The sequence below is a fragment of the Hyperoodon ampullatus genome (assembly GCF_949752795.1).
Source record: "Hyperoodon ampullatus genome assembly, chromosome: 18".
Lineage (NCBI taxonomy): Eukaryota > Metazoa > Chordata > Mammalia > Artiodactyla > Ziphiidae > Hyperoodon > Hyperoodon ampullatus.
This window is the reverse complement of record NC_136931.1, coordinates 14,947,570-15,052,694: the sequence shown is the minus strand read 5'-3', so window position 1 is coordinate 15,052,694 and position 105,125 is coordinate 14,947,570. Positions and strand designations below refer to the sequence as shown.

Below are 105,125 nucleotides of genomic sequence, written 5' to 3'. Positions count from 1 at the left end.
CTCACTAGCTGGGTTACCATCTTCAGGCGCTTTTTACATCTGGCATTGAGAACGGAAATGTAACAGTGGACATGAGGGAGCCTTGCCTTTTTCTACTGGTTCCCCCAATGTTTGAAAGAGGCATTAGGCTCCTGGTAGCCTTTTCTGTGCATTACTGTATACAGACAGACACACACATGTATGTATGTTTGTTACCAAGAACTGGTCAGACCTTGAAAGGTTATTTGTAAACACTGGACAGATGCAGTTAAAAAGAGCTTTTGTTTAGATTTGGCATGAAGGATATGGTGCTCTATTTGTAATAGAAACTTCAAAGGCTCTTCCAGCCCCCCTTTCTCTGCATTCTTTAGCTGTAGTCATGAGTACTCTCCATGATTTTCAAAATTGATCCCCCTTAAAGTGCAAAGTGGACAGTTTACAAAAGCTATATTAATAGTTATTAATGCCCCTATTCCCACTACAAATTTTAAAGTTTCTCCCAAACCCATAACTTGCCTGAACTATGGTAAATGGGTAGAAAGAGGAGTCTGCCACTTTTAAAGTACAGACTCCTTAACGAAAGCACCTTTGCCCACAGGAAGAGTGAGTATCTGATTCACTCTAGAGCATATTGGAGTCATCATCTCCATTACTCCAAATCTCCCTTTTTATTTCCTGAGCCTGGCTTGGACCTTGGCATTCCGTTTGAATTCCTTCTTCTAACTGGAACATTTGTGTTGTATCTGTAACACTGGCACTGAAATAAAGACCACACAGTTAAAGAAATCTTTCCTATATCGTACTTTATGGTGTTGGAATGAAGCCTTGTAGCTTCCTTGCCCCCTATGTCAGAGGAAGTCTTATAGACACCATAGGGTAGGAATATCCTTTCCTGAGGGTGAGAAGTTGGTCTCTCAAGAGAGACCAATCTTATGAGTATCTGTGTCAAAGACTTGAGATCTGGAGCTTTTTAAACTAGTGAGAGTGCCGAGTGCTTTTAGAAAGGACCCTTATGTTATCAAACCTTAACACTGAGTTGCTGGCATGAGGTAAGGTGACTCTCCTGTGGCACGTGTTGAATGTACTGTGTACGTTCAGGTGCACAGGTGCCATGTCTGATGTACTAAAGAAAAGGAAAAGTCAGGCCCACCTTGCTCTTAAAATATTTGCAATCATTACTGTATTGAGTACAGTATAAGGACCACTTTGGCTTTGGTCTTAAAACTGGATACAGATATCCATTTTTTCCCCCTCCATTTCACCAAGCCTTTACTTAAAATCTTCAGTGTCTTGTCAAATCTAGCTCTGTATCAGATGCTAGATTATTCCTAACATTTGACAAACTGGAGTTGAACTAAAGGCTCCAAAGGGGGAACTTTCTGGTCTTATTTTAGTATTTAAGAGCAAGATTTGCTAAAACTTATTCTACTGGGTAAATGGTTGACTGAGTCAAGAACAGGATATTACCTTGTGCGTAGTTTTCAGTAAAGTAAGTGTGGTCTAGTGTGTGTTTCAAACAACTGCTCTGCCTGTGCGATGAAAAATAGTCTTTAAAGGTCTCTTTGCAGACTGATTTCATTGGATGGATACTTAATGCTGTGAAACGTGATAGGATTAACATAATATTGGTGGATTTCTTGAATAGAATTTGTCTAACATTCCTCTTGTGGTTGAGGCTTTATTTTCTCTCTCACGTTTATAGTTAACCAGCTCAAGTTTCTTTAGTTGAACTGATTTGAATCTCAGAAATCTGCTGAAGATCATGCTATGAGACAGTGCTAGCTAATGGGGCTGCAAAGGGTCTACTCTCAGAAGAAAGTGTCTTCTTGGGTGAATGTAGTTTTGAGGTAGAGTTATGTGATCATCCATAGCTTTGTCTAGACAGAGTAAAAATCATGGCCTTAACACAAAGGGTGCTGTGTAGAATATGAAATGATTCCAGAGAGTGAACCTGAGCACCGTATTGAAGGACTAGTGGCCAGGTAACTAACTGCCTAGGACACTGATGGTTGTGAAGACTGTTTCAAATGATTGGATCTTTGAAAGCTTCAGCGTGCCTTAGTTTCTAGGATCAAAATTCGTTCTCCTCTCATTTGGCCATGCTGCTAAAGGAGAAATCTCTTAATTTCTATGAATACTTGCACATTTCAGTTATTTCTTTCCCTAGTATAACCATTCACGGGGGAGCAAATTTGTTTAGATTTACAACTTCAGAGCCATTGTGAGGAAAGGGTGATTTCCATGGCTGTTTTCATAACTCCAGGGTGATAAGCAGTGAGCCTAAACACACTTACTTGGACAATTTCACATGCACTTTTACCTCATTTTTTCCCCTCTTCCAGAGTAGTTTTTATTCTGTACTCCCTCCCCACCCCCACAGTAATCCTAAGGGAGAATTTGTCTAAGTAATCTCAGAAAACTGTAGGAAGGGTGCTCGACCCGAGAAGCTTCTCCCACTATGCTCCGGTGCTGTTACCTCGAGGTAATTTGGACAGCCATGGAATGTTTCATGCTTTGTATAGTGATTATCTGTTCATTTTAAGGTCTTTCTAATTTAAAGAAACATTCCTCAGTGTAACATTTGGGAGGGGATTCTTCCCTCTTGTTAGGTTAAAGATGTGCTTCGTACCCTTTGTTTGTCCCATTTATATAAGAAAACTGTCCAGCACTAATGGTTTGAGTATCTCCGTCTACTATATAACATGCTTTCCATTTTTATGTTGTTCTGAGAGGTTGGAAATTAGGGGATACTGTTTTCAAGGTTCAACTTCATTATCTTCTGCATTGGAAAATATTTGGGCTATGAGAACTAGGGGAAGGAAAGTTTGAATGCGTATGTTTTTTTCTAGTGAATGTGTATTACCCACATTGTCCTAAACAGAGAGTGAGCTAGAGAGCAAAAAGTGGATACTCACGAGCCTTGTGGTTGGTGGAGAGGTGGTTCATGTCTGTGCACTCAGGAGTTTGGGAATGGGGGGGATCACTGAAAAGAGACGTGCTCAGAAAGTCCTGAAGTTTAAAACGCTTTGACCAGCTCTGGCTCAGGAGGGTGGGCCTGCTTGTAGAACTGGAAGTGAATAACTCTTTTGCAAGCACTAGCAGTGAGTGGGTCCCATCTGCAGGGTTCCAGGACCTGGAACATTCAAACAGAAGAAAAGGCTGAAGCAGCTTGCACAGTTGCTTCTTGAACTTCCACGAGGCTGATTCTGACTTCAAGATGGAACATTGGAGTTTTGTTTTTGTTTTTGTTTTTGGAACCTGCTGTTGCGCTTTGTGTGTTTTGTTTTTGTTTTCTCTTTGGGGGCCTCATGGGAAAGAGCTTCTGAACTCTCTCCTTTGTGAACTCCCACTGTGTCCCTGTATCGTCCCTTTTCTTTCATAATGTTGTAAGTTACATTTTCATTAAGCCCCATCACATCTTCTTTACTGTAAAAATATTAAAAGGCTGTTTCCATGTGGGACGGCTACTGAAATTCTAATTATTGCAGACATATTTTTGAGATGTAAAAAAAATTTAAAATTAAATGATAAGTCTTAGAGGCGAGAGGAATAAAATGGATGTAAACATTTACATGGGATGCATTAGAATTCTGCTGTGTGTATTGTCTTTTGGTTGAAACAAATTATGAACAGTGACTAATAAAAAGTCAATACTCAATGATTTAAATTTTGCTTCCTCACTTCTTACAAGTGGATTAGAGAAGCCTTTGATGAGTTCTTATTCCAGAGCTTTGAGCTAAACTTACTGACCTGTTAATGTTCCTTTTACACAGAAATCTCACCAAGAGAGGAACTTGAACAAATTTTTAAAAACTTGAAGTTACAGAAAGTGAAAAGTGCAATTGGAAATTTTAACTAGTGATTGTTTCCATGCTGGTATTCTCCACATGGGTGAATTCTCAAGGCAAAGAAATCATGTCAAGATGAATTGTATGTTAGAGGTGGTCATGAGCTTTTAGTTTAAAGCGTCTGTTTGTGACTTGTTCAAGTTTATCTGTGACTAAGAAGAGGAAGGCTTGACCAGCCAAATGAATTCTGTTTCATGATGTATTTTATATGAACTCTTCCATAGAAGTGAGAGTGGTTGAAAGTTGGGAGCTTATGTGTTCTAGTACTCAGATGATCCCTGATAGTCCCTTATTAAGAAGAGGGAGAGTGTGATAGTCCCCTAACTGAGAAGTAGAAGGAAGTAGGCCTTGGCAATTATCTAATTTATGCAGAAGTGCCCTTTGGTGCTGTTTGATAAGTGACATTTCTATAATCTTTTCTTATATGTGGCTTAGTTAAAATTCATCTGTTTCTAATATTAAATTTACTTGACACCTTCATCTCCATGTAACGAGAGGAAAATATGAAAGCTGCAGTAGAAAACGTTAGCCAGTAATAGACTCTAGACATTTACTTAATACAGTGAATAGTGTTCAGATTTGAACTTCCATCCAGAAGGACCAAATTAATTTTTATCACTTTTTTTTTTTTTTTTGCACTACGCAGGCCTCTCACTGTTGTGGCCTCCTCCGTTGCGGAGCACAGGCTCTGGACGCGCAGGCTCAGCAGCCATGGCTCACGGGCCCAGCCGCTCCGTGGCATGTGGGATCATCCCAGACCGGGGCACGAACCCGTGTCCCCCGCATCGGCAGGCAGACTCTCAACCACTGCGCCACCAGGGAAGCCCAATTTTTATCACTTTTTAAAAGTATTTTTCATGCTATTTCCTTCCCTAGTTCAGTTGTCCCCATATTCAACAATACAAAAATGTTCAAGGAAAAAAAATCCTTCAAACCTGGAAGCTAGGTAAATACAGCCTGTGTATTTGAAACTAAGGAATATCTAAATCTGCTCAATCTGTGGTAGAAATAACAAAGGATTTAGGCCTAAAGATGGCTTGTGATCATCAAAGGAGTGGGAACTAGCTATAAAGAAGCAAATGTAGTAAGCTCTTATGGCTCCTCTACCAAAATCTTACAGACATGAACTCTCCTTCTCCAGACCTTTCCATTTTGTAGTGAAGATTAGGAAGAGCTCCTGGGATAAAGTGTGTGTGTGTGTGTCCCTCCCCAACCCCTTCCAGGTGGAAAGAGAGGTATGCACAGCTGCTTACAGGAAGGATACAGAAAGGAGGGAGTCTAATGACTTCTCTGTCTCTTGGCTTGATTCAAACTGATTTTTGTAATGATGAACCTGCAGTGAGGGCAGATGGATATTTGCACAAAAAAATCCCAGAGGAATTTATTTTTAGGGTTAGTCTGAGCTGTTTACCATTTCTAGAAATTGTAGTTACATAACCCTTGGCATACATAATGCACACTGCCTTGAACTGGGGGAGAACATGAATATGTGACCTTTGAAACAGTATAAAATGTTAATGGCAATACATGATCTGAAAAGAAAACTCAGAATCAACTGGTTGTCACCACTTAACTGAATTGGGTCTTAAACCATGGACACCTTTAAAGAGAGTTGCCTCAGGGGCTTCCCTGGTGGCGCAGTGGTTGAGAGTCTGCCTGCCGATGCAGGGGACACGGGTTCGTGCCCCGGTCCGGGAAGATCCCACATGCCACGGCGCGGCTGGGCCCGTGAGCCAAGAGGCCACAACAGTGAGAGGCCCGCATACCGCAAAAAAAAAAAAAAAAAGCTGCGTCATAAATTATCCCCAGCAACACCTGGGTTTGTAGCTTTTTTGTTGTTCTCTTTTTGAAAGAGGTACTACTGTTGTTGAAGAAGTAGTAAATACATAACTTTTAGCATATGCTTGTATTCGGAATTGATGCTTTAGCCCACTCTCCCATTAATTAAAAAAAAAAAATCATCTACCACTGCTGTTCCCCAGCATGAACTCAAATGCTGGTCGTGTGACAGGATCCTTCCCCTTCAGATGATAAACTAATAAAGAGCTTCTGCTCGTGAGATCTGGAAAAGGTAATGTGTAGTACCTCAAGAAACAGGCTTTTAGAAGCACTTAATTCTGAACCACATTTTCATTCTTTTCTCTGCCTGTCTGCCCTTGGTCAAGTCCACTTCTGTCTCCATATTGGTGCTTATCCCTTACATACCAGTGTTCTTGCTGGAAGAAGTTACCCAATAAGCACTGAAATGGGAATCTAACTACTTTGAGTAGCTCTCTTGAAAGTAATTTCAGGGTAGAAGGAAAACCCAGGAAGTAGACAACTTAAAGAGTTTTTTTCACTTTACACCAGACTCACAGAGACATCATTTTAAATTCACTAAAATGAGACAAAGAAATGAAGATGACTGGAGATTGGAGTTTTGGTATATACAAAGTAACTCATGAGAGGGGAGAAAGTAGTGACCAAACTTTCACAGAAGAAATAATTTGTACAGAGTCAGAATCTTTGCAAGAGTCAAATTTTGTCTTGGAATTTAAAATATCTATAAATGCATACATAGAAGAGGGGAACAGACTGCACTGATAGATGTCAAACTCTTGTTCTAAACCTACAATTAAAATATTCTTAACATATTGGACTAGGCAAGCTGAAGCAATGGTTAATAGGTGATACCATTTATACCAATTATTCAAAGCACAAGAAATTGTTTTTTCTGCTAATTCCTTAGAAGTTGCCTGAAGATTCAACACCTGTGTAGGAGGGGGAGACCTAAAAATCCAGAGGTCTAGGTTTCCTAAGACTAAATTTAGAGCAGAATTAACAAGAGGACTCTAAGGAATTGAGTGTCTCTTAAATTTGGAAATACAGAATAATAGTGACACCTATGAATCACTACTATGTGTCAAGCACTTTGTATGCATTTGCAAAATCTTCATAATAACTACTATACGGACTAATTTCTATTTCACAGCTAAGAACCAAAGGCTTAGATAAAATAGTTAGCACAAGGGTATAGATCTAATAATAAGAGGTAGAGCTGAAATTTGGAATCTGGCTGTCTGATCTGGCCCACTGGCCAGTCACAAAGCTATCACTGCAGGAACTAAAAGAAAATAATAAAAATTTTCTCAACTAGAATTGCAGATAATAAACTGGCTTTCAGACCAGACCACATTACTGCTTGAAGCAGAGAACAATATTCTGATAATTTTACTACATGAGGAGAAATTAAAATGTGGCTGGGAGGTGAGATGACATTTTGTACACGAGGTGGGGTCGAATTTGCTGAAGAAGGCCGTGAGCATCTCTAATAAGAAAGAGAAAGGGCCTTGCTAAGGTGAGTATTCTCAACAATTCGTTCAATGGCTTTGTACGTGAGGGTGACAGTCCAGTTTTTTTTTCTTTTTTTTAATTGAAGCATAGTTGTTTTACAATATTGTGTTAATGACTGCTGTACAACAAAGTGATTCAGCTATAAATATATATACATTATTTTTTCATATTCTTTTCCATTATGTTTCATGATAGGATATTGAATATAGGCATCCGGTTTTGAAGTACAGAGGGAAGGTCTGGGAAAGATCAATTACAAGAGCCACCCTTGGCGGAGGGCAGCGTCCTCGCGTCACTATTGACAGGTGCAGCCCTCCACCCCCCCTTCCTTGTCCAGCCCGTACTTCGGAGGCGGGGACAGCAGCAAATAATCCTCCCTGTACCTCAGTCCTCCAAACCGAGGGCGGCCGACAACGGAGGCCCAGCCCTGCGGTGGCGCCGGGCTCCGCCCGCGAGGTCCTCTGCCGCCCGCCCAGCGGCTTGCGGCTCGCAGCACCCAGGACGCACCGGGCCCGCGGCTACGCAGGGCCGAAAGGGCTGCGGGTGGGGCGGGGCCGGCGGGGCTGTGGGTGGGGCGGGGCCGGCGGGGCTGCGGGGGGCGGGGCCGGAGGGGCGGCAGGGGGCTGGGCCGGCGGGGCGGCAGGGGGCTGGGCCGGCGGGCTGCGGGGGGCGGGGCCGCAGGCTGTTCGCGCTCGCCTCCGAGGCTCCGTGCGGCGTAGCGCCGGCCGGGCGTCCCTGTGCAGCTTCCACCAGCCGCAGATGGGGGAGGTGGAGCCGGGCCCCGCGGGCCCGCTCGAACCCCCGGAGCCGCCCGAAGCGCCCGCGAGCCGCCGGCCGGGGGGGATCCGGGTCCTGAAGGTGAGGTGGGCGGGCGGGTTCGGGTTGGGGAGGGAGCGAGAGCAGGGAGAGGCCGCCCCTACCCCGCGCGGTGGCCGAGGCAGCCGGCGACCCCCACCTCGCGTCGGTCAGTCAGCCTTGCGGCTCAGTCGCCCCCAAAACCCGGCTGGAGGGGCCGCGGCACCCGCGGAGGCCTCTGCAGCTGGCCCCCGCCGAGGCCGCGGCCGCCTCCGTCCCCACCGCTGCCCATCCCTGGCCGCGTGCCACCCGCCTCGCAGGCCCACGCCTTGGGGCCGGCGTCCACCCGGTCGCCGCCGCCACTCGGCTCCTTCGGGACCCCGGGGCCCGCCTCTGCCTCCCCCGGTTGCGCACGGGGCCCCAAGGCCGGCGGCTCCTGGCCCGAGAGCGGAGCTGATAGTACGCAGGGCTTTCTCCCCGGACACCTGAAGACATCACCCCAGCGGGAGGATGGCGGCGGTGATTGGCCGGGCGCTGCGGTGTGCTGGGGCTGCGCCGGCTGGAGTGGGCCGCCTCTGCCCTCGGAGCTTACCACCGAAGTTAAGACCCGCTTCTCGCTCCGGAGCGTGGGCCTGGAGAGAGAATCCCCGGAGGAGCTTAATCTCGGGGAATCGCTGGGCGTGTTGCAGAAGGGAGGAGGGGTTGGACAAAAAGGGGCATTCCTGCTGGCGGGAGTGGGGCTGACAATCCAGAGAGACGGTGACGGGGGAGCAGTTATGCAACAGGCAGCTAACGGGGCTTTTTTGGCAGGAATTGGGGGGGAGTAGGAGGAAATGAAGGCAGATGCAGGCATGGGGGGGAGTGGAGTCTTGAAGGTGATGACAAGAAGTCAAAATGCACAGGAATGTAGGGTGACAAGGGGACAGTGAAGGTGGTTAAAAGGAGGGGTTGTGGGAGACACACTGGATGGAGTTTTCCACTAGCCTTCGAAATAGTTGGAGAGAAATTTTTCTGTAGGTCAGATATGTAAACTAGGTGTCCTGGAGATGGAGTGGAATTCCTTCTAAAGTTCTAGAAGAGGAATCAGCAGGCTTTAAAACTTGCCAGAGAAAACGAAGAGAGAAAAGAAAATTTAGATTTGACGTGTTTCAAAAATACTTTGCAAAACAATGAAAATGCATAATGTTTAAAGATTCATTAAGTAATACTTGTTCTTTGGGATTGAGGGTGCGCACTGTATACTCGCTACTAAGATTATACGTAGGGCATCACAAAGAAACAACAACATTGAAAAAAATAATTGATTTGAAGCATCTGGTGAATCCCTGAAACAACATAAATTAGAACTCTAAAATATAAAACTTTTTTTCTGCTACTACCTCCCAGTCTTAATGCAGCGACTTAAATAACTTTTCATAGTTTATCTCCACTTCTGCATAGACCTTATACATATTTACTTTAATCATGTTTTATATTAAATATAATTACATTATATTAAATATAATTTATATTAAAATTATATTTTAATTAAATATAATTACTCAAAGGCTTTTGGATATTTAGTTAAAACTGTAAGGTCACAAAAATGTAAATTGTGAATGAACTTAAAAAGTTCTGCTGGCCTGGTTTATCAGGAAAGGGCAGGTCTGAGAGATAGGTAATGCCCTCTGGCCTAGAAGGTAAACAGCCTTGGCTATTTTTACAACTGTTTTTTTGGTGGGGAGAGAGTGAGTTGTGGGAGGGAAGGAATTGAGAAATGATCTTTTTTTGAAGGGTTCAACCTTCCTACACTTCCAGGAAGTGGTCCAACCTACCACTGGTTCCGTGGGGTTCAAATCTGGGGACCATTAGAAAGAGTCCAGAAATTGATCTTGATTATAGTGCTGAGCTGGTGATGTGGGAGGCTAACAGTGTCTTAGACCTTTGCATCCTTGCAAATAAATGGGATCGGCTATGAAGAATAGGTGCGGTGTGTTCTACAGACAGAAGTTCCCTTCAGTAGCTGAGTGGTTGAATTTTGTGTCAGGTGAAACTGGAAAGGAATATGTAAGTAGAAGACTTCCAGAATCGGGAAGAAAGCCGTAGTTTCCTACATGTTCTTTTCTGAAAACCCTTTTAGAAAGGCTTACCATTCTTTTTTGTAACTCTTTTATACTTAATACCAAATCATGAACATCATTATTGTCAAAGAGTATAGATCTTCATAAAAAGGCTAATATAGCTAAACTGGTGTAACTTTAGCCAGATTAGATCTAGGTCCACCGTATGGCATACTGGAAAATTTGATTCAAAATGTGCCCCCAGATTTATTTAGCAAATTGCTATTTATTTATTTGTTTAAACATCTTTATTAGAGTATAATTGTTTTACAATGGTGTGTCAGTTTCTGCTTTATAACAAAGTGAATCAGTTATACATATACATATGTTCCCATATCTCCTCCCTCTTTCGTCTCCCTCCCTCCCACCCCTCCAGGTGGTCACAAAGCACCGAGCTGATCTCCCTGTGCTCAGCAGCTGCTTCCCACTAGCTATCTATTTTATGTTTGGTAGTGTATATATGTCCATGCCATTCTCTGACTTTGTCCCAGCTTACCCTTCCCCCTTCCCGTATCCTCAAGTCCATTCTCTAGTAGGTCTGCGTCTTTATTCCCGTCTTGCCCCTAGGTTCTTCTGACCATTTTCTTTTTCTTTCTTTTTTTTTTTAGATTCCATATGTATGTGTTAGCATACGGTATTTGTCTTTCTCTTTCTGACTTACTTCACTCTGTATGACAGTCTCTAGGTCCATCCACCTCACTACAAATAACTCAGTTTTGTTCCTTTTTATGGCTGAGTAATATTCCATTGTATATATGTGCCACATCTTCTTTATCCATTCATCTGTTGATGGACACTTAGGTTGCTTCCATGTCCTGACTATTGTAAATAGAGCTGCAATGAACATTTTGGTACATGACTCTTTTTGAATTATGGTTTTCTCAGGGTATATGCCCAGTAATGGGATTGCTGGGTCATATGGTAGTTCTATTTTTAGTTTTTTAAGGAACCTCCATACTGTTCTCCATAGTGGCTGTATCAGTTTACATTCTCACCAACAGTGCAAAAGGGTTCCCTTTTCTCCACAGCAAATTGCTATTTAGAATATAGTCCTTTATAACTGTAGTTGGAATATAAGTATGAGATTTTTAATACTCTTTAAAATTATTAGGAGTATCCTTGTAGCAGAAATTTCCAGATGTTTGGAAATTTGGAGAGTTTTTTTTCTTTTTTTTTTTTTTTTACTCAGTCTGTAGAAGAAATGAAGTTATAATTAATCTAGTCAGTGGATTCTGTGAGACGTGTTTTTTCAATAATAGTTTCAGGTTTTTATCAAAATAATGTGTGTGTATGGCTTTTAAAATCAATTACTACCAAAAAGATTTTAATGAACTGAAATATTCTTCCCCTCTTTATCTCATCCACCGCTTCCAAAATATTCCTTAGCATGTATATTCCTAGAGATGAGCTCATATTCTAAAGTTTTGAATGCAGGAACGTATCTCCTACTTTAGGATATTTCACAGTCTAGTAGAACTCACTGAGTATGAAGAGTTACTTCAGTAGATCCTGTTCTACCATGCATACCTTAGAGTTAGTTCATTGGGCGTTTAATAGTTTATCACCTTTGAACTGATCATAGCCCTCATTTTTAGAGGGTTAAAAGTGTAAAACTGAAGTGGGTACTTAAATCATGGCTTACTCTGAAGATTTCGGCTTTCTAGAAATATCTTTTAAGTCTTAAATGTGCTCTTTATACACTTGTTTGATGTGAGGGTGATTATAGTTATGTTCCCTTTTAGAGAAACTTGTCAGTAGTTCTTATGTAAGAGTAAAGGGAGGAAATAAAGCATTCTCCATCTAGCATTTCCAGTGGAATAGTGATTCTAAAAGCTGCAAGCATCTCAGAGGACAGAAGTGACCTTTCCAACATTTACCTGATGGTTTAGGCAGTGGAGAAGGAAGCACTAGGTAATTCAGCAGTAACTAATGATAGCTAAACAGTCCATCTAGATTGTTGCCAGAAGGCTACGCTTGCTTGGTATCTAGGCCTTTAAATGCCATTGAACAGGTTTAAGAGAATGATATCTACTAAAGTTCTAACTCAGCAGTTTATTTTCATGGGGTGGAATATATCATATAAACAGGAGATACATTCTTTGACCAACAACACATGGGTTTCAACAGTGTAAAGTTCTTAAAGACTTTATGTATAGTCTTAAGGGAAATAGATATACACATTAAAAAATGACTGTTAAAAATCCTCACAGAAGAAAAATCATGGATGAACTAATGTAATACTTCCTGGGGTCTGCCTTGACTTTTCTAAGATTGATAAGGTTAGTGGGATATTATTTGACCTTAAAAAGTTTTTTTAAAGAAGTCTTTTGGTGGATGTGTGGAGTGGTGTCCACTGGCCCTCTCTTAATAGCAGTGAGCAAAATTTCTCTCCACTGAGTGCAGAATGCAGAGCTTCCTTGTATAAATGTTACTGCACTGTATAGAATACTGTTTTCAGATGGTTCAGTTGATCTTTACCAAAGATTAAAAAATAAGGAATATTTAAAATCACTGTCTAATTATGCAGTGGTTAAGATTATTTAGTGGTGCAAATATGATGGTCCCTGTGTTTATAAAATACGTGCTCAAAAGCCCTTTGTTAATTCTGAGATGTTCAGCTTTGAGAAAATGCTCTTGATGAGAAGAAAGACACCTAGTTCCCACGTGTAGCAGGGGTTTATCCTACTTATCTAAAGTTAGAATCAGTAATAATCCTCATGGTTTTGATTAGCTGTACTCAAATCCCTAAGATCTGTAAAATGATCGATTCACCTATTGTCATAAATTTAAACAATGAAGCCATTCTCGATTTCTTGTTTTTCTTTCTCTCCATGTGGGGAATACCTTCTAACTTTTCCTTCCCCTTTCTTTATCATCTTCAGAGATTTAATTTTAGGCGCTACAGTTATCCTCAAATATTTAATCTCAGTAATTACAAAAATAGTATTTGCTTTATTTATAGATATTTTTGTTTTCCAGTGAGGAATAGTAGCAAAAGTATTTTATTTACTTCGTGGCTGATACAGAGGAAAGATGATAGGGTTTCCTATAAAAATGGAGATTTTTTTCCCCCAAGTTTGTTCAGCTTCTTGCTAAAGCTAATTAGGCTAAAGTACAGACTGGGAATAAATGTCTGTGACATCACTGAGTTCTGCATGCATCTCTGGGCCACCCAGGTGCTAAGGTACTGTAATAGGTTCTCAGTGTGTAAGAGAAGAAGAAATACCAAATAAATAATTAAAAACTCATTGTGATTTACATGGTAATGGAAGTACGTTTAAGGTGAAGAAGTTCTGTGGAGGAGAGTGTAGAATTAATTCTTTTTAATTAGTAGGAGAAAGCAGGGATGGGAGACATGGAAAGCTCCACAGAGAGGGTGACATTTGAGTAATTTTGAAGAATAACTACTCAGATGGACAAGATGGAGAAGGACATTTCAGGCAAGTCACAGAATTGTGGAATAGTTGGTGTGTCTGGGGAGTTGGATATGACAAACAGAGTGAAATACAGTGGGGAGTGGCCCTGGAGAGGTGGGTCAGTGTAATTGTGGAAATTAGTTTTTTATTAACGGGAATAGAAATGGCCCATTTAAAAAAAAATAGAGCAGGTAAATATTGATCTTTAGAAACTTGTTATATTGCTGTAGCAGTTGTTTTTGCTTTGAGATAATGTGACTTCACAATGTATATGCATACCTAAGTTATCAAATGCAACAGTAATTTTTCTTTTGAAACATGAGGATAATGGAAAGAATATCTGTGCAATATTGTGTTGATTCTGTAGTTCCTTATTTAGGATGAGGCAGAGGACTAGGACCCTAGAGAAACTTTCAGTTTGCTTATGGAGACATATAGAAATGTTTATTGCAGCATTGTTTCCAACAGTGAAAAATTAGAAACAAACTAAATGCCCTCAGCAGGAGAATGGATAAATTTCAGTGTATTCGTATAATGGAATGTTATTCAAGAGAATGAGCAGGGTGTATTAACCATAGATACATCTCTAAACCAATGTTGAATCAAACAAAAAAAATTACAGGGTAAAACATAAGTATGTTAGGTTTTAGATAAAGTTTTAAATCATGTAAAACAATACTTTACAGAGTTTATAGATATATACGTATATGGCAAACATAAAAAATGCATGAGAGGACTTCCTTGGTGGCACAGTGGTTAAGAATCCACCTGCCAATGCAGGGAACACGGGTTTGAGCCCTGGTCTGGGAAGATCCCACATGCCATGGAGCATCTAAGCCCGTGAGCCACAACTGCTGAGCCCACATGCCACAACTACTGAAGCCCACGCACCTAGAGCCCATGCTCTGCAACAAGAGAAGCCACTGCAATGAGAAGCCCGCGCACCGCAATGAAGAGTGGCCCCTACTCGCCACAACTAGAGAAGGCCCATGCGCAGCAACACAGACCCAACGCAGCCAAAAATCAATCAACCAATCAATCAATAAAAATCAGAAATTAAAAAAAAATGCATGGGATGATAAACACTATAGTAGAGTGTTTATTTCTGGGGAGAGAGGGAGGGGAATGGGATTTTTTAAGGTAGTAGGTGGCTTTAGCTATATATGTAAGGATATATCATATGTATGTTCTTTAGAATAATGATCTGAACTAAATATGGCAAAATATTAAAGTCTGTGAAAATTAGGTAGTAGGTACACTACTGTTCTTGACATTTTTCTGAAAACATAAAAAAGAAAAAAAAAGATCAGAAGATGACTGACAGGGACTTTCCTGGTGGTCCAGTGGTAAAGAATCGGCCTTCCAATGCACGGGACATGGGTTTCGATCCCTGGTTGGGGAATTAAGATCCTACATGCCGCAAGGCAACTAAGTCCATGCTCCTCAAACTACAGAGCCCACATACCTTGGAGCCTGTGCGCCACAATTAGAGAAAGAAAACCCGCACATGGCAATGAAGTTCCCGTGTGCCGCCACTGAGACCTGACGCAGCCAAAAATAAAAAAGTAAAAAAAGATAAAGTAGAAAAAGAAAAAGATGATGGACAGAGACATGAACAGCTAGCAGTAAAGAGAATGAAATTTTTCAGTTTAGGGCTGGGCATGGCAGGCGCAGAAGGCTCTGTGAGAGGAGGCAGTATTGAGTCAAGTATTGGTGACTACGGAGTGGAAAAGGCGGGCTGAGGACTGAATGTGTCTAATTCAGTCAGACATTTGAGCTAATGATTTCTTTTTCCTGACGTTTTTAGAGAACTATGAAACGCAATGGGAGCAGACATTGTCTGAATAGGAGAAGTAGGTTTGGCTCTCGAGAGAGAGACTGGCTCCGAGAAGATGTGAAGAGAGGCTGTGTTTACCTGTACGGAGCAGACACCGCCACGGCCACTGCAGCCAGCACCTCCGCCGCTGCCTCCTCCTCCGCCTCCTCCTCCTCCTCCGACTTACATCTTGTCCTTTGCACAGTAGACACGCCAGCGTCAGAAATTTGTGCTGGAGAGGGAAGGGAACGTCTTTATTTGCAGCTTCATGGAGACCTGGTCAGGTGAGGTCAGAGTTTTACCACTAATTCTCCTGCAGTGTAAGTCACATGTGTTTCTGCTTGGGAAGTGGGCTTTAGGACTTCATTCGTGCTGGAGCTGATGATGGTTATGGGGTCACTAGGCTTGAAAAAAGATTTGTCCTTGGAATGCTAACATTAGGATTCTTGAATTTAAAAACTGTCAGTGAAGGAAAATTTGATAGTTACTTCATTTGGATTATATCATAGGTCGGATATCTACATTTAAAATAATTTTTTTTAAAGATTTTTTAAAAAATTAAATTTATTTATTTTTGGCTGCATTGGGTCTTCGTTGCTGTGCGTGGGCTTTTCTCTAGTTGCGGTGAGTGGGGGCTACTCTTCGTTGCAGTGTGCAGGCTTCTCATTGCGGTGGCTTCTCTTGTTGTGGAGCACGGACTGTAGGCACACGGGCTTCAGTAGTTGTGGCTCGTGGGCTCTAGAGCGCAGGCTCAGTAGTTGTGGCTTGCGGGCTTAGTTGCTCTGTGGCATGTGGGATCCTCCCAGACCAGGGCACGAACCCGTGTCCCCTGCATTGGCAGGTGGATTCTTAACCACTGCGCCTCCAGGGAAACCCAAAATAAATATTTTTAAAGTTTTTTTTTTTGCGGTACGCGGGCCTCTCACTGTTGTGGCCTCTCCCGTTGCGGAGCACAGGCTCCGGACGCGCAGGCTCAGCGGCCATGGCTCACGGGCCTAGCCACTCCGCGGCATGTGGGATCTTCCCGGACCGGGGCACGAACCCGTGTCCCCTGCATCGGCAGGCGGACTCTCAACCACTGCGCCACCAGAGAAGCCCAGAGTTTTTAAGTAATACATATAAACAGAATGAAATAGAAATGTATAAAAGGAAATAGAATGAGAAGTACCTATGGTCATGCATGAGTATGTGTCATTGTTTGTATATAAATTTTAAAACTAATGGTGCCACATGCAACATGTCAACTTAATATCTCTTAGAAATCTTTCCATATTAATATTTATATAATTTTCATTTATTTAATGGCTAAATAGTATTTCATTTTATGAATCTACCACAATTTTAGCTAGTCTCCTATTAATGGACATGTAGGTTGTTACCAGTTTTTTACTACAAGTACTGCTGCAATGAATGTCCTTGTACCTGTGATATTTCTCCCATGTGGAAGTCATCTGTAGGGTAAAGTCCTAGAAGTGGAATTGCTGGCTCAAAGGGTATGTGCATGTTTAATTTTGATAGATTTTGTCAAATTCCTCTTCATAGAACTTATACTTCGATGAATAATATAAAAGTATACCTATTTCCCCCTTACTTTCTCCAGAATATGTTAAATTTTACATATACAGACATATCCTCATGCCACGAGCACATACTTGATTGTGAATAGAAATGATTGTCAACAGTTTTTAGAGAATCATAAATTCAGCATTCCAAGGACAAATCTTTTTTCAAGCCTGATGACTTAGCGTTTTGCAAATCTGATAGGAATTTTGTTATTTTGTTTTAATTTTCATTTATGTTAATGAGTTAGGTTGAGCATATTTTCATAGGTTTAAAAGCCATTTGTGTTTTCTTTAAAATCTTTTATATAAACGTGAAGAAAAGTAGTCTCATAGTAGTCTTATACTGTGCATGTGAAGTCTTTGATTCAGCTTTTAAAAAAAAAACTATTAGTTCTTTGAGTTAGACCTCAGATAAGAGCTCCTTAAGTGCCTGACCATTGACTTTCTCTCCTCCCCTTTCCCTGTAATAAATAAATGTCTCAAAACAGAATTCAAAACTGGGGATTCAATACTGTTGAAAGTGAGAAAGGAGGCTCCCACTTACACCTAAAAATGTGGCAATGATAGTAACACCTTTAGCTGAGCTAAACATTGATATCATTTTAAAGTCTAAACTGGGGTTTATTATGTGTTCCTTTAGGATTTGGACTAATTCCTGAAAAAGTAGACTAGCACTTGAATGTTTTCCTTGTTCACCAGTTAACTGCATTTCCTAAATCCATTTGTAAAATGAAAGGATCAGACTGGGTGATCCTTAGGCTTTTCTAAATCTTAACACTGATTCCGATCTAATTTTATCAGGTGGAAAGCCTTGACCTACATTATAGCTGGTAGTGATTGACGGAGTTCAAGTATTTAAACCTAAGACTTACTCATCTGTATACCAATGTATGTATATACAAAAATACTAGAAAAGTGGAGAAAACCCCACTTGAATTGGCTGGCTACTGCTAGTTGTGTAGTTAGTTAAGAATCCAAATGTGATACAACTTAGTTTTGTGAATCTAAACTATACTTAAAATGGAGAGTTCGTCTCTTTTTAGTCCTGTAGCCTTGATAATTTCATAATGAAATAGCTCTTTGAAAACATAATTGATTACAAAATAATGAAAACACTGTTGAACTGTGGTTTGAAGATATGAATATATTTTCTTTTTAAAAAAATTTGTACAATTTTTAAAGGTTATACTCCATTTGCAGTTATTATAAAATATTGGCTATATCCCCTGTGCTGTTCACTACATCCTTGTAGCCTGTCTGACACCCAGTAGTTTGTGCCTCCCCATCCCCGCACTGTGTTGCTCCTCCACCCCCCACTGGTAGCCCCTAGTTTGTTCTCTATATTTGCAAGGCTGCTTCTTTTTTGTTACATTCACTAGTTTGTTGTGTTTTTAGATTCCACATAGAAGTGCGATCATACATTACTTGAGATCCGAATATATTTTCATTGCTGGAATAGGAGCTCAAGAAGCCTCAGCCAGCCAAAGAAATGATGATGATAGATTTTAGCTAACATTAGGTGCTTTCTTTTGCTAGTTAACGGGCTTACTGCTTTATGCACATTTTCTCATTAAATCCTCACAGTAACTCTAAGAGAGGTAGGGTTATTCCTTTCCAATGAGGAAAATTGAGGCTCTTCGAGAGGTCCGGTAGCCTGTTCAAGGCCAGGCAGGTACTGCCAACCAGTTGGAATGTTGACATCATTCATGATAGATGGCAGACTTCCTTCCAAGTAAAGACCCTCTCGGAGGGGAACTGGCACAGTGTGCCTTACTCAGTTTCACTATTTAATCATAATTGTTTAAAGATCTTTTTTAGACCTCTTACTCAATGGTTAATTGCTTGAGTTCAGTCTTAGGTTTATCGCATCAGAAGAATAGGTACTTTCTTTGTAATAGCCCTTCATAAGATAGTTGACAGTCTAACGCAATGTCTTTTTTTTAATAACATTTTTTGCTGCTTAATGAAGTGTGATTTATATTCATTGTAGAAATTTTGGAAAAATGAAAAAGTATAAAGAGAAATAATTTTCATTGCTTATGCTTTTTGTAGATTATCTCAATCCTCATAACAATCTTGTGAGGTAAATACTTTCCCCATTTTATAGATGAGGAAAATAAGTCTTAAAAGAGTTAATCATCTCACCTAGAATCACTTGGCTGGTAAGTGTAGAGCTGGAATTTGAACTCTGGCATTCTGACACCAGATCCCATATATTACCTCCGCCTTCCACCACCATGCTGACATTTTTTTTTCCGGCTCTTTTTCAAAATGAGTGTGTGTGTAATTTTTAAAAATTATGTATTTGGACCCACACCATATATTCAATTTTATTTACTGCTTACTTCAATTAATTTCCTTGTATCATTAAAAATTCCTTAGATACCAGTTTTAATAGCTACAGAATATTCTATTTTATGCATATACTATAACTTGTTTAAAATTTGAGAAATTATATGCAGTAATGGTGTAGAGCTTGGATTCTGGATTGAGAGTGTGTGTGTTCAAATTGGCTCTGTTACTATGCAAGTTGCCTAACGCTTTGTCCTCAGTTTACTAATCTTGTACAATGGAGGATGATAATATTTACATTATAGAGTTATCACGAGGATTAAATAGATTATACATGTTATGAAGATTAAGTGAATTAATACTTGTAACGCTTCTTAAACTCGAATGTCCAGCTGGGGAGCTTGTTAAAATGCAGATTCTGATTCAGTGGCTCTGGGGTGGGGCCTGTGGGTCTATATTTCTATTAAGCTCCTAAGTGATTTGCTACACTTTGAGGAGCAAGGAAGTAAGCTGCTTAAAATGATGCCTGGACCTAGTAAGTGCTCAATAAGTGTTACCTGTTTGGGTCGTTTCAAGTCATTCAACCCTTAGAAGTAGTGTGATGACTAAACCTTTGCCCATGACTCTTTACGTTGTTGATTCCCGTGAACTAGGTCCTAGAAATGGGATTACTGGCACTAAAATTACCCCATGTTTTTCCTAAATCATCCATGATTTCCTTCTTTCCTTACTCTTTTTTTTTTTTTTTTTTTTTTGCGGTACGCGGGCCTCTCACTGTTGTGGCCTCTCCCGTTGCGGAGCACAGGCTCCGGACGCGCAGGCTCAGCGGCCATGGCTCACGGGCCCAGCCGCTCCACAGCACGTGGGATCCTCCCGGACCGGGGCACGAACCCGTGTCCCCTGCATCGGCAGGCGGACTCTCAACCACTGCGCCACCAGGGAAGCCCCTTACTCTTTTTTAATCATGGACTTGTCACTTGAATTTCACAGAAGGATTACTAGTTTATAGAATTTTAGCACTTGAAGGAACCTAAGAGAGATACCTACTAGCAGGGGTCTCCAGCCCCTGGCACTGGGCCGCACAGCAGGAGGTGAGCAGTGAGCGAGTGAAGCTTCATCTCCTGCTCCTCATTGCTCGCATTACCGCCTGAACCCCCTCCCGCCGCCCCCCACCAGCCTCCCCGCCACCGGTCCGTAGAAAAATTGTCTTCCCTGAAACCGGCCCCTGGTGCCAAAAAGGCTGGGGACCGCTGCCTACTAGTAAAATGAACCCAACCTACCAGCCTCACCATCCACTGCCCTTTCCATCCGGAAATACGTGTGGGGGCAGGGCTTTTGGTTATCACAACTACAGGGGAGGGTTACCAGCATCTAGGGTCAGCGTTCAGGACAGGGAGCCTTAATGTCCTCAGTGTGTGGGACCATCTTGTACAGCAAAGAATTGTCCTGCCTAAAAGGCCAGTAACTTCCCCATGGGAATCACTGAAACCATTTTCTTTCGTTTTATGGATGTGAAACAGAGGCCTGGAGAGGTCAGGTCCAAAGCACATTCCTGCAGCTGCCTGGTGCTAGTGCTCTAGTTGGAACACAAGTATCCTGTGTCCCAGTCCAGTGCCCTTTACATGATACTATTTGGTCTGTCTGTTTTATTGGACTGTTTAAGTGACAGATAACTCAGTAGTGAAGCTTAGTGTAATCATTGCCTTCTCTTTGAAAAGTTGTAAAAATATCACATGTAACAAAATGAAGTGCCCTTTGGCTCATGGTCATATTTTTACTTTTATTTTCAGTCATCAAAATGACTAAGATTTCTGTGGTTGATACACTATCTTTTAAGATAAGCTAAGAATCGATAAAATATATCTAACAAAATTATGCCCTCAGGATTTGGGATCCTGAGTTCTAATTCCTTTACTATCACTGACTTGATGGGTGACCTCTTAACAAGTCACTATAGTTTTGTTTACCATATTTTGATATTGTAAAAGTGGAACGAGGGCTTCCCTGGTGGCGCAGTGGTTGAGGGTCTGCCTGCTGACGCGGGGGACATGGGTTCGTGCCCCAGTTCGGGAGGATCCCACATGCCGCGGAGCGGCTGGGCCAGTGAGCCATGCCGCTGGGCCTGAGCGTCCGGAGGCTGTGCTCCGCAGCGAGAGAGGCTGCGGCAGTGAGAGGCCCGCGTACTGCAAAAAAAAAAAAAAAAAGTGGAACGAAAAGTCCTGTTTCAGGATACATACTGAGCTGATTAACCCTGAGGAAGGAAAAAGGAGATTATTTTTATTTTGTGTTTCATATTTCAGTAGTATTTTAAAGCTTTAAAAGAATGTGTTACACATTAAGTAATTTGTTTTTATTAAAACTTTGTTTTGTTTTTACATTTTAATACTTCTAAAATCAGTGTGTATCTTACAGTTGTTGGTAGGTCATAGTCTAACTGGCAGTGTTTTTTCTTTCTTAATGGTTATTACAGTGCCATCTGGTTTACTGCAGCAGTACAGTTCTGACACTAACCACGCAGAGTTTGCACAAACTTCCTTCACAAGTTAAAGGACATTACACCTGAAACTAACACAACGTTGTTAATCAGCTATACTCCAATATAAAATAAAAATTAAAACAAACAAACAAAAACAAGTTAAAGGGCCTGGTCTCCCAACAAGACCACCCTGACTTTATACTCTGGTTGCACTTCTGGCCAACTGGATAAAAATTTAGGGGGCTCCCATGACCCCTTCAGATTCAATAATTCACTAGAATGTCTCACAGAACACAAGAAAGCAATATTTAAGATTACAATTTTCGTATAAAGGATACAAATCAGGACCAGCCAAATGAAGACACACATAGGGCGAGGTCTGGGAGCATCCGTGTTACGCTTCCAGCACATTAGTGTGTTCATCCATCGGGAAGTTTCAGTACAGAGTTTTTATTGAGGTATTATAGGGTAGGCTTGACTGATTTAATCATTGATCAGGTAGGTGCTTGAACTCAAATCTCCAGCCCTCCGCTCCCCCAAGGTCGGGCTCACTCCAAGCCCCAGCCCTCTCTTCACGTGGTTGGTCTTTCTGGTGACCAGCCCCCATCCTGAGTCAGCTCATTTCTTAGCATAAACCTAGGGGTGATCCAAGGGGCTCATGAATAACTAAGACACTCCCATTACTCAAGAAACTCTGAGGATTTAGAATCTATCCCACAGGAGCCAGGGACCACGAAGGCTAGAAAGACTCTCATACAACAATGATGCATAAAAATAGCCTATCTTTCAAATGATGATGTATTAGACTAATGACGTACAGTAATTTTAAAACATAACTTTTTATGTTTCTTGATGTAAGTTAACATATGAAGTGCTTTGAGCTCTCTTCTGCATACATTTTTTATCTACATTTAGAAAATAATATTGTTTCCCTAAAGGAGGCTAGGCTTTGTAAGGAAACCGACACAGGTTCAAACCCTGATGCCATATGTACTAATTGTGTGACTCTCTGAACCTCATTTTTCTTATTTCCTAGTTTTGTAAAATGTGAGATACTTCCCAGCATAGTGTCAGGTATGGGGTAAACATTCATCGAAGTATCCTTGTTGTTTGTATCATGATCTGTATTGTCGGTCTTAAAATTTTGCAGATTTTACCTTATAGATGCCCAGAGATTGAGTTTTAACCTGACTTTGATGTAGAGAATGCTGCTCTGCTTTGTTAGGGTCTTGGATACAATATGTTGGATTTTAATAATGTATACTTTTGCCTCCCACTATTAACTAGAATTTTTGTGAAATGATACCTGGAATGAAATGTACTCTTCTCTTACCTCTAACTTAACTGTGGGCGCCGTTCAGATTGGCTAAGAGCTACAAACACTGTTGATAGCATCACTGTATTGGTTGGCTGGTTTGGAGAAAAATAACCATATGCACATATATTCAGATTTACAAGGACTATTGTAGCTCCTTGAAGCATTAGAAGCAAACTAAAACTGTTAACAATAGTCATATTGTCTCTTCTTAAAGCCGCAGTGGAAGTATTTCAAATGCTGAATGGAACCTTTCTTCGCTAACATACTCTCTCCTACACCTGTTTTGCAGTATATATATTTCCTTTGATTTGTGAGAGATTTAACACACAGCTAATTAGCAGCCTGTTAAACTTTTGGAACTTTGAAACACAAAATTGATCCGTAAGCATATTACAGCATTTCCCTCCCCTATACCCTACTCTCTTAAGCAGATGAGTTTAATGAGTAAATGGAATTAGTCCCTTGTTTTACTTGTTTTTGCAGTTCTTGAACTATTTCTTGTTTGCTCATTTATGCTAAATTAATAAGAGCAGATGTTGAGATTCTCTTGATTTTTTTTTCCCTCCCACCAGGGAGAATACTTTCTTTAGGTGGAAATATATAAAGAGGTTTTCTAAAATCTACAGAGCCTTTTTAGACCAGGAAATTTGATCAGGTAAAATATGTCAGAATTAGGATATTTCCATTTCTCCTGGTTTTCCAGAGAGAAATAGGAAAATTGAGTTAGTGAGCTTTAGCCTGAAAGTATTAATAATATTTCTTGGTCTTGAATATGTGATCATTATAAGGGATTATTTTTAAATACATTGATCTCTGTATCCAAAAATAATAGCAGTGTTCAAGTAGAATTTGTATTATATTAGCAAGGTGTCTTAAATACCTGAAAGAGCCCTGAGTTTTAAAAGACCCTAAAGATCATCTGGCCCAACTTGGTTCTTAGAGGAGACTTCTAAAGTGTCCATGACAGAGGGCTCTCTAGCTCTCTGTGAGCTATTTTGAGAGGTAGTCTGTTTCATTATTGGGCATCTCTAATCATTAAGGTTTTTCCTCATTTTTTAATCCAGTCTACCTGTGCAACTTCTCCTTGGTCCTAGTCCTATTCTTTGGAGCAATCTAGATAGAGTAAGTCTAATCCTTCTTGACATTGGAAGGTAGAGAGAGTTCTTTATGCCCTTAGTCACCTTGTCTTCAGGTTAATCCTTCAGTCAGTCTTCCTATTACATGGCTAATTGACCCGTCCAGGATATAGTTTATTAGAAGTCTCTCTTAAAATGCATCCTTCTGGGCTTCCCTGGTGGCGCAGTGGTTGAGAGTCCGCCTGCCGATGCAGGGGACACGGGTTCATGCCCTGGTCCGGGAAGATCCCACATGCCGCGGAGTGGCTGGGCCCGTGAGCTGTGGCCGCTGAGCTTGCGCGTCTGGAGCCTGTGCTCCGCAACAGGAGAGGCCACAACAGTGAGAGGCCTGCATACTGCAAAAAAAAGGCATCCTTCTTAGAAGAATTCTACCATTGTACTGGGAAGGTGCCTAATATTGTCACAGCCCTTTGTGGATTTTTATTTTATTTGGCTAGAGATTAATTGTAACTGATATTTTTATTCTGAAAAGTTTATTTTTCATTTCTATTAAATTCAATATGTATTGGTCTTTGTAGGCTTTTAGTTCTTTGGTCATTCCCCATGTAGTAGTTCTGAGCTGATGGAAGCTGAAAGTCAGAACTGAACAGTCAGGAAGGGCCAGGAAGTGGTTTTACTTTTATTTTTATTTATTTATTTTAGATTTAAAAAAAAATGTTTATTTATTTGGCTGTGTTGGGTCTTAGTTGCGGCATGTGGGATCTAGTTCCCTGACCAGGGATCAAACCTTAGCCCCCTGCATTGGGAGCATGGAGTCTTAGCCACTGGACCACCAGGGAAGTCCCTATTTTTAGTTTTTACTTTCTGTACTCACCAATATGATTTCCATTCCTAAATTACCATATTTTTACAGTTGTTTATATTCCACTTTGTAGTATTCCCATTTCATGTTTTTTTAAATTAAAGCATATTGCCAACCAGTATTTTCTAGTTCTTTAACCACAAAACACAGAGTTCTTTCATATCTTTTTGCCATGATGGAAGGTTTATCATGTTCCTTCTGATTAATACAAGACTTAAGTTTTCTAAACAGAATCCTTTTAGGATATGAATAATGTTCTTCAAGATCTTTTAAACATACAGGCTTTCCTATACTTGTTCTTTGGTTGTTGTTTCAGATAGGGGAGACATTTTATTTTTATTCTAATTAAAATTTTATTCCTAAGAATTTTTTGAATAATGTCAGTACATTATTGAACACTACTACATGCCACATAATTTGCTAAGCACTTTATATACTATGTGATATCTTCTTGTAAGCAAATAAATAAATACTTCTAATAACAACTCTGTAAGTTAGGCACTACCCATTATACTGATGAGGAATTTAAGACAATGAAGTTAAGTAACTTGTCTAGGGGTACACATGCAGTTGGTAAGTGGCAGAAGTGAGATTCAACCCAGGCAGTCTGACTTTTGGAGCTCATGCTCTTAGCTGCTGTATTTATGACTCTTTGCTTTCTGTTAAAAGAATTGTAAATGAGCCTCCTTAAGTCTGTGTGATTTTAAAATATGCAGTGTCACCAGAAGCCACAAGTGATTACTAACATTCTGGTTTTACCTAGCTTTCAGTCAGAACCATGTAGTCTGATGATTTCTGGGGAATTACTGGGCAGTTCATTCCTAGTTTTTATGGAAAAATCATCTGTGAAGCCAGAGGAAATATATAGGATATAGTCAGCAACCCAAAGTCTTCATTTATAATTGTGTTGCAGCTTATGTGAAATCAGTTATGGCCAGGTACAATCTTTTATAGCTCATAATTTGAATTCGATGCCTTTAAGTTTGAACCAGAGGTTCTCAAAGGGCCCTCTGGGGGTCTCTGAGACTTTTTGAAGAGGTGCATGAGGTCAAAACTCTTTCATAATAATGAGGTATTAATTTTCTTTTTCACTTTCAGTCTTGTAAGTATGTAATGGAGTTTTCTAGAGGATCTAGCTGTCTTCTATTAAACCAGCTGTTAAAGAGATTTATAAAATGTAAAACAATGCAAGTCTTCTCACTAAATTTGTTTTATTCTGAAAATATAGTTTTCAAAAAATATTTGTTAACATGTAATGTGTTCATTGTTGTTATTTTAAAATGAATAACTAAATATTTAGAAATTCTTAAGTTTAGTTTCTCATTCAGTAAATGTCAATAGATATACCTCGTGTAAACAAAAGCTCTTTGGGGGCCTCAAAAACTATAGAGGGATCCCGAGACCAAAAACTTTGAGCACCACTTGTTTAGATTAGTTGCATCATGTGATATTAGAGAAAATCTTGATAAAGAAGTAAAAATCTAGAGCATATTAAAAGATTTTAAAAATCAAATGAAGTGTGTTTTATTACTTAACAAATATTTTTCTTTTGAATTGTGTAAGCAGGAGATTGGAACCTACTGAACAACCTCTTCAGATTGTTTATGATTACTTGTCCAGGCTGGGGTTTGATGACCCTGTGCGCATACAGGAGGAGGCGGCAAATCCTGACCTTGGCTGTATGCTTCGATTTTATGGTGGTAAGGATTTATCAGCGGCTGTGTGGATACATTAATGACTTTTAATTGATTATTTGTACCTCTGTCTTCAGCCTTTTAAAAATATTTTATCCAAAGCCATTTTTAAGCCAATTTACTAATGTAGTTAGAAAACAACAGCAAAAACAGCCTTCCCTTTTTGTTTTTGCTCTTTTTGTTCTGGTGTTTTGCTGACTTACAGAATTGTTATGTACTTTTGCCAGCATCTTGATCAAATCATAGCTTTAGTATCAGTTATATTTTCAAGTTCTTTATAAAGTCCATGAACTTCTAGATAATTTGAGAATGTTGAGAAGTAGGTGGTTATTATCATATATGACTTAACATTTGATGAACACATCAGACATGTATATTGTTGAATTTAGTAAGCTTTAAATCTCGGATATTTTACATGCTCTTCTCTTTTGGTGCATTTTTCCCCTATTGACTATTTTTCATCTGATCACTTTAGTCATAAAGTTAGACTTAAGGAAGTCAGAATATTTCTGAATATTACTCTCCAAATATACATCAATAACTAGTAATACTACTGAGTACCATTTTTTGAGTGCTTACTGTGTGCTTTTATGCTTATGAATTACCCAGTTTACTCAGTATAGCCACCTTATGCTCTAGGAACTGTTGTCTCATTTTACAGAGACAGAGAAGTTAACTTGTTCAAGGTCATACAGCTAGTAAATAACAGAGCTGTTTAACACCTAACAGTTTTGAGTTAATACGACCCATTTATCAGTTGAACTAGTAACTAAGTTATTAGTGTATGTAGGCATAACCATTTACTAAGATTCCCTGCTCTCATTCCTCAAATTATTGATTTTATCTGAACTCTTGTGACACGTCACAAGCCAGTTTTTTTAAATGCACTTCACAAAAGATTTTATTTATAATTTTTCACCACAACAATATTTTCTGACATGTTCCTTAAAAGTTGGTTTCGTTTTATTTTATTTCCATTCATTTCTCTCCTTTGTTAGTTCATGGAGGGAGAATAGTTGCTAGGTTGATGTTAAATCTGAGGAAAATCTTTTAAGACTAATTTGAGGAACACAACCGATCTATTACTGTAAAGCTTGGTTTAAAAAAATAAATAAATCTTGGATAGTAACATGCTCTTTATATGTGGTTGCACATAAGTTCTTCACTCCATGTTGTCATTCTGGGATGAAAGTTGAGCCTTGAGATGCTGTTGAGCTCCTTTATAACCAGTGAGATTGCATTTGAAGTCAGTTTAACACACAACAGTTGGCATGATTGCATTAATTTATTAATACCACCTGATAAATTGTAGCATGCCTAGGATCTTAATATTCCCTTAAGAGGATATTTCCAGTAAAGTCAAAAAGAGTACTGGTTTGGGGGGCTTTCCTGGTGGCACAGTGGTTAAGAATCCACCTGCCAGTGCAGGGGACACGGGTTCGAGCCCTGGTCCGGGAAGATCCCACATGCTGCAGAGCAGCTAAGTCCGTGTGCTGCAACTACTGAGGCTGCGCTCTAGAGCCCGTGAGCCACAACTACTGCAGCCCACATGCCTAGAGCCCGTGCTCTGCAACAAGAGAAGCCACCGCAATGAGAAGCCCACGCACCGCAAGGAAGAGTAGCCCCCGCTAGCGCAACTAGAGAAAGCCCATGTGCAGCAGCGAAGACCCAACACAGCCAAAAAAAAAAAAAAAAAAAAAAGAGTACCAGTTCGTAGTACTTACTATATTTGGTGGAGGGCGGGGGGGAAGTCTTTAACAGAGAACATTTCCAAAAGTGAGCTCTTTTAATTCAGAGAAGCTAGTATAAGTTGAGTGAGAAAATTACATTTGAGAAAGAGATTTTTAAAGCTAGTTACTTTTGAAAATAGGCAATATATGTATATGGTACCAGAAATAAAAGGTTAAAAAAAGTATGTATGTGTGTGTAGATAGATAGATAGATAAATAAGGGTATTTTCTGTTGGCTGTGTAACAAATTGCCTCAAAATTTAGTGACTTAGGACTTCCCTGGTGGCGCAGTGGTTAAGAATCCACCTGCCAATGCAGGGGACACGGGTTTGATCCCTGGTCTGGGAAGATCCCACATGTTGCGGAGCAGCTAAGCCCGTGCACCACAACTACTGAGACTTTGCTCTAGAGTCCGCGAGCCACAACTGCTGAGCCCATATGCTGCAACTACTGAAGCCCATGCTCCTAGAGCCCATGTTTTGCAACAAGAGAAGCCACCTCAGTGAGAAGCCCATGCACTGCAACGAAAAGTAGGCCCTGCTCGCTGCAACTAGAGAAAGGCCACGCACAGCAGTGGAGACCCAACGCAGCCAAAAAATAAATAAAAATTAAAAAAAAATTTAGTGACTTAAAATGATATTAAATATTTATTTTTTAATTTATTTTTATTTTTTGGCCACGCCATGCGCAGCGTGTGGGCTCTTAGTTCTCTGACCAGGGATCAAACCCACGCCCCCTGCAGTGGTAGCACAGAATCTTAACCTCTGGACTGCCAAGGAAGTCACGATATTAATATTTATTATATCATACAGTTTCTGCGGGTCAGAAATCTAGGAGGAATTAGCTGGATGGTTTTGGGTTGAGTCTCAGTGAGATAGTACTCATTATATTGGCTGAAGCTGCAGTCATCTGAAGGCTTGAGTGGGGCTGGAAGATTAACTTCTAACATGGCTCACTCATGTGGCTGTTGGTAGAAGGCCCCAGTTTCTCACCAGTTTTTGTCAGGAGATCTCAGTTGCTTGCTGTGTGGACCCTTCTCTAGGGCTGCCTAAGCATCTTCACGATGTGGCAGCTAGCTGCCCCCAGTGATGAGAAACACACACATGCACATGAGCGCATGCATGCACGTGCATGCAAACACGCAACACACACACACACACACACACACATATACATACACACAACACACAGAGGCTTCAGTGTTTTTTATGACCTAGCCTCATAAGTCACCATCGTTTTCACCACTTTCTGTTTATTAGAATTGAGTCGCCAAATACAGCCCACACTATATAGAGAAGGGAAATAGCCCTCACCTCTTTTTTTTTTTTTTTAGGCCTCTCCTTTTGAAGAGAGGAGTTGTAAAGAATTTGAAGTATTCTTTTTGAAGCAAGTATCTTAGCAATCAGCTTTCAATATTTCTTGCATAGAGTCTTTGGTGCGTTAGCTTAGAATATAGTGTTAATGAGGCCAGGGTCAGAGGGCCTAAGTTCAAACTAGTGTTTTGCTTTGTTTGCTGGATATGAAACGTCTCCGGTACTCCAGGGGCCATTGTGCAAATGCTAGTTATCAGTCTTGCTGGGATGGGTGCTGGGGGAAAGTGAGTGGAGTGACTCAGTGCAGATTCATGATATAAAAGCCTTGAAATAACGTATGTAACTAAAGATGAGTGGGTAGCATGATCAATCACAGAGATTAAGAGAGCCCATTAATCAACTCCTTATTATGTAAGAGGAAGTGGCATCTAGAAGGTGTGATTTGCTAGTGAAGTTGTAGTTCTGGGGTTGAATAGCTCAGGTAGCATAGCACCCAGCCTGAGCATTTCTTTCTGTGTGGTATTCTCTGTACACGTTTGAGACAGTTTCATCCAAGGAGCATAAACACAAACAAAAGAAACCAGATACAAAAGACTTGCATATATAGTATGTTTCCATTCATTTAAAGTTCGAAAACAGGCAAAACTCAGCTGTATTGTTTAGAGATGTGTGACAGTACCACTCTCTGTCCATCCAAAGCTGCTCTTTCCTTCTTCCATAATAAGACTTAGAGGTGGGCACATGACTGCCCAGCTACATCTCGTTTCTCAGTCTTTTGTGCAGTTTGGTGTGCATCTGTGACAAAACTTTCTAAAGTGGTATGGAGTAGAATTGTTGTGTGCCACTTTTATACCTGGTTCCTAAAGCCTTCCATGCATACTTCTTGCTCTTTTCCTCTTCTGTAGGGTAGGAAGGCAGTCATCGAGCAATATTGAAGTCACGTGTTGAAAATGGCAGAGCCACCATCAGCTGGAGTTTCTTGACAGAGTTGACCCCTGGTAACCCAGACTGCCCACCCTAGCAGAGAATTACATTTCTCTTGTGTTTGGGCCAGTATATTCTTTTTGTTACAGTAGTTAAAAATGCTATAACTAATACATGAGTAGCAAAAACATAAAGAAAACAAGGAAATTATTATTATAAAAGTGAAGAGAATGGCTGACCTCTAGGGTAGAGGGAGGAAGTGATTCCTACAAGTAGAAATTTTTTTTTTTTTTTTTGCGGTACGTGGGCCTCTCACTGTTGTGGCCTCTCCCGTTGTGGAGCACAGGCTCCAGACGCGCAGGCTCAGCGGCCATGGCTCACGGGCCCAGCTGCTCCGCGGCATGTGGGATCTTCCCGGACCGGGGCACAAACCCGTGCCCCCTGCATCGGCAGGCGGACTCCCAACCACTGCGCCACCAGGGAAGCCCTACAAGTAGAATTTTTGAGTTAATACAAGTATATACCGATAGTGGTTATCTATTAAGCAGTGATATATAATGTGATAATTATGATGTAATAATCAATTTGGTATATACCTATTGAGAATTTTCTTTTATTCCTATCTAATGTGTATTTGCAGAAATATATTTTGTTTACATAAATGCTGTCATTTGGTGTTGGTCTTCATGCTTTTTTTCTCCCAACAGTGTTTTGGAGGTCTTTTTTTAACTGTCTTCTATATGCATTTCTTTATGTTGCATACTATTGGATGTCATGTATGTATTATAGTTTATATAACAATTTCCCTAGTGATGGACTATTACAAATAGCACTGTAGTAAAATTGCATCTTTTTGCACCTGTGTTTCTGTTTTTTTTAAATGATGTAATCGGAATTTTTATTTTATTTATTTTTAAAAATTTATTTATTTTTGGCTGCATAGGTCTTCGTTGATGTGCACAGGCTTTCTCTAGTTGCGGTGAGCAGGGGCTACTCTTTGTTGCAGTGCGCAGGCTTCTCATTGCAGTGACTTCTCTTGTTGTGGAGCACGGGCTCTAGGCGCGCGGGCTTCAGTAGTTGTGGCTCATGGGCTCAGTCATCGTGGCTTGCAGGCTCTAGAGCGCAGCCTCAGTAGTTGTGGTGCACGGGCTTCATTGCTCCACAGCATGTGGGATCTTCCCAGACCAGGGCTCGAACCCATGTTCCCTGCATTGACAGGCGGATTCTTAACCACTGCGCCACCAGGGAAGTCCCTGCACCTGTGTTGCTTCAGAGTAAATCTCTGAACATGAAGTTATTGGGTCATAGGATATTTATTCTCATTTAAAATACTAATAGTTACTACTGCAAAACAAATGTATATCCTATCAGTATATCAGAGTACCCCTTTGCTCACAATATCACCTTTTAATATTATTAGCATTTAAAACTTTTACTAATCTAATGGATTAAATGTTGGTCTCGTTGTTTTGATTTTGTTTACCTGATTACTAGTATGGTTGAATATTGTGTCATATGTACATTGATCTTTAAGTTTTCTTCTCCTTTGAATTAACCCTTGATATTTCTATTGTTTATCCTTTTTCATATTGATCAGAAGGACTTTTTTTTTTTTTTTTTTTTTTTTTTTTGCGGTACGCGGGCCTCTCACTGTTGTGGCCTCTCCCATTGCGGAGCACAGGCTCTGGACATGCAGGCTCAGTGGCCATGGCTCACGGGCCCAGCCGCTCCGCGGCATGTGGGATCTTCCCGGACCGGGGCACGAACCCGTGTCCCCTGCATCGGCAGGTGGACTCTCAACCACTGCGCCACCAGGGAAACCCCAGAAGGACTTTTGTATATATTCTGAATATACATCCTCTGTATACTGTATTTGTGACACATTTTTTTTTCCAGCCTGTAACTTGTTTTGTAGTTTTGCATATTGTTTTTTATTGTGCAGAAGTTTATTTATTTATTTTTTTTTATATTTATTTTTGGCTGTGCTGGGTCTTCATTGCTGTGTACGGGCTTCCTCTAGTTGCAGTGAGCGGGGGCTACTCTTTGTAGCGGTGCACGGGCTTCTCATTGCGGTGGCTTCTCCTGTTACGGAGCACGGGCTCTAGTCACGCAGGCTTCAGTAGTTGTGGCTCATGGGCTCAGTAGTTGTGGCACACGGGCCTAGCCGCTCCGTGGCATGTGGGATCTTCCCGGACCAGGGCTCGAACCCGTGTCCCCTGCATTGGCAGGTGGATTCCTACCCACTGCGCCACCAGGGAAGTCCCCAGAAGTTTTATTTAATCAGATTTAGTCAGTCTTTTCCTTTAATACCTTTACATTCCTTCCCTATCCTAGGTCATAAACATACTCTATATTTTCTTCTAGTACTTTTATATTTTTAGAATGTGATATGAGGTAGGGATCTATCTTGACTTTTTTCTCTGTTGATAGCCAGTTGTCCCAACAATACTTATGAAATAGCTCATCCTTTTCCTGCTGATTTGAAGCATCACCTTTATTATTATTAAGTTCCTATACAAGCGGGGGTCTATTTTTGGCCTCTATCCTATTACATTGATGTCTTTGTCTTATGCTAATATCAATGCTATTTTTAATATACCTATATGATAGATTCTGATAGTCGGTAAGGAAGTTCCCATTCACTTTTCTTCTCTGAAAAATCAGGGAGATCTCTAGAATCAAAGAAATATTTCTGAAGATGTAGTATTTGGGTTGGTTCTTTAAAAATCGACAGAATTTCAGTAATCAGAAAGGAAAAGGAGGACAGAGGTGGGGTATTAGGAATTTCAGTGCATGTTCCGTGAATCACACACACAGATAATTTGAGTACAGATTGTTTTGGGCCTTGAGTGCAGTATCAGGAGTTTAGCCTTTATTTGGCAGATGGTAGCAGGAAGTGATGGGATCCAAGTGAGCCTGAGAAAGATGAATCTGGCACCAGCGTGAATAATAATTCAGGCGTGAATTAGTAGGGATCTGAACTAGGGAATGGGAAGGAATCATTCGTATAGAGACTTTTTGAAGGAATAGTCAGTAAGTGTTGATGGTTGATTGAAAAAAGGAGTTGAGGAAGAGAACCTAAGAGGCAAAGCTGGCTCTTAGGTTTTGAGGCTGGGTGGCTTTGGGAGACTGACAGGACTTGAGCTGTGAGAAGGATCTGGTTTGCAGGGATGGTGATGACTTGGTTTCAGGCATGTTTAATTGTAAGTGGTGGTAGACATCCAGTTGGAGATGTCTGGCAGGTAGCTGGAAGTGTGAAACTAGGAGCTTTGGAAATACAAGTCTGGGAGTCAGGTACATGGGAGTGTTAAATCCGTGGAAGTTGTTAAGATTATCTTGAAAATAATACTTAAATATAGGAAAAGAAGGAGGCTTAAGGCAGAACTTTCATTATAACAACTAGCATTTGTTTTATACCCTTACTATGTGCTGAGCATGTACTAAGGTGCTGAGCGCTCTATGTACCTTTTCTCATTTAATCCTTACAACCGTGTAGGTAGATATTGTTACTCTGGAGAGATTTTTTTTTCTTTTTTTTTTATTAGTTTCTGCTTTTGGAGAGATCTTAATGGGTTCTAAATCTCTTCTTTTAATTTTTTTTAAATTAATTAATTTATTTATTTTTGGCTGAGTTGGGTCTTTGTTGCTGCCCGCAGGCTTTCTCTAGTTGTGGCAAGCAGGGGCTACTCTTTGTTGCAGTGCACGGGCTTCTCACTGCAGTGGCTTCTCTTGTTTCAGAGCACGGACTCTAGGTGCGCGGGCTTCTTTAGTGGTGGCTTGCGGGCTCTGGAGTGCAGGCTCGGTAGTTGTGGCACACGGGCTCAGTTGCTCCGCGGCATGTGGGATCTTCCCGGACCAGGGCTCGAACCCGTGTCCCCTGCATTGGCAGGTGGATTCTTAACCACTGTGCCACCAGGGAAACCCTAAATCTCATCTTCTTAACCTCTAAGGTACTCTACCATATAGTTGATGGAGAAACAGTTTAGAAGAATAAGAGGGATCCATAAAATGTGAGAACTGGGAAAGACTAGGGATCATCTAATCCAACTCCTTGGTCTTAAACTTGGGAAACTAAGGCCTAAAAATATGGAACTTGTTCAGGGTCATGAAACCAGATAGTGGGATTGCTTAGCCACCCACCACTGCTTCACAAGATTTTCTACTGAAATACTTCAAATCACAGAGTGTGTTCTTGTGTTGGGTGGGGGGGTGGCTATTGCGAGTTTGAAATTTGTTTTGAGGTTTCCTGTTTTACTCTTTAAATGTAAGTAAATGTTTCATTTTTACCCCAAAATATATCAGCCAGTATTTATTTTTTTGTCTGTTTAACTTTTTATTTTGAACTAGCTTTAGATTTTCAGAGCAGTTGGAATGATAGAGCTCCTGCACACACTTTATACAGTCATTTGAGCCATTGTTCCTGTATAAATAGTGCTTCATCTTTCTCTGGCTTCTTTAAAGATTTTTCCTTTGTCTTTAATTTTCAGCAGTTTGATTATGAAGTGTCTGGGCTTGAATTTCGTTGAGTTTAGCCTGCTTGGGGTTCACTAATGCTCCAGGTATTCTGTCCAGGTTTTATAGGTGAATTCAGTGGGAGAGACAGGGTAGAGTGGGCTTCCTCTGTCTAACTCAGAACCAGAACCTTAATGGCATCTTTTGATTAAAAGAAGTATTTCATTTTGATATAGTCCAATTTAACAGTCTTTCCCTTTATTCTTTTCTAGAAGCTATATTGCTTTGCCCTTCAGTTTATATTCACAGTCTGTCTGTGTGACTTCATTTTTTATTGTCTGTTTTGAGTTATCATCATGAGCTCATGGGCTTATTTATATTTGTTTCAATTCATTTGCAGCCATTTTTCTTTCTGATGCCCAATTTGTCCCATCTCAGCTATGGGGAGCTCTTTCAGGTTGCTTTCTGTGTCCTTCCAGCATGACCCAACTACTGTCTTTGATAGCATTCTAGATTTTTCATTAAGTTCTTGATATTTTCATCTTCTGACTCACACCAGGAATAGATTATTTTTCTAAGAACTGGTTCATTTTAATGAAAAATGGTATTTAGAGACTATACTATGGGCAATAGACGTATTCATTGCTACAGGGTTGTCCTTGATTCTTTGTTTAGAAGCTCTTTTTTTAAAATTATAAAAGCAATCCATTTTCTTTATAGAACATTTCAAAGTATAAATATATAGGGAAATTAAAATTATCCCTAATTTTCCACTTAGAACCTTGGCTTTCAAGATTATAAGTCTGTTTTTTAATTAGAACTCTTAGACATTCCAAATGATTATTAGAACTTCCTCATTCTGTTTTTTACCACTTTCAGAAGATCAGAGACTTCAGGCACTCTGAATGTCTAGCAAACCCTCCAAAAATAATAATAAACAGTATGTTATTTCATGTATAAATAACTTACCCCCCCCAAATTGAATGTTCCTTTCTGAGAGTGGTGATGGATAGATTAAATATAAAGAAATAAGGCCAAGGAAAGAGAGACTCAAAGAATTGTACATCGATTGATTTAACATCTGTTTCATGTAAACTTCAAAAGAGACTATTAGACAATTTGAGAAGCTATAATGAAGTCCCATTTTTATTTGATGTAGCTAACTTTGTAATATATCATGCTGTTAACCAGGATGGGGAATATAAATGCAATAGCAAGTTTGGGGAAAATGATGAGATTAAAAAAAAACCAGCTTCATTGAGATATAATTCACATACCATAAAATTCACCCTTTAAAAGTGTACAATTCAGTGCTTTTTAGTATATTCAGAGAGTTGTGCAACCATCACCACTATCCAATTTTAGAATGTGTTTATTACTGTAAAATGAGACCCCCATATCTGTTAGCAGTCATTCCTTACTTCCCACTCCCACAACACCTGGCAACCATGAATCTACATTCTGTCTATATAGATTTGCCTGTTCTGAACAATTGATACAAATGGAATCATACATACTTGGCTTTCTGTGGCTGGCTTCTTGTACTCAGCATAGTGTTTTTTTTTGTTTTTGTTTTTCGTTTGTTTTTTTGCGATACGCGGCCTTTCACTGCCGCGGCCTCTTCCGCCGCGGAGCACAGGCTCCAGACGCGCAGGCCCAGCGGCCATGGCCCACGGACCCAGCCGCTCCGTGGCATGTGGGATCTTCCCGGACTGGTGCACGAACCTGCGTCCCCTGCATCGGCAGGTGGACTCTCAACCACTGCGCCACCAGGGAAGCCAGCAATTTATTTCTTAATTTCACTTTTGAATTGTTTATTTCTAGTGCATAGAAATACAACTGATGTTTTTAAAAATCTTGTATCCTGCAACCTTTCTGAACTCAGTTATAATAGTATTTTTTTGGTGTGGCTTACCTAGGAAGGTAATTTTCTGTATACAAGATCATATTATTTTCAAATAGAGATAGTTTTACTTTCTTTTCATTCTGATACTGGTTTTGAATCTGTAAAATTTTTTTTATTTTACTTTTTTGTTGAAGTATAGTTGATTTACAGTGTTTCCGGTTTACAGAAAAGTGATTCAGTTTTGTGTGTGTGTGTGTGTGTATTCTTTTTGAGTTACTTGTTTTTTTGGGGGAGATGCCGTGCCACGTGGCTTGTGGGATCTCAGTTCTTTGACCAGGGAGTGAACCCTGGCCATGGCAGTGAAAGAGCCAAATCCTAACCACTAGACCACCAAGGAACTCCCCTCAGATACTTTTCCACTACAGATTCTTATAAGATATTGAATATAGTTCCCTTTTCTATATAGTAGGTCCTTGTTGTTTATCTATTTTATATACAGTGGTCTGTATCTGTTAACCCCAAATTCCAAATTTATCCCCCCTGCCCTTTTCCCCTTTGGCAACCGTAAGTTTGTCTTCTATGTCTATGAGTCTATGAATCTGTAAATTTGAGGTGAATGGGGACATCTGTTGGACATGTCTAGCAGGCAGTTGGATATATGAGATCAGAACTAAGGGAAGATTGGGGCAGGAGATAGAAATTTGAAAGCCCTTATCAACATATGAATAGTGTAGTTTTGGGGAAGTGGGAGCCAGATTGAAGTAAATTGAGTAAATAAAAGGTGAGGTAGGGCTTCCCTGGTGGCGCAGTGGTTGAGAGTCCGCCTGCCGATGCAGGGGACACGGGTTCGTGCCCCGGTCTGGGAAGATCCCACATGCCGCGGAGCGGCTGGGCCCGTGAGCCATGGCCGCTGGGCCTGTGCGTCCGGAGCCTGTGCTCCGCAACGGGAGAGGCCACAACAGTGAGAGGCCCACATAACGCAAAAAAAAAAAAAAAAAAAAAAAAAAAAAAGGTGAGGTAACAGAGATAGCTAATATAGAAGCACAAATGAGAAGAAAAGAGCCTCAAAAGGTTAAACTTACAGTTTCTTAAAATATGGTTTGTGGGCCATCTGCATTTAAATTACTTGGGATACTTGTTAAAAATACATTTTCCTGTGTTCCATCCCAGACCCTCTGAATTAGACTCTCTGTGGATAGGTCTTGGCGTTCTGCATTTTAAACTAATTCTTAGATAATTCTTGGGCACATAGGAATTGGAGAATCCCTCAACTAAAGGAATTCTGTTGAGAATGAGAAGGAATGGGAGAAAACTTGAGTGTTTTTGTAGCTTTGATAGAAATAATAGGGAGGGTGGAATTGAAGAGTGAGAAGAATGAAGAACCAAACTCCCCAAGGAAGGTGGAATTTAGAAAAGTGATGAAAGGATTGGCCTAGAATAGAAGGAGAAATGACTCTTCCATACATCTGGTGTTAACATACAAAGTTTTAAAAGCTTTGAAGTAAGGTAGCCCATTTCTTCATTTTTTTATATGGGAAAAACATAGTTAATAGGGCAAAGCAATGCCCAGGGCTCCATAATCAATTATATAATAATACTGAGTACAACCCAGTTTTCTCAGTTCCCCGTTTATTGCTGTTTGCACAACCTTGTACTGTTGCTGCTCCTGTTCATTTCCGTGTAGAGTTACTGTCTGTTTCTAGTAGTGCTTTAACCAAGAACATCTCTTCTGTCATAATGCTCTGTTTTGTTCACTATACCTCAGTCATATAAAGATTTCTAAAGGGTGGCAAAAAATAGAGAAGCTCTTGCATGCATGTATTGCTTCTGCCACCATGATTGGGATAGTTGACTGAAATATCAGCCGAAAGCTTTTCTTCACAAAGAGCAGCATGTTGGCGGATTGTGTACAGAGCTAGTTGTTCATTTCTTCATTCTAGAATAGACTAAGCACAACAATAGTGGCTGTCACTTATTCCATACTTGCTTTGTGTCTAAAACTTTGCTTAGTATTTTACGTTCATTATCTTAATTTTTTATAAGAACCCTCTGAAGGTAGATAGTATTAAGATCCAAACTCTGTAAATGGGGAAGGTCAAGGTCAGTGAGATTATCTAGTTCAATGAAACAAAGTGAGTGGCAGAACCAAGATTCAGACTCAGGTTTGAGTGTCTGACTCCCAGGTCCATGATCTTAACCACTCTGTCATTCTGTCTTTCTTTGTGTACATGGGAGATATGACTGTTGGAAGAAGGATTAACAGTGGCATCCAAAATAACATGTTGCTCTCTAGACCAAAATTTGTAGTGCTCCCATTACATAACTTAGGGATGGACAACAGTTTTAAGACTGAGAGCTTATTTTGTAATACTTATATTGCTTGGTTACTTAAATCTATACTAGGGTTGCTGAATGTTAACGTGTAATACTTTCTTTTTCCCTTTCATTATTTTTATGCTACTTTAATGGTGGCTTTTTAAGTACTCTTTTCTTTTCAGAAAAACCATGCCAGATGGATCATCTGGATCGAATCCTTCTGTCTGGCATCTATAATGTACGGAAGGGAAAGACCCAGCTGCATAAGTGGGCTGAACGCCTGGTGGTGCTCTGTGGCACCTGCCTCATCGTTTCCTCAGTGAAGGATTGTCAGACTGGAAAGATGCACATTTTGCCTCTGGTTGGGGGAAAGGTAAGACTCACAAAGATGAATTATTCTTCCTCTGATCGTCTTAATTAAAAAAATATCACATATGCTTTTCAGAGCTTTTTTCACATCTTTTCAAATAAGCCAATATGAGCATTATTAAAGATTACGTCACAAAGTTTTTGTGTTCTTAGTTTTAAACAAAACCACTAAGGCTAATTTAAGCATAAAACAAGTTCATGTACATCACAGACTCCCTGGGAGGTCCAAAGACTATCCATGCCCCAAATTCTGCTGCAGGACCCGTCTGTTGGAGAAACCCCTGCCTCCACTGCTAGGCACTAAATTCTCTCTCATTGGTACCACCAAGAGTAGACAGAGGATGCTACCACTAGAAGCTTCCTTTGTAAACTAGAAGGAGCTGTTAGCATCCCCTCCAAAACAGATTCTTTCCTGTTTCTCTTTTTCCCCCGTTAGACTGAAATTCAGAGTCTGGAGTGGTCATAAGCTCCTACCCAGCAGCCAGAGAAACCTGCCATTTCTTGCATCTGTACTAGAGAATTCCCCATCATAGGAAAGGCAGTTCCAAGTCTGGAAAACAGATAATGTTAATGTTTATAGGAAGTTATACATAATTTTATTTCCTTTATGTTGAATCTTGAAGATCATAAAACAATCTGAATTGAAGAGAACTTCCAGACAAAATGACTTTGTGAATCATGCTTTGAGATAGCCAATTTGATCCAGATACACAGCAATGTAGATAAAATACATATATTAAAAAAAATAAACATATGAAAGGACATAGCTGGACTTAGGAATGTGGAATAGAAATGTAATTGGTGAGGGCCTACTGGGCCCTGGGTCTGAAAGGTGGCAGCCTAGGGGTTTAGCGCCTCTAAGTATTTGGGTCTAAAAGCACTCTGGTTATGATGGGGAACCTGGCCCAAGCTTATTGCTTGAAGCTAGGAAATGAGTGGTATTCTTTGCTCCTGATAAAAAGCTGGAGAAAACAAACAAAAACCCAAACCAGACACTTCTGTAAACCACTGACTGGAACTAAGGCTTGTTCCTGGCTGTGGTTCTAAATAGATGGGTGGACCCAGTTGTATGCCCTGTGACTAGGAAATGAACAAGCCCCAACTGGTCTAGTAAATGAATGTGTGTCACTCCAGTATCATCCGTGGAGCAGGAACCCACCACTACCAATACGAGACCTGGTTCTGGTCTTGGGGGCTGAAGGATAGTGAAGAAAGTAAGTGAAATTTCTCCAAAGGGAGAAGGTGAGTGAGGACAAGGTTGGAGGATTGGCGGAGAGGAAGTGGGAAACAGAGCAAGAAAGAGAAAGAAAAACAAACCTCCCATTTACGTAATTCTTGTCCGTTCTCTCTCTTCCCTCACTAATAGAACAGAATTGTGTTCAGGGTGGTGATGTGACCAAGATCAAAAACTCCCCAACCTCCCTTGTAGCTAGTGGTGGCTAATAAATATAAACAGAAGTTTGCAGGTGGGACTTTTGGGAAAGGCCTTTAAAGTGGGAGAGACGTGGATGGCTTGACCCTTTGCCCTGCATTTCCTTCCTTTATGGAACACAGTCTCTTGGTATTGGAGATGGAGCAGTCATATGGTGGCTGGAAACTGCAGGCATTTGCTGAGTGTAGCCTTCTGGAAAGCAAGAGGCGCCTGGGCCCCTGGTGGCAGGGCGGAGCTGCTGTAGCACTCCTGGACTGATGCTGTGTTTTTAAGCCACTACTTCACAGCTGAATGTAATGAACCAACGAACGTACTGAAGAATTTTCACAGATAAAACGTATAAGAGAGCCCATAAGGGAGGGTCCAGTATACATCTAATAGCAGTTCCAGAGAAGAGAGTAAAGGAGAATGGATAAGCAATATCTGAAGAAATAATGGTTGAGATTTTTCTAGAAATAAAGACAGACGTGAGTGTTCAGATTGAAAAGACACTGGGTACTGAACAGGTTAAATAAAAATAAGTTGACACGTAGACACATTGCAGAACATGAAGGAGCAAATCACAGAAGCTTCCAGAGAGAAAAGATTACCTGCAAAGAATTGACAGGCTGACAACAGCTTTCTTTTCATCAACAATATGTGTAGAAGACTATTTGCAAAATTGCTGAGAGAAAATAAATGTCAACCTGTATTCTATATCCAGCTGAATTACTTTACAAGAGTCAAGGCAAAATAGGACATTTTCAGACATATAAAGACTAATGAGGGAGTTCCCTGGTGGTCCAGTGGTTAGGACTGGGTGCTTTCACTGCCACGGTGCAGCCAAAAAAAGAAAAAAAGACTGGTACTTCCCTGGTGGTGCAGTGGTTAAGAATCCACCTGCCAATGCAGGGGACACAGGTTTGATCCCTGGTCTGGGAAGATCCCACATGCTGCAGAGCAACTAAGCCCGTGCACCACAACTACTGAGCCTGCACTCCAGAGCCTGTGAGCCACCACTACTGAGCTCACGCACCGCAACTACTGAGCCCATGCACCACAACTACTGAAGCCTGTGCGCTCTAGGGCCTGCATGCTGCAACTACTGAGCCTGCACGCTGCAACTACTGAAGCCTGCGCACCTAGAGCCCATGCTCCACAACAAAAGAAGACACCTCAATGAGAAGCCTGTGCACTGCAATGAAGAGTAGCCGCCACTCACCGCAACTAAGGAAAGCCCACACGCAGCAACGGAGGCCCAATGCAGCCAAAAATAAATAAATAAATAAAAAAGAGTGGACATGAATTTCATTTAAAAAAATTAAAAACAACGCCCCTCCAAAAAACAAAGAAAAAAGAAGAAATAAAACAACAAAGGAAAGTAAATTCAAAGGGAAGGCATGAGGTAAATAGATGATGAGTGCAGACACTGACAAAATATGGTAGTAAATTTAATATTGATTGTAAAAACATTTAAAATTTTTAATATTTTAAATATAAATTTAAATTTAAACACCTAAAGCTCAAACTATCCTGAACAGTATTCAAGATGTGGTGGTGTGTTCAGTAAGGAACGTGTGATGCAGTTTTGGGATAAGTGATTTATGAGTATAACTTGGAAGTTTCCAGCTGACTCACCAAGATTCAGTAGCTATGACATACTAAAGTGAGATGTCAGACAAAGATGTAAGTGGTTCCACAACTATAAAAAGACTTCATCCTCCTCAAAGCTATATAGGTTGGGTTGTTGAAGAGAGCTGTTGTGCAGTGAATCCCTGCCACCACCCCAAATGGTACTGAGGGAGGTTTCTGCCTCTTTCCTCAAGCCTAGTGAAAGAGGTTTCAAAAGGACCCAAGAGAGCCTGATATGGGTCCCCTGCAGTAAGGAGGACATAGTGCACTGGTGTCCTGCCTTCTAACCACGAAGGCTTGAGGACGAAAGATAAGCTGCCGGCTGCTTTGGTGATTGAGCAAAGCGCCTAACTCATGTGTTGGGATCACTGTGTACTCTTTGGGTTTGTTAGTATGTGACCCAGATGGGTTGAGAGAGAGCAGGAGCCATTGGGTAGGTGGGTGGATTCTCTTAGAATATGTCCAGTGGGGCCACCTGGAGGGGCAAACAGACTTCACTGGAGGGTGGGCTGTCAGTGGACCACCAGATTCCTTCAGGTCTGAGGAGGGAGTGGTCACCTGCTAGAATAGCATGCATTAGCCTGGTCAAGGGATCTGTACGTGAGAAGCCATCATTGGTTGGATTGGGGGGCCGGGTATCCAAAGAACCCGCAGAAGGACCTACTGAGGAAGATCATCCCCTTTAAAATCTGGTAGGCCCAGAGAGTGTGAAGTCAGGTTATGACTCTACTAGTCTAGTAAGAACCGTTGGGCTTGTGTCTTCCCTGTTCTTCCTCCTGCCCCACTTCAATGATGGAGGGAGTCAGAAATGGCTTCTATCCCAGCACCTCGTAAGTAAGGGGGGAGGTGAGTCCAAAAAGTAGGCCAAGGTACCCTTTGCAGGCAAGCAGCTACCTCCAGGGTGCCGCAGTGGTGGGGAAAGCGTTGGAACAACCTTACCCTTGAAGTGGAAACTTTGGCTTTTATCATGTGGGCCTGAAGACTCTCCTGTTCTGAAACAGGCATGCATTCTTGCATTACCGGGACTTGTACTGACTGTTGCTAAACTGGGAATGCTCCTTCCCCAGGAGGTTTCCACACCTTGCCCCTGAACCCTTGTGGGGTCTTTGCTCACATGTTTCCTCCTCAGTGAGTCCTTCCTTGACTGTCCTATTCATAACTCAGATCACCTACCCTGTTCCCCTCCAAGCCTATACCCTGCTTTGTTTTTCTTCATGTTACTCATTCTGTATTTTATCATGTTATGCTGTATCATGTCACCATTATTTATTTATCTATCTATCTATTTATTTATTTATGGCTGCGTTGGGTCTTCGTTGCTGCGCGCGGGCTTTCTCTAGTTGTGGTGGCTTCTCTTGTTGCAGAGCACAGGCTCTAGGTGCGTGGGCTTCAGTAGTTGTGGCACACGGGCTCAGTAGTTGTGGCTCGCGGGCTCTAGAGCTCAGGCTCAGTAGTTGTGGTGCATGGGTTTAGTTGCTCCACAACATGTGGGATCTTCCCGGACCAGGGCTTGAACCTGTGTCCCTTGCACTGGCAGGCGGCTTCTTAACCACTCTGCCACCAGGGAAGCTCTCATGTCACCATTTTGATATATAAACTCCATTGAGGGCAGAGGGTTTGTTAGTTTTTCCCGTTATGTCCCTAGCACCCACAATAGTAAAATGTATTCATTCAGCAGATAATTATCAAACTGAGATTGTTTTGTGATTTAAAGAGTAATAAATAAATTTACTTATGGCTGTGCCCTATGAATCCTACTCCTTCAACATATCTGTTAAATAAGTATTCCTTTGGTTTTTTTCTTTTTTTTTTTTTTTTTTTTTGGCCGCACTGTGCGGCATGCAGGATCTTAGTTCCCTGACCAGGGATCGAACCCGTGCCCCCTGCAGTGGAAGAAGTGTGGAGTCTTAACCACTGGACCACTAGGGAATTCCCCCTTTGGTTTTTTTTTAAACAGCTTTATAAGACAGAATTCGTATAGTGTACAATTAATCCATTTAAAGTGTACAATTCAGTGACTTTTTGTAAATTCACAGAGTTGTGCAACTATCACCATAATCGATTTTAGAATACTTTCATGACCCTTTGAAAAGAAACCCTGCACTACTTAGCCGTCATCTCCCCATTCCTTCTCCAGCCCCAGGCACCCGTTAATCTACTTTCTGTCTCTGTAGATTTACTGATTCTGGACATTTCATATAAATGGAATCATATAATATATGGTTCTTTGTGACTGACTTATTTCGCTTAGTATAACGTTTTTGAGGTTCATGCATGTTTTAGTGTGTGTCAATATTTTATTCCCATTTACGGCTGAATAGTATTCCATTGTATGGATGTACTACATTTTGTTTATACCTTTACCTGTTGATGAACATTGAGGTTATTTCCACTTTTTGGCTATAATAATAATGCTGCTATAATTCACATACAAGTTTTTGTGTGGATGCGTCTTTTCTTGGGTATATACCTAGGAATGGAATTGCTGCGTCGCATGGTTGCTTTTGAGGAACTGCCAGGCTGTTTTCCAAAGTGGCCGCACCATTTTACATTCCCACAGCAGTGTATGAGGGTTCCAGTTTCTCTGTATGCTTTCTAATGCTTGTTATCTAACACTTGTTATTATCTGTGTTTTTGATTTTAGCCGTCCTAGTGAATGTGACATGGTACTTTGTGGTTTTGACTTGCATTTATCTAATAACTAATGATGTAGAACATCATATCGTGTGCTTATTGGCCATTCCTCTATCTTCTTTGGAGAAATATCTGTTTGGATCTTTTGCCTGTTTTAAAAAATTGAGTTGTTTGTCTTGTTATTGTCCTTTGGTTTTTGATTGGGATTGTTTACTTTAATTGGTTCTGGTTTTCTCCCCTCCTCTTCTTCAGGTAGAAGAAGTGAAGCGACGTCAGTACTGCCTTGCATTCAGCTCAGCTGGAGCCCAAGCTCAGACCTATCACGTCAGCTTTGAGACTTTGGCTGAGTACCAGAGATGGCAGCGGCAATCATCCAAGGTGATAAGCTGTCAGACATCCTGATGTGGAGATAAGAGCAGAGAAACCCAACAGAAGTATATTTTGAAACTGAACTTACTCCCAAGAGATCAAATTATAATTCTTATGCACATCACTCTAGGCCTTTCTGAGTACATAGTGAATGCAATGGAATTCTCCCAGGTCCTTAACTTATTATTTATATTTGCATAGTACAGAATGCTTACAAAAGTGTTTTCAGGTGCATTTACCTTTATACCATCTCTGTGAAAAAGGTAGGGCCTTGAAGGATTTGAGACACAATGAAATTCAAATGACTCTCCCTCAACCATAGTGGTCAATGATAGATGGAGCTGTTCCCTAACTCATAGCCGAGTGCATCTGTATGTGTTTAGCACAGCTTTGATGAACCACTTTAAATTTGAACTTATTGATGGAACATGACCTGTGATCCTGTCACAAACCATTATTCCTGTATGCTGAGGATAATTGGCTTTTTAGCATAATTTCTGCTTTCCTAGCCTTTAAAGATGAAGTGCTGTAAAATTGTATTTCATTTTCCAAATTCTCTTGTTCTCCTAGCCATCTTTTCAGAATTTAAACACATTTTTCTTTATGGAGCTAAATAGCTTCATGAAGGATTATTTCAGTAAAATGACATGCCATCAAAACATGAATGACTTTTGCAGTGATATTTTGTTTGTTTTAGACCCATTTTCACAGTCCATGTTGTATTAGCCTACTATTATAGTAATATAAATCTTGTTTTGGCTTTATTGGATTTTCTGTACTTGTGGTGGTAATAAAATCTTCTCTGAATAAAACTAGTTTCAATTTTAAATAGCTATTTCATTCTTCTGCCCTTGTAAAGAGAAATTAATATTTTTGAGCACCTTTTGCATGCTAAGCATTGGTGCTGTGTGCTTGGTTATTTAATTTTCCTCGTGACAGATGAAGAAACTGCACAAGTAAGGAACAGGGCTTGTGTGGCTGCAAAAGGCTGTGTCTTTCAGTATCACACTCCTAAAGTTTTGTACAGTTACTTTGAATCATCTTAACTTTACTTCCTGCATGAACTGTTAACTTTCCATCTTTATGATTTGTATTTTTTTCTTACCTTTTACTTGTAGACACTTTACAGCCTATACCTTTCTGTTTTTCAAGCATCTCATGGTTTTAGGAAAAAGTAAAAATTAACTGTTTCTTATAAATGAATAATCGGATCTCCTGACCTTTCTTTTCTTTCCCGTCTTATTTTTTTAAATAAATAAATAAATAAATTTATTTATTTATTTTTGGCTGCGATGGGTCTTCGTTGCTGTGTGTGGGCGGCTGGGGGCTACTCTTCATTGCAGTGAGCAGGCTTCTGGTTGCAGTGGCTTCTCTTGTTGCGGAGCATGGGCTCTAGGCACGTGGGCTTTAGTAATTGTGGCACACAGGCTCAGTAGTTATGGCTCGCTGGCTCTAGAGTGCAGGCTCAGTAGTTGTGGCGCACAGGGCTTAGTTGTTACGCAATCTAAGGGCTTCTTTGCGGACCAGGGCTTGAACCCGTATCCCCTGCATTGGCAGGCGGATTCTTAACCACTGCACCACCAGGGAAGCCCCTCCCATCTTTTTAATCGGTGCCTTTTTGTGTCAGTGCCGTTCCGTCCTCTGCTGGGTGGGAAACATTTGGGGCTGGCTCAGATGGCTCTTCTCTTTGACCTTGTCCAGGTGGTGTCCCAGCGTATCAGTACCGTGGACCTCTCGTGTCACAGCCTTGAGGAGGTTCCTGAGCATCTCTTCTACAGTCAAGATATCACCTACCTCAACTTGCGACACAACTTCATGCAATTAGAAAGACCAGGGGGCCTTGACACTTTCTACAAGTATGTGGGGCATAGGTTTCCAGACTAGCTTACTGAAACTGAGTCGTAATCAATACCTATAAGCGAGCATGTTTACCATCATATATATATTTGAAAACTTCCCCTCCATTTTGAACAGGAAGTAAGAATTTTTATTCACACAGTTTTCCCACTCCCCTTCTCCCCTCTGTACAAGAGACGACAGATGCACAGTTTCCGTTACGGAGGCAACATTGAGCTGCCCTTGATTTGGATAATCCTTTTCTATATGTCATTGACAGCAATGCATGATCTGCCTCCAGGGTAAATCGAGAGATTCTGTATATGGGAAGTTTTTGAATCAGAAGTTTCAAACTTAAATAACTTAAAGGAAATAGGCCAGATTTCAAGAATTCCACTCCCAGGTTAGGGCTTTTATCTTTCCTTTGCACCTGCTACTGCCAACTCTGAAGCCTTTTGTCAGCTGTGAAACCTCTCTCTTCTAATAAAGGAACCATTTCAGTCCTAAGGGGCAATGACCCATATATTTTCCCATCTCCTTTGTTAGAATATATTCCCCATTCCCACCCTCCACCCATTTCATCTCCTTCCTCCCTTTAAAAATGGGTGGAAGTGAATAAATATATGGTGTAAGTAATTGTCTGGGCTTCTTGTGGGGAGGAGAGAAATCGGAAACTAAAACGTTCAAATTACATGGTGATTAAAAAGATAAATGCACATTGAAATGACATATTTTATGCACTTAGTAACTAATATTTCTAGAATAATTTTCAGAAAGCATATGATTTTTACCTCATCTGAAATGTTTTGCAAAGGTTTTCAAATATAAGCCTATATTTAGTAATGAAATAATTATTTTAATAATATTGATATTTAAAAATAAAAACAAGCTATAATTTTAAGGAAGTGGGTTTCTAGTATTTACTTCTGTTTCTATGAAAAGAGGGTTAATCTAGTTTGAGGGCTGGATTAGCAATTTGGAAGTCCTTTGCCAAGCCGAAGGAACAATCAGTACTCAAGCTGAAATTTTGGAAGAGGAACATTAGAGAGAGGTACCAAGGATTCAAATCTAGAAGCAGATGATATAGTTCATCATCTTGGAGAACACTACCTCAGCCTTACAGTCTTGTACTAGTATAGTAATGAAGTGTAATACTTCTAAGTAGAATTACAGGAGTGACTCCTGTGGATCCAATTTATGATGATACTATCTCTCAGTGAGACATTATATAGATATTTCTACAAAAAAAATTGAAACATTAAAAATTAGTTCATGTTGTATATCATCACATTACAGTAAAACTCAGTATCACCTACATATTTTTAAGCTCTAACTGGCCCATTCATTTCAAGTGACTTTTGAGCCAGCATAGTTTCAGTACAAAAAAAGAAATTGCTTATAGTGGGATTTGATCTGAAGGTTTGTTAGCTATTCCTGTGTCCATGGGTTGATTAATTATTGTTAAGGCTTTCATATGTTGCACATAGAAATTTAATAAAGGTAAAGATTTGAAGCATATCAGTAATGATTGATTCACTTTGATAGAAAATAATTATACCAATGTGAGCTTTTCAAGATTTTCTGCCTTTTTTTTTTTTTTTTTTTTGCGGTACGCAGGCCTCTCACTGTTGTGGCCTCTCCCGTTGCGGAGCACAGGCTCCGGACGCACAGGCTCAGCGACCATGGCTCACGGGCCTAGCCACTCCGTGGCATGTGGGATCTTCCCGGACCGGGGCACGAACCCATGTCCCCTGCATCGTCAGGCGGACTCTCAACCACTGCGCCACCAGGGAAGCCCGATTTTCTGCCTTTTTAAGGAGAAGAGAGAACAACTCCTGTCACACCAGACCTGGTTTTCTCAATAGCTTGCACTGGGTGTTAGTCATCTTAGTGTCTATGCCACACATAATGTTTGGCACATACTGAGTGCTCAGTAAATATTTGCAGAACAAATTCTTTGATGGACATTTAAAATAGATCACTTTTTCATTCAGTAGTATAATGTGCCTTTGCTTTTTAGATTTTCTCAGCTTAAGGGCCTGAACTTGTCCCATAATAAGCTTGGGTCATTTCCTGTATTGTTATGTGAAATTTCTACCCTGACCGAGCTCAACCTTTCCTGTAATGGATTCCATGACCTGCCGAGTCAGATTGGCAATCTGCTGAAGTAAGTATCTGACTTTTACTAGATCTGTCTTTTCCTGTGTTTGCAGCATAAGGAACTTGTCTGGCATTTGGAATGAAGGTAGTTCCATGAGCTCTTGCAGTGAAATAAATCATGTAATTATGAGGATTCTGGTCAGCAGCAGCTACTTGCCTACAGAAGTAACTAGTCCCTCAGTTTTAACAGCAGAGGCTCTGATTACCCTTGATGTTAGAGGGACCATCTGTATTTCAGTTATCTTAGTAAGAGTCTATTTAGATAGACTTAGGGCATTTTATCATTATTGGACTCATAATAAGTTAATGACAAGTCAAAATCCATAATTCTAGTTCCATCCATTCCAGTTAAAACCTTTCATCAGTTTTGTTTTCTTCCTGCAGTCTTCAAACCCTCTGTCTTGATGGCAACTTTCTGACTACTTTACCTGAAGAATTGGGGAATCTGCAACAGCTTTCCTCCCTGGGAATTTCCTTCAACAACTTTAGTCAAATTCCCAAGGTTTATGAGAAACTCACTATGTTAGATAAAGTGGTTATGGCAGGAAACCAACTGGAAGTGCTGAACCTGGAGGTGCTGAACTGTATGAGCCACGTCAAACATGTGGATTTGAGGTGAGGTCATTCTTCACTGTGCCTTCCTTTCGCCTGACCTCTAATGGACCTTTACGTTTTCTTTTTATGAAGACTCTTTAAAACATTAGGATTTTAGAACACTGTATGTTTTCAAAGCTGTAGTTAAGCTTCATTTTTCACTCAATGGCAGAGAGATTATGAATGAGGTAGGTGTACCATGTGGTAGAGACAAAGGTTGTTCTGACTTACCCTCCCAGCAATGTTTTATGAGAACTCCGATTTTGTCACATTCTTACCAGTGTTGGATTTTAGCAGCCTTTTTCCTTGTTGTCAATGTAGTAGGTAGAAAATAGTATTTCATCGTTTTAATCAGCATTTATGGTGAGTGAGTTGAGTGTCTTTTTGTATGCTTATTGGTAGTTTGTATTTTTCCATAAACTTGACCATTTTTCTGTTGAATCATTGGGTTGCTTCTTGATATCTATTGTATTATAATTAAAATGTTAACAGTCTTACTACTAACAATTTTTAATAAAAGAGTTTTATTCCCTTTTTAAATATTTATTATTTATTTATAATCTTTTCCTAAAGGAAGCTAGTAAAACACACATACTGGATGTCCTGTCATTTACACTAAGTCATCGATGTCCCTTATAAAGACATAGTAACAGAAAAATTTATTGAAATGCAGGAAAATGAACAGGCCTGCATGCATTAAATCAGATACTTATATAGAAGAGAACAGGGTGGGATGGGGAGGGTGGGAGGGAGGGAGATGCATGAGGGAAGGGATGTGGGAACGGATGTATATGTATGACTGATTCACTTTGTTATAAAGCAGAAACTAATAAAAAAATTAAAAAAAAAAAGAGAACAAAGAAGTCATCATTTTCTATAATTTGCCCTTGAACTCTTCCATATTGATACAGATTACTTTCCTCTTCATTAATTGAGGTAATGGGAATCTTAGCACTAGAGAGAGTAGGCAGGCAGCGAGAGGACGTGTGACTGCTTCCTCTTGCTCTTACCCGGTACTTACTCCGTGAATGCCTTGCTACTCCTAACTTGACAAGTTACGTTCATCTTCTTGTTCCTTTGTCCTATTCCTTCATCCCTACCTAATGTACTTGGTATTTGGGTGCAAGTTTTAAACTGTTTGTGGGCATGGTCCCCTTTCCTTTCTCTTTATTTAATTTGTACATGTATTTGCCAATCTGGATTGTCTCTAACTTAGTTTATAAACAAAGAACTCAAGGTACAGCTATCTGTAGTTATTTACTTAGTACCTTGCAAAATGAGGCAAGTAGTGAAATTCTTATGCTGTTTAGGAAAGAGAAAAAAGGATCATACTTCTATTTTTCTTTTGGTCAGCACATTTAGTAAAATTTATTTCTAATGATTTTCTTATTTCTGAATATTAAGGATGAACCATCTGAAAACCATGGTTATTGAGAATCTGGAGGGAAATAAGTACGTCACCCACATGGATCTGCGGGACAATCAGCTGACTGACTTAGATCTTAGCTCCTTGTGCAACTTGGAGCAGCTGCATTGTGAGCGGAACCGGCTGAGGGAGCTGACGCTCAGTGGCTTCTCCCTTCGAACTCTCTACGCCAATTCGAACAGTGAGTTCTCTACCCAGTCTCCTGTATTTCCTCTTGTAGCTCTTGTCCAAGCTTTCCAAGAACAGTGGCATCTGGGGTGTTCCTCAGATACTCTGCGAAGTGGAGTTTGAGGTTCATTGAGACCTAGCTTTAAGTTTGCCGTCAACACTTCAGTGGTTGAGGTATGCATAAAAAGACATTGCAGGACAATTTGAGATTCACTAAGTGAACATAATAATAAGAGGCATTCTGCAAAATGACAGGAAGTTAGGAGGGTGGGCAAGCATGTTCGAAAGAGAATATCAGTGATGGTCTAAAACAAGGGCTGTCCAGCTACAGCCCAGGGGCTAAATCTGGCCTACCATCTGTTTTTGTATGGCTCACGTGGAATGGGTTTTTACATTTTTTAATGGTAGCGTTTTAAAAAAAATCAAAGGAAGAATAATTTTGACATGGGAAAGTTATATGAAGTTCAAATTTAAGTGAAGAAAGTTTGATGGGCACACACCCACATTGATTTGTCCACATATTAACCACTCTCATGCTACAGTGGCAAAATTGAGTAGTTTTAAGAGAGACCACGTGGCCCATAAAGGCCAAAATATTACTAAACATTTAGCCCTTTACAGAAAAAGTTTGTCAATCTCTAGTCTAAAACCTTGTGCTGCCTCAGTTCCAGAATGAGAAGCCCTTCATTTCAATAGTGATTTATTTGCCCCAGGATTATTTTTCAATGTAAAAGGCTTCATATTTGTTGAGGCCATTCTGTTTATAGAGAGTTCTTCTTTACCGAAGAAGTTATACAGTTGACCCTTGAACAACATGGGTTTGAGCTGCACAGGTCCCCTTTTTTTGGTTTGTTTGTTTTGTTTTGTTTTGGCCACACTGTGCAGCTTGCAAGGTCTTTGTTCCCCAACCACGGATTGAACCCGGGCCACAGCAGTGAAAGCACTAAGTCCTAACCACTGGACCGCCAGGGGATTCCCTGCATAGGTCCACTTAAACATGGATTTTTTCAATAGTAAATACATTGACCCTTGAATAATGCAGGGTTTAGAGGCACCAATCCTCTAAACAGTCAAAAATGGGAGTATAACTTTATAGTTAGCCCTCTGTATCCATGATTCCATATCTGTAGATTCAACCAACCACAGATTGTGTAGTATTGTAGTATTTACATATATATATATAAAGTTATATGGGGATTTTCAACTGCACAGAGGGTCAGTGCCCATAACCCCCACATTGTTCAAGGGTCAACTGTAACTACTTTTTCTGTGTTTAAAGAAGTAAAGGAAAAGATGTTTAATTTCACTAAGTATCAGTCAAAGAAATGCAAATTTAGATAATGCCATTTTATACTCATCAAATAAAAATAATAACACTAAGTGCTTACTGAAGATGTGGAGAAGCAGTACCTCTCAAACGTTGCCAGGGGGAGTTGGTAAAACCAACACGGAGAGCAGCATGATGGTGTCAGAGAAGACAAAGATACACAGAGCCCGTGTTCTAGCAGCTCCCCTGCTTGGAATATCTCCCAGACACTCACATAGGAGATGTGTCCTAGAAGGTTTATCATAGCATTGTATGTTACAGTGAAAAAAACTAAAAATATGACTATAAATAGGAAAATGGGTAAACAAAACAGTGATAAATTTATATAATAGAATATTGCACAGCAATGGAAATGAATGTACTAGAGCTTTGTGTATTAGTATGGATAAATCTCAGAAGTCTTTTTTTTTTTAATTTTATTTATTTTATTTATTTATTTTTGGCTGTGTTGGGTGTTCGTTGCTGCGCGCGGGCTTTCTCTAGTTGTGGAGAGCGGGGGCTACTCTTTGTTGCAGTGCGCGGGCCTCTCATTGCAGTGGCCTCTCTCGTTGTGGAGCACGGGCTGTAGGCGTGTGGGCCTCCATAGTTGCAGCACATGGGCTCAGTAGTTGTGACTCACGGGCTCTAGAGCGCAGGCTCAGTAGTTGTGGCGCACGGGCTTAGTTGCTCCCTGGCATGTGGGATCTTCCCAGGCCAGGGCTCGAACCCGTGTCCCCTGCATTGGCAGGCGGACTCTCAACCACTGCGCCACCAGGGAAGCCCCTCAGATATCTTTTGAGCAAAAAAAGAAAGTGCATGTTTTGATATCCTGCAGTGAAAGGAATGGTCCTCTTGAAACAGAAAGGTACCTATGAATTACTCATTCTAAAAGCCTGTGGATTGGACTTCCCTGGTGGTGCAGTGGTTAAGAATCCACACGCCGTGGAACAACTAAGCCTGTGTGCCACAACTACTGAGCCTGAGCTCTAGAGCCCACGAGCCACAACTACTGAGCCCACATGTCACAACTACTGAAGCCCGTGCACCTAGAGCCCAAACTCCACAACAAAGAGAAGCCACTGCAATGAGAAGCCCGCACACCGCAACGAAGAGTAGCCCCCCGCTCGCCGCAACTAGAGAAAGCCCGCATACAGCAGTGAAGACCCAACGCAGCCAAAAATAAATAAATAAATAAATTTATTTTAAAAAACAAAAAAATAAAAGCCTATGGATTTAGAATGAGATACCAAGATCTGTTACCCCTCCATGGTGTTGTTTCCTTTTTGCCAATTGGAATCAGATAATTCTTGGTTTTTCTGACTTTAAAAAAATTTTTTCCCTTTTTTGATACTCTTGTGACCCATATTGGTCTGATTTTTTGGAGAGATTAATTATATTCAGGATTTTATTACTTCGACTGGTGGTCAAGAATAAACATAAATGAGGTTTGCTTTCTTATTTTTAACACTATGTTAGGTATTCAGGAGTCAGTGGTTGAGTACACTATGATAGTTATATCAAATTTTAAAACACATAAAAATGTTGTTTGCTTAGCTCTAAGTATGCCATGACAGTATGAAAGAATCCATGGGAATGATAAAAATCATATTCCGGATGGTGTTTGCCTCTTGGTATGTGCAGCGTTTTAATTCTTAAAAAGGCTGAAGCATGTAAGGCAGAATGTCACGATTTGTTAAAAGCTAGGTGATGGGTGAAAGAATATTCATTATTTTATTCCCTTTTCTGTATCGCTAAAATATATTATTAGGATAAAAGAGAGTTAAGACTTCTCTTTTCATTGCCTTTTATCATGTTATAGACACTTCAAATTGTAGCTTAGATTAATTGTTAGGGCTGTTTGTTGAGTCGTGCTGTTTATACATGTTGTGAGATGGTAGTAATTCTTTTGTCCTGGAAATACTTATTATCAGGGCTAATCTGTATTCTTAAAGTATCTAGAGACTCTGAATGACTGGCCCTCTGGGAAAAGACTCATTGACATACATGTAGGCCTTCTTAGCAGATTCTGTCACAGTACTGTTATTGGGGCTTGTTCTGTTCACAGAATCCTTAAATTGTACAACCTAGAAGAATTCATATCAACACTTGAAGTTTTGACACCTCAGAAGTAAAGAACTCAGCTTTCAGCTTCACAAAAGAATTTTTCCAAATGGCCAATTAGCATAGAGAAGTGCCATCACACCAGGGTCATCAGGGATATGCAAATTGGAATCTCAGTGTGACACCACTGCACACCTACCAGAATGACTAGAATAAAAAAGGCTGAAAACACCAGTGCCAGTTGTTGGGCGTGTAAATTGTTGCAACCACTCTGGAAAACTGCATGGTAGTATCTCCTGAAGTCACACATATGCACCCACTGCACTCGGCAGTTCCTCTCCTAAGCTTGTATTCAACATAAATGCTTATGTTAGTCCACAAAAGACGTGGACAAAATGTTCACAGAGGCACTATTCATAGTAACCCCCAGCTAGACAAGACTTAAAATGCCCATCAACTCTACAATGGGTAAATAAATGGTGGTATATTCCCAGGAAAAATTTTATACAGCCATGAGAATGGATGAACTAAAACCATATTCAGTAATATGAACAAATATCTCACAAGCACAATGTTCAGTGATGAAGCCAGACAAAAAAATTATATATAATGAATGTGTATATTTATATAAATAGGTAAAAGTAATCTGTATGTGGGGTAGTGACTAGAGGGATGGGGGATGAGGGGAAGTTTCCGGGCAGCTGGTACTGCTCTGTTTCTTGATCTGCCTACTGGTTATACCAGTGTGTTCTTTTTGTAAAAATTCATTGATCTATACATTTAAGATTACTGTACTTTTCTTTATTTGTTTTGCTTTAATTAAAAATTAAAATGTTGGGCCTCCCTGGTGGCGCAGTGGTTGAGAGTCCGCCTGCCGATGCAGGGGATGCGGGTTCGTGCCCCGGTCTGGGAGGATCCCATATGCCGCGGAGCGGCTGGGCCCGTGAGCCATGGCTGCTGAGCCTGTGCATCCGGAGCCTGTGCTCCGCAACGGGAGAGGCCACAACGGTGAGAGGCCCGCGTACCACAAAAAAAAAAAAAAAAAAAAAAAAAAAAAAAAAAAAATTAAAATGTTGCCAGGGAAAATTCATTTATTCATTTTTAAGGTTAATAAGCTAAGCAGTTATTGTTAACATTTAACAGCTGCCTGATCCAGTGTGACTCCAGTGCAGTACCCAAGATCCTCCAATTAGTTGTTGTATTTGGTTTTCAAATGGGGATCAAGCAGTTAGTTAGTCAATGTGAGTTACCCACTGTTATTTTAATTTTTAATTTTAATAGATCTTTATTGGAGTATAATTGCTTCACAATACTGTGTTAGTTTCTGTTGTACACCAAAGTGAATCAGCCGTATGCATACACATGTCCCCGGATCCCCTCCCTCTTGAGCTGGGGTGAAATGAGAGTAGCGTCAACATATATACACTATCGAATGTAAAGTAGCTAGTGGGATAGGCTTCCCTGGTAGCGCAGTGGTTAAGAATCCACCTGCCAATGCAGGGGACATTGGTTCGAGCCCTGGTCCGGGAAGATCCCACATGCCACGGAGCAGCTAAGCCCGTGCGCCACAACTACTGAGCCTGTGCTCTAGAGCCCGCGAGCCACAACTACTGAGCCCATGTGCCACAACTACTGAAGCCCACACACCTAGAGCCCATGCTCCGCAACAAGAGAAGCCACCGCAATAAGAAGCCCACACACCACAATGAAGAGTAGCCCCCACTCACCACAACCAGAGAAAGCCGAAGAACCAACACAGCCAAAAAAAAAAAAAAAAAAAAAGTAGCTAGTGGGAGGCAGCAGCGTAGCACAGGGAGATTTGGTTTTCATCTTTAGTTCGTGTCAGTAGGTGACATCAATTTTCATCAGCTTTCCCCCTTGTTTACTCTCAGTTACATTCTTCTTTGGAGAAGGTCGCTAACACCAATCTGTTTTCTGATTAGGGCTGACAGCAGTGAATGTCTATCCAGTACCCAGTCTGCTCACTTCTCTAGAACTCTCCCGGTGAGTGTGTCTCATGAGGGTGGTGCTTGTTTGATTTCTGTATTTAAGAGATGTCTGTGGGCACTTTGACAGTTTTGAGGTACAAGAAATGCTAATACATTGAAATATTTGGATAACCAGGAGAAGAGCAAAGGTTGAGTGGAGGAATAAGTTTAATGGCCATGCTATTTAGATAAAGGAAGGTCCTCTTGAAACAGGAAGGTGCCTCTGAATTACTCGTTGTTAGAGTTTGTGGATTTAGCATGAGTTGTAAACAAAGACCTATTTCCCCACCATGGCAGTGATTTTCTTTTTCCAATTGGAATCAGATAATTCTTGGTTTTTAGTGACTTAAAATGCTGTTCTCTTATTTTTTTGATACTCTTGTGACCCATGTTCATCTGATTTTCAGAGAGATATTAATTATATTCAAGCTTTTATTTCTTCTGTTGGTGGTCAAGAGCAAATGTAAACGAAGTTTGCTTTCTTTCCTTCATTCATTTTTAATACTGTGTTAGGCATTCAGGAGTCACTGGCTGAATTTTACAGTCTAGTGGAGAGTTTGACCATCAAATAAGCAGTAAGAGGGCAGCATCATAAGTGCTGTGAGTATAGAGTGCTAGAAGCAGGTAGAGGGGGCAGTGGACAGAGTCCTATATGCTCAGGGTTTTCATAAAGATTAAAAGAGGGCTTCCCTGGTGGCGCAGTGGTTGAGAGTCCGCCTGCCGATGCAGGGGACACGGGTTCGTGCCCCAGTCCGGGAAGATCCCACATGCCGTGGAGCGGCTGGGCCCGTGAGCCATGGCCGCTGAGCCTGCGCGTCCGGAGCCTATGCTCCGCAACGGGAGAGGCCACAAAAGTGAGAGGCCTGCGTACCGCAAAAAAAAAAAAAAAAAGATTAAAGGAGACAGTAAACACAAAATATGTAGCATAGTGCCTGGCATAAAATGAGTCTCTCAAGAAATATTAGCTGTGATAGCCAGGTTTCTTTTTGTTGTTGTTACTTTATCATCATTATTATTAAGCTATTGTTCTAGATTCTCTTCCATCCATTTCTTTCTGTCATATCTTCCCATCAAAACCCCAACATGGGGCTTCCCTGGTGGCGCAGTGGTTGAGAGTCCGCCTGCCGATGCAGGGGACACGGGTTCGTGCCCCGGTCTGGGGGGATCCCACATGCCGCGGAGCGGCTGGGCCCGTGAGCCATGGCTGCTGGGCCTGCGCGTCCAGAGCCTGTGCTCCGCAACGGGAGAGGCCACAGCAGTGAGAAGCCCACGTAATGCAAAAAAAAAAAAAAAAAAAAAAAAAACCCCAACATGGGGCTTCCCTGGTGGCGCAGTGGTTGAGAGTCCACCTGCCGGTGCAGGGGACACGGGTTCGTGCCCCGGTCCGGGAAGATCCCACATGCCGTGGAGCAGCTGGGTCCGTGAGCCATGGCCGCTGAGCCTGTGCGTCCGGAGCCTGTGCTCCGCAACGGGAGAGGCCACAACAGTGAGAGGCCTGTGTACCACAAAAAAAAAAAAAACCCAACATGGATCAAGACTAAGATTGACCTTCCCCAATGAGCTTGATCATTACTGAAGAAGATCATGTATTTAGTTTCCAGCCTCATCTGGAGCCTCTTCTGCCGTCAGCTCCTTCGAGTGTCCTGACATCTGTTCCAAATTGCTTGGCTTCTCTCAGCCCCACTGCCCCTCATCTCCTCGGCTCCAGAGCTCAGTTTTCCACTTGACTGGGAAAATAGAGGTCATCATGGGTGATCTCTCTCAGCTTCCTACCCCCTTGCGTAAATTCATGTAGATTCATATCCATTCTCTGCTTCTTTCCTCTGTTCAAGGCCAGTCCAGCCATCTGTGCCTTTGATCCCATGCACTCCCACTGCTCTGGACCTTGCTCTGTTAGTCATCCTCCTCCTCCAAATCTCATGTGTGTTCGGTGTTTTTCTTTTTTTTTTTGTGGTACGCGAGCCTCTCACTGTTGTGGCCTCTCCCGTTGCGGAGCACAGGCTCCGGACGCACAGGCTCAGCGGCCATGGCTCGCGGGCCCAGCCGCCCCGCGGCATGTGGGATCTTCCCGGACCGGGGCACGAACCCGTGTACCCTGCACTGGCAGGTGGACTCTCAACCACTGCGCCACCAGGGAAGCCCCGGTGTTTTTCTTTTCCTTGGTCTCCGTGCACACTCATAGCTCCTGTCTTAACAAACAAAAAATGTTCCCTTTATCTTGCCACCCCTCTAGTTATTGTCTGTTCCCTCATCCCTCTCATCCCTTTTTGTCCAAATTTCTCGAGAATTATCTGCATTTCTTGGCTCAATTTCCTGTTCCCCTTTGTTCACCTCACCACAACTGGCTTTAGATCTCCTCTTGGGGACCTTTTCTGTGTTGACACTGTTCATCTTGTTTTCTTTTCTTCACATGTGCTGTCTCCTTGGCTGGCTGAGACTGTGTGATTTTTTTTCATGCCGCTCTGGCCCCTTCTTCTGTCTCTTTCTTAACTCCTCTTTCTTCGCTAGCCCTTTAAAGGTCGGTTATCCCAGGGTCTGTCTTTGGCCCACTGCACTTCTCATTTGACACGATCTCATTTACTCCCAGGATTTCACTACACTTCAGTGTCAGAATCACCCAGATCACCAGTCCAGACCTCCTTCCTTCAGCCTCAGACCTGTATGTCCAATTTCATAACAGATGTTTCATCCTGCACTTCTCCAAGTACCTCAAATATGTGCAAAATTAAATTTATGATCCACCCTCCACCCACACTTTAACTTGTCTTGTTTTCTGTTTTGGCTTTTGGCATTATCATAAGACAATCAGATCCAGATGGACACCACTGAAATTCATGATTCCCACCCTCATTTGGAGCTTATCCGTCCTTTCTCTGGATAGGATTTCCTCTCTGGTCATCTAGGCTGAAGCCTAAACATCACTTTTGATTCTTCCCTCTGCTCCACTCACATGTCTAATCCATCTCTAAGTCATTTTGATTTTTGTCTCCTACATGTTTCTGGCGCCCCTCCCCTCCCTTCCAGGTGTGTTACTACTCATTGAGGCCCTCATCATTCCCTGTCAGGAATTCCCTAACAGCTTCCTGATTACGCTTCCTTTTACTAATATCACCACCTCAACCAGACCTCCGTGTATGCACAGAGTGAGCTCTTAAAAGTGCAAAACTGCTCACCAGCCCTTCAGCGATCCCCCTACATCTGCAGGATAAAGTCACAACCTCCTAGACATGATCAGATACTTCTATCCTCGTTTCTTCCCACTCTGTGCTCTGTATTGGCTGTTCCAGCATCACCAAACTGCTTATTATTCTTTTCTTGCCTCTGTGCTCTAGCTCATGTTGTCACCTCTTGCTTGGAATGTCCACCACACCTCCGGTGTGTACAGCATTCTTCACCTTCTACCCCAGATGTCGTATTTCTTAGGGAGCTTGCCTTGAAGTGCTTCCTTCACTAAACGGTCAGAGCAGCATCTGCATTTCTCTTAACAGCACTTATTTCATTCTGCCTCATCGTATTGATCCATCGATCAGTAGGTACTTTGAGGCTTGGGGAAGCTACGTAACATCTGAAAATAAATTCCTGTGACTGAATATCCTCCCAGTGCTCTACTAAAGACTTGAATTCACATTCTAAACGATCCGGAACTTTTCCCCCACTAGTTATCTTTTGTCCTTACTTCCTCACTTTTATTCATTTGGTTCATTTTTTCCCAGAATTTGCTTCTCTTCTCCCCGCATCATTACTTGAGGAAATCCTACTCATTTTTGAATATTTGTTTAAAATGGCTCTTCTTCCTTTAAGGCTTTCCTCTCCATCCCATCCCACCACCTATGTGCTTTTCTATACTGAAGGCCTTTGTATCTTCATTGAGCCCACAGCACGCTTGATCCAGTGTCAGGCATGTATGTGTGCTTTTCTCTCTCCACGTTTCTATCAGCAACATTCATTGAGCACCTACTGTATTCCAGGCAGTGCATCAGGGATGCCTTGGGGATAGTGCTTCTGCCCTCAGGGAGCTCAGGGGACCATTAACGATACATTACAGACTAGTGAAATGGAATGAGTTCCACTCATCATCTTAAATGATGCCTTTTAATTATTTATTTTCTGCAGAAACCTGCTTGAGTGTGTCCCTGACTGGGCCTGTGAAGCAAAGAAGATAGAAATACTAGATGTGAGCTATAATCTCCTGACAGAGATTCCTATGAGGTATGCATTTGTTAATGTATATATTATGTGTGTATTTAATTAATTTTCCTATATTTGGGTTGCCTTTCAAGGGTACTTTGATTCATTTGTTCAGTAAATATTGAGTATCTGCTAAGTGCAGGGCAGTGTGAGTGCCGTAAGGAATACAGTAATGCCTAAGGCGTAGTCTTGGCCTGCAAGGAACTTAGTAAACAGATAGTCGGGGTGCCTTGTGCAGAGATAACTGTGATAAAATGTAACAAGAGTTGCTGACATAGGTCGGTGACATGATAGTGATAATAGAACATTTGTACTGGATGATTTATTATGAGCTGGGCAATGTTCTAAGACCTTCACTTTCATTATCTTATTTAATCCTGTATCAACCTTATTTTATAAGTGCTGTTATCCTCCTCTTACAAATAAGGAAACTAAGGCTTAGAGTGGTTAGGTAATTTGTCCAACATTGCACTTAACTAGGAAGTGATAGGAGGTGGCATTTGAATGTAGTCATTCTTACTCCAAAGCCTCACTCTTGGTCACTACACTATATAAATAAAATGTTTTAGAAATTCAGAACTTTGGATAATTAGAGAATGCTTCATGGAGAATGCCTGTTTGAATTGACCTTTATAAGATGGTAGGATTTCTGTATGTGGAGGGGAAAGATAAAGGTGTTGGGAGGTGGTGGGGGGCGTATATTAAAAAGTACCAAGATGTGACATGTGCAGTTATTACTTAGTGGAGTCTTTAAAAGTAAATTAGAGGGTTTGTAGCATAGTAGGTATGAACACAGCTTTGGAGTCAGACTTTAATCCAAATCCTGACTATACCATTTACTACATTTGATGTGAGATCTTTGGCAAATCAAAGTCACTTAACCCTTCTGGACCTAATAGTTAAATGTCCTGGCACATTTTGAGAATTGAATAAGGAGTAGTGTTGGTTATAATAAATTTTGTTATTAGCTTATTATAATCAATTATATTAATATTAATAAATTCACTGAATTTTTGGTGCTATCTGTCTAGACCTAAAATCTAAATTGATTTATTACACAAATTGCTTTTTTTGTTTAGATGTGTTCTGGGCTGTGTGCTTTCATTAATTCACCTTTTCCCAGAATGACCTGAATGACTTCCTGGTGGGTGGTGGGTAAACATATGGTTGTGGCTGCTTTCTTGGCTCAGGCACCTGTCAGTGATTATACTGTCTAGAAGAACACAATTCTATTAGTTTACTGATTTTAGTTAAATAGCCAAGGGCAGACTCAGGAAGAGAGATTTAAATCGGTTTTTTGTTGTTGTTTCTTTGTGTTCTTTCCCCTTAGAATCCTTAGTAGCTTGAGTCTTAGAAAACTCATGGTGGGACACAATCACGTGCAGAACCTTCCAGCACTGGTGGAGCACATCCCTCTCGAGGTGTTGGATATTCAGCATAACTTGCTCACCAGGCTGCCAGATACCCTCTTCTCTAAGGCCTTAAAGTAAGTACTGTAGATTTTATTTAGAAGAGCAGAATCATTTACTAAGCAAACTGCCTAGACTTGTCATTGGAGTGACCTTGGGAACCATCTTTACAGAGTGTTTTTCTCATAATCCAGCTATGGGTGGAGACTTATTTGCAATTTGTATGGAATAAAATATGACACTGTCTTTTTTTATATAAATTTATTCATTTATTTTTGGCTGTGTTGGGTCTTTGTTGCTGCACGCAGCCTTTCTCTAGTTGTGGCGAGCGGGGGCTACTCTTCGTTGCAGTGCACGGGCTTCTCACTGTGGTGGCTTCTCTTGTTGTGGAGCACAGGCTCTAGGCGCACAGGCTTCAGTAGTTGTGGCACACGGGCTCAGTAGTTGTGGCTCACAGGCTCTAGAGCACAGGCTCAGTAGTTATGGCACACGGGTTTAGTTGCTCCATGGCATGTGGGATCTTCCTGGACCAGGGATCGAACCCATGTCCCCTGCATTGGCAGGCGGATTCTCAACCACTGTGCCACCAGGGAAGCCCCGTGACACTGTCTTATGAGGCAGGAATCTTCAACTCAAAAGGTGAGATAACCATCAAGTACTTAGGAAGTTACAGTGTTGTAAGCAGATTTAAAGAGCCTGTGGGGGGGCTTCCCTGGTGGCGCAGTGGTTGAGAGTCCGCCTGCCGATGCAGGGGACACGGGTTCGTGCCCTGGTCTGGGAAGATCCCACATGCCGCGGAGTGGCTGGGCTCATGAGCCATGGCAGCTGAGCCTGCGCGTCCGGAGCCTGTGCTCCGCAACGGGAGAGGCCACAGTGAGAGGCCCACGTACCGCCAAAAAAAAAAAAAAAAAAAAAAAAAGAGAGAGAGATTGGGAAGGTTCAGACTTTCATCTAGAAAGCCTCTTTGATCTTCAAATAGAGGTTTCAGCATTCTGATACAGCTTCTTTGGGTACTTTTCAGCTTTTGCATTAGGAGAAAAGGGCATACCACTGAAGTTAATTTAGTTTTTGCTTCTAGCTTTGCTAAGCTATCATTAAGTTATATTCTTTATTTGCAGGGCTTTTTTACTCCCTACTTTGAAAACTGTGCATTTAAAGTTATGTTGTTCCAAAAGTATTATTTACTTTCTCATTGTAAATTAACAAATAGATAGTATGTCTTCCTATTTTAATACCTGTAATCAGGTTTATTTAACACATATGTCACCATTAAATGAAAATTTGTTTTTAATTATAGTTTTCTGCAATATGGAGAAGGCAGTATTGTTCTTCAATTTTGACATGGAGAAAGCAGAGAGAAACAGTGGTAATTTAACTAGGCTGCAGGAGGCATACAAAAAAGCATTTAGCCCACAAGTGTCTGGCTTGTTCTCTGGCAGTTTATACATCTCTTAATGTGTAATATGCTTGGTTGGAGTTTCCTAAAAATAAAATCTTTGGAAATTCTAAAAAAACATTTGAGGGAAATTTTCTTTTTGGAAAGTTTTAGTGCGTAACATTTGTTAATTAATAAGCATTTGTTAGTAATGCATTACAGTGCATTTCATTCTGATGACAGTCTGAATAAAATCAGTTTCAGCTCTAGAATCTTTAGTAAGGAAGTTACCTAGCAGTTGTAGCAAACTGTCAATAATATTTAATACTAACTCTGCATGGAGCACTTTTGGGATATATGAAGACACAAACAGACACACACTTCCCTCAACAACTTAAAAGCTAATTAGCAATGTGGATCATACAGTTTGAAGAAGACTAAAGAACACAGAAGTTTAATAATATTAGCTGCCTTTTACTGAGCATGTTCTGTATGTACCAAATACCATGCTAGGCAGATTTTTAAAATCATACCATGTTTTACTTCTTAGATTGGTGAAGATTAAAATGAATTTTGATACTCAGTGTTGACAAAGGTGTGAGCAAATGCAATCATATATCCTTCTAGTGGCATAGCCTATCTGAAGTATACTTTGATATAGCCTTTCTGGAGCTCATTTTGGCAGTATGTGTATAAAAATCTTAAAGATATATGTAGCCTTTGACCCCACATATTCTGCTTCTGGGAATATGGCCTAAAGAAATAATTGGGTGAGGACTCGAAGGTGCTCATTATAATGTCTATAATGGCAAACAATTGGAAACAGCCGATATGCCCGTTATTAGGAGATTATAGGGGGATTGACTAAATAAATATGATCCCATTAAAATCAGACAAACATTTTTCTAAAGGGTGTCCTCACAGTTCATATATTTGTGAACATGATACTCAACAACATCGTTTCAGTGGTCATGCAGACAGTAAAACATGAAGCTGGGTTAGAATTAGGCCACCACAGAATCCCGGCAACACAACTAAGCCTGCATTCTTCCCTCTCTACTTGGCTTACATGAGTTGAGTAGAAGGAATTTTGTTTGGGTAGGATCAATCAGAGAAAACTACCTGAAGGAAATTACTTTTGTCATGAGTTTGGGAGCACGGAAAGGCAGTGTTACATACTGAGATGGCATGATGGTTTCCACACAAGAAGGCAACCAGTAGCCATAAAGGAAATGATGATTTGCATGCGTTCTGTCAGTCTCAGATACTTGAATGCATCTGCAAATAGTCTGGAGTCTCTGCCATCTGCTTGCACTGGGGAAGAGAGTCTGAGTGCACTGCAGCTGCTCTACCTGACCAACAACCTCCTGACAGATCAGTGTGTGCCCGTCCTGGTGGGGCACCCACACCTGCGAATCTTGCATCTTGCAAACAACCAGCTACAGACGTTTCCCGCAAGGTAAGCAAACGCGAACTTTGATTGTGTCAGATACATAACATGATTCTGCATTTGTCAGACTACATCACAGCTGTTTTACTGGGTACTCTGGCTTTATGTTGACCGACTTACTGGTGCTGTGATTCCACTACTTGAATGGGAAAATCTGTACCCTGTTGTTAAGTATCAGTAACCACAGAGGTTGTGGTTAAAATGTGTTTAATTCTTAGTTCTATTTACTTAATAGTGGTCTGAGAATTTTCAACCTAGAAAGTACAGGCTTATGAAATAAATTAAATTCTGAAGATAATTCTTTCTTTTCTCCTGTCAGCACTGATATATAAAATACTGTTGAGTCCATTAATTTGTTCATTTTTATATATGTTGAATGCCTACTGTATGTCAAGTACTATGTAAGTACTAGGGAAACAGTGGTGATTAAGTTACAGTCTCTGTCCTCAACGAACTTGCAGTCAAATTAGGGAAATAGACAAGTATATAGGCAGTTGCAATGCAGTGTAATAAATGCAGGATGTTAAAGATATGCACGGGTAGCTGCACTGAAGAGATGTATAGTATTTAGCCAGGCTACATTTATAAGACATAAGAGGGATATTTAGTGTTGTCAAAGTTTTTTTTTTTTTTAACATCTTTATTGGAGTATAATTGCTTTACAATGGTGTGTTAGTTTCTGCTTTATAACAAAGTGAATCAGCTATACATATACATACATCCCTTGTCAAAGTTTTAAACAGTGTCAGTGGAGAAATAAGTATCTTCCAAAATACATTTGATTAAAAAAATTTTTTTTTAGAAAATTTCACACCAGAGGCACTTCCCTGGTGGTCCAGTGGCCAAGACTCCATGCTCCCAATGCAGGAGGCCTGGGTTCGATCCCTGGTCAGGGAACTAGATCCCACATGGCACAATTAAGAGTTCACATGCCACAACTAAAAGATCCCACATGCCACAACTGCAGATCCCACTCGTGGCAACGAAGATTTCACATGCCGCAACTAAGACCCAGCACAGCCAAAAAACCAACCAAACAAATAAATAATAAATAATTAAATAAATAAATATATTTTTAAAAAATTATTTAATTTATTTTTTTGTTGTTGTTTTTGTTTGTTTGCGGTACGCGGGCCTCTCACTGTTGTGGCCTCTCCCGCTGCGGAGCGCAGGCTCCAGACGCGCAGGCTCAGCGGCCATGGCTCACGGGTCTAGCCGCTCCGCTGCATGTGGGATCTTCCCGGCCCGGGGCACAAACCCGCGTCCCCTGCATCAGCAGGCGGACTCTCAACCACTGCGCCACCAGGGAAGCCCTAAAAAAATTATTAAAAAAAAATTTTGACACCAGAAAAATCCATTTATACCATAAAGGTAGTCATTAAAAATCATGTTTTCAAAAACTAAGAACATAGGGAAATGACATTTGATATAATTTGAATGAAATTATATATATATTTCATATAAAATTATATCATGTTTGATACAATTTGAATGAAAAGAAAACTATTCTAATTTTGTTTCACAAATTTTCTTAGAAATGTGTTAAAGTTGAAAAACGTAGAAATTATAATTTTTGTGATTATAAAATGAGATATTTGGAGATACTGATTGCTTCCTTGAAAGAATTTGAACAATGGCTTTTATTAATTAATTTTTTTTTCTTTTTTTTCCGGTTGCATTGGGTCTTCATTGCTGCGCGTGGGCTTTCTCTTGTTGTGGCGAGTGGGGGCTACTCTTTGTTGCAGTGCACGGGCTCCTCATTGTGGTGGCTTCTCTTTGTTGTGGAGCATGGGCTCTAGGCGTGCGGGCTTCAGTAGTTGTTTCTCGCGGGCTCTAGAGCACAGGCTCTGTAGTTGTGGCACATGGGCTTAGTTGCTCCGGGGCATGTGGGATCTTCTTGGACCAGGGCTTGAACCTGTGTCCCCTGCGTTGGCAGGCGGATTCTTAACCACTGGGACACCAGGGAAGTCCCTGAACAATGGCTTTTAAAGTGAATACAGAATCTTAATTTCAGGATGTGATAGATCTCTTGAAATCCTATCAGATTAATTCTGTTGGCCTCAAATATGTTCACATAAAGTGCAAATGACGCACCACTGACAAGTTACATTAGTTTATGAAGCTGTTGGGAGATACCAGATGTAATACTCTGAAACTAATGAATTCCACCTAATTTGACGACACTCTTACTGTTGGAGTGGTCAAAAGCAGGCTGATAGAAAACTTAAAACTCACCTAAGAATATGAAACTAAGAAGTTAGAAGTAAGGACAAGAATCAACAGGAGATTACACAAAATTAGAATAATCTGAATACAGATGATAAAACTAAATGGGGGACTTCCCTGGTGGCGCAGTGGTTAAGAATCCGCCTGCCAGTGCAGGTGACACAGGTTCGAGCCTTGGTCCAGGAAGATCCCACATGCCGCAGAGCAACTGAGCCTGTGTGCCACAACTACTGGGCCCACGAGCCACAACTACTGAAGTCTGCGCGCCTAGAGCCCGTGCTCCACAGCAAGAGAAGCCACCACAATGAGAAGCCTGTGCACCACAAGGAAGAGTAGCCCCTGCTCACCACAACTAGAGAAAGACAGCGCACAGCAACGAAAGACCCAACAGAGCCTGAATGAATGAATGGAATTTAGAGCATTATTTTAAAGAAAATGTATGTTCCGTACTGAATAATAAATCTCCTGTCAAGTTATCTCCTGAACAGTGTTATAATTGCACAGGCACAATCCCAAGTCTTCTGTTTCCTTTGGACTATTTTCAGAATCTAGCACAGTTCTGGGTGCTCAGTAAGACACTTAATGAGATACAGATGCTGCGTTTCTATCTGTAAGTCAGAAGGATCCAAGTAGGGAATCATGTAAGAGAAAAGTGTGAAATTTGGACATGGGAATATTTTAAAAATATATTATTAAGTAAAAAAAAAAGCAAGTTGTTAAACAATACATATGATAAGCATCATCATGTTTTAATTCGAAACATAGAGTTTCATGCATTAAAAAGGCCAAGACTACTCTCCACCAAATTGTCATCAGAGATTAAATCTAGTTGTGGGATTAAAAGGTTTTTTTTGATGTTCATCTTTATTTTTCAATTTTTTTCAGTGAGTATTACTATTGTAATAAGAAAGAAAACAATTTTAGCTTACTGAGCTTAATTATTACAAACTATTCATCAATTTTCTAGCAATGAAAATTATCAATATTTATGATATATGAAAAGGGCAGGATATAAATTTCATGTAAAATCTACATATGAAAAATTTAGCAGGAAATTCAGCAAAATTAAAATAGTAATTTTTTCAGATTGGTATTATTGTTGATTTATTTTCTAAACTTTCTATGTTACAGCAGTTTATTATTTTTACAGTGTTTAAAATTGGTAGATAATGAGAAATCAGAGCAATTTGTAATAATCTGATAAAGGTGTTAGGCCATCTTAAGATGTTTTGCTTACTGTGTAGAAAACTTTGCTTACTGGAGGGACAGTGTGAATCGCCTGCATCACAGTCCCTAGCACAGCGCTGTATGTATTATAGGCACTTGATAAATGTTTACTGAAGGTGGATTATGTTATGAGTAACTGTAGAAATTTATTATTTTTTTAGTTTATTTTATTCATTTAGTTTTGGCTGTGTTGGGTCTTTGTTGCTGCACGAGGATTTTCCCTAGCTGCGGCGAGCGGGGGGCTACTCTTCGTTTCCCTGTGCGTGGGCTTCTCATTGCAGTGGCTTCTCTTGTTGTGGAGCACGGGTTCTAGGCATGCGGGCTTCAGTGGTTGTAGCACGCAGGTTCAGTAGCTGTGGTACACAGGCTTAGTTGCTCTGTGGCATGTGGGCTCTTCCCGGACCAGGGCTTGAACCCGTGTCCCCTGCACTAGCAGGAGGACTCTGTACCACTGTGCCACCAGGGAAGTCCCTAGAAATTTAAAACTAAAAGGAGGGAATTCTCTGGTGTTCCAGTGCTAAAGAATCTGCCTTCCAATGCAGGGGACGTGGGTTCGATCCTTGGTCGGGGAACTAGGATCCCACATGCCTCGGGACAACTAAGCCCTCGCACCTCAGTTAGCCCGCGTGCCACAAACTACAGAGCCCATGCTCTCTGGAGCCTGCGCACCACAACTAGAGAGACGCCCACGCGCCACAACAAAGAGCCTGTGCATGACATCAAAGAGCCTGCGCAACACAACAAAGATCCCGCGTGCTGCAACTAAGACCCAAAGCAGCCAATAATTAAATTAATTAATTAAATTTTAAAAAATTAATTAAAAATAAATAAATAAAACTAAAAGCAATCTTAGTGATGATTTAGTACAACTTCTTTACTTTATAGCCAAGGCTATTGATGTCCACTGACACTAATCTACCCAGTATTTTGCAACTAGTTAGTGGCAAAGCAAGTACTGTAACTGGTCAACCAACCCTAGGCTGATGCCAATTCAGCCACTTCCTAGAAGTCAGATAATAGGAAGATGTTCGTGCCCTAAAGATCCAGCAGCTGCAGTAGACGCGCAAGGAGGGTTCAGCCCTTGAAGTGCACTGAGAGGGAGGGAGATGGGGCTGAGGCTCAGCGAGAGTGTTTGTTCACCCTCGTGGCTGTTTCATTCTGGCTGGTCATTGGGCAGCGGGTCGGTCACCTCTGTACTCTGGCAGCTGTGGAACTTGTTTGGCAGCTGCTCATTTGGGTGCAATATGGTATTTTGGTGTTTCCTTTTCAGCAAACTAAATAAATTGGAGCAATTAGAGGAACTGAACCTGAGTGGCAACAAGCTTAAAACCATCCCCACAACCATCGCAAACTGCAAAAGGCTGCACACTCTGGTGGCGCACTCCAACCACATTAGCATTTTCCCAGAAATACTGCAGTTGCCTCAGATACAGGTACTTGTGTGCGCTGGAATGATGTCTGGGGGTGATGGGAGAGGTGTGACTGAGGCAGTTCTCTTCTCCTAAGGAAGAGGAAAGTGGAGGTTTGGGATCACAGTATATTTAATTGGCTTCTGGGAAGAAATTAAATTCCCTTTGAGGATATAGTAGGACATTGACCCTTAGGGAGTTAAGAATTAACTTAATCTCTCTGTTTTCCTCTCAGTTTGTAGACCTAAGTTGCAACGACTTGACCGAAATCCTGATTCCAGAGGCTCTGCCTGCTACTTTACAAGACCTGGACCTAACTGGAAATACAAATCTGGTTCTGGAACACAAGACGCTAGACACATTTAGGTAGGAAGACTTACGAAGTTGAATCCACATGTGCTGTAACTCCCACCAGCCTTGTGTGATTCTTCTTAAGGACTGTGGAGACTCAGTTCATTAAAGGAATAGAATGAATTAGATCACAAGGCCCCTCGGTTCTGTTCTTTGAGTCAGTTTTCGATGGGTGTTCTGTCCAGCAGTCAGCCCATAGATATTCGAACTCAACATGGTGGGTACTGCTCAGCCGTACCCCAGTATCTTTACAGGGCAGGTGTGTGGCTGCACCCCACAGGCCTGCAAGCCCTGTACTTGCCCAACCTCGAGACCAAAGAAAGAGCCCAGAGCTAGCAACAGAGACATCGTGTTTTAATGGGTAGGGGGATCTTACATGTCTGAAGCAAGGTCCCGGAGCAACACCCCACCGTGTGCAGCATCTGGCGGGCAGGACATGGTAGTGGCTTTACTACTGCGGGAGAGGGAGGTTACCAGTTATAGAGGGAGGTTGGCTCATCAGTTACCTGGAAAACAAGCAGAGGCACGCCCCTTCACCACCCCTTTGATAAACTCTCACAGTAGAGAGAGTTCTGATCTAAAGAGAGAACAGTCACTAGCTGGGGCCGAGTGAAGCGGGGGTGGGGAGGTAGGTATGCAGGCATTTACTGATCAGGCTCTGTGATTCAGAGGGAAGGTCAGTCAGGCGAGTAGGGTGTGGGTGAGGCAGGCACTGGTTGGGCAGGGTCGTACAGAGAGCAAGAGAACAGCCATCCTGAGTGGTGTGATTGTACAGCAGGCATAGGCAATTTAGGTGGCACAGATCACATTACATTACATCTAAGACAATGCAAGCTCATTCATTGTACCAAGACTTCACTGTATCAAAATACTTAAAATAAGTAGGCAGTTGAAACTTAGAAATCTTTGTTGTGCTTAGTTTTTCATTGAAATGAACGGCATCGATTATAACAAAATTGGCCCCTATTTCTTCCTCCTACCCCTTTCCTTTCTCTCTCTTCTTGGCCAGTGGGTCAGCATACTACTTTCTTTGGTCTCTCTGGAAATTAGTCTTAGTCTGTCAACAGATTATTTTATAAAAACATAAATTATTGTTGGGATAGCTTCTGTAAAGTACAGAAGCATATACGGTTTAAACTTCCTTTCCTCCACTTCCCACAGCCATATCACCACCCTGAAAATTGATCAGAAACCTTTGCCAACCACTGATTCTACAGTTACATCAAACTTTTGGAGCCATGGACTGGCTGAGATGGCAGGGCAGAGAAACAAGTGAGTATCACGGCCATGGAGACTGAGAAAGTTCCCCTGACATCTGGGAAAGGATCTGGTGCTGAAAGCTAGGCCATGTTGTTCTCCTGTTGGACATAAACAAATCACAGAATGCCAACATCAGATAAGATTCCTCTGAGACCATGATCCAGTAAGACAAAACAAGATGAATGTGCAGCCCACAAAACACCCACACGCCATCTCATGACTAAGATGGGTGACTGCTACTTTCTTTATCAATCACAGCTTTGTCCCCATGCTAATCTTCTTTCCCTGTAGATAAGATTTATTGAGGTACCCAACCATAGAATAGCCCTGCTTTCTGACAGCACCCAATCTAGTATGATCCCCCACTTTGTTAGATCTTCCCCAAAATGACCCAGGCAGACACAAATCCTGTACTAGATTTTTTCCAATACCCTCATTTACCTCAGAGACCCATGGTGTGCTTTCTCTTGTTGCAAGGCATAATAAACTCAACTTCTGCAGCCACAGGTATGTCGTGCACCTGGGGGAGTCTTTGGCTGAAGGGTGTTGATACTAGTCCTTAATCACTACGAAGAGAAAACATCTAATTTTCCCAGCCTTCCACAGCATTGCAGAGCTAATATGTACTGCCCCCGAATGTGGCTGAATTCCCCCTTTTCTTATGGCATCAACTCTTTAAGATGCTGCTTACTTATCTTCTGTAACACTTTTTTCATGTGTAGATTAGGATTTACTGCTATTCTTCTCCACCCTCAGTCAATACTTACTTTTTTAAAGAAGGCTCCCTGGAGAAGAATGCTTTACCACTAACTTTCTTCGTTGTTTGTCTTTCTCCTGTTTCTGTGATAGGCTTTGTATATCTGCTCTAGCTGTGGATAACTTTGCAGAGGGCGTGGGAGCTGTGTACGGCATGTTTGATGGGGACCGAAATGAGGAGCTCCCTCGCCTACTCCAGTGTACCATGGCAGATGTGCTTTTGGAAGAGGTACAGCAGTCAACCAATGACACAGTTTTCATGGCTCACACCTTCTTGGTATCTCACAGGTAAGCAGGTGGGTTGAATAATTCCTAACTCGGTTCTGCTTTTGGAAAATGAATCTCACTAAGCCAGAAGGTCAGGGTCTCAATTATAAGTACAGGGGCAAGGTGAGATCTTGCTCTTTGTTCTGTGACCATTCTCTCCATCAGCATGGAAGGTGGGGACTTTGGCTCTTTAAAGAGCCTGTGGAGGCATCTGTTTTCTCTGTTGAAACCAAAGGCTGCTGAGAATCTGGAAAGCCCAGAAATCTGGCGCAAAAGGTTGTGTGTGTGTGTATGCGCATTTCGGGGAAGGAAGGTGGTAATCCTTTATAAGATTCTCCAAAGCATCAGTGACCTACAAAAGGTTAAGCACTCATCAGATTCTTGTGTTCAAAATACTTATTATTGGGGATTTACCAAGTAATCTCCTCACTAAAGTCTAAGCCACTTAAGGGCAAAGACCCTATAAACCAACGGTTGAAAATCTCTAAGTGGCTAATAGAGCATCTTGCACATCAGGTGGGCTGCATAAAGGGTACATACAACTGAGAGGGTGTACCTTTGTATAATCAAGGTTGAAACGGAACAACCTGGAGCCCGAGGTGGTTTTATCTGTCATTATGACACAAAGATGTTGGGAAAGGAGTATTTTTCAGTAATAGAATTGAGCCTAGGGACTTGGCAAAACAAAGGGTGTGGGAAAGGAAACTCAGTTTATGAAGCACTTCCCAGGAGCTGGGCACTGTACCAAGCATTTTTCATACTGTATCTTTAATTTTCAAAACAATCCATGGAGGTGGGTATTTTAATCAGAAAAATTTCTCGGAGCATCAACTTGCTGAGGCTCTATAGCCCATAAATGGCAGAGCTGGAATTTGAAACCAGATCTTTCTGATAGCATCTGCTCTGTACTTAGCATTGTGTACCAATCGCTGAGGGGGATGGATGCTGTGTATATGGGAGAGATACAAGGAAAATTATGGGCCTTCCTTCAGGGAACTTACAGCCTAAGTAAGTGGTTCACAAAGTGTTGTTCTAGGACTAGCAGCCTCAGCATCACCGGAAACGTATTGGAATGTAGATTATTGGGCCAGCCCCTTACCCACTGAATCAGAAACTCTGGGGGTGGGCCCAGAGTTGTCTTTAACAAGCCCTTCAGGTGTTTCTGATTTGCTACCGTTGGAAGCCACCGAATTAGGTCATTGTAGTCTATGATCAGGCAAGCAGAAGCAACAGAGAAAGCCTCACCTTGTCTCCTCTACCCGGACCCTTCTGGTAAAATTTCTCAGCTAAGAGTACAAGGCAAGGCTGTCTTCACCATCATCACCCACATCAAGAGACTGCCTTCAGACGGAGGAGGGTGAAGCGGCTTCAGTCACACGGCAAAAAAACGAGGGAGTCATGGACATGAAGGACCGCTGCTTTCTTCTAAAACTAGCTGCCATGTTTTCATTTTCTTTTCTTTATCAACAGGAAATTAGGAATGGCTGGCCAGAAGCTGGGCTCTTCTGCTCTCCTTTGTTATATCCACCCTGACGCTGCCGATCCATCAAGTAGCTTTAGCTTGACCGTGGCCAACGTTGGCACGTGCCAAGCAGTCCTGTGCCGAAGTGGGAAGCCAGTGCCCCTGTCTAAAGTCTTCAGCCTGGAACAGGACCCAGAGGAGGCTCAGAGGGTGAAGGACCAAAAAGCCATCATAACAGAGGTGAATCTTGCTCTCCACTGGTCACTTCCGCTCCCCGAATCTAATGAATGCTGTTCTGCATAGAACAGTGAAGGTCCATTTTCTTCCTATCAAGCCCTGTAAATTGTATCCAATCCTGAAAATAGTAATAAAAGAAAATCTGATGAGCAGCTAATGACTAGCAGAAAGAAAAAGCAAATTAATTAGAAATGAAAAATCCTAATTTGTGGTCCTTGAGACATATATAGCATGTAAAGTAAATGTAAATGTCCTCCTTGGTTAATTTTCATCTGGTTATTCCAAACAGAAGAAAAAACGTTTTATAGTTGGACATCCCTGTTCTGAAATGAAAAGTTTCACAGTATTTTTCCTTTTTATATTGTATATGGCTTAGTATACTCTGGTATTGTTTTTTTTTAATAAAGAAGCATCAGTATCTCTATAACTTTTCTCCCTTTTCAGAAGCTAGCATAACGTTTTTGCTTTCAAAAAGACTTTAGCAATTACATGTGAACATTGTTTACTGCAAAGCAGAATTTTGTTCAGATCTTTTGCCCATTTTTCATTGGATTGTTTGTTTCTTTATTGTTGAGTTCTTTGTGTATTTTGGATACAAGTCCTTATCCGAAATGTTTTGCAAATATTTTCTCCCGGTCTGTGGCTTGTCTTTCATTCTTTTAACAGTGTCTTTTGCAGAGCAGAAGTTTCTAGTTTAATGAAGTCCCGCTTACCAATTCTCTTCTTTCATGGGTCATGCTTTTGGTGTTGTATCTAAAAACTCATTGCCAAACCCAAAGTCACTTAGATTTTCTTCTGTGTTATCTTCTAGAAGTTTCATCTTTTACATTTAGGTCTGTGTTTTATTTTGAATTAATTTTTGTGAAAGGTGTAAGCTGCTCCGTGTCCAGGTTTTTTTTCTTTTTTGGCATGTGAATATCCAGTTGACACAGCACCGTGTTTTGAAATAGACTGTCCTTTCTTCACTGAATTGCCTTGGCTCCTTTGTCAAAGATCAGTCGACTGTATGTGTGGGTCCACTTCTAGGCTGTCTGTTCTGTCAGAATTCTGTCATAAGGACTATAAAAGATTCCATCCAAGGAAGCACAAAACCAAAAAAAGTATCATTATAATGTGGTTGATGCTATGGAGATTCTGGAAATTTGGTCTTAGGAGAGTCAGTCAAAACAAATGAAAGATAAAAGATAACTTTTTGCTTGATTAGTCTATTACAGAATTTAGATAATGTTCAGATTTTTCTTAGGGAGTCCTGGACAAGTAGGAAACATTTTTATAACTACAGACATTTATTGTTTTCTTGTTATTTGCTAAGCATCGTACTTTCACTGTTTTGTTTAAGCTTCACAATAACCCCCATGAAAGAAGTGCTTTTATTTTCATTTTACAGGTGAGGGAAATAAGATTATAAATTTCGAGAGTTTGTGACAAATTCTGATAAATGAGGCAGGATTTTCACCCAAAGCATGACTGCAACTATGAAATTAGTATATTGAGGGCTTTAGCAGTTTGGTTTTATCTTGAGAAGAAATCAGTATGAAGCACCTGGCAGATAAACATTCCCAGCCTGCAACCAGGGTTCTTCCTTTTCCTCTGAGTTTAGAATTACATCGTTCTCGGTACAACCATTACAGAGTAGGTAAATTATGCCACAGATTTCAGACTTTAGGCATTAGTCGGTGCTTTAGCTATAAAAATTCTCTTAGCCATTTAGTATCTTCAGTCCCAACTCTGCCTTTAAATGAGAAGTCATATTTAGTGACCCATCTGAGTTTTGGCCCCTCCAAGAATACTAGTGATGGGGAATTGATAGTTTTGCTTATTGTTTTTCTAACAGATGTTTCTCCATTTAAGAACATGCTGAGGCCTGTACTTCATGTTAGAGCAAATATCTTTTGAGATGGAGGTGCCTTTTAGCCACTTAATTTTAATTGGTTTTAACTCAGTCCTCTGAACTATTTGCAGAATAATACCCATTTGATATTCACACCTGCTGGCTTCCTCACATTTTTATGATGTGGGCCTTCTGCTGTGAGGTAGCTCCTGCCTGGTTCCCATACCCTTTGTGATGTGGGCCCTCCGGTGTGAGGTGGATCCTGCTGGGTTCCCATCCCCTTGATGATGTGGGCCCTCTGGTGTGAGGTGGACCCTGCTGGGTGCCTCATCCCCTTGGTGATGTGGGCCCTCTGGTGTGAGATCACAATTGCTGGGTTCCTCAGGTTTATATGATGTGGGCCCTCTTGTGTGAGGTCACTCCTGCCTGGTTCCCATCCCCTTAGTGATGTGGGCCCTCTGGTGTGAGGTGGATCCTGCTGGGTTCCCATCCCCTTGGTGATGTGGGCCCTCTGGTGTGAGATCACAACTGCTGGGTTCCTCAGGTTTATATGATGTGGGCCCTCTTGTGTGAGGTCACTTCTGCCTGGTTCCCATCCCCTTGGTGAGGTGGGCCCTCGGCTGTGAGGTCACTCCTGCCTGGTTCCCATCCCCTTAGTGATGTGGGCCCTCTGGTGTGAGGTCACTCCTGCCTGGTTCCAGTTCCCATGGTGATGTGGGCCCTCTGGTGTGAGGTGGATCCTGCTGGGTTCCCATCCCCTTGGTGTTGTAGGCCTTCTGGTGTGAGGTCACTCCTGCCTGGTTCCCATCCCTTTGTGATGTGGGCCTTCTGCTGTGAGGTGGATCCTGCTGGGTGCCTCTTCCTCTTGGTGATGTGGGCCCACTGTTGTGAGGTCACTCCTGCTTGGTTTCTCACCTTTTTATGATGTGGACCCTCTGGTGTGAGGTCACTCCTGCCTGGTTCCAGTTCCCATGGTGATGTGGGCCCTCTGGTGTGAGGTGGATCCTGCTGGGTTCCCATCCCCTTGGTGATGTGGGCCCTCTGGTGTGAGGTCACAACTGCTGGGTTCCTCAGGTTTATATGATGTAGGCCCTCTTGTGTGAGGTCATTCCTGCCTGCTTCCCATGCCCTTGGTGATGTGCACCCTCTGGTGTGAGGTGGAATCTGCTGGGTTCCTCATTCCCCTTGGTGATCTGGGCCCTACGGTGTGAGGTCACTCTTGGCTTGTTCCCATCCTCTTGGTGATGTGGGCCCTCTGGTGTGAGGTGCATCCTGCTGGGTGCCTCATCCCCTTGGTGATGTGGGCCTTCTGGTATGAGGTGGTTCCTGCCTGGTTCCCTTCCCCTTGGTGATGTGGGCCCTCTGGTATGAGGTGGATCCTGCTGGGTTCCTCTTCCCCTTGGTGATGTGGGCCCTCTTGCATTAGGTCACTCCTGCTAGGTTTCTCACCTTTTTATGATGTGGGCCCTTGTCCTTTTAGAATTCTATACATTTATTTTTCGTAAGTCCACTTAAAATTACACAGGTCCTAGGAAAAACCACATAACATGTCAATTCTGTTTAGTTGTAGAGCCCTAAGCATTGTGATCTAGAGAGATATAAAACTCTGTGTCATTGTTGCTTGTTTCTCAGAGTTTGCATTCTGCTTGTCTCTAGGACAACAAAGTGAATGGGGTAACCTGCTGTACCCGGCTGCTGGGCTGTACATACCTCTACCCTTGGATCCTCCCCAAGCCCCACATATCTTCCACTCCACTTACCATTCAGGATGAGTTGCTGATTCTGGGAAACAAAGCATTGTGGGAACACTTGTCATACACAGAAGCAGTCAACGCAGTATGCCATGTACAAGACCCATTAGCGGCTGCCAAGAAGCTGTGCACATTAGCGCAGAGCTATGGTTGTCAGGACAACGTGGGTGCGATGGTGGTTTATTTGAACGTTGGCGAGGAAGGCTGCACTTGTGAAATGAACGGGCTCACCCTCCCAGGTCCTGTGGGATTTGCTTCAACCGCTGTCATCAAGGACCCGCCCAAGCCAACCACTCCTTCCTCCAGTAGTGGTATTGCCTCTGAGTTCAGCAGCGAGATGTCCACTTCAGAGGTGAGCAGTGAGGTGGGATCCACTGCTTCTGACGAACATAACACTGTTGGCCTGGATGCTGGCTTGCCTTCAAGGCCAGAGAGGCGCTGCAGCCTCCACCCAACGCCCACATCAGGGGTGTTCCAGCGCCAGCCTTCTTGTGCGACTTTCTCCAGTAACCAGTCTGACAACGGCCTGGACAGTGATGACGACCAGCCCGTTGAAGGGGTCATGACAAATGGCAGCAAGGTGGAAGTAGAAGTAGATATCCACTGCTGTAGGGGGAGGCAGCTTGAGAACTCTCCCACTCTTAGGGAGAATTCCCCTACCCCGTGCCTCGAGGAACGCGCTAGAGGGTTAGTTTTTGGGATCCGAAGACAGAACAGTGTGAATAGTGGCATTCTGCCATTGAGCAAAGACAAGACGGAGTTACAGAAGTCTCCCTCCACTTCCTGTCTCTACGGAAAGAAACTCTCCAATGGCTCGATTGTGCCCCTGGAAGATAGCCTGAACCTCATCGAAGTGGCCACAGAAGCACCCAGGAAGAAAACTGGCTATTTTGCTGCCCCCGCTCAGCTGGAGCCAGAGGACCAGTTTGTCGTACCTCGTGACCTCGAAGAAGAAGTAAAGGAACAAATGAAACACCACCAGGAAAGCAGGCCTGAGCCTGATTCCAGCGAAGAGGGTCGGACCGAGCTCGCAGAGGAGTTTGACACGGCGCTGTAGTACTCCCCCGGGGGCCACGGCGCTGGGGAGGCTGTGAGGTGTGGGGTAGGGCACCCTGCCAGGGGCACTCTGCCTCTGCATTTCTAAACCACAGATGAGAGGAGGGTAGAACTCGGAGCCAGAAATGGTGAGAGCTGTCAGGGTCTTGCTCTGGATAAGCTAGTAAACACCATCAGTGTTCAGTTCCACATTTAACCTGCACTGGGATCCCCAGGGCTACTGGGGAGCAGGCAGGCATTGCCCTGTACCAGTGCTACCACCTGCCATTAACCCTTTCTCTCCTAGGATAATTTTGAGAATTTGCCTGCCTGGGCAGGAAAGGGACTATTTCTGTGGAGGAAATAACTGAAGATTGATTCCCTTTACTGATTGCTGCTGTTGGATCTCTGTGACAGAGAAAATCACCTTATATCTCAACCTGACGGGATGCAACGTGACTAGTCACATGGCTTTTCCTTCTTCTCTACGAGAATACAGCCTATCAAAATGATGTTTATTGGAAGTGTAGAACCAATCAAACAGATAATTTATGTATGTGATGTAGTGAGAGCACTTTTCATTGACTGTGAACTTTTTATTTTTGAATCTGCACTCGAGCCAGTCTTCTTAGAGGTAGCCCAGCGCCTTTGTCCACAGGCAGGATGATCGTCGGGTGCTGGAGCCGGCTGTGAGGGTACTAGGAAGGGCCCTGGGAAATTGATTTAACTGTTGGATGTCAGACTGTGAAAGTTCCTGAGAAACAGGAGAGTAGGGCCTTCTTTTGGGGATGAAGATGGGGAAGGAGTGAGGACTAAGACTACTTCCCCCCAAAATCACAAAAAGAGAATAACTCCTTGACAAATGTGACACCTGCTAGGAATCTCCCAGCAGGTCACAAGAGAGGCATTTGGGGATTGGCCTCTTTCCATAACATGTGATGGAGGTGGCGGTCAGCCTCCTAGCACGTAGGTCCAAGGCTGCTGCTGTAAGGTTACATCCAAGTAACCTTGAGTTATAGATGACTCTGAACAGACTGAGGCCGAACGAGCACAGATGGATGGATGGAGCTTCCAGGTTAGGCAGGTTCCTTCTCTTACTCTAGAGCAGAGAGGTGGTTTTCTAAAACATCAGGAGTGAGTTGAGGGTTCACCTCTTAATGTTTAACAGAGTCTTCTTCTGAAAATGCTTATCCATCTCACATGGTTTCACAGTACTGGGCTCAATTTCTGAAAGACTTAATTGAGAAAATCCTAAGCTTACAGAAAAAACCTGGTTTACTGATTTTTTTTGCACATTCCATGTAACCCTTGCAAAATGCAGTTCCTTCCATAATTCTGTTCTGTTGCCTTTTCTTTTAGAAGATTTACTTAGGAAAATTAATTCCTCTTTATTCCTGCGAAGTTTTGACATTGCTTAATGTTACCCAGTGGGGAATGTGCTTTGAATTTTTAAATACTTTCACAATTAAAAAGAAAATAGAGTGGAACCATTTTTGTTTCATGAGAAACAAAATGTTAAAGATAAGGTTAATCTCTACATATATTTGTCTTTTTTTTTTTTTTTTTGGGCGGGGGGATGTTTTGTTAAAGCAGTGGTAGAAAACCAGATGACCACTCCACAAATGGTTATGTATCCTCATCTTCTCAGAGGCCCCGTACCCATGTGCATGTGTCAGTGGGGTGCACTCTTGGGGGGGTTCCATACCAATGGCTGTCTAGTGTTCAACCCATCAAGGATCTGAATTTGAGTCCCCAAATTACCAGGAACACAAACTTTTCTGTGTCAAACTACTGGTTAGCTACTGCAGAATTTTAGAACTCAGGTCTTGATTTGAAGTGGGGAACATAGTGGTTCATGCAAAGTTCAGGTGCTGTAAGAATGATGGGAACAGTAGTGTGTTGCTGCCTTACTTTTTAATAGAAAAATTGGGGGGGGAATGAAAATGAAGGAAAAAACCCAAGATGACAGTGTTGGAAATTATTTTGGGAATATACCACTTTAATAGTATAGTCTTTTAAAAATTACCCTTTATCTGTGAACCTTTTCTTGTCTTTGTTTCCCACCCTACTAGTTGGAACCACCACAAAACCCAGTTATGAAATGACTTTACTAAAAGTAAATGTATTCACTTTTTAGTCAGCAGGACCCTAAAGTTCCAAATGTTCTTTTATGTGGTAGATTTATGTTCAGGAAATGTTAGGTTGTATGAAAACCTTTAATATAGGCTACACCAAAACTGACTACTCTTTTTTTGTAACTTCCTTTGATTCATTTCCCTCTATAATTGCTCTTTGTTAAAACAGGGGATGACAAGGCCATAGCCCATCACCAAAAATACACAGAACTCTTTTGACCTATGAAGTCATTTACAGTTATTGTGTGATCTGATTAGGTTGTCGGGTGGTGAAAGCCAGTAATCTGTCTCCAGGTGAATGTAACCTACTTCCCAGGACTTCACCCAGAGGATATGTGCCCCAGGTGGGCAGAGGCCCGTTGATCTCTAGCCCAGAGATCCCGGCCTCTGCATGATTCTCAGGTCCTCGTGCGTACCTCCCATTTAATAGAGACGTTTAAGAGGATTTCTGAAAGAACACTCCTGCTTAATGGGAGCAGTCCAGGAGTCCCATGGAAGAAAGAAAAATACACAAGTCTTGGCAGCCATGGTATTTTTATTTTTATCCAAATGGATTGAAAATCCATTTGAACGCTAGTATGTCATAAATCTGCCGTGCTACCATAGAGTCACTGACTTACCACTCCTCATTACAAGAGAGGGCTTTATTATACTACTGTAGAGTGTGTGTGTGCAATAAGTTGATGAATTCATTTTCCTGGTGTATAGAAGAGCCAACACAAGCAGCTTGGTAATCATTGGGTGCTATTTTCTAGGAGATGGAGCCAGTGAGGTTTGGCTGATCTGCTGAATATCAAACGATGCCCTTCTTTCCATGTAGGCTTTCAGCAAAAGCAGGTACTTGGAAGCCACAGGCTCACCTTCTCTATCTACTCAATAATTACTCATGAAGAGACCTCCATAAGGGAGCACTTGGCTGTTATTGATAAATGTACCAATTATTAAATAGTCTCCAAGCCATTCAGTGATGTCCTCAGCATCACTATAGAACTGTCTTGTGTCACTTTTTACTTCCCTCTGGGTGGGGACTTTCAGACTCCCCCAATGGCAAGTTAATCTTTCTCTCCAGTTAGTGACTTTTGCCCCATAGTTGGGTAAGCACTTCCTGGGTTGAGAAAAGCAGCTACAGTAAATCCTGCTCTGTTTCCCTCATTTGATGATCATTCAATCACACATAAGCTCCTTCAAAATTTCACGCACTTCTCCCAGAAGCTGTAGGGTTTTCTCTCACTGTTGCCAGTGGATGTCCTCCAGACAGTGAGTTCATATCTTATGGTTTTGTGCAATCATTGTCATATTGTAGTCCTAAGACTCATTATAGTGTATTTTTGATATTTTTGAAATGTGTTAAATTTTTTAATTCAATAATATGAGCCAGAGCATGTTGCAGCAGATCTATTGTTTGTAAAAAAAATAATAATAATAAATAACAATAATAATAAATAAAATAAAATGGAATCTTTTTCATGGCTTTGTTTTAAAATGGAGTACCTGTTATTTTATAAGTACTTTATTTTAGCATGAAACTGTAATTTTCTCTAACTTGTATGTGAAATTAGTTTCTTAACCAAAAGCACCTTTAGGATTTTTCTGCTTTTTCTTACTGTAGGGGAAGATAACAAATGAAGCCACGTTCCATAACACTCTATGAAGCTGTGAGTTAAGGCAAGAATAAATATTTTTGATCACCATTTAAGCTGAAATAGCAATAAAGATTTTTTACATTAAGAAATATTATATTCTGACTTGGTTTATATGTTTAAAGAAATCCCAAAGACAGGAAGCATGGTCCTTATTTCCATGCAGGTTATTAGCTGACTAGAGGGAACTTAATTTGTAAATAATCTACAGCTCTTCTTAAACCACAGAACTACCAGTGATACAGAGGAACTAAGTGGGTAATCTGGCCATCTTGTCTGTCCTAATGGCTTTGGTGTTAGAGTTTAAGACAGTGGTGAGTTTTGGCTCACAGCGTACGTCTAATCTCGCTAAGTCTCTGAATTGTTCCCCTTCCCTCTCCCCATTGGTTGTCTCCCATAATCTCTGGACTTCCAAGCAAGATTAGCTACCTCTCACTTCAAATAAAGGCCCAGTTGAACTCATTTTGCTGGTTTCCTCCTCGTTGAGCAGAACGAAATTTTGAAACCTTGGTCCACCAACTGTTCCTCGAGTACCTCCAATGTGCTGGGCTCAATGCCACCGTCTACTTTCATACCTCGGTTCCATGACACACACACCTGCCTGCAGGGTGGCAGAAGTGAACCTCTCTGGGTTGTTCTCTCCTTCGTGTGATACTGTCTCCCTGGTACGTCCACACCACAAGAGCACGTTAGTCACTCAGGACACTTTCCCGTGTGTGATTCACTGGGTCTGAGTTTTTCCTCCGCTACTTAAAAAGATATGACTTTAGGCAAGTTCACCTCTCCAAGGCAGGTGTTTTTTTCTCGATTGTTAAATGGAGATAATGGTCTCTCTCTCAACAGCTGTGAGCTAAAATGAGATGATGTCAACAAATGCTTCCTTAGCTCAGTACTGGACCCAGCACGGTGAACACTCAATGAAATGTCAACCATTGGGTGAGCCACTTAGCCTTCTTGAACTTTCATTTCATCTGTAAAATGTGAGTAAGAAATCTTGACCTGCCAACCTGCCAAGTGGTAGTAACTAAGGCAAGTTTTGCTAAGGCATTTTGAATGTCGCTACAGTGATGTGAGAGGACCTGAGCTGGCCAGTGCACCACACTGGGGTCGCAGTGGCCAAAGTCCTCATTTTTCCAAGCCCTGGACCCAGACACAGGCAAAGATCTACTCAGGGTATGTTTCAGGGAATAAATCCTAGATGAGAATAGTGTGTGTTGGGAAGTCTTTTGGGGGGTTCAGGTGGGAAATGGGTTGTTTGATTTTTGCTGCTGTTAAACTTGTCTTACCACTCAGTGAAAACTGTGGGACTCCAGCCACTGCCTCGGGCTAAGGTGGTGGAGCAGAAGCAGCTTTCTGTGGCACTGGTGTTTGTATTTGAAGCTAGCAGTGTAGACTTCTAGTTGTTGTTTTCCTCCAAGCTTTACTTTTTGTAAAAGTAGAATCTAGATATTTTCTCATTTCTGTTTGAGGTTTAGTTTGGATCCTTCACCTTGGATAGGTTCTATACGAGCTAGCAATAGGGAAGATTTAAGAGGAGAGAGGAAAGGTAATATATTCCAGGGAAAAGAGTCAGCAAACATGCAGGGGTAAAAACGGCCAACACACATCAGAGGAAAATGACATTGACTGAATTTTTTTAATAGCCACTTTGGCATACATTGAAACGGGCTTACGTTTACTGATTTCTTACTAACTGTATAGACAGTCTGAGATTTCTGTCAAAATTGCTATTTTTAGAAATGTACTAAAAATTTGGTTTGAACTTATTAATAGTTTAATCTCATTTATAATATGGAAATAAAACAATGTTATAAAAAACAGATGACAACTAGAAAAACTACCCTTTATAATAAGAACATGTATATTCCTAGTTGCATCTTACATGAACGGAATATCTGAGACTAGTTGTAAAGTATAAGAACAGCTATAAAACTTTAGGTTAAAATTACTGAAAGAACTTTATTTTTGAGATTCAGTGTTAATGATCTGTTACATATGGAAACAATTCAGAATTGTGAGAGATTACAATCGACCTCTGAAGGCCTACTCCGTAGGGCGCTGGAAGGGATGCAGAAATAAAGAAGGCTCCAGAATGCCTGTATAGTCTAGTAAAATCAACTGCTTTATCTTTGTGCTCAGCTGAATAACACGTTTAAGAAGTTTATGAATTTTATTTCTCACTATTTGGAGGCGTCATATGTCAGGAAATTATAAAATATTTCAGGAAAGGGAATTCCAATCAAATGACTTGAAACAAGAAAGCAACTAGCTTGGCAAGGTGGCAAAAACCATTTTATCTGAGCCCTACCCCAGGAATCCCGAGGAGGAACATGCATGCTAAAAGCACCTACCTGTCTTCAGGTTTCAGGGATCCAGCCTCTGGGACCCATGCAGTCATGGTATACTGTCGAATGGGCAGGAGAGTTTTCCTCCAGGAGAGAGCCAGAATGTAATTACTCATTTGGAATCTAATCACACAAATGCTTTATAATCATTCCCCTGGGATCAAATACAGGGGGAAATTTCATGTTTTTCTTAGTGACTTTAGTTCGGTCAGGCAAGCTATTTCCACTGTAACACTGGGCCTGCTACCCCTGATGTGTTGTTCTCATCTTTCAGAATTTCTCTGGCTACTTAGCTAGGATTATTACCTTACCATTTGGTAAGACAGCCAAACCATAAGCGTATATGCAAACTTCCAATGTTGCTCTTTGTAGCGAAGGTGGAGGTATTTTTTTCTAGCTCTCAGCCAACAAAGACATTGATAGAAAAATGGGATGATCATCTAGCTTTGCATTGGTGCCAAAGGGAACATTTATAAAATCAAGTACATGAAAACCACATTTGTGTAATGTGGTTTTTGAGAGAAACAAGGGAGCTGGGTTGACTTTTAGGTTCCAGTAGTAGATCTCAGAGTATCCCAGACCACAGGTATTCTGGTGCATCATTATAATTGCTGTGCTGTTCTTGGCTGTCCTTGTAGTGCTTCTGTTCTCGGTAGCTCCGCAGGGCCAGCACCACGCTGGCGCCATACATCACCACCAGAAGACAAGCAAAGGTGGCTGCTGCTCCGTCAGTGCCTGCCAGCTGGCAGTTCACCCAGGTGAGACCCCTGCGGGCATAGACCCTCTCTCTTGTCCTGCAGGTGTCTGTGGCATTGATCCGCAAGGCTGCGTAGAGGTAAATGCCGATGCCTACGCAGTAGCCCAATGCCGCGAGGAGGCTGAAGGCGGCCTCCAAGAGGAGCCACTTCCCCGGCAGTTTGTTTAGACTCTTGGCTCCTTGGAGTAAAACACCCAAGGTGAGGACACCCAGCCCCAGAGAAACAGCCACGCCGCTGTATATCAGGGGCGCCCGGAGGATCGTGTACTGCTGGTCCAGCTGCCGAACCTGCTCCAGCTCAGTGCCCTCAAACGGTGAGTAATAGTTGTTCCCAAAGCCACCGCCGCTGGTAAAGCTGGCACTGAATCCAGCAAGGACAAAGTAGGAGGCCACGATACACATGAGAACCATCCCATTCAATATCACCTCCACTATCTGTATCACACCTAGGAGGAGAGAGATTGGGAATTTAACACTGACGTCACTCACCCAGGAAAGCTCTCTAGGTCAGGCAAGAGAAATACCACCTGATTGTGAGGTCAGACTCAACATCCTTGGTGTTTGTTTTTTAATACTCATGTTTGAAAATCAAAATGCCACTGTGGAAAAACTTTTGGCCATTACTTTAAAAACTATACATACACTTACCATGTGACCTTGCAACTGTACCCCTGAGCATTCATCCTAAAGAAATGAAAACTTCGGTCTACACAAAAACATGTACACAGATGTCACAGTAAACCCTAATGCCCTCCAGTGGGCGAATGGTTCAACAATCTGGTACAGCCATCCCCAGGGGAAACTCTACTCAGCAATGAAAAGGAATGAGCTGCTGATACTCGGAACAGCTCAGATGGATCTCAAGAGATTCATGATGAGTGAAAAAAGCCAGTCTCAAAAGGTTACATACTGTATGATTCTATTTACATAACAGTCTCAAAATGTGAACAGATTAGTGGTTGTCAGGGAGGAGTGGGATTGTGGGAGCGGGAGGGGGATGGGTGTGACTGTAAGTGGGGAGCGTAGGGATGTTCCAGTGATGGAACAGTTCTGTAGCTGATGGTGGCAGTGGTCACACGAATCTACACAGGTGATAAAACCGCACAGACCTACACTCACACAGACATGAGTGCATGTAACACTGGTGAAATCTAACTAAGCTCTGGAGAGTGTCAATTTCCTGGTTGTGATTTTGTACTGTAGTCACCACTGGGGAAAACCGGGTTAAGGATACACAGGGTCTTTGTTTTATATTAGCAATGTTTTGTGAATCTATAATTATTTCAAATTTTAAAGTTTAAAAAAAATCAAAATGACATAAAAGGGCATAAACTGAGAAAAATCACCCATGTCCCTGTCCACCCTGTTCTCTACCCCCAACCACTTTCATTATTTTCTAATATAACTTTCCAGCATTCGTTTATGCAAGTAAAAACACTCAAATCTGAATTTCATCCCCCCTTTCCCTGCTTGTGTCACAGGGAGGACACCACACACACTGCTCTGCATTGTGCTTTACTCTTCCTGGAGATGTTTTCAGATCAGCTCCTACAGTGTCCACATGCTCTGTTACGTGGCCTCCAAGCCCGCTGTGTGGGTGGACCAGTCTATTCAGCCAGGATCCTACTGCTGGATACTTGACCTGTTCACTTGGGGGGGTTCTTACAAGTTTAAGGAACCCGCAAATGCCACGAGGCAGCAGAAGCCAACAGGTGAATGGAGATGAATGTCGACTTGTCCAAAGTCACCTTTCATTTGTCACTGACAGGGGCCCCAGCCTCTCGTTAGGCGTCTTCCTGGGAGAAGGTCTCCTGTTGTTCTCTCAGGGGTCAGAGATGAGAATGAAGAGAAAAGCATATGAACCTAGAGTGGGAATGCCAGGCTCACATCCCCGCTCTTTACTGCCTTGTGACCGTGCCCAAGTCACTGACACTAAGCCTCAGATACTTCATCTGACAAATGAAGGTAATGCCTCCCTGTCTTATCCCACAGGGCTGGGATGAGGCCCAAATGAAAGCAGGTATGTGAAAATACCTGGAAAATTTTAAAATGTTATACAAGTGGATGGTGATGCAACCCAGTAACATATATAAAATGGAAGGAGAGGGGACTTCCCTGGTGGTGCAGTGGTCAAGAATCCACCTGCCAACGCAGGGGACACGGGTTCGATCCCTGGTCCAGGAAGATCCCACATGCCGCAGAGCAACTAAGCCCGTGAGCCACAACTACTGAGCCTGTGCTCTAGAGCCTGCATGCCACAACTATTGAGCCCGCATGCCACAAATACTGAGCCCATGTGCTGCAACTAATGAAGCCTGGGCGCACAGAGCTTGTGCTCCACAACAAGAGTAGCCATCACAATGAGAAGCCTGGGCACTGAAATGAAGAGTAGCCCCCGCTCGCCACAACTAGAGAAAGCCCGTGCGCAACAATGAAGACCCAATGCACCCCCCAAAAAAGGGGGGGGGGATTAGTAAGAGATTTAAGAAGAAAAGGGACAGGGACTTCCTTGGTGTCCAGTGGGGAAAACTCCACGCTCCCAATGCAGGGGGCCTGGCGTTCAATCCCTGGTTGGGGACCTAGATCCCACATGCCACAATTAAGACCCGGTGCAGCCAAAATAAATAAATAAATATATAAAAAAAAGAAGAAGAAGAAAAGGGACAAATTTATGAAAAGCATGGTTTCCCAGAAGTCAGGAAAACCCTGCAATACACAAGGGGGTACCACAACGTTTATAAACTGGGCAGCTAAAGACCAGTATGTCTAATGTACTTAGGCAACAGCTACTGGGCTTGCTGATTCCATCTCCTGCTGGGCCCACACAAATTCCTAGGAGGTCCGTGGAACGCAGCAGTTAAGGGCTCTGACAGTTAAGAAGTTACATTCCTCTAATTTAAATCTGAAAATAACATCAGACCAGAACGGCCCACTCTCCTCCCAGGCACCATAAGCTACTGGCTACTCTCTCCCTACAAGCAGCGCAAATTAATTGACCCAGACATCATTCTAATTCACGGGGAGTAGCTATCTCCCCCACCCAACACCTTTCTCTGCCTTGGTTTTCCTTCTGCATGCAGTTAATCTCTCACCCCCTGAAGGGAAGCAGGGATACTGTGCTACTACAAGATGTGGGCAACCTGAATGTTTCCTTCTGGGACAAGATTCTGCCAAAACAGCAGCGGCATAATCCACGCAGCACATATCTGCCAGGCTGAAATGTAATATATCTATTGATAGATCTTGTCAACTACTCCACTGACTGCAACAATCAAGAGAAATAATGGTCTGTTGCTGGGGCCAATGATGAAGAAGTATGGCCACTGGATATTATCAGAGCAGCAGCCAGGCCTGACCTGGCTTTGCTGAAAACATCGAACAGGTTCAAGTATTTCCAAGCATGCTGTTAGTGCAGAAAGATTCACAGACATCAGGAGAAAAGAGTGGCCTACTAGAGCTAGCAGTTTATCCCTATGGAGAGGGATAAACTGTAGGGGGAAGTGGAAACTGAAACAGACAGGAGATTTTTATTGCAAAATAGCCTCTTTTTGGGTGAGGCTGCTTTTGTGGCTGATCATTTAGTACTCTGCTTAACTAAACATCTACTATCTGCCTTTTCACTGTAAATGTGAAAAAACTGAGGAAAGCAAATCAAATTAAAACATTTTTTTCTAAAATAAGACTAAGACGTGCAGTCAAGTCTTACATAAAATGAAAAAAAATTTTTTTAATTTCCTCTCCAGAAGCAGATACTGTTAATACATTCTTATATATTCTTCAAGAAGTTTTCTAATCATATACAAGCAACTATATGTATTTCCTTTTGTAAAACCAACTCACCTTTTAAATGTGACAAGAAAATAATATTATAAATGTAAAGAGAACCATCACCTCCAAATTAAAATTTTTCTTTGGATTTTTATTGGAGTCACATAAAGCAAAGAACATATTCACTTGTACCAAGAATATATTATAATGGGCCATAAATCCTAACTTAACATGCAGTAAGAACCCATGAAGTTGTCTGGCCAAAAGTAGCATACTTATCCTGGGAAAGATTTTACTTTCTTTAATTTTGGATGGATCCTGAATTCCAGATGTCGGGTTGAATTCGTCGTACAATGGTACATTTACAAGAGGTACAAAACACTTATTGAGCTTTCAAGCCCATTGTAAGGGGCTTGTTAGAATACCTCCTTTGCGGCCCAGTGAATTAATCTGATTCCTCTTTCCTCAGCCCACGTCTCCCTCCAGCTTGTATCTTACAGCAGCAGTTTCCCAGGCATCCCCAACCCCTGCCATCCAGAGCATTAAAGAAGTCAAGGGCCTAGAGTTCAGTGAGGAAAAAATTCGAGGCTAATCTGCTTAAGACCGCTGTGTTTAGAGAACTTCAGGCTGAAATGTTTTTTCATGTCTGTGTGGCTTTTCATGAACTTTGAGGATGAGGTTCTTCAAATTCACTTGGTTATCTCCCTTTATTCACTCAAGAAGTGCACTTTGCTGCAGCATATGCCTTTTCCTTGTGGGTCTCGGGCTCTAGTTTTGGTTGTTTTTTGTTGTTGTTTTGTTTTTGTTTTTTAAAGTAATTTTGGTTGGTCCCTCACCAACAGAGGGCTCCAGAACCAGGGTTTATTACATCAGGCAGTGCTGCTCCATGTACCCTGGAGCTAGGCCCAGCAAACTAAAATCGGTCTGTTACTTTCCAAGGGTTGGCAAGTTCTACAACAAAATATTCCACGAAAGACAGTGGTTCATAGTAACTTCCATCCCTCAAGTTTTTTGGAACGTTTTAAAAAGCCTAAAACTCCAGCATTTCCGCAGGCTTCTCTTTCAGCTTCCTAACCTTTCGGTAACCCCTGATGGCCAGCACGGCCCCCAGGGCAAAAACCCCAATGCCCAGGGCAGCAAAGATTCCAGCACCTATGTCTCCCCCGTGGAAACTGCAGCTGAAGCCACTGTATCCTTTCCTCTGATACAGCGCCTCCCTCTCCTTACACACGGGAGAGGCGTAGGCAGCCGAGAGGTAGTGGAAGTAGAAGTACAAGGCTGGGATGTAAGCCCCGGCAATGAGCACGTCCAACAAGCCTTCGATCACCAGCCATAGGGGGCAATGCCACGGGACCCGCAGGACGCCCACGGCGATGAGGAGGCAGCAGAAGGCCATGAGGGCTCCGCTGCAGGCCATAGCCACGGTGACCATGGGCAGCTTTAGCTGGTAGAACTGGACGTCCAGCTGCTGCGCTTTCTCCCCGTCAGCACCATCGAAACCACTGTAAGCCCCTCCGTACTGGTAGTAGTAAATGCCCCCCAGGCTGGTGATGCCCGTGTAGCCCCCTGTGGAACTGTAAGACACAGAGCTGCAGGCCAGGATCAGCAAGTTCAGGAGAACCTCCAGCATTTGGCAGCAGGCTGCAAAAGAAGGGTGTGTTACCATTTTGAGAGATGCTACTTTGCGCTTGGAGACTTCCACCTTCAGGCTTATCTTCCCCGTGGCAGCTCACACCACAGCCAGCTCCTTATCCTGCCCCCTGGAAGGCCTGAGCAGCCAAAGCTGCATGATTAGCATTAGATGGTAGCAGGGAACTGTGGTCTCCAGAAATGATGTCAGAGGTACTTTGGACTGAAAAGGGTAACTCTCAAAAGAGCAAAGCAGCCTGCCCCAGGTGGGCTGCAGGACGATGGGGGCAGAAATCAGGCCAGTGAGCAGAAAGAAAGGGGTCCTTTATGGAAGGCAAGCACGTTCTCTGCCCGAACCCTTCCCTGCCAAGAAGACTGAAAAGTAGTTATTTCCTCTTTAGATGTGTTTTGTGGCCATCTTCAGTTTGAAAGAGGAAATTTCTCCAAATTTGAAGGAGCTTATATCATAGTGCTTAAAAAATATAATGATGTTAGAAGAAAAGCATGGAAGTTATCCATCAGAATGTTAACCATGGTTCACATGTATTAGGGATAAGAAAGGTTAGCTTAATTAAACCTATAAGGCTGGGCTTCCCTGGTGGCGCAGTGGTTGAGAGTCCACCTGCCGATGCAGGGGACACGGGTTCGTGCCCCGGTCCGGGAAGATCCCACATGCCACAGAGCGGCTGGGCCCGTGAGCCATGGCCGCTGAGCCTGCGCGTCCGGAGCCTGTGCTCCGCAACGGGAGAGGCCACAACAGTGAGAGGCCTGCGTACCGCAAAAAAACAAAACAAAACTATAAGGCTTACTGAATTAGAGAAACATAATTGGTTTTACTGTTCTTAGACTTTAATTCAATAACTATGTTTTAAAGTTTAATTTTGTTTTCTTTTAGTTTCCCTAAAGAGCAAATCTGGGCTGTGATATTTTCCCAGGGCTGGATTTTTTCAGGACCCTTGGCTGCTTTATCTTGGACGATGAAAGAGCCCCAGATCTTCCACCAAAGCTGGCTACTTTCCTTAAAGTCAGCTTTACTGTTATATAACTTATACACAACAAAATGACCCGCATTAAGCAAACAGCCTAGTAAGTTTTGACAACTGTGTATGCCATGTAATCATAATCGAGATATAGACTGTTTTCATCACCCCAGAAAGTTCCCTAGTCACCCCTTGTGGTCAACCTCTCACCTTCCTCCTCAGGCCACCACTGATCTACTCTCTGCCATTAGGAACTAGGTTTGTCTTTCTCAAATTTCATGCAAATGGAATCATACAGTTAATGTACTCTTCTGTGTGTTGCTTTTTTTTCTCAGCATAATATAAAGCTGGGTGCTTCTGAGCTGGGAGTTGTACGTGCTGACATAGGCTCAGTCCCATAAGCACTGAGTTAGGGTATTAAATAAGCATATAGGGCTTCCCTGGTGGCGCAGTGGTTGAGAGTCCGCCTGCGGATGCAGGGGACACGGGTTCATGCCCCAGTCCGGGAGGATCCCACATGCCGCGGAGCGGCTGGGCCCGTGAGCCATGGCCGCTGAGCCTGCGCGTCCGGAGCCTGTGCTCCACAACAGGAAAGCCACAACAGTGAGACGCCCGCGTACCGGAAAAAAAAAAAAAAAAAAAAAAAGCATATAAAGGGGGGAGGGAGAATGCAAGTTGGGGGGCAAAACCCCCACCACTGTCCCTCTGAACCTTTTCAGTGTGGTCACAAGTCAATGCCACTGGCAGTGAGAAGCCATCTCAAAACCTAAACCTCCAGGCTCTGAGTGAGAGACAGCACCACTGACTATAGAGATGACAACGTTTGGAGAGAGAAGGAAATTAAATTTTTAAGGATGGTTTGCAAGTAAGGCAAACATCAAGCCCTTGCATCAAGTTGAATGCAAACATCACCCTTTTTTTTTTCTTCTTCACAATTTCCTTGTTACACTGGCCTAGATCTCCTTTTACGATCTTCTCCATCATGATTTGAGCACCAAAGGTCTCAAGGAAGAGGAAAAGGACGAAAGGGAAAGGGGAAGCTGCTCCAAATGCAAGTGGGAGGGAGCCAGGAGGGGAGCAGGCCATGTGCCTCCTCCCCAGGGAACTTGTAATTCCTCACCAGTCCTTCCAGATGATAAACCTATAACACAACCTATAAATGACAGGATTCCTAGTGATCTGATATGCACATGTGACGTCTGTACTTGCTGTTTATCTGATCTTTATCCTCAGCCTTTAAAGTTTTTAGCAGCTGAGGAGTCTTGCCCATAACCGTGAATTCGGGGCTTATCTATTTTTGTCAGTGTTCCACTGAACTTCCTAAGGGTGACTCAGCCCAAACTGCAGGGTCTCCCTAGGAAGTTAGAGAGAGCCACAGCTGCCTCCCATTTTTGCCAGTTTGCTGGAGGAGGACATGACTTCACTGATGAGGAAAAGAAATCACAGAAGATCGACTCTAAGACGAGGCTGAAAATCTTCAGGTGACCTTTACCCAGGTGTGAATTTCCTGTTTGAGACAAGTTCCCAGTGTTTAATGGCAGTTGCTCTCAACACAACACAGCATTGTGTATTTATATGGGTCCCTGCGTATCCAGAGATCTTTATAAGCCCTCATTTGTTAGCTTCTGACTGCTGAACTATCCTTTCACTATCTTGACTCAGAAACCCAACATCTAGGCCCAACCAAATAGCCAGAAGCAATCAAAGCTAAATCAGGGGCCTCAAGCTCTGCCCTCTCCTCTTGGTAAATCAATCGCTGAAGAAGAATACCTCTAGAGAGAAACCTGTTAAAGAGCCTCGGGCTTATTCCTATTATTTATATCATCAAGAAAAGAAGGTCAAGCACATAAACCACTTCAGGCCTTAGAGTCAGGCTCCAACTTTCAATTCCAGCTCTTCCACTTAACTGCTGTGTGACTTTGTGTAACTTACTGTACCTCTCTGAGCCTCAGGAGTTGTTGAGAGAATTAAAAGCAACGGGGTGTGCCAACATACGTAAACTAGAGTGAGGATTCTTGTACCTGGATTGCCTAGAGCTCTTCAATGAAAGTTCTACATAATCCCGTAATAACGTATCTCATTGTAATCATTCTAAGAGACATCTTCAGGGGCTTCCCTGGCGGCACAGTGGTTAAGAATCCCCCTGCCAATGCAGGGGACATGGGTTCAAGCCCTGGTCCGGGAAGATCCCACATGCCACAGAGCAACTAAGCCCGTGTGCCACAACTACTGAGCCTATGCCCTAGGGCCTGCAAGCCACTGCTGAGCCTATGTGCCACAACTACTGAAGCCTGCACACCTAAAGCCTGTGCTCCACAACAAGAGAAGCTACCGCAATGAGAAGCCCGCGCACCACACTGAAGAGTAGCCCCCGCTCGCCGCAACTAGAGAAAGCCCGCACGCAGCAATGAAGACCCAATGCAGCCAAAAATAAATTAATTAAAAAAAAAGAGAGAGACATCTTCAGGTATAAGTTCCATGATTTCTCCCCCTTAGGCCAAGAAGTTTTCCCCTCTTAGTCATAGGTAGCCGAGGAAAATTTCTTACCAAATCATGTGAGCCATAAGGGTAAGATTTTCTTCACCCTGACAAACCAGATTTTCTTCATTGTTGGCAAGGCCAGGCCTGGTGCTAGGATGGGAACTCTGGGAAACCACATTTGGAGCTGACGCATGATATTATTTAAGTGTTCTTCATACTGTGGATTCTAATAAGTGTGGTTTTTTGTTTTTGTTTGTTTTCAGTGAAATAGAAGTTACTGCCCTTCGTAGGTGATGGCGTGTTGTTTCATGACGTGTGTGTGCACATGCGCGCACATGTGAACTTGTTCTTAATGTGAAACATATTTCTTACTGTGGGTCTCAGTCAACAATATTTAAAAGCCATGATGGCAGGTTTGGGCATCGGATCTCCCGTCCTGTGGCATGAGCTCAACCTGGCTGCCATCTCCGGTGATCTCTCTTTAACTTGGCCCGCCTTGCCAGAGGGGTCCCCCTCTGACAGCCGGCAACTCAGAGCTGGCTCTGAAAACTGCAGGCATGACCGCCTCACCACACCCAGGCCCTTCCGAGGAGAAACACAGGAAACCTAGCCGCCCCTTTCAGATGTTCCTAACCTTCTTTAGAAAGTGTGAACTTCACGCAGGTATGAAAACGAAAATACGAGGAAACCAAAAGGGAAGTCGCCTTGAATTTTTGCTCCATTGTCTCGGACCCTGTCCAGAACCACCAGCAATGGTAAGTAATTGGTCAAACTGCCTTCAAAATGGCTCACCTCTCCCGGTGCACAGGTATCTGCACTTGTGGCATTCCAGGAGCCCTTCAGCCTCTGACTGGTAATATTCCACTTCCTCAAGTCCAGGCCTGGGGGTCGAAAGCGGATATCTCCCTGAAGTGGGCTCACTATAATCAAACACATGTGTGGCCATTAGCAGGCTTCAAATTCAATAGCATGTTCAGCATTAGAACTCTGGACACCTCACGCTGGGCTCAGACATTAAAGAATGCACAGAACAGAAAATCTGCCACAGATTTCATACTCCAGAGAATTTTCTGGTTTAGTGGCTATACAAGGCCTCCAAACACTTGGCCCAGTTCTGCTAATTAAGCACGTCACTTATCTCAGTAATTCTGAGCCCCGCCTCCCATGCTGGCTTGGCCCGCGGGGGACGGTGTGTGTGTGTGTTGTGGGGGGTATCTAACAGGTAGCTGGGAGCCACCTGGGGGAGCTTTTCAGTTCAGTGAGGACCAGGCCCTCTTCAAAACTAGTTTGCATTCACAAGACTGATGCCCAGGCTGGCATTCTCTTCTTTCCCTTGTTACTTTGGAAGGAGTTGAATCCACAATCATTCTCTAGGCTGTGGGTGGTACAGACAACTTTGGACATCTTCACATGTCTCCCTCTTCCTCTGCCAGCCCTGGAATATTCTGTTCCTTCTCCTCCCCCCACCCCACCCTTCCCTATCACTTTATCCAGCACATCCTGGGCTTTGTCCAAGATTCAGTGGTGAATGGTGGGGGCTGCATTCTACTAGCTGGGCTCCAGGGATCCTTCTAGAACATAGATCTCACCATGTATTTTTTGCGTTTGAAATCCATAAAGTCCAAACTTTAAGCACAGCAAGGGAGGGCCCGTGCTCATCTCTCTCCACTCACAACCTCATGTTCACAGACCCAGCCATAGTGAACTGCCCCTCTCCCCGCCCCAAAAGATGACCCGCATTCCCATGCCTCCAGGTCACCGTGGAAACTACTTCTCTGCTTGAGACAGCCTCTTGCTCCTTCTCCAGAACTCAGCTTTGAGGCTATCTCCTCCAGAAAACATTCCAGAGCCCAATCAGGGCCCCAGTTCTGTTCTCTTTGTGTCTGTCCCCCCGCTGGAGTGGCATGTTTCACAAGTGCTGCAAATTGGCCTGTTTACTTGTCAGTGTCCTGTGGACACCGTGAGTAGATCTCTGTAGTCCCTGGCCCTACCTCCCATCCATTAAATACATGCTTGTTATGTGAAGGAGAGACAGAAATAAATTACTCTTGGTTTTAAACCACCAACTGTGAGCAAAAGAAGCAAAAGTATTCCCTTCACTAGCTTTGGGGCTTGGTGGGGGTGGGGACAGGGGGACCAGGACACCAGTATAGAAGGAAACCTAAACATGAAGCTCTGGATTCTCCCAGGCCTGGCAGTTGCAATGCAGTGTGGCTTTAGGCAGGGAGACAGTGGCCAGTGCCTGTGACTGTAACTGGGCACACCCTTTGTCACAGTTTGGCTAGTTAGTTCTAGATAATGTAACATAAACTCAGGATAATAGCTTTCCCGCTGTGTGGACACAACCAGAAGAGAGACTAGGCTTAAGCCTCCAAGTTCCATAGCAGAGAGGAGCCTGGACTCCTCCTGGGGACGAGGGCAAAAACCAGAAGGCAGTCATCACTCCAGTACCTGCCTGTCTCCTTCTTGGCCTGGCATCTAATCTAGGCATTCAGTAATATTTGTGGAGTTGGATGGAACGTGCAATGGAAAAAAGACCACTTCCCTAGAGGGGGAGTGGGGTCTGGGACCACCACCTCTCTTTCCTTCCATCCTTACCCTCTCCCAGCTCACAGTCTTCCAGAACGTCATGATGCTTTCACCCCACAGGCCTTATGGGAACTCTGTTCTACAAGGCAGTGATGGCAAAGTTTGTTCATTCAAGAGGGTGGGGTCTGAAACAATCATGGGATTTGAATGAGGCTGCCCAGAAAGACCTCACTGACAAAGGGGGAAAAAAATCTCTGCCCTTTTTTGCAGAGTTTTAGGTACATTCAGTTCTTTGGCTAAAAGTGTATCTTCTCCCAGCTGTCTGGTTTTGAAATGCATATACCCCTGGAAGGGATTACACATTAAACTATTAGCTTTTCATTGGTCTTTTATTAGGCCCGGGTCTCCAGGGAACGGGACTTTGGGGAGGGCTGGTTTTGGAGCACAGGACAAGGGTCTGAAGCCCCAAGGGGCAGTCCTGTGACCACGTGAGTGGGGGTCAGCGAGGGGCCTCAGGTTAACCCGACCCACCCAATCTCCTTCCCACCCCTTCCCTTTCTAGTCCTGAAGTCCTCTCTTCCTCTTTACCTGGTCCCTGGTCCTTCCACTGCTAAAGGGGGGGGTGGGGGGCAGGGGGGTGGAGGGTGGAGGGAGGTGGGGGGTAGGTCTCTGCGTTGTTCATCAGGTTCAGGTCAAGGAGTGTGTGTGTGTGGGGGGGCACTGTAAGGTCTTCCTTCCCTCCCAGGTCACCTTTAAGAGCTCAAAAGGGAACAATGGCACTTCCTTTAAACCAGATTCCCAGGACAAGTAGCCGGGACAGCAGAACCGCGCAGACTGGCCTCAGACCCAGGCTTCCTCCGGGGCGAGGTAGAGGGCCCTCGCTGCCCCACCTTACCTTTCTGGTCCTCGGCGTCCGAGGCCCTCCTTCCGCAGGGGCGGTGGCTCCGGGGTTTTCGAAGGCGCGGGCCAGGGGGGCGGGGCCGCGTCCCAGGTCGGCTGCCGGGGTCCGTCCCGCGACCGACTCTGGCGGGATTGTTCCCAAACTCTTTGTTCACCGCCACGATGGTCCCCGGCCCTGTGTCTGTCCTGGCGGGGTTCCCGGTCCCTCCCCCTGTCCCGGTCCCCGTCCCTCCGTCCGCCCCCGTTTCTCTCCCTGCGCCGGTCCCCGGCTCTGTCCCGCTGTCTCTCGGGGTGGTGGTCTCGGTCCGAGCGGGGGTGCCGGTCTGGGTCCCGCTCTCTCGGCCGGGCCCGGGACTCGCGATTCCCCGACGTAGGTTGTTCCATAGCTCTGTTCCGCGTCCCCGCCCCAGAGCGACCCGAGGGCAACAATCCACAAGTTTCCCCGGCAGGTGGCCAAGCCCGGGGGCGGGGCAGGGCGGGGGCGGGACGCTCACCTGCGCGCACGCGCACTAACCCCGCTGCGCGCCAGGAGAGCGTTCACTTGAGCGCGCGCGCCGGAAGGGACGCTGCTGAGCGCGGCCTGGGGTCTGGGCGCGCGTGTGCCTGGGTGGGGTGCGAGCCTGGCGGGGTTTGCTGCTTTACACACAGAGGAGGGGACTACCGCCCTCCCGCCGTGCCCCGTCGGCCCTGGAGTATCCGCTTCGCGACCCCTCAAGATGGGCTGCCTAGGGAACTGTGCTCTCAACTTAGCACCTTGGGTATGCTTCCCCAGAGTGTTCACCCATCCGCTCTCTCACCCATCCGTCCACTCAGCCACCCAGCCGGCCCCCCAGCCACTGTCCGTCTCTTCCTCCCTCTCCTGCTATCCTTACAACAACTGTGTCGTAGGGGACTTGAGGCCAGTTCATCCAAGAGTCCTGGACTCATAAATGTTTTTTTTAAAAATGATGAACCACACAGAATTGGCAGCCTTTTCTTTTGCCAAGGAAGGATATTTAAAAACATACAAAATTGCCGTCTATTAATGAATTCTTTCAACGAATATGTGTGAGCCCCTAGCCTAGCAGGCGCGGGAGATCCAGCAATGAACTCTCCTTGTACCGTGCGTCCATTCTACTGTGTGTGGAAAAGGAGAACTGGCAAGAAACAGAGAAGACAATTTGACGCCTAAATTTTGACGGAGCAGGTTTCTTTATATAGATCTGGGAAGGGGACATTTGAGTTGAGTCCTAGAAGAGAAGGAGGCAGCCTTGAGGAGAGCTGAGAGAATGTTCCAGAAAGAGAGAAACCCTGACTTATGCAGAGAGCTGTACAAGAGGGTCACTGCAATCAACTATGCTCCAATAAAATTTTTTTAAATGAAAAAAAGAGAATGTCACTGCGAGCGGAGTGAGGGGGCATGAGATGAGGCTGAGAAGTGGAGCAGGAGATGGTGTAGGGTCTTCATGGTGACGAATCTTCATTTTCAAAGAGCAACGGGGAAATATTGAAGTGTTTTGAAACACGGAGTGGCTTGCTCTGATTTACGTTTTTAAAAAATAAAGATTACTCTGGCTTCTGTGAGGAAGATGGACTGCGTGGGCCTGAGAGCACAGTCAAGAGATGAGTTAGGAAGCTACTGAAGAAATCCAGGTGAGGGGTGATGGTGGCTGAGTTGATGGTGAGAAGTGGACAGATCTGGGTTGTAGTTTGGAGGAATAACTTAAAGGATGGGTGCATGGAGGTACCATTTACTGAGATGGGAAGCCTGGAGAGAACCAGGTTTGGGGAAACTTGGAGAGTTCCGTTTTGGATGTGTTGAAACCACACGACTCGTCCCACGACTTAATGAAGCTCAGGTTCTTTATGTCTCGGCACAGGAGGAATTCAGCGAGAGGCAAAGCGGTAGGTAAGATGTAGATTTGTTAATATAGGATGCTTGTGAAGGATACAGGCGAGCAGGCAAGAGGGCTCTGCCTCGAGAACTAAGTGGGCTACATATTTATAATCAAAGCAAAAGTAGGGAGGGAGAGAAGACTACCTTCTTCCTCATCCTTTGTATAAAGAGGTTGCAGGAAAATGGGAGAGGATGGTCATGTCCCAGGTCTCAGGCGAGTTCCTGGGACAGGCCACCAAGTAAGGATCCTTGGCTTCGTGCAGGAAAGAATTCAAGAGCAAGACATGGTAAAGTGAAAGCAGGTTTATTCCATAGGCAGAATGTAGTCCATCTCAGAAGGAGAGAGCAGCCCTGAAATATGGGGCAGTTAGTTTTTATGGGCTGGGTAATTTCATAGGCTAACCAGTGAGAGGATTATTTGAACTATTTGGGGGGAAGAGGTGGGGATTTCCAGGAATTGGGCCGCTGCCCACTTTTTGGCCTTTTATGGTTGGTCTCAGAACTGTCATGGCGCCTGTGGGTGTGTCATTTAGCATATGCTAACATATTACAATAAGCGTATAATAAGGCTCAAGGTCTACTGGAAGTCGAATCTTCTGCCATCTTGGGCCTAGTAGGGTCTAACTAGTTTTTGTCATATCCTCAACAGCTGTGTTATTCTTTTAAGGAGAGACGGAGTTAGAATAGAGGCCCAGGGAAAACTAACATTTAGAGCTAAAAAGCAAGAGGATTAAGAAGTGAGCAGTCAGATAGGAGGAAACCCAGGTGGGTGGGGTCACCAGGCCTATCTGCTCAGACACCAGCCCCCATCCCACAGAAGCGCTCCTGTGAGCTCCACCAGCCTTTCTTCCCAGAGTGGAGAAGATGGGGCCAAATCCTGGGACCTTCTACAAATATTTATTTGCACAAAACCCTGTTCTGAGCCCGGGACAGCTATGGCTAGAGAAGAGTTCTGTGAATAAGCAGACACAGGATGGTCCTTTCTCTCTCAGACCTTCCCTCTGGGCCTCTGGAACCTTCTTTTTGAGTAAACAAACCCTCATACCTTTTTGAGTAAACAAACCCTCATAAACCCACAAACCCTTTTTGTTTCGTTTTTGTTTTATTTTGTATCTTTACCTTGATAAACATTGTTATTTTGCCACATTTGTTCTATCTTTCTCTATATAGCTATAAACTTTTTTTGATGAAACATTGGAGTGTAAGTTCCAGACACATGACTCTCCCCACTGAATACTTACTTACCCAATTTGAATTTGTCTGATCATTTCCTTATGATTAAATTCTAGTTTAATACTTTTGGCAGGAATATTAAAATAGGTGATGTTATATCCTTCTTTGTATGTTCTATCAGGAGGCACAGATGTCAGTTTGTCCCATTATTGGTGATGTTACATTCGATCACTTGGATAAGGTGGTGTCCATCAGCTTCTCCATTTTAAAGCAAACCCCTCCCATTTGTATTTAATAACTTTGAGACTATATGTTCCTTCTTAACCTTTCTTGCCTGAATGAATTATTACAATGGTGGTTGCAGAGTTGTAGTTTCTAACTCTATCAATCTTTCTATATTTATTGATTTATTGGCATTCTTCTATAATGAAGAACTTTCCCTTCCATCTATTGTGATCATCCTGCAGATGCAGTTTGTACACCCAACCCCCAATTTGGTTCCAATGTCAAGACTGATGATGTCAAAAATGCACCAATGGGGTATGTTTGTTGCTCATATAATGAGGCTTTCTGGTGAGAGCAGAACAGTTTCCCAGGTTGGTTTGAAAATGGCTTGAGAAAGCAGAAAGAGGTGACTAGCTTTGGGGTTTTATTGTAATTTGGGAATAGGACTGGGGTGAAAGTTCTTATGTGTGGACTAGAACTTGCATGGTGTGAACTTCTGCCCTTCCTGTCAAGGGCGTACCTGGGCTTTCTTATCAGCTTGCTCAGATGGGGGATGGAAGGGGAAGGGGAGTGATGGGGCTTGAAAGATGTCAGCAGTCAGATGTCAAAAACAGAGTCAGACTATTATATTAACTTGATAGACATTATTTTTTCCCTAATAATGTGTTATAATCTATTAATTTTTTTGATACTTAAAATTTCCCAAATTTGGCCAGTGGGAGTCCCTTCAAGCTGCCTCTGGCATGCTTTTGACACCAGGAGAAACATGCTGATGTGCTCATCAGTCTTTGTGGTTTCATCTTGTGCCACGTGGCCTGACCTGCCTCTTCCCTGAAGATCTCACTTCCCTTGACGCTCCCTCATTTGGAGAACGCTTGCTCCTGAGCCCCACATAGGAATGTTCTGTTAACTTCCATATTCAGAGTATCCCCTGTTCCTTTGAGGCTTGTCAGGGTTAGGCTATAAGATGGGCTGGATGAGCCAGTGACCCAACACAACAGTATCTTAAGCACGATAGAAAGTTATTTCTCTCTTGGAAAAGTCCAAGCCCATTTGGTGGCTCCGCTCTGTGAAGTTCTTGGAAGTCCAGGCTCCTTCTATGTTGTTATTCTGTCACTCTTCAGATGCTGCCCTCATCTACAAGGTCCAAAATGTCAACACTGTGTTGACATTTCAGCCTATAGGAAGGAAAGAAAATTAGGGATTGGTAAGGGCTCTCCTCATTTCTTTAAGAACGAGACCAACAAGTTGGAGACATCACTTCTGCTCACATCTTGTTGGCCAGAAGATAGTCACATGACCATAGGTAACTGCAAAGGAAGCTGGGAAGTGTAGCTAGGTACCCAACTAAAATTTTGGGCATAAAGCTGTGAGAGTGAGGGGAAGAATGGAAAACATGCATTTCATCTGTGGGTCTCAGACTTTGAAATTATAGATTTATTTGTGTTGTCTCTTCCTCTCTCTAGTCTGTCAGCCCCCTGGGACGATATCTTTGCCATTATACATGGCACACAGTTGCTGCTCAATAAGTAATTGTTGAGTGAATAACATTAGTTCTTAGATGAATCTGTGTACTCAGGAAGATGACAGGGAACTTATATTTTCCATAACATCTTGAATAAGGTACAAGATGGCATAAAATGCATTAAAAGTAAAACAATCCTAATGTGTGTAATTTTTAATAAATCCATCAACAACACAGGTAAGGAAGAAATAAGTAAATAAGATATTTCAGAGTTAGAGCCCAATGAAAATATGGTGTTTTTATTTAATTTAAAGTTTATGTCCTTTTATTTTAGTTTTTGTAGAAGGTGAGGAACCAATGCCCTGACCTCACTTTTGCCTTGAAAAATGTAACATCTTTTGGTCATTCCACTATTATTCTAGGAATGCTTGGTTAGACATTATGCATATGGTAGAAGGTTATAAGGGCAGCGGCTCTTTTCTGAGGAAACCCTCTGAGTTTTCAACTAAAGCAAAGAGCACAAGTGGCAGATGACTGAAGAGGAGGGAAAAGGAAAATACTTGCCATTGGTGTATTAAAGATAATTTTCCAAAAAAGGTAAAATGACAACTCTCATTCAGATATAAAATGAACACATGCTAAAGATTTTATTTAACTCAATAATCAATGAGGGAATCAGGCAAATGTTACAGCAGGTTCAGAAGAGAACCTGAAGATAGACTCATCATAAATCAGGAATAAGGAAATCGATGTACAAAGGAGGCAAAACTGATTTCTTCCAAAGAGGGAAAGGAAAATCAATTGAACCTCTATCAGACAGTGTAGAATTTGTGTGTCTACAGGCAAGAATTTTCTTTTCATCACTTAGCAATTACCTACAATTTACAGAGTTGAAAAAATAGCATCGTTTTCTACTGAAGCACAAATGGAAAGGCATTGCCTTTGCTTAAACTGGAAAAGTGGGATGTTAAATGGTCTTGGAGATTTGGGGGTTTGGAAAAATGTGACATGAGGAGAAATAGTAAAGCACCGGCGCTTCTGGCTTACCAGGCTTGAGGTGGAGCCTGGGCATCTGTATTTTTCACTCATTCCATGGGGCAACCCATACGTGAACCAATCTGTTAATATAAGTTAGCATTCAATTTTTTATCCTAAAGAAGAGCCTAATGTAAGAAGAATCCAAATAGTTACCTAATTTTTTTCTTAAAAAATAAACATTTGTATTGGTTTCGGGTAAATTCTATGGCATTTGGTGGCAGAGAGTTTACTTTCCCAGTTGTAACTCTGAGAGGCTTCATTCAGCATCCCTATCAGGGAGATGGCCTTCAGGTGTGTGGATCAGGGGAAATCCCCGTATATTCTCCACGTGACCTTCTGGCTCCCTTTCTCCCTCAAGCTCAGGTGGCAGGGGGCACTTCTGAGCTGGTTAAGCTTGCAGAGAGAGCAGAGCTGGCCAGCAGGGGGCAGCGCAGGCTCAGGCTGGGGCAGCCCACACTATACACCCTCTCCTGGGCCTGGGTGACTACTTTCATCACAGGTGGATAGAAAGGATGCAGTTCAGTTTAGTTCAGTACTTTCTGAACTTTGCATACTACATAAATGACCTCGGGAAGTTACTTAGCCTCTCTGTGCCCAAGTGTCCTCATTTGCACAATAGGGATAATTATACCCATATCATAAGATTAAATAAAGCAAATATGTCTACAACAAACTTGACTCAGTAGTTGGCATATATTAACACTATAAAAGTATTAGCTGTTATTTTTGTCATTGTTATTGTTTATCAGTCACTCTGGACTCCTAAGTGAGCAAGACAGTTTGTTACAGAGCTCACAGCTTAATGAAAGAGGCAGAGAAGTAAACATTGTGTTTTACTGCAAAAGAAAA

General features: G+C 42.4%; 2 protein-coding genes across 4 annotated transcripts; one reads left to right on the top strand and one right to left on the bottom strand.

Moving 5' to 3' along the window:
- Positions 1-7,919: 7,919 nt before the first annotated feature.
- PHLPP2 (PH domain and leucine rich repeat protein phosphatase 2) lies at positions 7,920-79,357 on the top strand (the record flags this gene model as incomplete). Of its 2 annotated transcripts, XM_079724390.1 has the most annotated exons (19): positions 7,920-8,018; positions 15,278-15,570; positions 26,439-26,572; positions 39,330-39,520; positions 45,446-45,571; positions 47,264-47,418; positions 49,419-49,565; positions 49,943-50,173; positions 51,557-51,759; positions 57,057-57,117; positions 61,215-61,310; positions 62,620-62,775; positions 65,332-65,532; positions 70,247-70,409; positions 70,621-70,751; positions 71,898-72,008; positions 72,846-73,040; positions 74,490-74,721; positions 78,206-79,357. In XM_079724390.1, the coding sequence occupies 19 exons, from the start codon at positions 7,920-7,922 to the stop codon at positions 79,355-79,357; spliced, it is 4,077 nt and encodes a 1,358-aa protein (XP_079580516.1). The 2 variants fall into 2 exon arrangements, with proteins under 2 accessions (XP_079580516.1, XP_079580517.1); XM_079724391.1 differs by lacking the exons at positions 7,920-8,018; positions 65,332-65,532 and having other exon boundaries at positions 14,695-15,570.
- Positions 79,358-86,020: 6,663 nt separating this feature from the next.
- MARVELD3 (MARVEL domain containing 3) lies at positions 86,021-98,883 on the bottom strand (the record flags this gene model as incomplete). 2 transcript variants are annotated; one of them, XM_079723410.1, is made up of 3 exons in its annotated part: positions 86,021-86,658; positions 95,863-95,990; positions 98,495-98,883. In XM_079723410.1, 3 exons carry the CDS (start codon positions 98,881-98,883, stop codon positions 86,021-86,023), a joined length of 1,155 nt encoding a protein of 384 aa, XP_079579536.1. The 2 variants fall into 2 exon arrangements, with proteins under 2 accessions (XP_079579536.1, XP_079579537.1); XM_079723411.1 differs by lacking the exon at positions 86,021-86,658 and adding an exon at positions 91,011-91,621.
- Positions 98,884-105,125: the final 6,242 nt, after the last annotated feature.